Source organism: Hyla sarda, chromosome 9, assembly GCF_029499605.1.
Source record: "Hyla sarda isolate aHylSar1 chromosome 9, aHylSar1.hap1, whole genome shotgun sequence".
Classification (NCBI taxonomy): Eukaryota; Metazoa; Chordata; class Amphibia; order Anura; family Hylidae; genus Hyla; species Hyla sarda.
In genome coordinates this window covers 144,467,398-144,583,496 of record NC_079197.1, presented here as the reverse complement: position 1 = coordinate 144,583,496, position 116,099 = coordinate 144,467,398, and the positions used below count along the sequence as shown (strand labels likewise).

At 43.0% G+C, this 116,099-nt stretch overlaps 2 protein-coding genes across 7 annotated transcripts; one reads left to right on the top strand and one right to left on the bottom strand.

The window, feature by feature from the left end:
- Positions 1–9,859: 9,859 nt before the first annotated feature.
- LOC130290402 (cytochrome P450 2A4-like) lies at positions 9,860–65,523 on the top strand. 4 transcript variants are annotated; one of them, XM_056537993.1, is made up of 11 exons: positions 27,140–27,235; positions 30,932–31,128; positions 35,322–35,484; positions 40,236–40,385; positions 42,656–42,816; positions 42,952–43,128; positions 43,232–43,373; positions 44,767–44,954; positions 45,311–45,452; positions 61,027–61,170; positions 65,401–65,523. In XM_056537993.1, the coding sequence occupies exons 1-10, from the start codon at positions 27,154–27,156 to the stop codon at positions 61,137–61,139; spliced, it is 1,515 nt and encodes a 504-aa protein (XP_056393968.1). In that variant the 5' UTR covers positions 27,140–27,153; the 3' UTR covers positions 61,140–61,170; positions 65,401–65,523. The 4 variants fall into 4 exon arrangements, with proteins under 4 accessions (XP_056393971.1, XP_056393970.1, XP_056393968.1 ...); XM_056537996.1 differs by lacking the exons at positions 27,140–27,235; positions 61,027–61,170; positions 65,401–65,523 and adding exons at positions 9,860–9,949; positions 48,426–50,623; XM_056537995.1 differs by lacking the exons at positions 27,140–27,235; positions 61,027–61,170; positions 65,401–65,523 and adding exons at positions 23,755–24,067; positions 48,426–50,623.
- SHKBP1 (SH3KBP1 binding protein 1) lies at positions 65,491–114,675 on the bottom strand. 3 transcript variants are annotated; one of them, XR_008847596.1, is made up of 19 exons: positions 114,541–114,675; positions 103,245–103,298; positions 102,335–102,380; positions 102,129–102,202; positions 99,994–100,052; positions 99,837–99,917; positions 98,132–98,302; positions 97,319–97,409; positions 93,016–93,206; positions 89,727–89,842; positions 88,561–88,648; positions 88,034–88,150; positions 87,774–87,944; positions 86,691–86,846; positions 85,508–85,604; positions 82,418–82,602; positions 81,107–81,239; positions 77,569–79,434; positions 65,491–65,618 (listed from the first exon to the last, which is right to left on the bottom strand). XR_008847596.1 is itself a non-coding variant. In XM_056537991.1 (18 exons), exons 1-18 carry the CDS (start codon positions 114,597–114,599, stop codon positions 78,882–78,884), a joined length of 2,442 nt encoding a protein of 813 aa, XP_056393966.1. In that variant the 5' UTR covers positions 114,600–114,675; the 3' UTR covers positions 77,050–78,881. The 3 variants fall into 3 exon arrangements, 1 of the variants encoding a protein (XP_056393966.1); XR_008847595.1 differs by lacking the exon at positions 65,491–65,618 and adding an exon at positions 72,326–72,747; XM_056537991.1 differs by lacking the exon at positions 65,491–65,618 and having other exon boundaries at positions 77,050–79,434.
- Positions 114,676–116,099: the final 1,424 nt, after the last annotated feature.

The following is a 116,099-nucleotide window of genomic DNA, read 5'->3' as shown; positions in this document are numbered from 1 at the left end:
AGAGTGGAAAGGGAGTATTGCCTGGGCCCTGCTCCTGAGCGCCGGAGGCTTGTGATGTCACAGCCACGCACCCTCAATGCAAGTCTATGGGAGGGGGCGAAGTTTTCTCCCTGCATCGGATGTCCACCAAGATCAGGCACTTTCAATTACAATATCCTTTCCTTCTGAAAGCTTATCGCTCTGACAGAACTTTTGCCTTGTACAAGTCTTCAGCGGCTGCTGAAACAACTCTTTCCACGTTCCTCACCGATGGATGAAGCGGCATCAGCTTTCTAAACATCCAGACACAGGAATGACCAAGTCCTTTCTTCTGTGTATCGTAAAGAAATGCTGAAGATCATCGAGGAGACTCAGTAGGAGAAGCCAATCTACATCTCCAGACTAAGGCTTCTTTCACACTGCCGGTGCGCCCCATCAAGAACCACGGTTAAACTGTCTTTTTTTTTTCTTCTTTGAGTTTGACGGCCTTCATTTTGATGGATCGCAATGGGCAGCATCGGGTCCTGATGAACCCCATTATAGTTAATTGGGTCCGTCAGGCGCTGCCGTTTTTCGGCGGGAGTAGCGTGAGAAAAAGACGGCACAAGCTGTATTTTTTTTCTCCTGATATTTTCCCCGGTGGCCCCAACGGCCGTCACACTACTGGGTGACAACAGTAGTGTGAAAAAGGCCATAAGTCTACTCAAGTATTTCTAAGTGATAGTTTCATTCTCATTACCCTGTCCTTTTATGGGCATTTTTCAGAGACCTCAGTTATGTTTTCTATAGGGGGGACATTAACGTATTACGCTGTGTGGACCCATGATGTTGAGGCCTGTGTTTTGTTATTCTTCGTACGAAGAATTACATTGTATGACTGTACCTAGCATATCTATTGCAGTAGTGAACGCTTACTTAAACCATGGGGGATATTTTACCGTTACCTATGTCTCACTATAACTTCTTTCCCTTTTCTACTTTATCTGGGTTGCCCATGACCTCATGCTTTTAGGGGAATTCCATTATTACAGTTGTGGTAGCTTGGGGATGTAGGGTATATGGGGTGTAGCTGTGCGGTACATTAATGGGGTCTGTTTAACCCTTTCTACTCTTTACGCCTGGGTGAGGGTTCCTCTGTGATGCTTGTCCTACCGCCACCCGTCCCAACAGCGATAGGGAGGTATGAAATAATTGAATGTCCACAACCGGAGAGTTTGCTGAAAACAGTTGGAACTTTTACTGAAGATTTTATGCAAACAGGAACAGTCTCTATACATTAAGCAATTTAGAATCCTTAAACTGATATGCACTGTTCCACTGGATTTAGGGGATTTAGTTGCGGTCCAGTAGTCACGCTAGCTTTAGCAGGGATTAGTTTAGAACTCACGGTTTAGTTTAGCTGAGGCCGGCAGGTTTTCAGGCCTAGCGTGTTTTTGAAAGTTGCGCAGATCCGTCCTGCTAGTCCGGCATCCACGAGAGCAGCAACCCAAGAGAGCGATAATTGGCTACAGCTCCCTTATATGGGCAGGGGCTGTCTGCAGCAGTCTGTTGGGGAAGATAGTCTGTCCGTGCATCTGCAGTGCATCGTATAGCAGGTGAGAATTGAAAGGGTATCCCCCCCCCCCCCCCCCCAAATGGAAATTAGTAAGTAAAGATTTTTTTCCCTTTTAAGCTGTGCACTTTGGAAATAGAGTTAGAATCAGCCTGATAGGAACAGCAGCTATTTGGCTACTTAACCCTTATGAGTTTGTTGTTTTAACTCTTATCTTTCCAGATTGCTCATCCTAGAGGGATCACTGCTGCATACCTCTATTATATATCCTGTCTGACTGCCTTGCATTCCACTTCTGTGTCCTGCCATCATTTACAGGTCGCGGGGTCAATGGAGCTACCAGTACTGAATCTATCTGCTGCCTGAGGACATAAACTCATCTGGCCTCATGGCAGATATGGCCTTGATTGGTCTGTCAGGGAAGGGAGAGGGGTTGGAACAGTGGGAGAGGAGAAGTAGTGCAGCAGTCTGTCAGTGATGGGGGGGGGGGTGCTTGCAAGGTGCAATCATACATATTACACTGAAAAGATTGCATTGTACTGTGCCTGTGCTTAAAACAGACATAACACACATGTGCAGGCTTATAAATTGGAGCAGTATATAGCAAAGATTGGCAATCAAGCTGTGGCTAGTTGGAAAGAGTTTATTAAATCTCATCAGTATACTGTTCATGCTGGGATTATTTGCTAATTCCTCAAGGACAAGTACAGGATTTTATAGTCACGCCAAGGGGCAGTTTCTGGAGACGTAAAGATCCCACAAGAAAAACGGACCAGTGGATGGAGGATAAATTTTATATCCTATTTACAAATGGTCACTAGCATGACCACTAAATCTTAAATTTACCATACACCAAAATAATATTAACTTTTATTGTCTCATTTCTGATTAAAAACATTTCCACCAATTCACTCAGTTACTGTATGTCAGTGCAAGATCTAAGCTTGCTACATATTTTGCGTACTCAAGGCATTGTGGCTGCAGTCCACTCCCTACCTATCTCATTATTGGAGTGTTGGTGGAATTTTAAAATCACTGACAACAATTACCTGTCCGACGTTTCACCACATCAGAGGCTTTGTCAAGGACTAGGGGCAAATGGCATCCAAACATGCCTGCCCTGGGTTTTTATAATCTCCTATTGATGATGTCACATCTACCTTTGCCCATTCCTCATCACTGAGGTCATTATTATTGCTTGATTGGTCCAGTTTTGATTTGACAGACTTGAATATCCAAACCATTGCTGTCATTTCCTCCTATCTGTTGCTCCCATAATGCATTTAATTACCTTTTGACAGAGATTGACACTCTATCAGGCCAATTGTGCACAGGAAGTTGAATTTCTTTCTGGAGTTCTTTTCTGTTTGACCACAGTGCTCTCTGCTGACACCTCTGTCCATTTTAGGAACTGTCCAGGGGATTTGCTCATACTCTGGTCAGTTCCTGACACAGACAGAGGTGTCAGCAGAGAGCACTGTGGTCAGACAGAAAATAAATTCAAAGAGAAAAGAACTTCCTGTGGAGCATACAGCAGCTGATAAGTACTGGAAGGATAAAGATTTCTAAATAGAAGTAATTTACAAATCTATTTAACTTTCTGGCACCAGTTTGTTTGAAAAAATTATTTTCCACCGGAGTACCCCTTTAACCCCTTAAAGGGGTACTCCGGTGCTTACACATCTTATCCCCTATCCAAAGGATAGGGGATAAGATGCCTGATCGCGGGAGTCGAGCGTAATCAGACCCGGAGCGAACACGTTCGGGGACTGATTACAAATGGGGTGCCGCGTGCATGATCACGGGCGTCCCTAGCTGCGGGACTCCCGCGATCAGGCATCTTATCCCCTATCCTTTAAGGACCTGGGGATTTTCCGTTTTTGCATTTTCGTTTTTTCCTCCTTACATTTAAAAAATCATAACTCTTTCAATTGCGCCACCAATTCTACTTTGTAATAACGTCAGTCATTTTACCCAAAAATGTACGGCGAAACGAAAAAAAAATCATTGTGAGACAAAATAGAAAAAAAACACCATTTTGTAACTTTTGGGGGCTTCCGTTTCTACGCAGTGAATTTTTCGGTAAAATTGACACCTTCTCTTTATTCTGTAGGTCCATGCGATGAAATTGATTCCCTACTTATATAGGTTTGATTTTTTTCGTACTTATGATTATTTCCAGAACTACATGCAGGAAAATTAATAAGTTTAAAATTGTCATCTTCTGACCCCTATAACTTTTTTATTTTTCCGCGTATGGGTCGGTATGAGGGCTCATTTTTTGCGTCATGATCTGAAGTTTTTAGCCATACCATGCATTGATAGGACTTATTGATCGCTTTTTATTCATTTTTTCATGATATAAAAAGTGACCAAAAATGCACTATTTTGGACTTTGGAATTTTTTTGCGCGTACGTCATTGACCGTGTGGTTTAATTAATTATATATTTTTATAATTCGGACATTTCCACGCACGGCGATACCACATATGTTTATTTTTATTTACACTTTTTTTTTATGGGAAAAGGGGGGTGATTCAAACTTTTATTAGGGAAGGGGTTAAATGATCTTTATTCACTTTTTTTTCACTTTTTTTTTGCAATGTTATAGCTCCCATAGGGACCTATAACACTGGACACACTGATCTTTTTTTCATTTGGGGTGTCCTGGTATCGTATTGCATACCGTACCTAGTGTAGAGGTCCCCAAAGTCAGTTACTACGCTCAGGTAGGGTCCCTCTCCTCAAGTCTAATTCTCTAATGTTAATACATGTATATAGTTAATAGTGTATATCTAATATAATGTATAGTGCTTACCTTGTTTAGCGTTGCAGGACCTTCAGTCATGTGACATTGTTTATATCCTCTATGGTATGTTGGAGGACCTTTGGAGGTCCTTGGGTCACATGTTACCCACAAGCCTTTGTAATGGTGATTGACACAAGTATTGGACCAATTAGCACTAGTCCAGCCCCTGCCCATATAAGGGAGCTGTAGCCAATTATCGCTCTCTTGGGTTGCTGCTCTCGTGGATGCCGGACTAGCAGGATGGATCTGCGCAACTTTCAAAGACACGCTAGGCCTCAAAACCTACTGGCCTCAGCAGAACTAAAACCGTGAGTTCTAAATTATCCCCTAAATAAAGTGGAACAGCGCCTAATACCTAAAGACTCTAAATTGCTAAAGTCCCAACCTTTGTCAATCTCCAGAGAAAGCACTTGTATGCATAGAGATTGTTCAGTTTATGAAGCTTGCAAATAATCTTCAGTAAAAGTTATACCTGTTTCAGAAAACTCTCCGGTTGTGGACATTCAATTATTCTCTACCTCCCTATCGCTCTTGGGAAGGGTGGCGGTAGGACAAGCATTACTGAGGAGCCCTCACCCTGGCGTCACGAATAGCAAGGGTTAACAAGCACCCTTTGATTACCGCACAGCTACACTCCCCATACCCTGCATCCCCCAGGCTATCACAGGAGCAAGGGGGCGCGGACAGTCTCCTCAATGGCCAGCGCAGGCAAAACAGCAAAGGTAGCAAGATAGGTTGCACACTAAAAGAGCCGTGCCCCATATTCCCAAACAAGGGTTGCACCAGTAAGGAAAATTAGCATGAGAGGCGAGGTTTACATAAAAAAGAAGGCAGGGTAAGAGGCAGAATGAAAAGATCAAATGGGAGGAGCAAACGAAGAGAGGGGCGGACAAAAGGAACAAAGGAAGAGAGGGGCGGACAAAACAAGCAAGCACAGACCACAAGACATTCTGGGAAATGTAGTTTATGTACTTGTAGGTACGGGCAGAAGGAAAGGAAGTGCTCTGAACAAGTGTTACACAAACACTTCACCATGAGGCAGCAAAAGCGCTGCGGGTACCGCGCTGTGCACAACGGAGGAGAAGGTAAGCAACAGAACATAAAGAAAAGAATAGAGCAACTTAACTGGCCACAACGGAGTACCCCTTTAAACAACACAATGTAACTCCAAGTCAATGACACTTCTGTGAAATCACACTGTCCACTCAGGAAGAACACTGATTGACAATCAATTTCACATGCTATTGTGCAAATGGAACAGACAACAGGTGGAAATTATAGGCAATTAGCAAGACACCCCCAATAAAGGAGCAGTTTTGCAGGTGGAGACCACAGACCACTTCTCAGTTCCTGTGCTTCCTGGCTGATGTTTTGGTCACTTTTGAATGCTAGCAGTGCTTTCACTCTAGTGGTAGCATTAGATGGAGTCTAAAACCCACACAAGTGGCTCAGGTAGCGCAGCTCATCCAGGATGGCACATCAATGCGAGCTGTGGTAAGAAGGTTTGCTGTGTCTGTCAGCATAGTGTCCAGAGCATGGAGGCGCTACCAGGAGACAGGCCAGTACATCAGGAGACGTGGAGGAAGATGTAGGAGGGCAACAACCCAACAGCAGGACCGCTACCTCCACCTTTGTGCAAGGAGGAGCAGGAGGAGCACTGCCAGAGCCCTGCAAAATGACCTCCAGCAGGCCACAAATATGCATGTGTCCACTCAAACGGTTATAAACAAACTCCATGAGGGTGGTATGAGGGCCCGACGCGACATCCACAGGTGGGGGTTGTGCTTACAGCCAAACACCGTGCAGGACGTTTGGCATTTGCCAGAGACTGCCATTAGGTACCGAGATGAGATCCTCAGATCCCTTGTGAGACCATGTGCTGGTGCGGTTGGCCCTGGGTTCCTCCTAATGCAAGACAATACTAGACCTCATGTGGCTGGAGTGTGTCGGCAGTTCCTGCAAGAGGAAGCCATTGATGCTATGGACTGGCCGCCCGTTCCCCAGACCTGAATCCAATAGCACATCTGGGACATCATGTCTCGCTCCATCCACCAACGCCACGTTACACCACAGACTGTGAAGGAGTTGGCGGATGCTTTAGTCCAGGTCTGGGAGAACATCCCTCAGGAGACCATCCGCCACCTCATCAGGAGCATGCCCAGGCGTTGTAGGGAGGTCAGACGGGCACGTGGAGGCCACACACACTACTGAGCCTCATTGTGACTTGTATTAAGTACATTACATAAAGTTGGATCAGCCTGTAGTGGGGTTTTCCACTTTGATTTTGAATGTGACTCCATATCCAGACCTCCATGGGTTGATAAATTTGATTTCCATTGATAATTTTTGTGTGATTTTGTTGTCAGCGCATTCAACTATGTAAAGACGAAAGTATTTCATACGATTAGTTCATTCATTCAGATCTAGGATGTGTTATCTTAGGGTTCCCTTTAGTTTTTTGAGCAGTGCATGTTGAGGCCATTGAAAGTTGAGGGATCACTGTACTGTACTGTACTCATCGATCAGACCTGTCAAAAGTTGATGATCGTATTGGTTCTCATGCCTAAGACCTAAGTTATTAGTCGGGGAAGCGTGCGGCATTATTTGGTGCTCCACTCCACGGCCAATTGAGAGATCCGTGCATTTATCTGCATAGACTTCTGTGCAGAGAAATGGACGGATCTCTTGGTCCGTATGAACCTGGTATCTGCCGACTACTGTATATGGTCACTGTTTGGTGGTATCATTGGTCATATTAGGACTTGTATACTGAAGAAATATATCTAAGATATATGGGGTATGTAGGTAAATACTACTCAAATATACTGTATATATTGCACAATGAATAAAATATAACCAACCCTTCAATAAATACTGCTATATGACCTCCTTAGCACATAAAGAACCATAAAGAAAAAACTGGAGTCATTTAAACCACAAATATTGCAAAATGTATACATTTTATTGAAAAATAATGCATTAAAAAGCAGAGGAGTTCCACCCAAGGGGGAATAAAAGAATAGGGTGTCACTTAAAGCGCAACTGTCATGACATTTTGGTGCAATAACCTGCACACAGCCTTTGTACTGTGTGTAGGTGGTGGGTATAACAATGTTTTTACCTGAAATTTGGCGGCTTTCATGACTGCAAAAAAGGCTTTTATTCAAAGCCACTGACGGTCGGATAGGCGTGGCGCGAGGTACGCGATACCCCGCCGCCGCCACGCCCACCCCCACGCCTACCCCGTATGTCCGCGCTGGGACCTCTGTGTGATTGACACACAAGTCCCAGCACATGCGCCCTTCAGCTAATCTAACCTGTGCGCTGCTGTGTGTCATCCAGCAAGCACTCGCCATCTTCCTCCTCAGTGCTAGGTGCAGAGAGCGCGCTTCCTCTCTGCATCTAGTATCGAGAACTAACCTGATTGCACACTGCTCTGCGCAGGCGCACTGAGGAGGAAGACGGCGGCGGGAGCGAGCGCTTGCTGGATGACTCACAGCAGCGCGCAGGTTTGATTAGCTGAAGGGCGCATGTGCTGGGACAATCACACAGAGGTCCCAGCGCAGACATACGGGGTAGGCGTGGGGGTGGGCGTAGCGGCGGCGGGGCATCGCGTACCTCGCGCCACGCCTATCCGGCCGTCAGTGGCTTTGAATAAAAGCCTTTTTTGCAGTCATGAAAGCCGCCAAATTTCAGGTAAAAACATTGCTATACCCACCACCTGCACACAGTACAAAGGCTGTGTGCAGGTTATTGCACCAAAATGACATGACAGTTGCGCTTTAAGTGTCACAATTGCAGCCCATTTACACAGATTATATCAAACAACTAACATATTCATCCCAAAATGAGTATAGTATAGATGGGTATAGATCCAAGCCATTACATAGTAGTAATTACTACAGAGGTATACAAGCACAATACTTACGGCGTTTCGGCAAACCTTTGTCTATACCCATCTATACTATACTCATTTTGGGATGAATATGTTAGTTTTTCGATACAATCTGTGACACCCTATTTTTTATCCCCCTTGGGTGGAACTCTTCCGCTTTTTAATGCATTATTTTTCAATAAAATTTTTACATTTTGCAATATTTGTTGTTTAAATGACTCCAGCTTTTTCTTTATGGTTTTGTATGGGCTTGTATACTGGCAGAATAGACTTCGAAGAAAAAACGAAATGATCCAGCGCTTAAAGAAACTGCAGCTTTATTCTTCGATCCTCTTTAAAAACAGCATGGAACAACTTCGACACTTCACAAAGTCGGACACGTCTTGACGCGTTTCGAGCGCACGCGCTCGAAACGCGTCAAGACGTGTCCGACTTTGTGAAGTGTCGAAGTTGTTCCATGCTGTTTTTCAAGAGGATCTGACAATGAAGCTGCAGTTTCTTCAAGCGCTGGATCATTTAGTTTTTTCTTATCGTTTGGACACGGAGAGTCTGAGTGGGGATCCGTGGAGGAGACTTAGGCTGGGTTCACACTACGTTTTTGCCATACTTACTGTTTTCAATCAGTTTTTCTAAAGAAAACCGTATGGCAAAAAAAGGGATGGAACAGTATGGAAAAAAGTAAACCGTATGCGTTTTTAAACAGTATACTGTTTTTAAAAGTGCATACAGTTCCGTCAGTTTTTATAGAAAAAAACCCCATACATTTTTTAAAATTTTGTACATTTTTAATGGGAAGGGTCTATTCACACGGAAGGAATTTCCGCACCAATTCCGCTTCTTGGGTGGTTTCTGGCTTGTGCAGATTTTGTGTGGAATTGGTGCGGAAATTCAGAAGTGTGGAATCCCATAGCTTTCATTTGAAGTCTGTTGGGATCCTAAGGGTCTATTCACAGGGAAGAATTTCAGATTGCGGAATTCCACCTAAAAGTAAAGCCCATAGACTTGTATGGGATTCCGCACTCCCATTCACACTTCTGAATTTCTGCTTCTGAAATTAAGAAGTGTGAATAGGAGTGCAGAATCCCATACAGGTCTATAGGTTTTAAAGGGGTTATCCAGGAAAAAAAAAACTTTTTTTATATATCAACTGGCTCCAGAAAGTTAAACAGATTTGTAAATTACTTATATTAAAAAAATCTTAATTCTTTCAGTACTTATGAGCTTCTGAAGTTAAGGTTGTTCTTTTCTGTCTAAGTCCTCTCTGATGACATGTGTCTCGAGAAACGCCCAGTTTAGAAGCAAAACCCCATAGCAAACCTCTTCTAAACTGGGCGGTTCCCGAGACACTTGTCATCAGAGAGCACTTAGACAGAAAAGAACAAACTTAACTTCAGAAGCTCATAAGTACTGAAAGGATTAAGATTTTTTAATAGAAGTAATTTACAAATCTGTTTAACTTTCTGGAGCCAGTTGATATATATATAAAATAAAGTTTTTTCCTGGAATCCCCCTTTCATTTTAGGTGGAATTTCTCCGGTGTGAATACACCCTATGTCTGTTCTTTAGTGTGGCTGTGGGTGTAAGTAGTGGGAGGAGGGGCATATGGGGATTGTCTTCGAGGATTGTTTATTTGTCCCATCCTGACCCTGGCAGGAGTAGCACACAAGCCTACGCCGCAGGAGCTGACACTTTCTCCTCTCGGTTAGAGATCTAGGTGAGTGTAAGCTTTCTACACATTCCCTTCTGCTTCTGAAACTATTTTGGAATTCCTACTTCCTGTCTTCAAGACTCTTAAAGAGACAGCACAAGGTCAGGTCTCTACAGATGCATGAAATCTAATGTTCTCTAGTATTAGTTGTGTCAGTCTTTTTCATTACGTGTTCATTTAATTACAGTGGTCCCTCAAGTTACAATATTAATCGGTTCCAACACGACCATTGTATGTTGAAACCATTGTATGTTGAGACCAGAACTCTATGGAAACCTGGTAATGGGTTCTGAAGCCACCAAAATGTCTCCAAAAATAGGAAAAAGTGAGGATTAAACAACAATAAGTAGAAAACTAATATAGATAAAGCAAATCCTTACATATAAAAGTAAGAAAGATCTGCTGGGAGCTGTAAATCACTGTCTATGTTAGTGATTCCCAACCAGGGTGCCTCCAGCTGTTGCAAAACTACAACTCCCAGCATGCCCGGACAGCCGTTGGCTGTCCGGGCATGCTGGGAGTTGTAGTTTTGCAACAGCTGGAGGCACCCTGGTTGGGAAACAATGGTTTATGGAGAGGACAGGAGCTTCTTCAAGGTCCTGTAAAATACAGTGTCCTTAAAACCTAGAGCCACCCTTACTTGGTGTCCAAAGGAGCAGCTAACCCTGGCACAGGTAAGGAGTAGTACAGAACTTGTAGTTCCTCCCTGTACTGTAGGGGGCGCTACCAGACACCAGTCAGTGCATGCACTTCAGTAATACAGGTGATTTACCAGTAAAATGCCCATTCTATTTGGTCAGTTCCTCCAGTTGTGACAGGTATCACTGATCTGGACTGTCCATAGCATTGTATGTTGAGTCTGGTTTCAAGTTACAATGGTCCAGAAATGACCATTGTATGTTGAAACTATTGTATGTTGAGGCCATTGTAAGTTGAGGGATCACTGTATAAGATTCTCTGTTTATATTCTTTGTATAAAACCACTTCTGGACTTTTCAGTTTACAGGCTCTGTATAATATTTGGGGAGGAGATAGGCTATGGGTGTATTGTGTAAATATATATATATATATATATATATATATATATATATATGACAGACTGTGTTTATAGGAGGTATGTAGAGCATGTGGGTTGTGCTTAGTAGAGACGGCTGTGAGCTAACAGCCCAGATAGTCCATATGTAGACAACTAAAGAATATGTAATACCTGTAGACGTACATAGTCGTATATAAAAATTCTATTAACTGAGAGTCTTTGAGTTGTTCCCTTCCATTAAAGGGGTACTCCAGTGGGAAACTTTTTTTTTTTAATCAACTGGTGCCAGAAAGTTAAACAGATTTGTAAATTACTTCTATTTAAAAATCTTAATCGTTCCAATACTTATCAGCTGCTGTATACTACAGAGGAAGTTCATTTATTTTTGAATTTCCTTTCTGTCTGACCACAGTGCTCTCTGCTGACACCTCTGTCCATGTCAGGAACTGTCCAGAGGAGGAGCAAATCACCATAGCAAACCTCTCCTGCTCTGGACAGTTCCTGACATGGACAGAGGTGTCAGCAGAGAGCACTGTGGTCAGACAGAAAGGAAATTCAAAAAGTAAGAAACTTCCTGTGGAGCATAAAGCAGCTGATAAGTACTGGAAGGATTAAGATTTTTAAATAGTAGTAACTTAAAAATCTGTTTTACTTTCTAGCACCAGTTTAAAAAAAAATTCTACTTGAGTACCCCTTTAAAGGGGTACTCCGGTGCTTACACATCTTTTCCCCTATCCAAAGGATAGGGGATAAGATGCCTGATCGCGGGAGTCCTGCCGCTGGGGACCCCCGGGATCTTGCACGCAGCACCCCATTTGTAATCAGTCCCCGGAGCGTGTTCGTTCCGGGTCTGATTACCGGCGACCACACGGCCGGGGGCGTGTGACGTCACGCCTCCGCCCCGTGTGACATCACGCTCCTCCTCTCAATGCAAGCCTACGGGAGGGGGCGTGATAGCCTACCCTTTTTGCTTATTATGCTAGTTGGCAATGCTTCTACGTTTAGTTCTGTGCTTCTTGCAATTGTCTTGTTTGCTGTTCAGTTTGTCGTTAACCCATTGTGTCCTGACCTGATCCCTGACTTTTGTAGTATGTTTGTATTTTTTTGTTTTGAAATTGCTACACCTTGCGCTCACTAAGTATAGGGACTGTCATCCAGTTCGGGGTCTGTCACTTAGGGCAGATGGTCAAGTAGGCAGGGATAGATGCTGTGGGTGAGCTCATGGCTGCCCAATATGACATTATTCCAGGCCCATACCACATCAGCTATACCAGTCAGCTATGGAGGCTTTGAACTCCTTGGTAGACCAGATGTTTGGACTGACGCAGCTAGTCCAGGACTTAGCTGAAGGTGTTTGGGCTCAAGAAACATCCCGGGTTTAGAGTCCTGTTCCTTCCCCTCTGTTCCTTCCTCTATTGAACCTAAACCTAAATTTACCGGATTGCTTTTCAGAGGACCGTCAATTGTTTTTGGAATTTTTCAGGAGAGTTGCAGGATACTTTTGTCTTAAAGGGGTACTCCAGTGGGGGAAAATTTTTTTCCATATCAACTGGCTCCAGAAAGTTAAACAGATTTGTAAATTACTTCAATTACTTAATAAATCTTAACCCTTCCAGTACTGTTGTATGTTCCACAGGAAATTGAGTTGTTCTTTTCTGCATGACTACAGTGCTCTCTACTGACACATGTCAGGAACTGTCCAGAGTAGAAGCAAATCCCCATATCAAACCTATCCTGCTCCAAACAGTTACTGACATGAACAGAGGTGTCAGCAAAGAGCACTGTGGTCAGACAGAAAAAAAAACAACTCAACTTCCTCTGGAGCATACAGTAGCTGATAAGTACTGGAAGGATTAAGATTTTTTAATTGAAGTTATTTACAAATCTGTTAAACTTTCTGGCACCAGTTGATTTTAAATAAATAGTTTTCCACCGGAGTACCCCTTTAAATCTCATTCAACTGGTTCTGAGGTTCAGAAGGTGGGAGTGGTCATGTCTCTGCTTCAAGGGGATTCCCAGGAATTAGCATTTTATTTGACTTCCTAATGCACCTGAATTGACTTCTGTGGACATTCTGTTTTCTTCTTTGGGCCTTATTCATGATGATCCAGACAGGGTTGCTTATGCTGAGTCTCAAATAATTTTAAATGAAACTGGTTCACAAGTCAGAGAAGGAATTGTTAGCGGCAAGGAGGTAGTAGATCCACTGAGCCTGTGTAAATGATGGCTTGGGCTGTGTCAGGGAGCAGAGTCTAAGGTGCCGCTGGTTTTCACCAGAGCCCACTGCAAAGTGGGATGGACTTGCTGCAGCAGGCGACACCCAGGTTGTTACCCCTGACATGACTTGTCCACACAGGCTGCTCAGTAGAAAACGTGGTACAGGAGGAATATGGCAACAAGAATAGCAGAAGGTCAGGGCAGGCAGCACGGTAGCGAGAACAGGGACGTAGCAAGAGGTCAGTAGGCAGACGCCACAGGAGCAAGGTCAGGTCACGGAGCAGGTAGGTCAGGAACACGGTAAGGCAAGACACAATAAACGCTTTCACTAGGGCACTGGGCACACAAAGATCCAGCAAAAGGTAGAGGGTGGTGCACATACTTATAGAGAAGGGACAGATGCAAACACTAATTAAGGGTGCACTGGCCCTTTAAATCTCAGAGCTCCGGCGGGGACGTGCGCGCTGGCAGTGTGAGAACACGGATGAAACAGAAGAAGGAGCAGGTGAGTGAAGGCCCGAGATTCGCATGAAGGTGCGTCCCTCGATGCGAATCCCGCCAGGGGACAGAGGAAGAGAGCACTCCCGGCCAGTAAGACCGGCCGGAGCACTCGCCGTAACAGGAATATTGTGCAGAATTTTATAAATGGCGTACTACTGTGTCTGGTTGGAGTGACCAGGCACTTAGGTTTCGGTTTAAAAACCATCTGATACTATCAAAGACTTATTAGTCAGTTAGCCCTCGTCTGACTCTTTGGAACAGGAAATGGATTTGGCTGTAAGGTTGGACCGAGCCTTAGAGAAATTAGACGTGAACAACCTGTTTCAGTCTTGCGTTGCGCTCCTCCTTCACTGTCCTCTGCTCCCTCTAACTCCACTGGACTAGACGATGATACCACGCAGCTCAGGTCCATGACTCCCCAGGAACAAAAAAGTCATTGGAAGAACAAGGGTCTATGTTTCTATTGTGACAGTGCCAAACATATGCCAATCATACGCCAATCATAATTTGCCCCAATTGCAAGCAGCAATAATTATTTTTTACATTTCCCACTGTTGACCAGCAAAGAGAGCTAAGATGAGAATGTGGAGAGCAAGCAACGTAAAGGAGATGTCTCTTGCTGAAATTATTTTCAGTACTATGCCCAGGCGGCCTGCGTATAAAATGAAGCACCAGTTCTCCAGTGGTCCCTTCTTCTGCTTTGCCCATACTACACATCACAGAGCAGCTCAGCAAATCTCCAGCTGCAGTGGTGGGCCGGTGATAGACTGAGCAGCAGTGTTATGCATTGACCACCGGCGACCAATGCCAATTGGTATATACACATAGGAAAATCTGCTGCACAATTTTCCATTTGGATTTTGCAGGTAAAATTCTGCAGCATATTACAGTACCAGCAAAGTGGATGGCATTGTAACAGATTTCAGATTCTCTTGCCCACTGTCTCCTGACGCACTGAGCAGACTACAACTCCCAGTGTTGTCCGTGTCTGTCTCTCCCTTACCCTCTCCATGAAGTGGCTGACAAAGGGGAGAAAGAAGATGATGGTTGGGGACAATTGTCAGTGACCCCTGGGATGCTGGCCACAGAAGATGCACTGTATGGTGTGGGCAGACGGGCACAGGAGGGGGGCACTGCATGGTGTGGGCAGAGGGGTTACAGGAGGGGCTCTGCATGGTGTGGACAGAAGGGCACAGTAGGAGGCAGATAATGGTGTGGGAAGAGGGACACAGGAGGCACTGCACGGGGTGGACAGAGGGGCACAGGAAGGGGTACTGCATGGTGTGGGCAGAGGGGTTACAGGAGGGGGCTCTGCATGGTGTGGACAGAAGGGCACAGTAGGAGGCAGATAATGGTGTGGGAAGAGGGACACAGGAGGCACTGCATGGGGTGGACAGAGGGGCACAGGAAGGGGTACTGCATGGTGTGGGCAGAAGTGGTCAGGAATGGGCATTACATGATGTAATCAGAGGGGCACTGGAGGGGATACTACATGGTGTGGGCAGAGGGTTACACGAGGTTGTACTGCAAGGTGTGGGCAGAGGGGCATGGGGGTACTGCATGGTGTGGGCAGAGTGGCCCCGGAGGGGTTACTGCATAGTGTGTACAGAGGGGTACAGGAGGAGACAATGCATGGTGTGGGCAGAGGGGCACAGAAGAGGGCACTGCATGGTGTGGGCAAAGAATACGTGAGGCACTGCATAGTGTGGGCAGAGGGGCACAAGAGTAAGCACTGCATGGTGTGGGCAGAAGGACAAAATAGGAGACACAACATGGTGTGGGCAAAAGGGCACATTAGGAGGCACACAATGGTGTGGGCAGAGGGGGCACAGGAGATGACCTATATGCATACATCAGGTCCGCTCCTGTGTGTACACAGCCTTACAGTCAGTGACTGCCATACACAACTCCCCTTGTGATGCAGTTTTCCAATCCAGCAGAGACCACATCAGTGGCGTAGCAAGGGGGGGGCAGAGAGTGCGGACGATGGGCGGAGAGTGGGATTATAGCTGTTTTCTATGGAATGCAAAGGCGAATGACAAAATGGAACGCCCATAGACTATAATGGGAAGCAAAATTTCATGTGGAGTCTGAACCATTTAACATATCCCATAAATCTTTAGCAGGTGTACTGTGCGAGCTCAGTGGGGTTATTTAAAATTTAGATTGAGTGGGATTATAATTGGTTTCTATGAAATGACAAGAGTAATGACACAATGGAATGCCCCTAGAGTGTAATGGGAAGCAAAATGGGACTTGGAGCCTAAACCATTTAACATATCAAATTAATCTTTGCCACAATTTTTTTTTCCAGGTAGAGTAGCATATTGTAAAATGGAAATTACCTGGGATTATAGCTGTTTTCTATAGAATGCAAAAGGTGAATGACAAAATGGAATGCCCATAGACTATAATGGGAAGCAGAATTTTGATGTGGTGTCTGAACCATTTCACATAGCACATACATCTTTAGCAGGCGTACTGTGTGTGCTCAGTGGGGTTATTTAAAATGTATATTGAGTGGGATTATAATTGGTTTCTATGAAATGACAAGGGGGTGAAAGAATGGAATGCCCATAGACTATAATGGGAAGTAAAACATTAGCTCATTTGCACATAAAGATATGTTATTTGGAAAATTCACTTTACCACAAGTTTTCACCAGGTGGAGTAGCACATAGTAAAATGGAAATTACCTGGGATTATAGCTGTTTTCTATAGAAGGCCAAGGTGAATGACAAAATGGAATGCCCATAGACTATAATGGGGGACATTTATCAATGTTTGTATTCCTTTTTTTTAGTTATTTTTTCCTTACAATTTTTTATTTTTTTTGCTTATGTGCAATTAATTTATCAACTGGTTTCAGCCTGTTTATAAATCTCCTTCACGTAAGCAATTTATTTTTTAATTTTTTTGCTTTGGTAGTGGCTTTTTCTGCTCCATGTCTGAGCTGGAGTAAATTTTATAGGTTTTTTTCATGCAATGCGACTTTTTTGAGACTTTCGCACTTGATGAATCTCTGATCACTGCAAGTCAAAAATTACTTTTTGCTTTGGTAAGCAAGTTTCTTTTTTTTTGCTTAGAGCACTGCACAATCAGAAAGTCACACAAAAAATAGAGCAGTCGCACATGCGACTTTTTTTGCGACAATTTTAAGCAAAAAAAAAAACCTACTAAATTCTTTGATAAATGTCCCCCAATGTGATTTGGAGTCTGAACTATTTAGCATATCAAATAAATGTTTAGCAGGCATATTCTTGACATTCAGTAGGATTATTTAAAATTGAGCGGGATTATAATTGGTTTCTTTGAAATGACAAGGGGAATTACACAATGGAATGCCCATGGGATATAATGGGAAGCAAATTTTATTTAAAGTATGAACCACTTAACATATCAAATACATCTTAAGGGTACGGTCCCACATACCACTCATGCAGCCTATTTCACGTTGCCCAAAATCTGATTTGCAGCGGGAAATAGGCTGCATAATCCCTGATCACCATACACACAGAGCTATCCGGAAGCAGTCCTGTGTGTGCAGTGAGTTTTAGAGGCAGGGCTGTGCGCCAGCGTTACTGTGACATGCAGCCCCGCCTCCAAAACTCACTGCACACACGGGGCTGCTTCTGGATAGCTCTGTGTGTGTATGGTGATCAGGGATTATGCAGGCTACTTCCCGCTGCAGCAGCAGATTTCGCGCAGTGTGAATTAGGCTGTGTAAGTGGTATGTGGGACCGTACCCTTAAGATGTATTTGATATGTTAAATGGTTTATCCTCCAAATCACATTTTACTTCCCATTATAGTCTTTGGGCATTCCATTGTGTCATCCCCCTTATCATATCATAGAAACCAATTATGATCCCACTTTAATCTCAATTTTAAATAACCCCACTGAGCTCGCACAGTACGCCTGCTAAAGATTTATTTAATATGTTAAATGGTTCAGACACCACGTCAAATCATGCTTCCCATTATAGTCTATGATCAAAACCGAATGACCAGGGAGTCAGGAGTTTGTCTGGCGCAGAGAGGAACCATCAGGCAGCCAAGTAAAATCAATGGATTTATTAGATGCAACGCGTTTTGCTGCGCATGCGCAGCTTCATCAGGCATCTGCCTGATGAAGCTGCGCATGCGCAGCGAAACGCGTTGCATCTAATAAATCCATTGATTTTATTTGGCTGCCTGATGGTTCCTCTCTGCGCCAGACAAACTCCTGACTCCCTGGTCATTCGGTTTTGATTTTACTCTTACCCAGGAGGGCTGCAGTGGACCTTCTTCCATATCTCTTCTGCTCTTAACCTTGTTGTGTGTGGGCGCACAACCAACTTTGGTAAGCGGCTTGGGAATTACCGTCCCCTACCCCCACCTGCAAGATCTACTGATCCCGCACATGAGGCGCCTTCCTCCCTTTCTCTACATTATAGTCTATGGACATTCCATTTTGTCATTCAATTTAGCATTCTATAATAAACAGCTATAATGCCAGGTGATTTTAATCTTACAATGTGCTACTTTACCCGGGGAATACATGCAGTAAAGGTTAATTTACTAAATAACCAAATATTTACATGCAAATGAGCTAATTTTTTACTTCCCATTATAGTCTTTGGGCATTCCATTTTGTAATTCACCTTTTGCATTCTGTAGAAAACAGTTATAATCCCAGGTAGTTTCCATTTTACAATATGCTACTCTACCCAGAGAACAATTGTGGTAAAGGCTAATTTGATTTGTGCTCAGGGCTCCAGACATGTACTAGTGACTGAAAACGTTGCATACATACCTGTACAAAGATCTTAACTTAGTATAACGGTCAGAGGTGTGCCATAACCGTGTAGGAGGGCGCGCCTATAGAGGGCATACCCTATAGGAAAATAATTAAATAAGGAAGGGTTGGGAGGGTTCCACAAATGTCACGTACTCCCCACCTGGAGGAGAAGGGGGAGTTTTATACACACACCCCTAACCTGATCCCTGTAAACCCCACCTAGAAGTGTAGGGGGCGTGAAATACTTACGCCCCCTCGGACAAATACAGCTCTATGGGTTTAAAACATGTTAAATAGTTTAGGCTCCAAATCACAATTTGCTTCCCATTAGAGTCTATGGGCATTCCATTCCACCATTCTCATAGTATTCTATAAAAAAAAAAACTGCTATAATCCCAGGTAAACAAATTATAATCCCACTCAATCTCAATTTTAAATAACCCCACTGAGCTCGCACAGTATGCCTGCAAAATATTTATTTGATATGTTAAATGGTTCAGATTCCCCATCAAATTTTGCTTCCCATTATAGTCTATGGGCATTCCATTGTGTCATTCACCTTTGCATTCCATAGAAAACAGCTATAATCCCAGGTCATTTTAGAATGTGCTACTCTACCTGGGGAGCACGTGGCAAAGTTTAATTTCCTAAATAACACAGATATACTTGGAAATGAGCTCATATTTTACTTCCCATTACACTCTATAGGCATTCCATTGTGTCATTCCCCTTGTCATTTCATAGAAACCAATTATAATCCCACTCAATCTTAATTTTAAATAATCACATTAAACTCGCAGAATATGCCTGCTGAAGATTTATTTGATATGTTAAATGGTTCAGACACCACGTCAAATTTTGCTTCCCATTATAGTCTATGGGTTTTACGTTTTTTCATTCTGCAAAAAACATTGATAATTCCTTTTAATCTGAATATTAATTAAAATAATATTAGTTTTGTCTCTAATTCAGATATTACATTTCCATTATTCTCTATGGACATTCCACTCTGTCATTCCTTTTAGTATGTCCTTAAATTATATCTGAGGGGCACATTACAGGGGCATTATATCTGATCTGAGGGGCACATTACAGGGGGCATTATATCTGATCTGAGGGACACATTACAGAGGGCATTATATGTGAGGGGCACATTACAGGGGCATTATATCTGATCTGAGGGGAATATTACAGGGGGCATTATATCTGATCTGAGTTGCATATTACAGAGGGCATTATATCTGAAGGGCACATTACAGGGGCATTATATCTGAGGGGCACATTACAGGGGGCATTATATCTGAGGGGCATATTACAGGGGGCATTATATCTGAAGGGCACATTACAGGGGCATTATATCTGAAGGGCACATTATAGAGGGCATTATATCTGAGGAGAATATTAGAGTGGGCATTATATCTGATGGGCATATTACAGGGGGCATTATCTCTGATGGGCATATTACAGAGGGCATTATATCTGAGGGGCACATTACAGGGGGCATTATATCTGAAGGGCACATTACAGAGGGCATTATATCTGGGAGGAATGTTAGAGTGGGCATTATATCTGATGGGCATATTACAGAGGGCATTATATCTGAGGGGCACATTACAGGGGGCATTATATCTGAAGGGCACATTACAGGGGGCATTATATCTGAAGGGCACATTACAGAGGCATTATATCTGAGGGGCATATTACAGGGGGCATTATATCTGAGGGGCACATTACAGGGGCATTATATCTGAAGGGCACATTATAGAGGGCATTATATCTGAGGAGAATATTAGAGTGGGCATTATATCTGAGGGGCATATTACAGGGGGCATTATATCTGAAGGGCACATTACAGGGGCATTATATCTGAAGGGCACATTATAGAGGGCATTATATCTGAGGAGAATATTAGAGTGGGCATTATATCTGATGGGCATATTACAGGGGGCATTATCTCTGATGGGCATATTACAGAGGGCATTATATCTGAGGGGCACATTACAGGGGGCATTATATCTGAAGGGCACATTACAGAGGGCATTATATCTGGGGGGAATGTTAGAGTGGGCATTATATCTGATGGGCATATTACAGAGGGCATTATATCTGAGGGGCACATTACAGGGGGCATTATATCTGAAGGGCACATTACAGGGGGCATTATATCTGAAGGGCACATTACAGAGGCATTATATCTGAGGGGCATATTACAGGGGGCATTATATCTGAGGGGCACATTACAGGGGGCATTATATCTGAAGGGCACATTACAGGGGCATTATATCTAAGGGGCACATTACAGGGGGCATTATTTCTGAAGGGCACATTACAGGGGGAATTATATCTGAGGGGCACATTACAGGGGGCATTATATCTGAGGGGCACATTACAGGGGACAGTATCTGAGGGGAAAAGAACAGGGGGCATTTAATGTAAGGGGCACAGAATGGGGCATTTTATGTCTGGCACAGCAGAGCAGGGGCATTATATGTGAAGGGGAACCTAACGGGGCATTATATGAGGGGCACACATGATGGAGCATTGTATGTGAGGGACACAGGACAGGGGGCATTATATGTGGCACTTGACAGGGGGAATTATATGTGAGGGGCACAGGGTTACGTGGGGGGGAGAAGGAGGGCATTAGTATTATATATTGGGGCAAAGGACAGAGGGAATTATTATATGGGTTGAACATGACAAAGCGTTATGTGGGGGGAACAGGACAGGGCATAATTATTATGTGGGCACAGGAAAGGGGGCATTATTATTATGTCAAGGGCACAGGACAGGGTACAGTGTGTGGTAGTATTATATTCAGGAGTACAGTGTGTGCCAGTATTATATTTAGAGGGTGCAGTGTGTGGTAGTATTATATTCAGAATGTACAGTGTATGGCAGTATTATATTCAAGGTGTACAGTGTGTGGTAGTAGTATATTCACAGAATAGAGTGTGTGGTAGTATTATATTCAGAGGGTACAGTGTGTTGTAGTATTATATTCATAGAGTGCAGTGTGTGGTAGTATTACATTCACAGAATACAGTGTCTGGTAGTATTATATTCAGAGAGTGCAGTGTGTGGTAGTATTACATTCACAGAATACAGTGTCTGGTAGTATTATATTCAGAGAGTGCAGTGTGTGGTAGTATTACATTCACAGAATACAGTGTCTGGTAGTAATATATTCAGTAATATATTCAGAGGGTACAGTGTGTAGCAGTATCATATTCAGAGAGCGCAGTGTGTGGCAGGGTTATAATGATTATTGTCTTCATATAAAGGATCAGAATTCGCTGACATAGTAAGGATCTGGGCATCACATTCTGCAGAGAGAACATTTAGCTGGCTGTTTGTACCTGCTGAATTAGATAAGGAAAGACTATAGAGAAGACGTCATCTATAGTCACTGATATGATTGACTACAGGTGACATCTTCTCTATAGTGAGGAGAATACACAATCATATCAGTGACTACAGGTGACGTCTTCTCTATAGTGAGAATACACAATGATATCAGTGACTATAGGTGACGTCTTCTCTATAGTGTATTCTCCTCACTATAGAGAAGACGTCACCTGTAGTCACTGATATCATTGTGTATTATCCTCACTATAGAGAAGATGTCACCTGTAATCACTGATATCATTGTGTATTCTCCTCACTATAGAGAAGACGTCACCTGTAGTCACTGATATCATTGTGTATTCTCCTCACTATGGAAAAGACGTCATCTGTAGTCACTGATATCATTGTGTATTCTCCACACTATAGAGAAGACGTCACCTGTAGTCACTGATATCATTGTGTATTATCCTCACTATAGAGAAGATGTCACCTGTAATCACTGATATCATTGTGCATTCTCCTCACTATAGAGAAGACGTCACCTGTAGTCACTGATATCATTGTGTATTCTCCTCACTATAGAGAAGACGTCACGTGTAGTCACTGATATCATTGTGTATTCTCCTCACTATAGAGAAGACATCACCTGTAATCACTGATATCATTGTGTATTCTCCTCACTATGGAAAAGACGTCATCTGTAGTCACTGATATCATTGTGTATTCTCCACACTATAGAGAAGACGTCACCTGTAGTCACTGATATCATTGTGTATTATCCTCACTATAGAGAAGATGTCACCTGTAATCACTGATATCATTGTGCATTCTCCTCACTATAGAGAAGACGTCACCTGTAGTCACTGATATCATTGTGTATTCTCCACACTATAGAGAAGACGTCACCTGTAGTCACTGATATCATTGTGTATTATCCTCACTATAGAGAAGATGTCACCTGTAATCACTGATATCATTGTGCATTCTCCTCACTATAGAGAAGACGTCACCTGTAGTCACTGATATCATTGTGTATTCTCCTCACTATAGAGAAGACGTCACCTGTAGTCACTGATATCATTGTGTAATATCCTCACTATAGAGATGTCACCTGTAATCACTGATATCATTGTGTATTCTCCTCACTATAGAGAAGACGTCACCTGTAGTCACTGATATCATTGTGTATTCTCCTCACTATAGAAAAGACTTCACCTGTAGTCACTGATATCATTGTGTATTCTCCTCGCTATAGAGAAGACGTCACCTGTAGTCACTGATATCATTGTGTATTCTCCTCACTATAGAGAAGACGTCACCTGTAGTCACTGATATCATTGTGTATTCTCCTCACTTTAGAGAAGATGTCACCTGTAGTCACTGATATCATTGTGTATTCTCCTCACTTAAGAGAAGACGTCACCTGTAGTCACGATATCATTGTGTATTCTCCTCACTATAGAGAAGACGTCACCTGTAGTCACTGATATCATTGTGTATTCTCCTCACTATAGAGAAGACGTCACCTGTAGTCGTAGTCACTGATATCATTGTGTATCCTGCCTGACTGTCCCATCAGAGCCGTAGTCACTTGTAAGTTCTACAGTTATGATGGGTGAAACAACAAATCCGAACATATCCTTACCACTGCTTAGGTCATACTGGGAGATGTAGTTTTAAATGGTTAAAACTTCTCTAGCACTGTTCCATTCTGTGGTATATTTGATTATTATACTGTAAATTATTTTCCGCAACAAGCTACACCACTGGCGTCTGTCACAACAGGATAAAAAAAAAGGTATTTGGGGGGGGGGGGTTGGGGGGTATGAGTATGGGGTGACACCAACTTTTACCGTACTTTTACCGTACCGGGTGACACCAACCCTAGCAACGCCACTGGGCCATATAAACATTGCTCCGTCCTCCTATAGGTGGCCATGACCACCAGGGAAGATCCCTCTGCTCCATGGTGCTCGCTCTACACTACAAGCAGAGATCACCGGACTACAGCAGCACACATGTATTCAGGATATAAGCAGTATAGTTAACATAGCAGAGCTGAGTGTGTATTCTGATTTAGATGCTGCTCTTCCAGTCCCTCTCTCTTGGTCTCTTCCTGTTTTACAGTTCTGTTACTGTTTTCAGTCCCCCCTCTCTTGCTCCCATTATACTGACTGCTGCTGTTTCAAGTCTACCCGCTCTCCTGCTCCCACTGGGCTGCCGTTCCTGAAGCAGGAAGAGAGGTGCGTCCTAAGTTTTTAATATACACTGTGTCCTACACATCTTCAGTACAGAGCCTAAATGACACGAATGGCATTCTTATAGACCCGGCTGCCTTCATTCTCCCATGCCCTGTATGCTCTGTAAGTGTCATAAAGTGACACCACACTCAGATACTATTGTAATGGCAACCCCCTGTGCACACGTTATTAATTCATAGAACTGGTAAAACTGAAGCCAAAAAACTAAACATACAAATAAAATGCTACATTTTTATAAAACAACTAGCTTTTGCCCGCGGCTTCGCTCGCCTTAAATTTGGGGTAACATAGATCTGCTTTTTACGATCCTATAGTAATGAGGCTGCTCTGGGTAAAGTCTATGAGCATCCAAACAACCCGAATTCTTTCAACTTTGATCACCGTGTCTAAAGAGTTAATGCCGGACATCTGCCGTAACGGTGATATCCGGCATTAGCCACGGGTCCTGGCTGCTGATAGCAGCCGGGAACGTGCGGGTATGATGCGAGCTGAGCTCCTGAGCTCGCTTCATAACCCTCCCGTGCCGCAGCGCCGGGTATACCCGGTGTTCCGCGGCAAGGGGTTAATTCATACAAACTTTGAACCCCCGTTTCACCCCTTCAGGGGTGGAATTTTAGAAAACTTTAAAAACATGTGTTTCTTTATCTCTAATTGTTAGCATAAAAGCAAAGTTTCATGCTTCAAAAATGATGGATTTCTATACAAACTTTCAACCCCTTTTTCACCCCCTTAAGGGTTGAATTTCGAAAAATCCTCTCTTATTCCTCATCTAAGTCTAAAAAACATAAAAACAACCCCTATGAAAAAATTCAGCTTTCTAGGTCCAAGGGTTTAGGCTGGGCGTTGATGAGTCAGTGATATATAGATTTTATTTGTTCAGAAAACAAAACTGGGACCCATTCCCTTTAAGAGTCATAATGCTTTCCATCATTCTTTACTTAAAGGTACTCCACTGGCCAGCGTTCGGAAGTAAATGTTCCGAACACTGTTTCCGTGCAGCGGAGTCCTCACGCCCCCTCCCATAGACTTGCATTAAGGGGGCTTGGGCATGATGTCACGAGGGGCGTGGCCGGCCCCCGCAGCGCAAAAACTGCGTTCGGAACATTTACTTACGAACGCTGGCCAGTGGAGTACCCCTCTCCCCAACCCTTTCCATCAGGTTGAAATTGAAGGAGAACTTGAATATTAGGTCTCGAAAATCCTTGATAGTCGTAAAATGTTAAATTTTATTCAAAATCTTGTACATTGGAACGGTTATGGTCCGGAGGAGAGGTCCTGGCTTCCAGCCATATACAGTTAAGCTCCTACCCTTGTTAGGAATTTTTACGCCTCTCATTCTGACAAATCCGGACCAGGGTTTAGGGTAGGCTCCCACTATGTTTGTAGTGTACGGTTGCTGGATCCGGTTGGGAGGGGCGAACAGCAGCTGTTCCCATATCCCAGCCGGATCCGGCCCGAACCCCATTGATTTCAATGAGACGACCGGAGTCAAACGCTGACTCCGGTTGTCTCCTTTTTGCCCCGTATACGGTTTTCTGACCAGACCTATAACCGTGGTATACCAACCGCATCCAGCAACCGTACACAACAAATGTAGTGTGAACCCACCCTTAAACAGTCTGGTGGCCCCTCATAAAAGGGGGGGGGGGTACCCTTACACCCGTGCCTCTCCCAAGATCTAGCAGTTCTGTTTCCTCCTGTGTCCCAGCATGGTTACCCTGACGATGCCCCGAAGGTGTGTAGTCTGATGCAATAGCATTCGATCTCTGCGGTGACCCCTCTCTGGCTATTTGTACTACACTCCAGAAAATTGGGAAACTGGATCCATCCTTGTAACTAGCTTAGTGATTGTATTTTATAATTTACCTCCAATTATTTCTGGTTTATTTTCTGGCTACCATTTTTTTGTTTACTGTTTCTGCATTGTGCCACTATTTCTTTTCTTTTAATATCCAGTTGACATTACGTATACGTTTAGTTTGTGTTTGTCCTGTTGGCTGTTCAGTTTGTTATTAACCCATTGTGTCCTGACCTGATCCCTGACTTATGTACTGTGTTTGTATTTTATTATTTTTACATCATTACGCCTTGCACTTCTTCTGTATAGGGACCGCTGTCCAGTTGGAGGTCTTTTGCTTAGGGCTGATTGTCAAGTAGGCAGGGATAGAGGCTGTGGGTGAACTTAAGGATGCACATATCCCTGCCCAACGTGACACTCAACACACGTTTATGATCAGTAGTGAAGATCTCTCCAGAACCCTCCAGAAGTCCTGTGGAACCAAAGAGAATTGACCTCTCCAGTTTTTTGCAGTATATTTTAAATATATAATAGGACTTCATATGGCATCCACAGTTCATACTTATGTACTTATTTCATATTTTATCTTCTTATATTATTATTATAATATATATACTGTATATTACATTTATTCAAATCCCACCATGTACAACATATGCCTAGGAGTTTGTATGTTCTCACAGTGTTTGTGTGGATTTCTTTCAACACTCCAAAAGCAAAAACATATTTATAATAATTTTTTGTAAACCCCAATGGGACAGCGCACTGGTTTGAGTGATGAAAAATGGACTGTAAAATATGTTGGTGCTATATGAAGATATCTGCTATATAAATTATTAAAACTGTATTATTATTAGAATTTTTTTTTTAACTATTTTATGCAACTATTTTTTTTTTTTCATCCATTTTTCATGGATGAAAATATTTTTTGAGGAAGAAAAAAAACAACAAAATGTCAGTTTTTTCGTCTGTACACAGCAGAAGATAGATCACGTAGACTCGTTTTACGGAAGTAAAGTGCGTAGATGTGTGTATGAACAGCCATTCTGCCAATAGTACTATGGATGGACGGATCTGCAGAAATGCACTCTGTAGACACTAGGGGAGATTTATCAAGACCTGTCCAGAGGAAAAGTTGCCCATAACAACCAATCAGATCGCTTCTTTCATTTTTAACAAGGCCTCTGCAAAGTGAAAGAAGCCATCTGATTGGTCGCTATGGGCGACTGGCCAACTTTTCCTCTGGACCGGTTTTGATAAATCTCCCCCTATGTACAGGTCTCCAGTCCGTGCCCTTGTAAACCTGTCGGCCGTGTCTATTTGTCATTGTGTCTGTGTAATTCTAGCACAAGGTATGGCCAGATTTAAAGGTCACATATTGGCCCTCATGTACTATACAGAAACCGACTCTATTTGTTGGGGTTTTTTTTTTTTTTTTTGTTGCATGATGATTGTGACATGGCGCAGATAAATTGTGACTTTATGCGACCAAACTTTCCGAAACAACCGAGTCGGCTTGGTTAAAACACGAGGATGGGGCGTTTCCCGACAAATTTGTTCGTTTACAACTGATTTAGAAAAGAATCGGACAACATTTGTCGGGTTTCGGGTCTTTGATTTACCGACAGCTCTAAGCAGTTGCAAAAGCTTCGGGAAATTAAGAAATATGTTACATTTTTCTCTCAATTGTTACTTTAAATCTAATTATCATTAATGTGATCAAGTAATGAACAAAATGATTTCCACCCAATTCATTAGTAATGTTTTTTAGGTTTTTGTTCAAAACATCTTTTAAATGCTTATTGCCCAAATAAGTTCCCAGATAATCTTCCTGCATAAATTAAAATGAAATTTGTGAATTTGCTCATTTCATATTTAAAGGGGTACTCCGGTGCTAAGACATCTTATCCCCTATCCAAAGGATAGGGGATAAGATGCCTGACCGCGGGTGTCCCGCCGCTGGGGGTAGTCCAGTGGTGAAAAACTTATCCCCTATAGTAAGGATAGGGGATAAGTTTGAGATCGCGGGGGACCCGACCGCTGGGGCCCCCTGCGATCTCTCTGTCCGGGGGCCAGGCTCTACGGCCAGATAGCGGGTGTCGACCTCCGCACAAAGCGGCAGCCGACACGCCCCCTCAATACATCTCTATAGCAGAGCCGGAGATTGCCGAAGGCAGCGCTTCGGCTCTGCCATAGAGTTGTATTGAGGGGGCGTGTCGGCCGCCGCTTCGTGCGGAGGTCGACACGCCCCCTTCCCGTGGGCTGTCGGGGCTCCATACAGGAGATCGCAGGGGGCCCCAGTGGTCGGACCCCCCGCGATCTGCAACTTATCCCCTATCCTTAGGATAGGGGATAAGTTGTTCACCACTGAGTCACCACTGGACTACTCCTTTAAGGACCAGGCCAATTAAATTTTTGCATTTTCGTTTTTTCCTCCTTGTCTTCTAAAAATCGTAACTCTTTTATATTTTCATCCACAGACTAGTATGAGGGCTTGTTTTTTGCGTGACCAGTTGTCCTGCATAATGACATCATTCATTTTACCATAAATTCTATGGCGCAACCAAAAGAATACTATTTGTGTGGGGAAATTAAAATGAAAACCGCAATTTTTCAAATTTTGGAAGGTTTCGTTTTCACGCCATACAATTTACGGTAAAAATTACATGTGTTCTTTATTCTGTGGGTCAATACGATTAAAATGATACCCAGGATTATACACTTTTCTATTATTGTTGCGCCTAAAAAAAATCGCAAACTTTTAAACCAAATTAGTATGTTTAAAATCCTTCTATTTTGACGACCTATAACTTTTTCATCTTTTTTTTTATTTTTACGTTCACGCTGTTCACCGTACGGGATCAATAACATTATATTTTAATAGTTCGGATATTTACGCACGCGGCGATACCAAATATGTGTATTAATTTTTTTTTTTACACTTTATGGGGGTAAAATGGGGAAAAAAGGACATTTTACATTTTTATTGGGGGAGGGGAATTTTCAAATAATTTTTTTTTAATAGTCCCCATAGCAATGGCGATAATACTGTTCAGTGCTATGTATAGGACATAGCACTGCTCAGTATTATCGGTCATCTTCTGCTCTGGTCTGCTCGATCTCAGACCAGAGCAGAAGACCCCGGGAAATGGCCGGAGCCAGGTGAGGGGACCTCCGGCCGCAATGCTGGATGATCGGATCGCCGCGGCAGTGCTGCGGACGATCCGATCAACCATTTAAACTACCGCACTGCCGCAGATCTGCATTGATCACGGCATCTGAGGGGTTAATGGCGGACATCTGCACGAACGTGGATGTCGGTCAATCCCGGCGGATCCTCGGCTGCTGCTAGCAGCCGGAACCTGCCGTGTATGAAGCGAGCACCCTTCTGATGCCCGCGGACATACATGTAAATGTACGTCCTGGTGCGGGAAGTACCTCCAAACCAGGACGTACATTTACATCCGTGGTCGTTAAGGGGTTAATAAGCTTTCAGTCGTTAAACACACAACTTGCTATTTTCATTACTAAATTAACCTAAGGTTTCAAACACTTATACTTAGGGTTACAATGTAAGACCATAATAAATATATATATTTTGTTTGTTATTAACGATTTCCCAAAAAATCTTCCGTAAGCTGTTGCCTAATTACCTGGCCAACACTATCGGCAGGTATGTTCGCTTCCAAATTCACCTGTATCTCACCTCTTAGGTCCTCAGCAATAGGAGTTTCTAGATTATGAAGAATAGCACATGCTATTATTATGAGATGAATAGGGGTAAAGAGATGCGACAAGCCAACCCGCGTGCGACACTATGCGACACACACATGCGACACACACGTGCGACACTATGCGACACTATGCGACACACACGTGCAACACTATGCGACACTATGCGACACACACGTGCGACACTATGCAACACACAGGTGCGACACTATGCGACACACACGTGCAACACTATGCGACACTATGCGACACACACGTGCGACACTATGCGACACACAGGTGCGACACTATGCGACACACGTGCAACACTATGCGACACTATGCGACACACACGTGCGACACTATGCGACACACAGGTGCGACACTATGCGACACACACGTGCGACACTATGCGACACACACGTGCGACACTATGCGACACACACGTGCGACACTATGCGACACACACGTGCGACACTATGCGACACACACGTGCGACACTATGCGACACACACGTGCGACACTATGCGACACACACGTGCGACACTATGCGACACACACGTGCGACACTATGCGACACACACGTGCGACAGTTTAATAAATCACTAGGTAAAACACTGGTTAAAGGGAACCAATCATCAGATTTTACCCTATATAACGCTTGGTAAAGCGTTATATAGGGTAAAATCTTTATTTTCCCCATTCCCGGGGGACGCTCCTGCCCCCAGGGATGGTGAAGATATGAAGTTATAAACTAGTCACCGCCGCCGCCGTAAGTAGTCACCTGGGCGGGGAGCTCTTCTCATCTACTCCCGTTCTTCGGCCGGGAGCGACGCCCCCTCCGCTTGATTGATGGGCCGCGTCATTGTTCCGCTCACTGAACAGACGGAGCAGAGTGATGACGCTGCCCGTCAATCAAGCGGAGGGGGCGTCCCTGTCGGCTGAAGAACGAGAGTAGATGAGAAGAGCTCCCACGCCCAGGTGACTACTTACGGCGGCGGCGGTGACTTGTTTATAACTTCATATCTTCACCATCCCTGGGGGCAGGAGCGTCCCCCGGGAATGGCGAAAATTAAGATTTTACCCTATATAACGCTTTACCAAGCGTTATACAGGGTAAAATCTGATGAATGGTTCCCTTTAACCGACTGCAGAAAGCTGAAATACAAACTGACATTCTTAGTAAATGAGAGCCATTATATGGAACGATCCTGTATACCAGTGTTTCCCAACCAGGGTGCCTTCAGCTGTTGCAAAACTACAACTCCCAGCATGCCCGGACAGCCGAAGTGTTTCCCTGCTGTATACTCTGTATAAGTGTCACTTCCTGCATTTAGTCTACAGGTCTGGAACCACAATGGAGCTGGGAGTATCGGGGACTCTTCTTCTTGCTGTGTTGGTCAGTATTGTCCTGTATTTCTTCACATGGAAGAGGAATCTAAATAAGAATATGCCCCCTGGACCCCCGCCACTGCCCATACTGGGCACCATGCTGCATGTGAGCACTACAGAACTGCCCGCGTCTCTGATGAAGGTGAGTTATGTTAGCATCACTGTATTCTGATGTCTAAATGTTGTCCTATATTACTATATCTCCATTAGGATAAGTTTCCACTTGGTTTTTTTCTGGCAGTTTTTGGAATACTGCCACTGCAGTTTTTGAGCCAAAGTCAGAAGTGGATCCATAAGGGAGGAGAAGTGTAAGTCCTTCCTTTATATGTCCTATTCCTTTTGAATACATTTCTGGCTTTGGCTCAAAAACTGCAGTGGTGGATATCCAAAAACTGCCAGAAAAAAACCAAGTGGAATCCTAGCCTAAGGGTACATTCACAGTACGGAATTCCCACGGAATTCCATGGGCGTAATTCCGCAGTGTGAACTTAACATTAGTGTGAATGGGTCTCCGCGAGACCCGTTTGCACTGCAGAATTTCAGCGGCAGACAATTCCGCCACTGAAATTGTTCCGTGCAAAGAAAGAACATGTTCATTCTTTGCGCGGATTCCCCGAGTATTTTCAGCGAGCGGAGATTCCGCACTGTGAACGCACCCTTGGGGTGCATCCACACCACATTTTTGCAATACAGTTCCCATATCAGGTTTTTGATGAAAAACCGATTTCTCAAAACCGTGAACCCGTGTACGGTTTGAAAAATGATGTCCGGTTGCATCCGTTTCTTAAGAAAAAAAATATACGTTTTTAACTATTCACTCCATTATGAATAAAGTTTCACTTGTTTGATGGATATTCCAAGAAAAAAAAAACTGTGCAAAGTCAAAAATCGTATGGTGCAAACCGGATGGAACCGTACGTACATACGGTTCTATACGGTTCCCATTGACTCCCATGTTAAAAAAAAAACGTATATGGTTTAATACGGTTTTTCACCCGGACCAAAAACCATTTTTGGGTACGGGAAGAAAAACAGACAAAACCATACAAGACGCAAAATGGATGCAATACGGTTCCATACGGTTTTTACATTGAAAACGTATACGGGAACTGTATTGGAAAAACGTGGTGTGAATGCAGCCTAAGGCTGCAAACAGGAAAAAATACCAAAAAAAAACATGCATTTTATTTATATTTTCTATTCAAAAAAAAGTGCGTTTTAGTATGAGTGTTTTTATTCACCATTTTATCCCCTGCGTTTTTCTCATTACAAGTCATGTGATTCCTTCCCCGCGTGGCTCAAATCAAATACCACCATGTTTGGAGTTTTATACTTTCCTACAGCTAGTGTGGCTTTTTTGTGTACATGAACACCGTGTGTGTTTTCGGGAAATTAGTGCCATGTTTTTTCATAGACCTCTATTGTTTTTTTATTTTTTGTTTTTTTTACATATTTCCACATTCTTCATAAGAAATCCTTAAAGTAGATGTCCGGTACGGACTATTCCTAATCCATTCTACCCGGGCTGCAAAAAAAAAGAGAAAACAAACTTTCACTTACCTTCCTACGTTCCCCTGAGGTCCCCAACAGCTGATCGGGCGGCCGGGCTGTCTACTTTCTACTTCCCTTAGCCCGGGACAAAGTAGAGAAGTAGGAAGTAGACAGCCTGGCCAACCAATCAGCTGTTGCGGATCTCCGGGGGAACGTAGGAAGGTAAGTGAAAGTTTGTTTTTTGCAGCCCGGGCAGGATGGAATAGGAATAGTCCATACCGGACATCTCCTTTAATAATATTACCAAAGAATCACATCATTTGTAATGGGAAAAGCACCAACCAAAATACATATGTACTAAAATGAACAAAAATAATATCCTACAAAAATACCTCAGTCTTAAAGGGGTACTCCGGTGGAAAACCTTAGTACTTAGTATATGGGACCAGTCAGGGCTCAAGTCCTGCAGGAACTCATGGGAACGGAGTCCCTGCACTTTTTCCACAGCAGGAACGCAGTTCCCATTAGCAGGAGTCCTGCAGGACCAGCCCTTAAAGGAGTACTCCGGTGCACACTTTTTTCATGTTATCCCGTCCGGGCTGCAAAATAAAAGAAAACGCACCGGTACACTCCGGTACAGGTGTTCGGTCCCCGGGCTGTATTCTTCTTACATCCTGTTAGCCTGGCACGTCACACAGAGCTTCAGCCTATCACTGGCCGAGGCGGGACATCGCTGCGGCCGGTGATAGGCTGAAGCTCCGTGTGACGTGTCGGGCTAACAGGAAGTAAGAAGAATACAGCCCGGGGACCGAACACCTGTACCGGAGCTCCGGGGGCTCGTTGGCAGGTAAGATGAAGTGCGTTTTCTTTTATTTTGCAGCCCGGACGGGATAACATGAAAAAAGTGCACGCCGGACTACTCCTTTAATGGGGTAATCTGCCCCTAGACATCTTATACCCTATCCAAAGTATAGGGGATAAGATGTCAGATCATGGGGGTCCCGCTGCTGGGGACCCCAGCGATCTCGGCTGTAGCACCCCAGACATCCATTGCCGGATGACTGGTGATGCGGGCGGAGGCTTGGGACGTCACAGTGATGCCCCCTCAATGCAAGCCTATGGGAGGGGGCATAGACTTGCATTGAGGGGCCATGACTGTGATGTCACGAGCCTCCGGCACTGCACTCAACGCGCTAAATGAGTTCCCACACTTTTGTTTTCCCAGGACTTGACCCCTGGGACCAGTAGATACTGCGCTCTTGTGCGCACAAAGTCTGACAATTGCTTAACCAGGGTTATAAAGAGGTAAGTAATGTCACAAGTTCAAATGGTGTAGACAATAATGTTAGAGTTAATCCTGTATTGGTTTATAAATCCAAGTTGAGAGGGTTTTTTTTTTTTTGCAGTGCTGGAGACTCCCTGTTATGAGCCCACTGAGCCCTGTCTGCGCAGGGTAGATGAAAGACAGCGCGTATCAGCGCTTAGGCATAGACCTCTATACCCCGGCAGCACAGAGACACTGTACAAGAGGGGGATGTGGCGGCACAATGTGCCTCTTACCGGATCAGTTGGTAAGTTTTCCGGAGTCAATCAAAAGAGTGTAGCGGCATTGCAGATCATCCGGCCCTGTGTCTCTCTACCCCGACGGCACGGGGAAGGATTTGAGAGAGCAGTGGAGGTCCGGCACTGTTGATCACTTGCCGGCAATAGGTTTAAGCTGCTTGTCAATGGCTCTGCTGGGGCAATGGTGGATTCCAAGTTGTCCCAATACTTGTGCAGGTAAAGTCTTTAAACCAGACGCGTTTCGGGGAGCATTGTCCCCTTTTTCAATGGTGCAAATAAAAGACTGAAGTCTTCAGCGCTGCAAAAGAAAACCTCTCTCAACTTGGATTTATAAACCAATACAGGATTAACTCTAACATCATTGTCTACACCATTTGAACTTGTGACATTACTTACCTCTTTATAACCCTGGTTAAGCAATTGTCAGACTGTACCTTTGTGCGCACAAGAGCGCAGTATCTACTTGTCCCATATACTAAGTGTAACCCCCTATTATTTCTATACTGTGAGTTGTCTGAAGCAAGGGCCCTGCCGAAGACCTCATTTCAGAGTTTTTAAATAAATGTAATTTTATCACCAATAAATGTGATTTTATGCTAGACACTAGAGATGAGCGAACTTACAGTAAATTCGATTCGTCACAAACTTCTCGGCTCGGCAGTTGATGACTTTTCCTGCATAAATTAGTTCAGCTTTACGGTGCTCCGGTGGGCTGGAAAAGGTGGATACAGTCCTTCTAGGACTGTATCCACCTTTTCCAGCCCACGGGAGCACTGGAAAGCTGAACTAATTTATGCAGGATAAGTCATCAACTGCCGAGCCGAGAAGTTTGTGACGAATCGAATTTACTGTAAGTTCGCTCATCTCTTTTACCTTAGTCTAGTAGGACTGCTCCGTTGTCTGTTTATTTTATATAGTCTATTTCTGGCACACTGGGTATGTGTAACGCAGTATCCTCGGCTTAGGTTTTTGTGTTTTATGTAGAGCTCCCACAGATATATATTTTTTCTTTAATTTACAAATCTGTTTTGCTTTCTGGCACCAGTTGATAAAAAAAAATAAAAAAAATAAAAAAAACTTCCACCGGCGTACCCCTTAAAATCTACAAATACAACAGAAAGAAGATCATTTTCACCCATAATTCCTTTGTTTTCAAAAACACTTTTTCTCCCTGCACTGTAGATGTTTACAACTGTGCTCAATCCCCCCCCCCCCTTGAGCCAACAGATGCACAATAGTGAATTTAATATGATTTTTATATTTGATATGTTTTTCTTGCAGCTGAGTGAGACCTACGGCCCAGTGTTCACCATCTACCTGTCTAATTCACCTGCAGTAGTCCTGGTTGGCTATGATTGTGTTAAAGAAGCTTTAATAGACAACGGGGAAATGTTCGGTGCCAGAGGTGCCTTTGAATTGGGCAATCTGCTCTTCAAAGGTTATGGTGAGTAAATCCACTTTATATGGTGACAATAGTATCTAGTGTCTAGTAACGATCAGGTCGATGTCTCAGATAAGCAGAACTTATGATGATACGATACTGGGTTTACGTAAAATAGAGATAATGCAACATGATAGTCACATGACTAATGTGTAGAGGAAACACAGTTGTGAATACTGAAGGAAAGTAAAAACATGTAAAGGAAAATAAATATATGAAAATAAGAGGGGTGGGTATTAAAAGGTAAGTCAGCGTGATCGGTGGGTCCCCTGAGCCAATACTTGACCAGTAGACTATCTCAGTCTACATCTTATATCATTACTAATGATAAGGTGTGTTGGGACCATAGACTTTTAATAGAACTAGCCCATTGTCACAAACACTAATGGGGTAACATAAGTATTTGCCCTTAAAGGGGTATTCCAGGGAAAAACTTTTTTATAGATATCAAGTGGCTCCAGAAAGTTAAACAGATTTGTAAATTACTACTATTAAAAAAATCTTAATCCTTTCAGTAGTTATCAGCTGCTGAAGTTGAGTTGTTCTTTTCTTTCTGACAACAGTGCTCTCTGCAGACACCTCTGCTTGTCTCAGAAACTGTCCAGAGTAGGAGCAAATCTCCAGAGCAAACCTCTAATGCTTTAGACAGTTCCTGAGACAAGCAGAGATGTCAGCAGAGAGCACTGTTGTCAGAAAGAAAAGAACAACTCAACTTTAGCAGCTGACAACTAATAGTAGTAATTTACAAATCTGTTTAACTTTCTGGAGCCAGTTGATATTAAAAAAAAAGTTTTTTTTCCTGGAATACCCCTTTAAATTTAGGAGACAATAGTAAAATGACAAGAGAGCAATAGTGGGTTTTCCATGACTCACTTTCTTCATTGGAAAATGGCTTCTCATGGGTGGGCATGTTTACATTACTAGTCTCTTAGAGTCTATTCACATGGCAGAATTTCCACTCGCGGAATTTCTGCCTCAAATTAAAGCCCATAGACTTCTATGGGGTTCCACACTCCCATTTACACTTTTACAAACAGAATTTCATGTGAATCAGAGTGCGGAACCCCATAGAAGTCTATGGGCTTTAATTTGAGGCGGAAATTCCGCAAGTGGAAATTCTGCCATGTGAATAGACCCTAACTTGTACCAATAAGGAGAGTATGTACAGGACTCACTAGTATAAGTCAGTGATCATAGGCATCCACTGGTCGAGGTACCAAACCAAGAAAGAAATTTTTGTGCTGTCCAGTAGATCCTAAGAAAAAATATTTCTTAGTGGGTGCAAGTTTATGGTTAAGAAATAGGTATAACCAAGCTTATCTTAACCATGGCAAAGATTATATTTGCTTCCCCACCCCTCGAAGGCTTTTGTCAAGGCAGAGTGACTTGGGTCCCCCAACAATCAGAGTTAACCTGCATTCTGTGTAGATGAATTCTTCTTACGATTTCTTAGTACATCTTGATTTCTTTCTATGTTCTGGCTCCCTGCAGCCACTGTAAGGGGGAGCTTAGAAGCTTACTGTAATGCCCCAAAGGGTGTGACATTGCTGTTCCACTTACTGGTTTTGCATTGGTCCAAACTTGGCAGCAGAGTCTAAGTATTCTCCTGGTATTCACTATTTATCCGGCTCCAGGATGCGGATGTAGAGGGGCGAGCTGATGTCGTAGATGGTAATAGTGCAAGAAACAGATTTCAATGTATCAGAACTGAGTTAGTGTTTATAGCAGAACTGAGTAGCTCAGATGCAGCCTGGTGGTGTTAGCTTGCTCAGAACACAGAGGTGTAGTTGACACTCCAGGTCATACACAATAGGTCAGCATGGTACAGAAGGATAAGGCAGAGATGGAGTCAGGAAAACAAGAACAGGTCTAGAAAAGTGAACACAGGTACATGACAGACAGACCCATTTACTGTAGAATACTACAATGTTGCTCAGGCATCAAAGAACAGATGGAAAATGGTTACATATGGAGTGCCTGGCAGGGATTGGAGGAGGACAGGGATCAGGGATGTGTATAAACCGTTGAAGAAACAGTGCCTGCACGACCCCTGTTAAATGCGCCAGAAACTGTCGCCACCTGTGACAGTACAGACGAGGATTACCCCAGCCTGCAGCAACAAGGCAGAGCCAACTGTGTGGCTAGGCCAAGGTAAGAAGCGCGACACACTGCACGCTGGCAGCTATTAACTATTAGCATTACACTTACAGCATACTGATTATACATAAAACTCAATAATAACATAGTATGCAGTAAGCTCATATGTTCCCTCTAGTGGCAGCTGCAGGTGTTCAGAATGTTCTCTACTAAATCTTTGGCAATGTAGAAAATCTGAATCTCTGTGTCAGTAAAGCAAAGCTGAGGCAACTATAACGATGCGTTAAAAAATTATTCAGTATTATCACCCTGATCAGATGGGCTTTATGCCGGGGAGAGCTATGGACATTAATGTACAGCGTTAACATCTTAATATTGCTGCAGCAGAGAGGGAGGCCTCTGGGGTGTGTGTGCTTAGTCTTGATGTATATAAAGCCTTTCATTCGGTGGAGTGGGTATATCTACATCAGGTCCTGAGAGTCCTTCAGTTTGGTCCACGGTTCCGGGTGTGGGCTTGGTTATTATATAATAGTCCTAGGGCGAGAGTGCGCAGGAATCTGGAGGTTTCGGATCCCTTTCCGCTGGGCAGGGGTACACGGCAGGGCTGTCCTTTATCTCCTTTTTTGTTTGCTTTAGCTGTGGAACCCCTGGCAGTGGCCAGCCAAACTTCCTCCTGTATTCATGGGGTATGCAGGGGTTCCCTAGAAGAAAAAGTTTTAATGTATGCAGATGACTTGTTGGTTTATTTAGCGGATGTCCGGGGTTCCCTTGAAGCCTTGTTTGTTCTCCTAGATGACTTTAGTTCCTATTCGGGTCTCAAGGTTAATTGGGCTAAGTCTTCCCTAATGTTTCCATCGGTGGAGTCAGGTCCCATGCCCTCTCTTCCTCATGGGTTGCAGGCGGTTACTCAATTTAGGTATCTGGAGGTGGAGGTCTCGGTTTGTTTGGGGGCTTATGTGCAGTTGAATTTGGATCCGGTTCTGACATCTGCAGCAGTCAAGTTGCAGACCTGGTCATGTCTCCCCAGAATTAATATCTTCAAAATGATATACTTACCCAAGTTTTTATATCTTTTTCATCTTTCTCCTGTGATTCCCCCCGAGAAGGTATTTTGTAAAGCTGTGTGGCCTTTTGAGATCCTTCTATTGGCAGGACAAACCTCCATGATTGGGGCCGGCGCTGCTCCAGGCATCCAAACAACGGGGTGGCTTAGCTGCTCCTAACATGCATAATTATTTTCTAGTGTCTCAATTGGTATATGCTGCCTGGTGGATCGACCTGGATCTGGCTAATGCATCTACTGCTCTGGCGGGAGCCCTTATGGGTTCGTATGAAACATAGATATACCCCTGCTGCCCGGTTGTTGTCCCCTATTAAAACTGTGGCTGAGGTGTGGTCGGTGGTCTCTAAATGTTTTTCCCTTGCCGATACTGTCTCCCAGAGCACATGTGTGGGGGAATCCTCATTTTGTGGCACCTGCAGGAGTTGGAGGCTGCCGGCTTCTGGAGTGATCATGGAGTCAAGTTCGCTATCCATTTGTTTGGGGACCTCCCCTCTTTTCAATACATGTGTGACCGCTTTAATCTCCCTCGAAGTGCCCTTTTCAGGTACTTCCAGTTGAGGCAGGGGTTGGTGGTGGCGACCCCCCTCCCATAGGCTTGCATGGAGGGGGTGGGGCTATGATATCACAAGCTCCCGGAGCCGGCTCCAGCATTCGGAACAGTTTGTTCCAAATGCTGAGCAGTGGAGTACCCTTTTAACTACAGGCCCTCACATGCGTCTACTTATTAGATTCTTGCTGTTCTGTGCACGTAAGGTACTGATTATGGCCTGGAAAGATTCTTCACCTCCTCCTATTACAAGGTAGTTTAATTTGGTTAACAAATATGTCCCAATGTATACGATTTTGTATTCTAGTCGCAAATGCACAAAAAAATTGATAAAGTCTGGATGCCCTGGTTAATGATGGGAGAATCAATAGTTCCTCCAGAACGTGAGTTCGCCTAGGTAAAGTGATGCTTCTTTTCTTGGACTGGGAGTATGTGTGTGGATGTGTGTGGTTGGGTGTGTGTTTGTTGTTTTGTTGTCAGATCCCTGTGTTCAGCATTTCCGTGATGTACTAATACTCTGATCTTCATATTGGGATGGGTGCTGTGGAGGGGAGCTCTGTGTTTGAGCTGATTGTTTATTGTACTCATTGTATTACTTATAAATAAATACTTAAAAAAAAATATTCAGTACAAATTGTTGGGCCTATAATTGACATGTTATTAAAAGGTCGGGATTTACTTTAACCCCTTAATGACACAGGATGTGCATGTATGTCTACACTTGTCCCATAGCTTGTCTGAGCTTTGCTTGCTTCATAGCCGGTCTGAACTGTGCACTTCTTAGAAACAATATCCCCACCCCACCCCAAAATTTTATCCTACGAATAATTTTTGGGGGATTTCAGCATAGATTTTATGATAAAATCATTGACATTATAACAAAGAACAATTGGTCCCACATAAAACAAGCCTTCATATAGAGATGAAAAATTTAAGAGTTATGACTCTTGGGCAGCTCAAAAGAAAATTTGTTGTGTCCTCAAGGGGCTAAAACTGTGTTCTTTGTTGGATAAAAGGATAACCCAGTCTATCACTTTATCATTTTAGGACTGTCCAATACCAACGGTGAGAGATGGAAACAGTTACGCAGGTTTTCGCTTTCTACCCTGAGAAATTTTGGAATGGGGAAGAGAAGCATTGAAGAACGTATACAAGAGGAAGCGAGCTACTTGGCAGAAGAAATGAAGAAGAATGGAGGTGAGAAAATGGATACAGAAAAATATTATGTGTTCAACAAAATGTGGAGATGTAACCATGAAAGGTGGAGGTCAAGTCTTCTTACAATCTTTATTATTTCAATGCTATTTTTTAATGTTTTAGTGCTCAGTAAAACATTTACTACAAATATACTGTAAATAAAACTTTTAATATATTACCGTATCTTATGAAATGGCTAATTATATACTTTTAGTTGTCATCTGCCCAAAACAGTAACCCATTAAAGAGGCAGCTGTTCTGCGCCTGTAGGACAAAGCTATTTTTTTTTATCATTTTTATTTTTCTATTTACCATTTATTTTATTTTTTTCCAAATCCACTTCATTCTGAGAGCCATAGCTTTTCCATTTTTCTGCTGACGTAGCTGTATGAGGGCTTGTTTTTTGTGGGGTAAGTTGTTCTGCTTTCACTGGGGAGTGCAGATGACATGTTAACTTTATTCTGCAGGTCAGTAGCAATATGGCAATACCCATTGTATATACTTTTATAGTTATGTAGTGTTTAGTTTTATTAGATTTGCTCTATAAAAACACACATTTGCATTGTGTTGTTATATTCTTACCGTCATAACTTGTGAGGCTATAATTCTTACTGGTACCATTTCAAGTCATACACCACTTCTTGATTGTAATAAATTTTTACCGGAGTAAGATATTTTTTTTAATATAGGTTTTCACATTATATTTTACTTTTCCTTTTAATTTCGATTTATTCCCACTAGGGAACTTGAACATAAAATCGCTTCATCACTGATACAATACACTGAAATATTTCTGTGTATTATGTCCATTAGTGTAAAACGGACAGGTGTACAAAAGATAGCGGACCTGGAGGCTTTCATTAAAGGGGTACTCTGGCGCTTAGACATCTTATCCCCTATCCAAAGTACCAGGAAGATTTTGGGTCTTCATGGGAACCTACTGGCACCCACCAATTCCATTTCTGGGGCACCGAGAATGTTAAAGAGTACCTCTCATCAAATAAACTTTTGGTATATTTTAGATTAATGAATGTTGAATAACTTTCCAATAGCATGCTAATGAAAAATATGCTTCTTTCTATTGTATTTTTCCCGATCAGTCCTGTCAGCAAGCATTTCTGACTCATGCTGGAGTCCTAAACACTCAGAGCTGCAAGCCTGCTTTGTTCACAGCCAAACAGGCTGTGAACAAAGCAGGCTTGCAGCTCTAAGTGTTCTCCTTTGTGAACAAAGCAGACTGGCAGCTCGTAGTGTTTAGGACTCCAGCATGAGTCTGAAATGCTTGCTGCCAGGACTGGTAGGGAGACCTCTAGTGGTCATTTCTTCAAAGTGGAAAATCAAATAGAAAGAAACATATATTTTAATAACATGCAATTGTGAAGTTATTCTGCATACATTAATCTATAATATATCAAAAGTTTTTTTTGATGAGAGGTACCCTTTAAAGGGGAGAAGTCCATGGGAGAAAAATCGCAAAGCTTCAGAGAAAAAAAAGCTAAAGTTTCAGCATACTACAATTTTAGAAAAACAGCCAATGAGCCAATAAACAGTACAAAAAAGTCAAAAGAAAATACACCAGGTGGGTTTGGCATTTCATTTCCCCATTGACTCTCAGTTAACATTTGGCAGTGGAATTTGTTTTGGTTTGTTTTTTTTTTTTTTTTTGCACAAAAAAAAATATGTGCAGCAATTGCAGCATTCTTCTGAATGTTTTTGGTGAGAAAAACAAAGTATAAACCCAGTCTGCTCTCCAGAACCATCACTAACCAGCATCTGAGCCTCAGTACCGAGGTCAACCACTTTAAAATGTAACACGTCCAATACACCTTAAAACACCTTTATTAGCAGTTGAGTTAACAAGTGTTCAGCTGACAGCTACTACCTGACCACCCCCTCTCCCCACTAATAAGTATATTTGACTTGACTGAGCATGCATATGTTTTCAAAGCGGGGTGGTGCTCAGCAATGGTTTATCTCAAGGGAGCACAAAATGGTGTTGAACTTCAACATATCCTATACGCATATAATTGATGACCAGTTTAGCTTTCTTCTGACTTCCCAATGTATATATGGGACTTAAAGATCTAACAATATTTATTTTCCCAGTAAAGATCCTTGGAGAAAACCAGAAGAGAGAAATGACTTATGCTCAGGCTATGCCCTAGGCCACCCTAATCCAACAGATCACATGATCAATTTGCACAATGTACTAAGGGATAACATGTTCAATTTGCACATATATCTGAATAGACCTTGATATCTCCTTGCAGACACTCCCTTTGACCCCACATCTCTGCTGACCATGGCTGTCTCCAATGTGATCTGCTCAATTGTGTTTGGAGAGCGTTTTGACTATGAAGATTCCAAATTTAGGGCCCTTCTCACCTTTCTTAAAGAAATGCTTAAACTCTCGTCTACCATTTGGGGAGTTGTAAGTAAATTTTATATAATTCTTGGTGAGGTCTGTGATAAACCTATTGTACTCTTCTAATGCATGAATATCAAACACCAATGATGATCATATCAGGTCTTTACTAAAGTATCCTCTTGTTTCTCCCCTTTTCAGCTTCTCAATCTCTTTCCCAAGACTTTCTGTTTTCTTCCTGGACCCCAGCAAAAGATATTTACATATATGGAGAAGTTAAGAGACTTTGTTGCAGAATCCTTGGAAAGTCACAAGGCAACACTTGACCCAAACTGTCCTCGGGACTTCATTGACTGCTTCCTAATAAAGATGGAGGAGGTAGCGTATTCCATTATACATTTTTGTTCATAACACATAAAACTAGTTTCGTTTACAGCCCCTATGACTGACATATAATCCCAAGTACTTTCTCATATTACAGGAGAAGAACAATGAAAAAACTGAATTTCATTTTGATAATCTATGTGGCACAGTCATCGACCTGTTCGTGGCGGGCACAGAAACAACAAGCACCACCCTAAAATATGGTCTCCTCTATCTGCTCAAATACCCAGATGTGGAAAGTAAGCACCTCCATAGTGTCTTATCAGAGGGTTGTTAAAATGTACAAAGGAAATCCAGTGATAGTGATCTTTGGTGAGTGATGTTGGACCATCAATCGGTTCCAAACCAAAAGGACTCTATGGCCCTTTTCACACAATCTTATTTTAAATGACCTAAGATCACAAATGTCATACTGAAGAAATGGAAGGCTCAGTAAGGACTCTAAATGTATCTATACACCAATCATTCATACCAATAACAAATTAATATTTTGTGGGTCTCCCAAATGCTGCCAAAACAGCAGTCTGCACGAGGACACCACAAGACTTCTGAAGGTGAACTGTTGTATCTGGCACCAAGACATTAGCAGCATAACATTGAGCGGAGAGTATCACAGTGCCACTACCAGCTCACCTTCTTCATATAGTTCTCTCTTTTCACCAAATAAGTCAGATCAATGAACTCAGTCTTTAGAAGTCATCAAATAGTAATTCTGTCACCACTACAGGATTATGGTCATACCATGGTATATTTAAAATTTGATTCTGTTCCTTGGTCAGCTCTGATGATCTTTAAGTCCACTTGCAGGCCTCCAGGTCTACCTCGGATTTTCTTTTATGTAGCCTTGTTATTTTTGATAATGTGTTGTTACAACACTTATGTCTTCTTTCTTTTAGCTGTTTATATGCTATATTACCTCTTTACACCTACCATTATATTTTGTCTTAAAGGGGTATTCCACCCTTAGACATCATATCCTCTATCCTTTGGATAGGGGATAAGATGTCTAAAGGTGAAATACCCCTTTTAATAAAAATTTGAAGTGTGTCTTACTCGACACACCTGGCTATCTCTGTACTACTTCTACTGTGATCAGTTACCTATGGACACAAGTGGTGCAGTTGCTGAGAAGGAATGTCCTGCAGTCTAGTGAGGAAGTGCAACCACTTGCCTGCATAGTCCTACCGCTTAGAGCTTGTTCACATAAATGGGCAAAGCTTCCTGCTGGATAACCACCTTTAAATGGACACTAACATTTCAAACTTGTTCTCATCAGGAGTGGTCACAACCAAATCTCTAAATCATTACCCCCTGTAAATGTGTCTAAAGTTTTAGCTACTAGGGGTCTCACTTTTGCTAATTTTGCAGTTCATTGCCTGATGATAAGCTGAGTACGTCTTTAGTAACACACACCAAGACAGACTGGATGTAGGACAACACTTATCTGAGCCTCCACCTGTCTGCTCATACAGCCAGTGCCTCAACAGTGAATCAAACTAAATCTATGGTGATGGGGGTAGCTAAAACTGGCCACCTATTTTGCACTATATAGCTATTTCTATACAGTATGTAATAAAGAAACCACACATGTTCCTAACCTTTTTTTTTAAACCTGTAATATGTATCCAAAAGGAAATATTCATGAGGAGATGGATCATGTGATTGGTCAGAATCGATGTCCTTCTGTAGAGGATCGAGTCCAGATGCCTTATACAGATGCTGTCATCCATGAAATTCAGAGGTTTGCAGATATCGTTCCTTTCGGATTTATGCGGGCAACTATGCAAGACACGACATTTCGGACCTACAGCATTCCTAAGGTCAGAAGCAAAGCTTGGGGGAGGATGGTGTTGTCATGTCCTTGCAACGTTTTATTTTTATTTATTTATTTGTTCATTTTTGCAATGGGTCTGACTTCATGTGAGCATTGGAGCTAGCCCTGTTATATAAACTTTTTTTTATTTTTTTTTTAACATGAAAAATATAAACATATAATATCCAATAAAAACTGGATTTCTGAAGGTCAAAGCAAGCAAACTTCAGAATAAACCACAGTACAGACGAAAAAATTGACATTAAAAAGAGCAGGAATATCATGTAATGGGAAACCCTATAAAATTTATGTCAAGTGTACTTTTTATGGTATAAAGTAATGTTCTTTTATTCCTGTTTGCAGGGCACTATAGTTTTCCCCATGCTGACATCCCTCTTGAAGGACCCTAAGTGGTTTAAGAACCCAAAGCAGTTTGATCCCGCAAACTTTCTGAATGACAACGGGAGCTTCAAGAAGAACGAGGCCTTTGCACCTTTCTCACTAGGTAATGGTTATCATTATTGTTGCAGTAGTTGATGTACAGTAGTAACTTGCCATACTTTCCTCTGTGGCATTGTAGTCATGTAGACGGTTTAACATTGGTCAACTAGGTTACTATCAAGTTTGACTAAGGTAAAATCCAGAGATGGTGAAGTCTAAGGGGTGTGTGTTCTTCGCCAATGACTCTCCCACTCTACCACTGTAGTGGTCTCTTTCAGACATGGTTGCTGCACAGATAATAGTAGACACCAAGGGGAGATTTACAAAAACCCATGTAGAGGAGAAGCTGACTAGTTGCCCATAGCAACCAATCGAATCACTTCTTTCATTTTAGAAAGGGCCTCTGAAAAATAAGAATCAATCTGGATGCTATGAGCAGTGGGTCAACTTTTCCTCTACACACGTTTTGATAAATCTCCCCCCAAGTCACAATACAGAGACAGCAGCAGGAATTGTAGTCAGAATGCTAATCGCTAATGTTTCACAGTGGATAAAATAGTAATAATGTTCCACTCTTCAACGTTGGGATTGTAACAACAGTCCTACCCCCAGAATTATGGTGTGTGGTGGCATAATATACCGCTCTAATCTTCATTCTGGGTACACGAACATCTCGGCATTACTTTAACTTGGTTATAGAACCAGTGGTACAGCCATTTCCCTATAGAGTGTCCCAGAAGCCATTTTTTAACATGACCACACCAGGACACTTTTTCATGCCACTGTGAGCAGCCTGTGTGGCCTAAACGTGCTACCATGGCATCTCCAGACTCCCATCCCAATACTCATTAGTCAGCAATTGCATAGTGAGCTGTCAGGAGCAGATCTCTTGATGATTTGCCCAAGTGCATTCATCATGCCAGGACATTCCCCAGACAACCATTAAAGGGTTACTCCGCTGCTCAGCGTTTGGAACAAACTGTTCCGAACGCTGGAGCCGGGAGCTTGTGACATCATAGCCCCGACTGCTTTCACTTTGTCATTTTGGGGTATTAAAGGGGTTATCCAGCAATAGAAAAACAGAGCTAATTTCTTCCAAAAACAATTCCACTCATGTCTGCAGGTTGTGTGTGGTATTACAACTAGTGCTGGGTGGTATACCGGTATGAACCGGATACCGTTTTTTTTTCTCCCACGGTATGGAATTTTGCCCATACCACTATACCGGTCGGGCCCCGAGTCAGTAAAAAAAATTTAACTTACCCGTAATGGGGGTGGTCCGGGCCATCCATCCTTCCTGTAGTGTCCGGCGGCATTCCGGGTGGAGGGTGAACCGGTCCGGGCTGTCCTTCTCCGGGGGTCCTCTTCTCCACTCCGGGCAGGCTCCAGCCTAGTACGCTGCATAGACGCCACTACGCCGTGACGTCAGGTGCGTCGCTGCGCAGCGGCGTCTATGCAGCATTACTAGGCTGGAGCCTGCCCGGAGTGGAGAAGAGCACCCCCGGAGAAGGACAGCCCGGACCGGTTCACCCTCCACCCGGAATGCCGCTGGACACTACAGGAAGGATGGATGGCCTGGACCACCCTCCCCGGACGGTCCCTGCAGCAACTGGGATAATATACTTTACCTACAGTAGGCCCTCCAGCTGTTGAGGCCCTCCAGCTGTTGCAAAACTACAACTCCCAGCATGCCCGGACAGCCAACGGCTGGGAGTAGTAGTTTTGCAACAGCTGGAGGCACCCCTAGTTGGGAAACACTGACCTATACTATACACTACTATATAGTCCAACATGCTGGGAGTTGTAGTTTTGCAACAGCTGTAGGGTTGTTTGTTACATCTATTTAAAAGGGTACTCCACTGCCACAGTGTTCAGATCATTTAGTTCCAAAAGCCCATTTAGTTCCGCTACGCCACCTCAATGCATGTCTCAATGTAAAAAAAAAAAAGAAGAAATACCGTGAAATACCGTGATACTTTAGAAAAATACCGTGATACTCATTTTTGGTCATATCGCCCAGCACTAATTACAACTTGGTCCATTCACTTCAATAGAATAGAGCTGCAAAACCACACACAACCTGCAAACATATGTGGTGCAGCTTTCTTTTAAACAAGGCTGAATAATCCCTTTAAGGGAAGAATGATGGGGGGATGAAATGGCCTGAAAACTTTCTGACTGCATTGTGTATGTGTGTGTATATGTATATATGAATTCAAATAGAGATAACAGACATGGTCGCACATCCACAATGATCTAAGGCTTCTCAGCAACATTTATTAAACAGGTTGTTAGTGTACTTTATGATCATGAAGATCAAGCCCACTAGCCACGTCATGGCCCCCTGTAAGTAGTGGGTCCCTAGCATAAAATGCCATAGCACTGGGCAGTGACCCCCACCACCGCAACACCAGTGCCCACACAGGGAAAGACCCACAGGCAGAGCAGCCCCAGTGCCACTCAAACCAGTCCAAGGGCCGCGCCTCCCCATAGACACGGCGCCATGGCAGCAATGGATGCCGCACAGCACCACACCAGTGTGAACAAGGTGTAAAAGCTCACTTACCATGTGCTCCCAGTCAGACTGGGAGGCTGCCAGAATGGAAGGGGCCCTGTGCAGCTTTCTGCTAATTTTTATAGGGCTGGGATGAGGGCACTGGTGTTGCTGCAGTAGTGGTTGCCGCCCGGTGCTGCGCCATTTTATGCTACGGATGTAAGGTACCCACTCTAAATAGGTGGCCTTGACGTGGCGAGTGGGCTTGTACTTTTTGATCAAAATGTATACTAACAACCTGTTAGTTTTTGAATTTATGCTGAGAAGCAATCAGATCATTATACAAGATTGTGGATGTGCGACCATGTCTGTTTTCTCTACATGAATTCAGTATATGTATATATATTACCTGTACATATGTATATTGCCTAATGGGAATTTAGTACTTGACTTATTGCTTAGGAAAGTTGAAACCTAGGTTGGTATTTGGATGCCACAAAAATGTCACACTGCCTTATTAATATAAATGACCCATTACTGCAGGTAAAAGAAGTTGCATTGGAGAAGGCCTGGCACGGATGGAATTATTTCTCTTTTTTACCACCATATTGCAGAGATTTAACCTGAAATCAGACGTAGCCCCAGAGGATCTTGAAATTACCCCAGAACCAAATAAAAATGGATTAGTGCCAAGAACCTACAAGATGTATGTGACCCCCAGATAACTGAAAAAGACCTTGGCATCTATCCTTATTTCTTAACCATTGCAATTATTAATTTTATTTTTTAATGCTTTAAAGGGGCATTCCACCCCTACACATCTTATCCCGTATCCAAAGGAAAGGGCATATGATGTCTGATCACAGGCGTCGCGCCGCTGGGGATCGCGCTGCAGCACCCCAGACATCCGGTGCACAAAGTGAACTTCACTCCGTGCTGTATGACTGGCGATGCGGGGTGGAGGCTTGTGATGTCATGGTCACGCCCTGCTCTTGACATCATGGCCAAACACCCTCAATGCAAGTCTATGGGAGGGGCCACAGAGCCTTATAGTTAGTATGGTTGAAAAAAGACATACGTCCATGAAGTTCAACCAGGGAGGGGGCGTATAGTCCCATAGACTTGCATTAAGGGGGCGTGGCCGTGATGTCACGATTGGCATGCGGCCGTGAGGTCACAAGCCTCCAACGCTGCACCTGACGCTCTAAAGGAATGCCGGGTGCAGCAGGGAGACTATGGGGGTCCCCAGCAGCAGGACCTCTGTGATCAAACATCTTATACCCTATCCTTTGGATAGGGGATAAGATATCTAGGGGCGGAGTACCCCTTTAAAATGGCCTACTTTGACACCTATGAGTTTAGAAAGTGTTGTATATGGAGCTGTATATACCAGGGCTAACTTTTTTGCACCGTGATTTGTGGTTTTTGGGGATTTTCTGTACAATTTTGACATAGATTGGGCTTTTTGTTCGCTTTTTATTAAATTTTTTGGGGTGCTGTGTGTCAAAAATGCAATTTGTTTTATTATTCTGATTGTTGTTTTTGTTGTTGTTGTTTATTCCATTTACTGTGTGGGACCAATAACAATATAATTTAGAAGCTTGGTATCCCCACATGCGAAAATGTCCAAATCTTTGAGGTGTCCCCAAGCAGAATCATCTTTTGCTACATGAAACACTGTTGGGGTGGTTGTAGCCTCAAAGTCCTCCAGCTCTTTTCTAAGCTCTGTATCTCTTTAAATTTATCACAATGCAAATGTGTTTTTCTGTGTCTTTGTGTTCTGCATGCACTGAGGCTAAAGGTAGTGTAAGGGGTTGACTTACCTCACAGTCAAAGCTTTCTGTATAAGAATGTGTGATGTCCCAGTACGGGATATGCATCTCACAGTCCTATCAGATTGAGTCCCTGTACGTCCCCAGGGCTCACCTGCATTGTACCCCTATAATCTGTATAGTTGTTTATTATGTGTAAAGGACCTTTGATATGGTCACATGGTTAATAGTCACATGATAATGCTGTCATATGTTAAAGTCAAGTTTTGTTACCCTGAGAGCACCAGGTGACCAGATGACCCGTAACTAGCCTATGGGCTCCTTGCTCAGCCCCCCCCCCTTTATAAGAGGGGGAGGTACTACAATCTCTCTCTTCCCCCACACCTTCTGCTGAGGTCAAGTCCAGTCCAGACGTCTCAGAACCAGTGTCCAGCACATCTGGAGGCCTCAACCTAAATTACAGCCACAAGTCAGTAAGTCAAGTCATCTCTGTCTGCTGTCACTATCTTCAGTCAAGTCTATTATAGTGAACATGGCCGTGCTAAAGTCTGTCAAAGTCACTGCAAGTCCCAGCAAGCTGCGAGGTCCCCTGTGTTACTGGTCACCTCTCTGGGATCCTGGCCTAGCTGTAAAGACTATTACCATCTGTCTACCTCAGTAAAGCTACCGTTAACCCTAACCTGACCTTGGACTTTTATTTGCCCTGTCTAAACTAGGACTAGCGGTGCTACCGTTCAGGTGGTTCTCAGTAAAGCCACGCCCTGGCATGACGAACATTTAGGGGTTAATACCATCTGCCCCTGGGCTACAACATCTGCCCCATACACCTCACATCGCACCCCCATGGCACACCACAAATGGGTAATATGTCAAATGTCAACCCCTTAGCCAATTAAGAGCTAAAGGCTGTCCTATCTCCACCCAGTCCCCAGAACAGAGGAGGAGCCTAAAGCACACGTAAGAGAGTCTGCAGCTTGCACACCTTTGGGGGGGGGGGGGGGAGGGGTTGGCCGTCCCAAACAACAACATTCCAAGTCAAGGCAACAAAGCTGCTATAGGGGAATAACCATTGCAAGCAGTAGCATTGGACACAAGTGCAAAGCTGATGGGCTATATTGCAAAAGAAGGACCAGGTTCAGGTATCCTCAGGACTAGACTGTCCAGGTGACAAACTTACGTCAGGAGAATCCCTTTTAGATGTCCTCAAAGATAGTGACTACTCAGAGCAACCCAGGGAAATGTAAGTGAGGGGATCTTTGTAAGACTGTTTAAATTGGACAAATGCCAGAACAGTAGTACAGCATTACCCAAAGCCTAAATTGTTACTGACTAGTGTATCCTGAGTACAATGAGGGACAAGCCGAGGCAGAAACTCATAAGCCTCTGAGCAAGCACACGTTACAAGGGAGACGTCTCAAGTCGTAGGCTAAAGTCTTAAAGGGGTAGTGCACTGAAAAACCTTTTTTTTAAATCAACTGGTGCCAGAAAGTTAAACGGATTTGTAAATTACATCTATTAAAAAAATCTTAATCCTTCCGGTACTTATCAGCTACTATATGCTCCACAGTAGCAAATCCCCATAGAAAACCTGTCCTTCTCCCAACCGTTCCTAAAATGGACAGAGGTGTCAGCAGGGAGCACTGTGGTCAGACAAAAGAAATTCAAAAAGAAAAGAACTTCATGTTGAGCATTTAGCAGCTGATAAGTACTGGGAGGATTACGATTTTTTAATAGAAGTAATTTACAAATCTGTTTAACTTTCTGGCACCCGTTGCTTTATAAAAAAAAAAAAAGTTTTCCACCGGAGTACACCTTTAAGTGTCAAGTCTCATTCTGCAACTGCAGAACAGGCCAGAACCGCCTCATGCCTCCGAGCCTATTCCGTACCACTAGGGATAGAGAACCAGAACCAGTCTACTCAGGAGGACTACAAGTCACATAGTGCCAATTCAAAAGTCTGATAAATTACTAAAAGACTGGGACAGTGACAAGTTACCAATACCAAGCACTGTATCCCAAGTCTGTCATTACAGGTGTCTTCTACTGTACTGGATCTGCAACATCATTAAAGAACAAGCTGTTATTCATAAATCCGGGGTTTTGAGCTATTTATTTCCCAGGTGCTTTATTGAAGTAGTGGTTAGTGAGAAATGTCATCTAACTCCAGCTACACTCCATCCACCGAACACTACAACCCTCATCATCTAACACACATCCTAATCACAGACAACCTTGCCAGCTAAATATCCATACGGACCATCTCTCACTCCCACTTACCACACTTATTTATTGATTGATTGATTTTCATTGAAAAAATAGACCTTTTTATTTTATTTGTAAACTTTTTTTATTTTTTTTTACACTTTTAAAGTCCATTTGATTGCTTACACACATCAATGTGATAAATGCATGAATCTGTGAGATCAGCAATCTGCTTGTACAGTTTACCTGACAGACTGTACTAGTAGAGTTTACACATGGCACAGAGATCTTTATGAGGCCTGCCATGATAACTGATCAATGCAATGGCAGAGATGCCAATTAGAATCCTGACAGAGGGGGCGCAATTACAGCCGGTAAGACTAGAAGAGTTTGGCTTCCTACCCAGGAGTTTACATATGGGTTGGGAGCGACACCTTTCAAAATTCATATCTTCACCATCGCTGCCGACAGGAACATCTCCCGGGCATGCTAAGGAAGTAGATTTTAGAAATATGCCCATAAAAGCCCATATGTCAATGGAACGCTTATTTCCGCACAAAATAAGTGCCCATTTCAAGTGGTGCTGATTCTGCAAAAGATTTTCCTTGCAGAATTTTGCCCTTAGGCTTGGTTTCATTTTACTGTGCCCAATTCCCTTTTATTGCCCAGGGGAGAGGTGACTGGTCTGGCAGCCAAAGTGCACGCTCAAGCAAAGCGCGCTCCCCTTAACCCCATTGAAAGCAAGCACATTGAAAGCAAGCACAGAACCGCTGCAATAGCCATAACCAGGGGAAACAGAGCATTTACAAAGAGGTCCACATGGTAAACAAGAGAAAAATATGATTAGAAACGATGAAGAAAAACATATCTGATCACAAACAATTATACAGTTACACGATAAGGGACAGTGGGGAATGGGAAAACCTCTTTGGGCAGAGATATTAGACACAAGAATTAAACAAGGCCTCCAAACAACATTGTCTGTGAGTTACCTGCCCGCATAGGGAAAGGTAACTGACTTCCTGGACTTGTGGGGCAGTCAGGGGTTAAGCGAAGGGGCCGGGCTGACCAGAGGGCTTAAAGGGGTACTCCGCTGCCCCACCCCCTCATGACGTCACGCCCCATCTATGGGTGGGGGCGTGACGGCCCATGAGGGGGCGGGGCTATGGTGTCACAAGCTCCCGACGCCAGCTCCAGCGTTCGGAACAGTTTGTGCCAAACGCTGAGCAGCAGAGTACCCCTTTAACCAACAGTGCAAGGGGTGGGTGGTACTTTTAGTCCCCTCCCTCTGGGTATAAAAAGTGTGTTAGCTCCTCCATCTGCCTCTTTTTGCCTTACCAGTGTCCCTGGGGAATCTTGCCCTCCCTCCCTATTTTGTTGTATTGTATAATTATTTATATATATATATATATATATATATATATATATATATATATATATATATATATGATAAAGATAGTTACACAACAAATACAGTACAACAAAATAGGGAGCAAGAGGGGTGCAACAAACATGCAGCACACAACAACATAGTGCGAACAAGACGCCAAAAGCGTCCACACAACTGTCACTCATAAAATTCTTTTTTTACAATTGTATATATATTATAAAAAAAAAAGAATCTTATGAGTTTGACAGTTTTTGTGTGTTGTGTGATGTGATGTTGTTGTGTGCTGCATGTAGTTGCACCCTTTTTGCTTTTGTTTTCCAGTGTCTTTTGTCTTTCTTTGTAGTCACAGCTGGCGGGAGAGGTCATCAGCAGAGGATGGCGGAGGCTGATGGCTACATGCACGTTGGGCATACTGACGGACGGCATACTGCCTCAGCCAAGAAGTTCCTGGTTTCAAGTTATTTAACCTCTTCAGGACACAGGGCGTATGGATACACCCTGCATTCCGAGTCCTTAAGGACCGAGGGCGTATCCATACGCCCGTGGGAAATCCGTTCCCACCGCTAGCCGGTTGGGGACCGGAGCCGGATGCCTGCATTCAGCAGGCACCCTGGCACAACGCCCAGGGGGGCCCTGAGACCCCCCATGTCGGCGATCGGAGAAAATCGCATGTCAATTCAGACATGCGATTTTCTCCAATTCCGGGCTGATCGGGTCTCTGGTGACCCGATCACCCGGAAAATAGGGCTGATCGGAGTTGTCAGCAACACCCCCGATCAGCCTAAAGGACTGGAGTGAGATCGCAAAGCTGCGATCTACTCCTATCCCCTGCCATTACTCAGAACGGAGTTCTGACCAATGGCAGCGCAGGACAGGGGGTTGCCATGGCAACCTCCCGTTCTGCCCGCCCCTGGATGTCGAGGGTCTCTGGGAAGAAGATGGAGGCCGTATATACTGCAGATGCGCTGAAAGTGGCCCTACCCATAGAGTGACCATCTAGAATATCACCAGCTGTACACAGGTGCTGAAGACCATATAAATGATTACAGGTACATACTCACAGGGGGCGTCTTCTTATCGGAGTCGTTCCCTTTTCTCTTTCTTCTCCATCTGTCCTGGGTCATCATGAAGACGTCTCTCGATCAACTCGTCTCCACCGAATCTGCCAGACAAACATTTTAGGCTTCTTGCTACGACAAAATCCTCACCTCTATACAAACCCCCTATATTTATTACACTAGCACATATAAGTATTAGATCCCTCTGTGTCCCTGCATAGTACTAGGCCCCCATCACATTGTTCCCATACAGCATTTGGCGCCTCTGTCTCTGTATAGTATTAGGCCCCTAACATTACTCCCATATAGCATAAAGCTCTCCCACATTTCCCTCAGAGTAGCAGGCCCCCTCACATTGCCACCATAAAAGTAGCAGGTCACAAACATTGCCCCATAGAGTATTATGCCCTAAACATTGCGCCCATATAGCATTAAGCCCCCTTACATTGCCCCCATAGATTATTAGGCCCCCTTATATTGCCCCCATAGATTATTAGGCCCCTTTACATTGCCCCCATAGATTATTATTAGACCCCCTTACATTGCCCCCATAGATTATTAGTAGGCCCCCTTACATTGTCCCCATAGATTATTATTAGGCCCCTTTACATTGCCCCCATAGATTATTATTAGGCCCCCTTACATTGCCCCCATAGATTATTAGTAGGCCCCCTTACATTGCCCCCATAGATTACTAGTAGGCCCCATAGATTATTATTAGGCCCCCTTACATTGCCCCCATAGATTATTATTAGGCCCCCTTATATTGCCCCCACTGGCTCCTTCCTGTCACATCAGCCACCTCGTCGTGAGTGTTGAAAGTCTCCGCCGCTCAGCGATTCAGGACAGGTGTCCCGAATGCTCTGTCGGCCTCCCCTTCCCATGTTGCAGGGGGTGAGACAGGGCCCGCAGGTGAAGGGTCTGATTACCCCACTGCAGGGACAATGCCACCATAGTTCCTAGCATGGGAGTTACTGGCAGGGTGCAGCCATAGGGCTACGGGCCCCCCTGGGGGCAACTATTCAAAGGGGCCTACAACTATATGGGGGCAACTATTGACAGAAAAAAAAAGGCTTACAAAAACTATATGGGGGCAACTTGAACATCAGGGCCCCAATATAGTTGTTGTAGGCCCCTCTTTGCTGCTAATTGTTGCCCCCATAAAGTTGTAGGCCTCAGCCCTTGCCCCTGACTACAGGCCCCACCATATATTTCTTTTTTTTATACTGACCTCTTGCCACCGTCCTCCTCAGGGCAGGCTCTTCCTTCATTGCGCTGCTCCCCTCTGTAGCCGGCAGACCACTGCTCCCTGCCGCTGGCCTCCTCTTCCACCAGACTCCACTGTGGTCAGGTGACGTCGGGGCGCAGAGCAAACATACCTCCCGGTGACCACTGCTGCTGTTTTAAAGTGACAGCGGCCGCCGGCCCCGGACGTACGTGCTGTGCAGCTGCAGCAGTCTGACAATCTGTGACTGATTGACTGACTGTACAGAGTACAGTCAGTCAGTGTATAATGTGTTGGCCCCAACGGTCAGTGAGTGACAACCAGTCACTGACATTGATAAAAAAAAATAATAATTGCCGGAACCGGCCAGCCCCCTGGGGGTCTGGGCCCCTTACAGGGGTATCTGTTGTACCCCCCTGATGGTGGCCCAGAGCAGGAGGCTACTGAGTGACTGGGAGTTTTCAAAGTGTATCCTGCAATAATGTTTTTGCACTTTAAAGGGGTACTCCGGTGAAAATCTTTTTTCTTTTAAATCAACTGGTGGCAGTAAATGACTTCTATTAAAAAATCTTAATCCTTCCAGTACTTATTAGCTGCTGAATGCTACAGAGGAAATTCCTTTCTTTTTTGGAACACTGATGACATCACGAGCACAGTGCTCTTTGCTGACATCTCTGTCCATTTTAGCAACCGTGCATAGCAGATATATGCTGAGGGCAGCATGGTGGCTCAGTGGTTAGCACTGCTGCCTTGCAGTGCTGGGGACTTGGGTTCAAATCCCACTAAGGACAACAATAAATAAAGTGTTATTATTATTATAATAACGTCAGCAGAGAGCATTCCAAAAAGAAAAGAATTTCCTCTGTAGTATTCAGCAGCTAATAAGTACAGGAAGGATTAAGATGTTTTAATAGAAGTAATTTACAAATATGTTTAACTTTCTGCCACCAGTTGATTTAAAAGAAAAAAGGAGTACCCCTTTAATGTATAGATACAAGGTTGAATAACTGAGAAATAAAATATGGCAGCTAAGTGGTTAGGATCCAACATCTGCAGTGAGTTTGTATGTTCTCCTCATGTTTTTGTTTTCTCCTACACTTCAAAAACATACTGAGGGGTGAATTTAGTTTACGAGCCCCAATCTGATTTGTGTGTACGCTATATAAATAATTATTATTATGTGAGGAAGGGGAGAGGAAATTGTTTCACTTCTCCATGTAGGAACATGAGTCTGTGTACAGCCCTGCTTCCTGCTCATATTGGGAGGAGGGGAAACAATCACAGCTCATTGCCGGAACATTGTAGGGGACAAGATGTCTGATCACGGGGGTCCCGCCACTGGGAACCCCTGCGATCTCTCCTGCAGCACCCCTGTCATTTGGTGCACAGAGTGAGCTTCGCTACGTGCCTGATGACTGGTCATGCAGGGGTCGTAGGATCGTGATGTCGCGGCCCTGCCCCCTCATGAGGTCATGCCCTGCCTGCCCCCTCAATGCAAATCTATGGGAGGGGGCGTGGCATATCATTTTTACCATTAAGTGCGAAAACACTAATTGAAAATGCAAAAAATTTAATTGGCTGTGTCCTTAAAGGGGTACTTGTGTCCTTAAACTTGTTGTACTTGGTTGCCCAGTACAGGGGTTGCTCTCCTGTACCCTTTTCTGTCCTGTGTGGTGGACTCTATTTCAGAGCCCCCTGAGTCCACCTCCATTCCACAAACCCTAAATGGTTAACAGTGCATTATGTGATTTATTAAATTGTCTTTTTGATGTTAATGTGCCTTTAAATGTTACCTGGTCATGTAACCAGGGAAGGTGTCAGTGACCAGGTGACTTGTGGGTGACCTATAGGACCTCTTAAGATTGCTCCCTTATATACTTGGGAGGAGCTAGTTCAGTCAGAGCCTTTAGACCTTGCTAAGGAGCAGTATAGTCAGGACCTGAGAGTGTCTGGTGTCCTAAGGGAGACCAAGGCCTGACCACGCAGCCACGCTTCCGTCATCAGTGAACCCCCTTCAGGTCAAAGTCAAAACCTGGTAAGCAACCACAGGGGAGAAGTATAGTCAGTCATAGTAAAGTATATTCAGTCTGCTAAAGCCAGCGTGGGTCTGCTTCATTTAGTCCAAGTCCACTACAAGTCCCAGCGAGCCCGCAAGTCTCCTTAAGTCACTGGTCATCTCCTTGGGCCTAACTGAGCTTTATAGACTATTCCTTCTGTCTACCTCAGTAAAGCTGTCATTGTTCCGTAACCTTGCATCGGAGTGATTATTTGCCCCATGCCTGGCCCCGGAACCAGCGGGCATACCTCGGATGGTGTAGAGGATAACCACGCCCTGGCGTCACGAACACAAGGGGTTAATGCCATCTGCCCCTAGGGTAATAACATCTGCCCTTTCATCGCACCCCAACCACAAACTGGTACCAGAAAGTTAAACAGATTTGTAAATTACTTTTATTTAAAAATCTTAATCCTTCCACTAGTTATCAGCTGCTATATGCTCCACAGGAAGTTGTGTAGTTCTTTCCAGTCTGACCACAGTTCTCTCTGCTGACACCTCTGTCCGTGTCAGGAACTGTCAGGTTTGCAATGAGGGTTTGCTCCTACTCTGGACAGTTCCTGACATGGACAGAGGTGTCAGCAGAGAGCACTGTGGTCATACTGGAAAGAACTACACAGAGTTGAAAGGATTAAGATTTTTGCAATAGAAGTAATTTGCAAATCTGTTTAACTTTCTGGTACCAGTCGATTGGAAAACATTTGTTTTCCATTGGAGTACCCCTTTAAAAAATAGTTTTTTTCATTTCAACTGGCTCCAGAAAATTAAACAAATTTGTAAATTACTTCTATTAAAAAATCTTAATCCTACCTGTACTTATCAGCTGCTGAAGTTGAGTTGTTCTTTTCTGTCTGACAACAGTGCTCTCTTCTGACACCTCTGTCTGTCTCAGGAACTGTCAGGAGTAAAATCCCCATAACAAACCTCTCCTGTTCTGGACAGTTCCTGAGACAGACAAAGGTGTCGGCAGAGAGCACTGAGGTCAGACAGAAAAGAACAAGTCAACTTCAGTAGCAGATAAGTACTGGTAGGATTAAGACTTTTTAAATAGAAGTAATTTACAAATCTGTTTAACTTTCTGGAGCGAGCTGATATGGAAAAAACATTTTTTTTGACCGGAATACCCCTTTAACCCCTTAATGACCAAGCCCATTTTCACCTCAAGAACCAGGCCAATTTTATTTTTGTGTTTTCGTTTTTACCTCCTCGCCTTCTAAAATCTATAACTCCTTTATATTTCCATGTACAGACCCATATAAGGGCTTGTTTTTTGCGTGACCAATTGTACTTTGTAATGAAACCTCTCATTTTACCATAAAATGTACGGCAAACCCAAAAAAAATAATTTTTAGGGAGGAAATTTAAATGAAAACCAAAATTTTGCACATTTTGGAGGGTTTTGTTTTCACACTGTACAATTTATGGTAGAAATGACATGTGTTCTTTATTCTGTGGGTCAATACGATTAAAATGATACCCATAGCTAGATACTTTTATATTTTTGTACCGCTTAAAAAAAATCTTAAACTTTTTGTACAAAATCAGTAATCTAAAATCTCCCTATTTTGACCACCTATAAAACTTTTTCATTTTTCCGTATATAGGGCGGTATGAGGGCTCATTTTTTGCAGCATCATCTGTACTTTTTTTTAGATACCACATTTGCATATATAAAACTTTTACATAATTTTTTATAAAAAAAAATTTAATAAAATGTGACAAAAAAGCAGCATTTGTGGAATTTTTAAATTTTTTACGTTTACGCCATTCACCGTATGGGATCATTAACATTATATTTTGATAGTTTGGACATTTACGCACGCGGCGATACCACATAAGTTTATTTTTTTTTTTTAATTACGCTTTTTGGGGGTAAAATGGGAAAAACGGACAATTTTCATTTTTATTGGAGGAGGGGATTTTTCACTTTTTTTATTTTCTTTTTATTTTTACATTTTTCAACTTTATTTTTTTATTTTTTATTTTTATTTTTTTCACTTTTTATGTCCCCATAGGGGATCAGAATTATCGGTCATCTTCTGCTCTGGTCTGCTCGATCGCAGACCAGAGCAGAAGACCCCGGGAGACAGCCGGAGCTAGGTAAGGAGACCTCCTCCGGCTGTCATGCTGGATGATTGAATCCCCGCGGCAGCGATGCGGGCGATCCGATCATCCAATCAAAGTGCCGCAATGCCGCAGATGCCGTGATCTGTATTGATCACGGTATCGGAGGGGTTAATGGCGGACATCCGCACGATAGCGGATGTCGGCCATTACCGGCGGGTCCCCGGCTGCTGCTAGCAGCTGGAACTTGCCGTGTATGACGCGAACACCCTTCCGATGCTCGCGGTCATACACAGGACGTAAATGTACGTCCTGGTGCGGGAAGTCCCGCCAAACCAGGACGTACATTTACGTCCGTGGTCGTTAAGGGTTTAAGGCCAAAGGAGTCCTTAAAGGGGTACTCCCATGGAAAACTTATTTATTTATTTTTTTTAAATCGACTGGTGCCAGAAAGTTAAACAGATTTGTAAATTACTACTATTAAAAAATCTTAATCCTTCCAGTATTTTTTAGGGGCTGTATACTAAAGAGGAAATGCTTTACTTTTTAGATTTTTCTGATGTCATGACCACAGTGCTCTGTGCTGACATCTCTGTCCATTTTAGGAACTGTCCTGAGCAGCATATGTTTGCTATGGGGATTTTCTCCTGTTCTGGACTGTTCCTAAAATGGACAGCAGAGGTCAGCAGAGAGCACTGTGGTCATGACATCAGAGAAATCTAAAAAGTAAAGCATTTCCTCTGTAGTATACAGCCCCTAAAAAGTACTGGAATGATTAAGATTTGTTAATAGAAGTAACTTACAAATCTGTTTAACTTTCTGGCAACAGTTGATTTAAAAAAAAAAAAAAAAAAAGTTTTCCACCGGAGTACCCCTTTTTATAGTATGAAAAATAAGCAAAAAAAAATTCTGGTAATTCCCTGGACTATAGGAATGTCGTCTAAAAGTAGAGTACAGGGGCGTAGATAAAGAGGTAGCAGTCGCACCATGGGCCCTGGTTTCTAAGGGGGCCTCAATGCACATCTGACCCATAAGAGAACAGTACAGTAAGTGGCATATGGGGCCCTGTTGCAGATTTTGCATCGGGGCCCCGAACTTACAATCTACGCCTCTGTCTGTATGAGTAGAGTAGCCACTAAATGAGGAGTTCCTAATTTTCCAGCAGTTCTAGTGAGCTGCGCCCACTTCGGGAGTATCATATCGTCTCCTCCGGGTGGCTGAGTGTCCTCTGGGTTCTGCCCTCTATGCCATGGATACAGTGCCAGGATCAGGCTTTTGGCCTGAAATACACTTTCTAATCCTATTGGCGAACAACATGCAATCAGCCCCTGAACATCTGGAGAGATTTACCGAATGAATGTCTCTATTTCTGCATAGACACGATTACACAGAACCGGGCAGAGAACGATACAATTAATATAGAATTACAGTACGGACTGCGCCCTCCTGGTACCAGCAGAAGAACGGTGACTGGCATTGAGGCGAGATAGGAGAATGGATTTTTCACTGGTTGATGAGCAGGTAGGCAGCAAATCATATATATCATACGTAATAGGATTGCAACCAATAAGGCAACATATTTTGCTGTGATTCTTACACTGTAGACCAATATTTTCCAACCAGAGTGCCTCCAGCTGTTGCAAAACGACAACTCTCAGCATGCTCGGACAGCCGTTGGCTGTCCGAGCATGCGTGGAGTTGTCGTTTTGCAACAGCTGGAGGCATCCTGGTTGGGAAATACTGTTGTGTTCACACGGTTTACACAGTTCTTGTTGAAAAAAAATGGGCCGTCAATGTATGGATGTGGATGGTCCTTCCGTGTAGAGCCCTGCTTTGGGTTTGGGATCACCCAATAAAAGAAAAAAAAAATAAAGACTTGCGGGCAATAGTGAGCATGTTGTGGGCGGTTAATGTTGAGCGGTATAGGCCATATTCGAAATCACGAATATTCGCGAATATATGGACGAATATTCGTCATATATTCGCGAATATTCGCATAATCTCGTTTTATTTTCGCATATGCGAAACTTCGCGTATGCGAAAATTAACATATGCGAAAATTTGCATATACAAAAATTAGCATAAGTAGCATATGTTAATTTTCACATATGCGAAAATTCGCGTATGCGAAAATTAACATATGCGAAAATTTGCATATACAAAAATTTGCATAAGTAGCATATGTTAATTTTCACATATGCGAAAATTCGCATGCCAGTCTCACACAGTAGTATTAGAGATTTCTTTACACCACACAAGCTGGAAGCAGCGAGGGGTGATCACTGTGATGTGTACTGTGAAAAAAAAAAAAAAAAAGAATATTCGTAAATACGAATATTTAGTGCTATATTGGCGAATATGCGATATTCGCGAATAAAATTCGCATTGCGAATACTCGCGAGCAACACTATGGGCGGTTACAGAATGTACAGTGGGTCCGGTAAAATCACATGTGGTCCTGCAAACCTCTGAAATGCCACAGGAGAGCTGATGAAATGGTACAAGAGGGTGATGACATGGTATGGGGGTAATGCAATGGCAAAAGGGGGATAATGAAATGGCACAAGGACGATGAAATGGCACAAGAGGGTAATGATATGGTATATGGGTGATGAAATGGCACGAGAGGGTAATGATATGGTATAGGGGTGATGAAATGGCACAAGAGGGTAATGATATGGTATAGGGGTGATGAAATGGCACGAGAGGGTAATGATATGGTATAGGGGCGATGAAATGGCACGAGAGGGTAATGATATGGTATAGGGGCGATGAAATGGCACGAGAGGGTAATGATATGGTATAAGGGCGATGAAATGGCACGAGAGGGTAATGATATGATATGGTATGGGGTGATGAAATGGCACGAGAGGGTAATGATATGGTATAGGGGCGATGAAATGGCACGAGAGGGTAATCATATGGTATAGGGGTGATGAAATGGCACGAGAGGGTAATGATATGGTATGGGGTGATGAAATGGCACAAGAGGGTAATGATATGGTATAGGGGCGATGAAATGGCACGAGAGGGTAATGAAATGGTATAAGGGTGATGAAATGGCACAAGAGGGTAATGATATGGAATAGGGGTGATGAAATGGCACGAGAGGGTAATGATATGGAATAGGGGTGATGAAATGGCAAAAGGGGGATAATGATATGGTATAGGGGTGATGAAATGGCACGAGAGGGTAATGATATGGAATAGGGGTGATGAAATGGCACAAGGACGATGAAATGGCACGAGAGGGTAATGATATGGTACAGGGGCGATGAAATGGCTCAAGAGGGTAATGACATGGTATAGGGGTGATGAAATGGCACGAGAGGGTAATGATATGGTATAGGGGGCGATGAAATGGCATGAGAGGGTAATGATATGGTATAGGGGCGATGAAATGGCTCAAGAGGGTAATATGGTATAGGGGCGATGAAATGGCTCAAGAGGGTAATGACATGGTATAGGGGTGATGAAATGGCACGAGAGGGTAATGATATGGAATAGGGGTGATGAAATGGCACGAGAGGGTAATGATATGGTATAGGGGTGATGAAATGGCACGAGAGGGTAATGATATGGTATAGCGGTGATGAAATGGCACGAGAGGGTAATGATATGGTATAGGGGCGATGAAATGGCACGAGAGGGTAATGATATGGTATAGGGGCGATGAAATGGCACGAGAGGGTAATGATATGGTATAGGGGCGATGAAATGGCACGAGAGGGTAATGATATGGTATAAGGGCGATGAAATGGCACGAGAGGGTAATGATATGGTATAGGGGCGATGAAATGGCACGAGAGGGTAATGATATGGTATAGGGGCGATGAAATGGCACGAGAGGGTAATGATATGGTATAAGGGCGATGAAATGGCACGAGAGGGTAATGATATGGTATAGGGGCGATGAAATGGCACGAGAGGGTAATCATATGGTATAGGGGTGATGAAATGGCACGAGAGGGTAATGATATGGTATAGGGGCGATGAAATGGCACGAGAGGGTAATCATATGGTATAGGGGTGATGAAATGGCACGAGAGGGTAATGATATGGTATGGGGTGATGAAATGGCACGAGAGGGTAATGATATGGTATAGGGGCGATGAAATGGCACGAGAGGGTAATGAAATGGTATAAGGGTGATGAAATGGCACAAGAGGGTAATGATATGGAATAGGGGTGATGAAATGGCACGAGAGGGTAATGATATGGAATAGGGGTGATGAAATGGCAAAAGGGGGATAATGATATGGTATAGGGGTGATGAAATGGCACGAGAGGGTAATGATATGGAATAGGGGTGATGAAATGGCACAAGGACGATGAAATGGCACGAGAGGGTAATGATATGGTACAGGGGCGATGAAATGGCTCAAGAGGGTAATGACATGGTATAGGGGTGATGAAATGGCACGAGAGGGTAATGATATGGTATAGGGGGCGATGAAATGGCATGAGAGGGTAATGATATGGTATAGGGGCGATGAAATGGCTCAAGAGGGTAATATGGTATAGGGGCGATGAAATGGCTCAAGAGGGTAATGACATGGTATAGGGGTGATGAAATGGCACGAGAGGGTAATGATATGGAATAGGGGTGATGAAATGGCACGAGAGGGTAATGATATGGAATAGGGGTGATGAAATGGCACGAGAGGGTAATGATATGGAATAGGGGTGATGAAATGGCACAAGGACGATGAAATGGCACGAGAGGGTAATGATATAGTATAGGGGCGATGAAATGGCTCAAGAGGGTAATGACATGGTATAGGGGTGATGAAATGGCACAAGAGGGTAATGAAATGGTACAGGGGATATTTTTTTAATATATATATATATATATATATATATATATATATATATATATATATATATATATATATATATATATATATATCAACTGGCTCCAGAAAGTTAAACAGATTTGTAAATTACTTCTATTAAAAAATCTTAATCCTTTCAATAATTATCAGCTGCTGAAGTTGAGTTGTTGTTTTCTGTCTGACAACAGTGCTCTCTGCTGACATCTCTGCTTGTCTCAGGAACTGCACAGAGTAGAAGAGGTTTGCTATGGGGATTTGCTTTTAAACTGGGCGGTTCCCGAGACACGTGTCATCAGAGAGCACTTAGACAGAAAAGAACAACTCAACTTCAGCAGCTCATAAGTACTGAAAGGATTAAGATTTTTTTATAGAAGTAATTTACAAATCTGTTTAACTTTCTGGAGCCAGATGATGTATATAAAAAAAAATTTTTTTTCCTGGATAACCCCTTTAAATAACACAAGGGGGTAATAAAATGGCATGGCAGGTAATGGAATGGATGGATGAAATGTCACAAGGGGTAAAGAAATGGCACAAGAGGGTAACAAAATGGTATGGGTGATTAAGAGGCACAGGAGGTGATCACATGGCACAAGGGGGTAATCTAATGAACAGTGCCTATTGAAGAATTTCAGATGCAAGCGGCCAAGAACAGACACTGAGTCAATGGGGAAGTCCCAACAGGCTTGTCCCCTCCCCGTACTCCTTATTTGTGGATAGGGAGAGATCTACCAACAAACCCAAGCATGGTGGGGGTATGATGGGGATATGGGGGAGAAGACAGTTGCAGCATCTCCGGGCAAATCAAAAATGACAATTTGTCCACATTTAGAGTCTGTATTGTGCTCCAGTTACCTTTGTGTATGTAACATCATGGATTATAAATGTACTTAAGGCCGCCCCTCTGTCTTCACAGCTTTCGGCCATGAGTGGGCTATTTCTATACGCCTCTTACAATGGGGACCTCTCCCTCCAGACCTCACTATCCACGCTCAGCACTGGACCAACGCACCGGACAGATCAGGCCGATAGAAGGAGAATTATCATTGAATCCATCTGGCTGTGGACCGCCATTCTGGCCACTGTTGGGAACATCATGGTCCTGGGAGTGGTGTGCGCCTGCACCTTCTGAACCTACAATGACAGAACATGTTAGTGGATAGAAATAGATACAATCCAGTTCTGTGCTTTTGTTAGTTTTACAGCTACATAGGCTTAAAAGATCATTGGTGGAATCTGCTCCAGCCAGTTGTCCTATCCCATCCACTATTAATGGTGACAGCGGATACCCTACCCAGCAGGGGGCGACAGTGAGCACAGCATACACACCTTCAGTATAAATGTGTATAACCTTTAGGCAGACTAATAAAAAGGTATTCAGTAAGATGCATTGTTTTCAGATGCCTTATTTAATTTAGGAAAGTTTAATCCAGTCTTTGGTAGGTAGCTGCTCACCACCAGGTCATGCTCCAGTGACGTGCCAACATGACCCTACCAGAAAGGAGCGAGGAGAGCATGGCTGGCTGCCTCTGTGGCTGGCTGTCTAATGGTAAGTTACACTCTGCCCCGGTACCTACATACTAGGAACACTCTGCCCGGCCTGCCACACACAGCCCTCCACCGCTCTGCCACTAGAAGAAGTGGGCACATTGGAACACATATGACCGATTAATATGGTACTATCCAAACACTCAGCCACCTACCTACTCACCCAACTACCTACCCTTACCTACCAACCCACATACTTACAAATGAATGTATCTATTGTTATGGGGACAATCTACTTGAGGACATACTTGCCTATGGTGGGGGGAGTAGGTGATAAGAGAACTAGTTACTATGGGACATACCTACTTAAAGCAGTACTCTGGGATACAAAATTCAAAGGATAGGGGGAAAATGTCAGATCACAGGGGTCCAACCACTGGGACCCCCCACAATCTCCCACATGGCCCCCCAGCTCTCTGCATGTCTCTGTCAACCGCCGCACAAAGCTTTGGCCAACACGCCGCCTCCATGCAGCTCTATGAAAGATCTAAGATACCCATATGCAGCGCTCCGGCTCTTACATGGAGGTGGATGGAAGTGGCGTGTCGGCCACAGCTTTCTGTGGTGGTTGACACACCCCATTCAGGAGGAGAGCTAGGGCACCATCCAGGAGATCCTGGGGGGGGGGTCCCAGCGGTCGGTCCCCCTGTGATCTGACACTTAGGATAGGGGATACATATTTCTATATCGGAGTACTCATCTAAAAATTTTGTCCGTCAAAAAAAAGTGGTGCACCCCTTTAAGGCTGTGTTCATGCATTGTGGCTATTAACGGTAAGTCAGCTAATTGCCACGTGTTTCCGCAGGAAAATCACTGAAATGGCGGTGAAGATCGCATGATATACCAGTTTATGCAAATCGCTGTAAAAATGGGTAATATCAGGTGGGTGAGATGGCCACGAGTTTGTGTTAGGGTATGTTCACACTTCGGAATTGCGCTCAGGAATTTTGCGGTGTGAACCTTTGCATTGGTGTGAATGGGTCTTCCACGAACCCATTGGAACTGCTGAACATTCTTTTGTACGTGCGCACTGCATTACCATCAATGGTGCCGGCGCAGAACCGAGTGGTTGCTGTCTCATAGACGGCAATGCATTCCGTGTGGATTCCACAGAAAGAATGGACAGGTTCATTATTTCTGCAGACATAGAAATTGGAATTCAATGGGACTCTGCTGCTGCGGACCCCGCACGGAAATTCCGGACATGTGGACATGGCCTAAAAGTCGTTTCCCACCCTAGCAAAGTAGATCTTTCCTCTAGGTCAGACATAAACGTAGCTCTGTGCTAAGCAACACTAGTGATGTGCCCAGCCGAAGGAGCTCTGTACCACATGACTAGTGGAGGAGCTGGGTTGTTGTAAGTGTCAGAGTAGAGTAGGGGCTGGGGATGGAAAGCCAGCTCTGGTGTAACATCAGGTGAAAGCCTCCAGGATAAAAGGTAGCTCCACTTGTCCAGGGGGCTTGTTGTTGTCTATTACCCACAGTTTTTTAGGTCTAGCATCCAAATATGCCAGAAGCTGGGAACGCGATCAAAACATGGCTTGTTCCCCTTCTGCTGCCCCAGAGGTCCTGCCATCTCTTTCTCCGATCTGTGGCTGTCTGACTTTTGTGAAGCTACAACTTTTATCATGCCCAGACAGCCAAAGGGTGTCCAGGCATACTAAAAGTTGTGGTTTGTCGACCGCTGAAGAGTCACAGATTGGAGATCATCAGCTTGTAGGGGTACTCCACTGCCTCAGCGTTCAGAACATTTTGTTACGAACGCCGAGTGTGGGTGCCGGGGCTCGTGACGCCATGGCCACGCCCCCTCGTGAAGTCAAGCCCCCTCAATGTAAGACTATGTGAGGGGGCATGACAGCCGCCACGCCCCCTCCCATAGACTTGCATTAAGAGGAGTATACTTCTACATAACTTCCTGCAGATTTGGCAAAACACAATTTATTAAAATATCTGTGAAAAATAAATGGAATACCAAAATAAATACCAATTAGGATACAGGAATCCTTTTCATTTATTGTTAATATTACAGAACAAAAGTGAAGTGACAAAGTATCAGATGTACAATAACAAGAAAGAAAATGAACAAAAATAAAAATAAAATGTCTTTAATGGCACTGAGCTTTAATGGATGCGATTTTTGCCTTGAAGTTAGGCAGTTTTGTCACCTTTGTAACCAAAATGTTATTTTTTTTTATATATAAATCTGCAGATTTGAATGTAACTAGGTGAATGAACACTATCAAACCTGCAGCAGATCCTGTAGATGTGAATGTATGTTAGATCTTAAAGGGTACTCCGATGCTCCAACACTTCAGAACGCTCGGAACCGGAGGCAGTGATCATGATGTCACGGCCACACCCCCTCATGATGTCATGCCACGCCCCCTCCATTCATGTATATGGAAGGGGGGCGTGTTGACATCACAACCACTGCTGCAGGAACCCGCCGTTTGTTTAGAACGTCAGGTACTGCAAGAGATCCCATGTGGGCCCCAGCACCGGGACCCCCACGATCAGACATCTTATCCCCTTATCCTTTAGATAAGGGATATGATGTCTAGCAGCGGAGTACACCTTTAATTAAAAATGTCCTATCATTTAGTTTCTACAGCCCCAGGCAGACCTGCAGATTGTGTCTTCATGTAGTGTAATCCTGCAGTTCACAGTAGGGATGTAAGAAAAAATCGATTCGCGCGATTATCGCGATTTTTTTGTTCCGCGATACTGAATCGATTTTAAAATTCTGAGAATCGATTTTTTATAAATTATTATAATTAACATTTACTGTATTTCACTCACTGAGTCACAGTCCTATTTGTCTGTCTTATTTTTTTTTATAACACTTAAACTCCTGACCACTAGTTGGCAGTGTACCTGTTATCAGCTCTGTCCCACTCGCAGGCTGCTACCGCGAGACTACAGACTCAGAACAAACAGCAAGGAGAAATTACGCACTCACAGGACAACTCTCGCGGGATCTTATTCTTTCTCAGCTAGAATAAGTTTTCCCAAGCTTTTAATAGGGAATATCGCGATATATCGTGATATATCGCCAACATGACAGTATCGCGATATATTGAGATATATCGAATCGCCACCCTGGTAATTATTGGCGATTCACACCCCTAGTTCACAGTCATATTTTCTAGCAAGCAAGGCAAACACTGTTGGAATCAGGGCATTCAAATCTACAAGATATAAAGGCAAAATTTTATTGACTGACCAGTGGTCCTCTTAAAGGGGTACTCCGTTTTTTTTTTTTTCTTCTTTTTTTCCTTTTTGTTTTTTTTTATCAACTGGTGCCAGAAAGTTAAACAGATTTGTAAATTAATTATTTAAAAAATTCTTAATCCTTCCAGTACATATTAGCGGCTGCATCCTACAGAGGAAGTTCTTTTATTTTTGAATTTCTTTTCTGTCACGAGCACAGTGCTCTCTGCTGAAACCTCTGTCCATTTTAGGAACTGTCCAGAGCAGCATATGTTTGTTATGGAGATTTTCTCCTGCTCTGGACAGTTCCTGACATGGACAGGTGTGTCAGCATAGAGCACTGTGGTCGCCACAGAAAATAAATCCCAAAAGAAAAGAATTTCTTCTGTAGTATACAGCCGCTAATAAATAATGGAAGGATTAAGATTTATTAATAGAAGTAATTTACAAATCTGTTTAACTTTCTGGCACCAGTTGATTTAAAAAAAAAAATAATAATAATAATACGGTAAACACTTTTCTACTGGCATACCCCTTTAAAGCCACCATCATATTCAAATCAGCTCGAATTTCCTAAAACTGTCTAATTCTTAGGCTATGTTCACATGGTGGAATGTCCACATGGAAAAGTTCCGTGCGGACATTCCACAAGAAAATGCATTGCTGTCTATAAGATAACATGACGGCACTAAGGCTGGGTTTACACTGCAGAATTTCTGCCGGAGATTGAGCTGGCGGTGCTAGGACCGAGCAGACTGCATTGCTGCCACAATAGACTGCAATGCATTTCTGGGTGGATCTTTTGGGAGATCTGCTTAGAAATGCATTGCCATCTGTGGGGACAGCAATGTAGTCCGCGCTGTCCTAGTGCCGTTGGCTCGATCTCCGGCAGAAATTCTGCCCAGAAATTTCACAGTGTGAACCCAGCCTTAGACCGCACCGTCTTATAGACAGCAATTCATTTTCTTGTGGAATCTGCAGTAAGAATAGACCTTTATTCTATCTGGGGGCACCGGAATCTGAATTTCCCCACCACAAACATCTGGTGCGGACATTCTGCCGTGTGCACAGTGCAGCAGAATCCCACAGAAATCTATAGGACTCTGCTGCAGCCAAATGTCCATGCGAAATTCTGTTGTGTGAATCTAGCCTTAGACAGTGCCAGCTACAATTAGCAGTCTTCAAATGCGCCATAAGGGTGCACCAGGTTGATTAAAGGCTGTCCGATCTACGTTTAGACCAACTATTGGCTTATTTCAGAGCAAAATCATAAGCCAAAACCATGGTGCCTTTTTTGACCTATTTAGGCTTTGCCCCTTTTTACCTAAGCCACGCCACTTTTGTCGGACGTAGTGGAAAAGGGTCTTAAATTCATATAAATGTGGGGCACAATTTTTTTTTTTTTGCACAATTTGCACTAGTAAATCTGGGCCAGTGAGCTCCTGATGGAAATAATGCACACTGGAGGAGAGATTGTATAGAAAGTGAAGTACGATAAAATAAAGGACACACTAACAGGTCTACACACACAACAGAATCTGCGGCCGCAACATTTCGACCCGTGATTCTAAGAGAATATTCCGCACAGAAATCCCGCCGCAGCAGAGTCCAATTGGTTTCAATGAGATTCTGCTGCTTTGTTCACAAGACAGAATTTCTGCGCCGCAGACAGAATGGACACGTCTATTCTTTCTGCGCAGTCCGCAAGGAAATGCATTGCTGTCTATGAGACGGCACATTTCCGAGCGGTCCTAGCGCCCATCGGATCGGGCACATTTTCCAAAAGGAGAATTCAGGAGAAAATTGTCCTTTATCCTATATAACCGAAATCAAATAGGTAATAAACTTAAAATTACCTCCTTCTACTCACGCGATGCCGCTCGTATTGCTCTCCCGTCCACCTGCCCAGTTCTTCTTCTGGATTTTGGAGCACCCAAAACCAGAAGACCGGGGACAGAGGAGGTGAGATTGACACCAGCAGCATCGGGGGATGGAGGAAGGTAAGTTTAAGTTTATTATTTCTATTCCAGCAGCTCAGGTATACAGAGTAAAGAAACATTTTCACCAGAATTCTCCTTTCATTTATAGAGTCCCTATCTCCTGACCAGAGTGCCTCCAGCTGTTGCAAAATTACAACACCCAGCATGCCAGGTTGTCCGAGCATGCTGGGAATTGTAGATTGCAACAGCTGGAGGTCATGAAACACTGCCTTATGTGAAGGTTGGTTCCTTTTTAATGAAGGACAATCAATCAATAGAAGGAAATAAAGTCCTAGGACAGTGGTCTCCAACCTGTGGCCCTCCAGATGTTGCAAAACTACAACTCCCAGCATGCCCGGACAGCCGTTGGCTGTCCGGGCATGCTGGGAGTTGTAGTTTTGCAACATCTGGAGGGCCGCAGGTTGGAGACCACTGTCCTAGGAGATACCCCTTCCCATTAACCACGTCATTAAAGGGGTTATCCAGGAAAATACTTTTTTTTATACATCAACTGGCTTCAGAAAGTTAAACAGATTTGTAAATTACTTCTATTAAAAAATCTTAATCCTTTCAGTACTTATTATCTGCTGAAGTTGAGTTGTTCTTTTCTGTCTAAGTGCTCCTTGATGACACCTGTCTCGGGAACCGCCCAGTTTAGAAGCAAATCCCCATAGCAAACCTCTTCTACTCTGTGCAGTTCCCGAGACAAGCAGAGGTGTCAGCAGAGAGCATTGTTGCCAGACAGAAAAGAACAACTCAACTTCAGCAGCTGATAATTATTGCAAGGAATAATATTTTTTAATAGAAGTAATTTACAAACCTGTTTATTTTTTATATCAACTGGCTGCAGAAAGTTAAAGTTTTTTCCTGGATAACCCCTTAAAGGGTACCTCTCATCAAATAAACTTTTGATATATTTTAGATTAATGAATGTTGAATAACTTTCCAATAGCATGTTAATGAAAAATATGCTTCTTTCTATTGTATTTCCCCGATCAGTCCTGTCATCAAGCATTTCTGACTCATGCTGGAGTCCTAAACACTCAGAGCTGCCAGCCTGCTTTGTTCACAGCCAAACAGACTGTGAACAAAGCAGGCTGGCAGCTCTGAGTGTTCTCCTTTGTGAAAAAAGCAGACTGGCAGCTCGTAGTGTTTAGGACTCCAGCATGAGTCTGAAATGCTTGCTGCCAGGACTGGTAGGGAGACCCCTAGTGGTCATTTCTTCAAAGTGGAAAATTAAATAGAAAGAAGCATATTTTTTAATAACATGCAATTGTAAAGTTATTCTGCATACATTAATCTATAATATATCAAAAACATTTTTGATGAGAAGTACCCTTTAAGCTTAGATACGTCTTTTTATCCATACAAAAGATATATCTGTGGATTTACACAATAATATGAGCATTTCCAGCCAAGGATGCAGATTTTATTTTGCTACATGTAAAAGGGGATTAAAATGGCACAAATGTCAAAAGGAAATGAAGGGTTCCTTGTTTAACCAGCCGTTGCTGAGATCTGCGTTCCTGTGGACAAAAAATTAATAAAAAAATGGTTGACAACAAAAGGAAGAAAAAACTTTTAAGATATGGTTTCCTTCTCTCTGCTGAAGAGAACATAGAACAATGATGGTTACATACAGAGATACACAGACACCTAATAACAGACTAAGCTTCTTGGTCCCTCACACAAAAGCCTAAAATTTCCTGGTAACAGCACTTAAATGGTCACAATAAAATAAAAAAAAAGGACATTACCTACATAAAGTACATTTGTAACACTTTGATGTCCTTTTCGAATGAAAAAGACGACATAGCAAGAAACTTTAAAAAGTGCAATTATTTGGGAGGAGTAAAGGAGGGGGCTAGAGGGGATGGTAGGGAGTTGGTAAAATAAGTCACATCACTAAAAAACAGTGAGGTTTGTAATAAGATTTTAGATAAAGACAAAAAAATAAGTGCACATTCACCCCACAGTTTCTGTATATGGGGACCATGTACGGTTTTAAACTATTAAACCGTATGTGTCGCTGAATCCATAGACCAACATTGAGAAACTGTTGGAAAAAAAATTTAACTTTTTTTTTTTCCTCCAGGTTGGCACAGTTGTGGTTAAGTGTTTTTTTTGCAGAACAAAAAAATTAAATAAAAATAAAATAAAAAACTGGGTCCTACGGTTTTTGTCTAATGTTTCAAATCTCTATATTCAACCTATGTGGTTTTTGTAGTATTGTAATAAATGATAACCGTATAAAACCGCGTGTTTAAACGGTTTCATATTTGACTATTTTATACTCCTAAACCGTATGCCAACAATATGCACAAACCGTGGTTTGAATGCACCCTTAGGGTAGGGTCACATGGAGTGCATCCACATCATATTTCATGCTGCGGATGCGCTGGCGGCAGTCACAAGAGCAAGCACCCTTCTGCAGTGGAAGCTCCCAGTGTATCCACTCATAGCAGCGGATTTCCCGCTGTAGACACAAACCCTGCTTGTAGCAGATGCGCAGCAGGAAATACGTTCCTATGAGCGGACACACAGAGCAGAAGAAAGCTCACTCTTGTGACTGTCGTCGGTGCATCAGCAGCATGAAATATGCTGCGGATGCGCTTCATGTGACCCTACCCTTAAACAACTTTCATCACGGTATCTCCCATGTTGAGAGTCCCATGAACTTCTGATCAGAATTTAGATCAGGTTCTTGGGTAATAAAACCAAACATTTACCCATGAACTGATCATTGAGAGAACCACTTGAAATTAAGCTGTCATTAACCTTTGCAATACCATTTTTATAGCCCTTTACCCACCAGGGATGCTGATACGTGCCCTATACCATTGGTTCTCAACCTTTTTAGCGACTGTACTCAGGCACCTCTGCGCAAAGTCAGGGACATCACACGTCAGGCCCCGCAGTCATTGCAGCTCACGTAAGGTGGGCGCGGTACAATATAGTGAGCTGCCGCGGCGACTGCTGTGTCCAGTCCCCTCTCTGGCCAATGCATGTCCGTTATTTGTCAGCGAATTGCCGTACCCCCGCATTACCCTTGGCTTACCTCTAGGGGTACGTGGACATGGTTGAGAACACCTGCCCCATACCACTAAAGAAAAAAGCACAGCAAATATGCAAAAGATTACAGTACCAGCAAAGTAAATGTGATTTTTTGAAAATTTTCGGTGCGGATTTTAAAATCTGTAGCATGTCGATTCAAGTCACAGATTTCTTCACTGAATTCCATAGGAAGGGTAAAATCTGTAGCAAGACAGTCAAGTTTACCCTAAGGGCCTATGCACACTAAGGATTTTCCGCTCACAATTTTCTCATGTTGCAGCCTGCCACCGCAGAACGATCTAGACTTCATCGAAAGAATGAACAGGGGAGATTTATCAAAACCTGTCCAGAGGAAAAGTTGCTGAGTTGCCCATAGCAACCAATCAGATCTCTTCTTTCATTTTTAACAAGGCCTCTGAAAAATGAAAGCAGCGATCTGATTGGTTGCTATGGGCAACTTTTCCTTTGCACAGGTTTTGATAAATCTCCGGCAACATGTTCATTCTTTTGGTGGAATCCATCTAGAAGAGACTGAATTGCACTTCAATTTTTGGTGCTCATTTCCGCAGAAAATGTTGCGGAATGTTCTCAGTGTGCGTCTAGATATTTTCTGTTGTCTTTTGGTCCAAAAAATTATAATGAGGTTATTTTTAATGGCGTACTCTGGTGGAATCAACTGCAACCAAAAAGTTGAACAGATTTGTAATTAACTTCTATTAAAAAAAAAAATAAAATCCTTCCAGTACCTATTAGCTGCTGAATACTACAGAAGAAATTCTTTTCTATCTGTCCACAGTGCTCTCTGTTGACACCTCTGTCCATTTTAGGAACTGTCCAGAGCAGCATATGCTTCCTATGGGGATTTGCTCTTGCTCTGGACAGTTCCTGACACGGACAGAGGTGTCAGCAGAGAGCACTGTGGTCAGACAGAAAAGAAATTCAAAAAGAAAAGAATGTCCTCTGTAGTATTCAGCAGCTAATAAGTACTGGAAGGATTAAGATTTTTTAATAGAAGTAGTCATTTAAAAATCTGTAAAATTTTTTGGCACCAGTTGATTTAAAAAATAAAAAAACACAAAGTTTTCCACCAGACTACCCCTTTAAACCAGATGATGCAGAAATTCCACCCATTGTTAGACATGGGAATATTGGAAACTAATAAAAATATGGAAGAAAGGAAGGAGAAAACTCCAGCCAGCTCACCCCACCCCGAACAGAAGGAGCACGGATCCAGGTGCTGGACAACACTACACAATGGAGAAAACAAGGACGGTAGGATCCAGCTCTAATGCAAATAAAATCCAATTTATTTAGGACACGAACAGGAACAAGAAGGCAGTTACGCGTTTCAAGCGTCAAACGCTCTTAGTCATACGTATGACTAAGAGCGTTTGACGCTTGAAACGCGTAACTGCCTTCTTGTTCCTGTTCGTGTCCTAATAAAAATATGAAATTGGATACTTCAAGTAAGCCATTATACAGCAGTGTTTCTCAACCAGTGTGCCTCCAGCTGTTGCAAAACTACAACTCCCAGCATGCCCGGACAGCCGCTGGGAGTTGTAGTTTTGCAACAGCTGGAGGCACCCTGGTTGAGAAACACTGTTCTAGAGAAACACAGTCCTGAAATAGAAGTTCACATGGCATTTGCAAGGTTTGTTTTGCATATATGTTGGCAACCTGTCAAAAGGGGATGCTAACATATGTTGCAGCATACTGATGTTCTGCTAGTTGACTAGATCGGGCTTATGAAACTCAACAGGCCTGCTGTCTGTGTGCTGCAGTAAACATCAGCATACAGTGCAAACATGCTGTGAACGTAACCTTAGTTAGGACAACTCCTAAAAGCGTTGACCAGGGTTACAAAAACATGGCCGCTTTTTGTCAGAAACAGCCCCACGCCCATCTATGGCTTGTGTCTGGTTTTGCAGCTCTGTTCTGTTGGAGTGAATAGGGCTCAGCTGCAATGCCTCACAAAACCTGTGAAACGGCATGGCGCTGTTTATGAAATAAATCAGCAATTTATTTAAAACCATAAACACCCCCTTTAAATGGGTTGTCACAGACTATAAACAAAAAGGGTATGCTTTGTTAAAGGGGTTATCCAGTATGTATCTCTCAACTGGCTCCAGAAAGTTAAACAGATTTGTAAATTACTTCTATTAAACATTCTTAATCCTTCCAGTAATTATCAGCTGCTGAAGTGGAGTTGCTCTTTTGTTTCTGACCCCAGTGCTCTCTGCTGACACCTGTCTGTCTGTCTCAGGAACTTTCCAGAGCAGGAGAGCTTTGCTATGGGGATTTGCTCCCACTCAGGTGTCAGCAGAGAGCACTGTGGTCAGAAACAAAAGAACAACTCAACTTCAGCAACTGATAACTACTGGAAGGATTAAGATTTTTTTTTAATAGAAGTAATTAGCTGCTGAAGTTTAGTTGTTCTTTTCTGTCTGACCAAAGTGCTCAGAAAAGAACAACTGAACTTCAGCAGCTGATTACTTTTATTAAAAAAAAATCTTAATCCTTCCAGTAGTTATCAGCTGCTGAAGTTGAGTTGTTCTTTTGTTTCTAACCACAGTGCTCTATGCTGACACCTATGCTTGTCTCACGAACTGTCCAGAGTAGGAGCAAATCCCCATAGCAAAGCTCTCCTGCTCTGGATAGTTCCTGAGACAGACAGAGGTGTCAGCAGAGAGCACTGTTGCCAGACATAAAACAAAAACTCAACTTCAGCAGCTGATAACTACTGGAAGGATTAAGATTTTTTAATAGAAGTAATTTACAAATCTGTTTAACTTTCTGGAGCCAGTTGATTTATAATTAATATATTATATATATACACACACACATATATAAGTTTTTTCCTGGAATACCCCTTTAACAGCACCACTCTTATCCATAGCTGTATGTGGTATTGTAGTTCAGACCATTCACAATGACCCATGGACAAGAGTGGAACGATTTATTTCATTATCCTTTTATTTTTACACCCTGGACAACCTCTTATACATCCAAACCCCAAAAAATGGCAAACAGCTAAGACACAAAGAAAGTTACTGCCCGTGAAGTCACAATGCCCATTTCAGAGGTACAATCCTTATAAGCAAGGTTACAGTGATAGTGGCATGATCCCAAGAGTATGAACAAGTAATACCTATAGGCAGAATACTAATGTAATACCAATATATAAATATGTGAGCTGAACTATGTAGTGATATGAGACAATAATAAGAAAATAAAGTTATTCTGTTTGTGTTGTTCACAGTGACTGATTCAATGTGTTCTGTATCCTATCCTACCTGGAGAGGGACACAATATGACATTCAGTGCTCCCGGATCAGATACGCTGGTATAATGCCCACAACCAGGATGGCACTTGGAGAAGGCACCAATGAGTAATGCCACTCAGGCTCACTGTTCCAGTAAGGCACAAATCAGAATCCAAAGTTGTGAACGGGGGGGATTGATTCAGTATTGCTGCCGCTTCTGCTATTAAAAAACAATAGTAAAATGAGCAAAGGAAAAGAATATAGAGTTCAACTCTTTAAAAACTGGAGAATAATGTGGAAAAGGCAACAGAATTCCCAGCCAGCCGCCAATGAATACACTTAATACTTTCAATATTCTCTGGGACAATAGGATAGCTGGCAGTATGTACTGCACCTTTCCATTGTTGCTTCTTAAAGGGGTACTCCGGTGAAAAACTTTTATTTTTTATTTTTTAAATCAACTGGTGTTAGAAAATTAAACAGATTTGTAAATTACTTCTATTTAACAATCTTAACCCTTCCAGTACTTAGCTGCTGTATGCTCCACAGGAAGTTCTTTTCTTTTTTAATTTCCTTTCTGTCTGCCCACAGTGCTCTCTGCTGACACCTCTGTCCATGTCAGGAACTGTCCAGAGCAGGATTGGTTTGCTATGGGGATTTGCTCTTACTCTGGACAGTTCCTGATAGGGCTCGTTCACACTGCGGAATCTCCGCTCGCTGAAATCAGCGAGCGGAGATTCCGCCTGGCCGAATACTTTGGGGCTAGGGTTGAGGGGCACTGAGACGTCAACATTGACTGCAATGGTCCGCTCGCGGATTCCGCACAAAGAATGAACATTTTCTTTGCGCGGAACACTTTCAGCGGCGGAAATGTCCGCCGCTGAAATTCCGCAGTATGAACGGGTCTCACGGAGACCCGTTCACACTAATGTTAAAGTTCACACCGCGGAATTGCGCCCGCGGAATTCCGCCCGGAAATTCCACAGCAATTCCGTAGTGTGAACGTACCCATATAGTCTGAGAGCACTGTTGTCAGACTGGAAAGAACTACACAACTTTCTCTGTAGTATTCAGCATCTGATAAGTACTGGAAGGATTAAGATTTTTAAATAGAAGTAATTTACAAATCTGTTTAAATCTGCTCCCACTCTGGACAGTTTCAGATACAGAAAGAGGTGTCAGCAGAGAGCACTGTGGTCAGACTGGAAAGAACAGAAACAACTTTCTCTGTAGTATTCAGTAGCTGATAAGTACTGGAAGGATTAAGATTTTTAAATAGAAGTAATTTACAAATCTGTTTAAAAAATTTTCACCGGAGTACCCCTTTAATTGCAATGCATAGGTCAGAAAGAAGTCTCATTCAGCCTGGGCTTTGGAGGGGGTTTAGGTGGGGATGGTGAAGGTGAAGGTGTGGGAATATCAAACGCTGCTGCAGAGGATTGAGAAGGTGGCGACGGGGCGATGCAAAGAGGCGACGGCTGCTGAGGGGCCGGTGAGGCTGGTCGTCTTACAGGCGCAGAGCTCCATGATGGTTTGGCTCTGTTGGCAGTCACATCAATGCTAGATCGACGGGAGTCAGGCTGATGGGACTCGGTGAAACGGGCGAGCTCTTGGCAGCGCTCCACAAAATTGCCACTGATATGAGGAGAAGGTGGATTAGAGCCCTGACCAACTTTCAGCTGGTTGTTCTGAGCTTTATTGGGTTTTGCGCTAGAACGAGGCAGCGTGTCCGACTTGTGCAACGAATTAAAGCTTCCTGATATGTGCGGCTGCAAGCTGCACAGAGACGCCCAGGCTTCAGAGGGGCGAGCTGACGCGGCATGAGGGCGATGTGAAGAGGTCACCGTGAGCCTGGAAAATCGATCACGTGTGCTGTCACTAAACTGGGACTGTAAGCTGCAAGAAAAGATAAACAATTAGTTTAAAAAAAATAAAAAATAAAACACACAAACTAGTACAAAAAAAGTTGCTAAAATGTGCTAGTACTGGCTATGGGTATGTTCAGACTATGGATTACGAACGGAATCTCCGCTCGCAGAATTCCTTGAGCGGAGATTCCATTCTGGCGGCGGTAGGACCACGCGGCACTGCGCCGTCACCATTGACTGCTATGCAGTGTTCGCGGACTTCCGCGCAAAGAATGAACATGTTCTTTCTTTGCGCGGAACTATTTGTCCACCGCTGAAATTTCCGCAGTGTGAACGGGTCTCGGGGAAACCCATTCACATTGATGTTTATGTTCACAGCACGTAGTTCCGTTCGCGGAATTCCGCGGGAATTACGTAGTGTGAATATACCCTTATTCAGTTTAGCCATACAGCAGTGTTTCCCAAACATGGGAGCCTCCAGCTGTTGCAAAACTACAACTCCCAGCATGCCCGGACAGCCAAAGGCTGTCCGGGCATGCTGGGAATTGTAGTTTTGCAACAGCTGGAGGCACCCTGGTTGGTAAACACTGCCATACAGGATCACTGAGCACTAAACATATTTATGGTAATTCATCATTTGTCTTGTACATATATTTTTTAACATAATTTGTGTCTGTTTCCATGGTCACCATTTCCATAATCTATTATTTCCATGCTCCATCTTTGGATGCATTTTTGCCTAGCTTGCCAGTTTAGCATTCTGATGGATTTTGGGGGGCTAGGCTGGAGTAAGGTTTCTATATGTATATATTATTTGATCATTTTTAAAAGGCTGCACGTTTTTTTTTTTTGTTTTTTTTTTTTTGCACAGCCTTACTTCACTTATTCGATGGTGTCGCAATCTATAAGGCAAAAAAAAGTGGTTTAAAAAAAATTAAAAATAAATACATAAACCATCATGCGACAACATAATACGTTTTGGAATTGCCATAAGGTAAAAAGTAAAGATGAGCGAACTTACAGTAAATTCGATTCGTCACGAACTTCTCGGCTCGGCAGTTGATGACTTATCCTGCATAAATTAGTTCAGCTTTCAGGTGCTCCGGTGGGCTGGAAAAGGTGGATACAGTCCTAGGAGACTCTTTCCTAGGACTGTATCCACCTTTTCCAGCCCACGGGAGCACCGGAAAGCTGAACTAATTTATGAAGGCTAAGTCATCAACTGCTGAGCCGAGAAGTTCGTGACGAATCGAATTTACTGTAAGTTCGCTCATCTCTAGTAAAAAGCACAAGCTAGACAAGTGGAGTGAAACATTCTGCAAATTATGAATTCAGACCATTAAAAGGGGTACTCCGCCCTTAGACATCTTACCCCCTATCCAAAAGGATAGGGGATAATATGTTTGATCACGGGGGGCCCAGTCGCTGGGACCCCCCACAATCTCTGTGCAGCACCCGGGATTCTGTGTCGGGTGCTGCACAAGTTTCGGAAACCCTGGGTTTCTGAGATGGAGACGTGACGTCACGCCATCCGCGATCAGATCCTTGGGATAGGGGATAAGGTGTCTAAGAGCTTGTCTAAAATGCAATGTTCTGGATAGGGGCCAAAGAGAAAGCCCCACACACAGGAATCCAGTCACCTTGAGAGGTTTGTCGTTTTATGAGAAATCTTAAATACAGATTCTTTTCTCAGACTGTACCTTGATATTGATGCACGGGGGTTCACAGTGTGAGAGAAGGATGTGGCGGGGCTCATTTCCGGAGTCCGAGTCAGAGCCAAATCACACTGCTCCAGCTGTTCCAGCAATTCTTCCTGAGTAAGACCACCCAGCTCTGTTATATGTGAAAAGACAGATAATAGGAAATTATCACAGAGAACACACAGGCTTATGAACGCACAACCCATATGAACTAGACATGGTAAATGGAAAGAAGTGGATATCTGAAAAATGTTATTTTGGTAGAGGATATTTAAAGGGTTAGTCCACGCCCCAGCATCTGGAACATTGAGTTCTGAACACTGGATGCAGGGTTCCGTGTTCACGCCCGCCCCCTCGTTACGTCACGTCCCGCCCCCTCAATGAAAGTCTATGAGAAGGGGGCTTGCATTGAGGGGGTGGGACGTGACGTCACAGGGGGCGGTGCGTGAAGACGGAAGCCCGCACCCAGCGTTCGGAACTCAATGTTCTGGACGCTGGGGAGCAGAGTAACCCTTTAAGGAGAATAATCACTGAGAAAATGCTTTAAAGGGGTACTCCGGTGAAAACCTTTTTTCTTTTAAATCAACTGGTGGCAGAAAGTTAAACTTATTTGTAAATTACTTCTATTAAAAAATCTTAATCCTTCCAGTACTTATTAGCTGCTGAATACTACAGAGGAAATTCCTTTCTTTTATGAACACTGATGACATCACGAGCACAGTGCTCTCTGCTGGCATCTCTGTCAATTTTAGCAACCATGCATAGCAGATGTATGCTAAGGGCAGCATGGTGGCTCAGTGGTTAGCACTGCTGCCTTGCAGTGCTGGGGACTTGGGTTCAAATCCCACTAAGGACAACAATAAATAAAGTGTTATTATTAGAATAACGTCAGCAGAGAGAACTGTGCTCGTGATGTCATCAGAGAGCATTCCAAAAAGAAAAGAATTTCCTCTGTAGTATTCAGCAGCTAATAAGAACAGGAAGGATTAAGATTTTTAAATAGAAGTAATTTACAAATAAGTTTAACTTTCTGCCACCAGTTGATTTAAAAGTAAAAATGTTTTCACCGGAGTACCCCTTTAATGGAGTGCTGCTATAAAGCACAAGGCCTATAGATTCAGATTATCTATAGATAAGATCTATGGCAGTGGTTCCCAATCAGTGTGCCTGCAGCTGTTGAAAAACTCCCAGCATGCAAGTAGTTTGCAACAGCTGGGGGCACACTGGTTGAGAAACATTGCTCCATAGATTCAACTTTTTATTTCACTCATGCATAAGAATATACAGGTCTAGTGACCAAAAAGCTCCTACCTCTACCATCTCCCTTATTTGCCACCTCCATAGCAGTGGTAAGATCCCACATCTGGAGGCAACCACTGGCATGTCCAGTGAACAGGTATCGTCTTGGACGGGAGCCTATGCGACTAGATCCTTCACACTCATGAACAGTAAAGGAAGTAATAGGAGTACCATCCACAGAACGCACCTCACAGATCCTAAAGAGAGAAAAAGAGGAAAAAAAATGTCAAATAGATCTTCCAACAATAGATAAGCCTTATTTTCCACTTTTCAACAGCCTTCAGTTGCTCTTAAAAGTTGTAAAACAGCATGGTTCTTTTTTTTGGTCAGTTTTTGTGGCTCCCCTCCCTACCCAAAGTGTCATGTGACAAGTCGGATCCAACAAAAAAAACTTTTTTTTTAATATATCCCTCAGTACCTAATCCTGACCATGTACATGTTATTTTTATATCTATAACCTTTATTTATTCTTTTATTACACTTTTAATTTAGCTCACTAGTCTGAATTCCTCTCAAAGGGAGGGGGCGTGGCCTCACTGTGCAGGTCTCCGCCCCCTCCCTCAGTATGCTGTCTTCTCACATCTCTCCTAGCATTAGGTAAACTACAACTCCCAGCTTGTCCTCACTGACAGTAGCGGGACACAAGCTGACAGTGGGAGGATTTTTCCAATCCTCCAGGTATCAGCCCTGCACTCACAGCTGTCAATCAAGGAAGTGTGTCCATGACATAGGTGATGATGCATGGACACAGCAGGACTAGTATGTGCCCAAGCAGGCAGGGGGGGCAGTTTTTTGACTGGATTTTTTTTGTATGAAATACTGAAAATTTGAAATGAAAGCAATTGCAAAACCTATTGGTTCTGTATGCTTTATAACATATCAAAAGTTTGTGTATCTGACAGTGCCTATTTAAGGATTTCTTTAAAAAAATAAAATGTACACAAAACATTTGTTTTTTGTAAGCCTATGGTAAAAACAACACTAAGCTTAAAAAAAAAAAATTCATGGTGAAAAATGCCATAACTACAACATAATGCATTCTGGATAAGCCAATAACCCAAAAGTCACAAACCAAAAGCTTTGTAGGTACAGTGTTTTCTATTTCCCTATTGGCTCCCAAGTATTATCTAGTCATAGAATGCTATGTATCCCCCTTGGCATTTTTACGGAAATGCACTGTGTAAAATGAAGACTTTAAAGGGGTACTCCGGTGGAAAAACTTTTTTGTAAATGAACTGGTGCCAGAAAGTTAAACAGATTTGTAAAATGCAGAAAAAAATATAGTTGATAAGACAACTAGATTCCAGTCCTCAAGGTATATGTGAAGGTATAGTAAAGAATAGAAAGTGATCCAGATATCAATTAAATATATTTATTAGGAAGTATGTGGTGGTCACTGGTATCAAATGTCCATGCAGGGCCCTTGCATGGGACACAGACACAGCGTAATATTGAATTATAATAGAACAATATATTAAAAATGTATTTAAAATAAAATAAAAATACAAATAAAAACTTGCATCTATATTTTAGTATAATAATGAAATTAAGAGGTACTGTAAATGTGCTTTCACTGCTCGGTTGGTCAAATGTCTCTTGAAAGTACAATAGAGCGAATCCAATAGCTGGATATGTTATGCTGACAACGGATTATCCTGTATTTAGACAGTCTCAGTAAATAGCTTTTCAGTGTTGTATATCCAGTGTTGGTGATACAGTGTCAATATACGGTATGGCAGCCGTTAGTGGTACAGTGTTGCAAACTGTATCAAGAAATAAAGTCCGGTGCAGAGCACCACTCACCACCCTTGTACCCGCTGGTATTGCTGTCGGCACTGGAGAAGCTTGTTCGGTGATGCAGTGTGGGAGTATCAGACCTCCGGCAGTATCGGTCTCTGTCTCCTGTATCTGGTGATGCTGTAAGCAGCGCTGTGGGTACGTTGATGGTTACTTGCTTTCAAGGTCCGCGGCTGGCACGGATGGCTCCGGCCTCACAGATATGCCGAGGGTCCTTGGTTGATGGGATCAGATGGCGCTAAGAGCAGTATAGCCAGGGCAGCGGTGGGTGAGTGTGCAGCGTGCCTCGTGTGATCAAGCGCTTATCGCGCATAGAGTAGCAGTGAGGTAGCTGTGGTCCCAAAGTTGAGGTCTCCAGCAGTTACAAATGAAATTCTGTAATCGGCTGGATTTTTTGGAATAGATGTGGATAGATGCAAGGATTACAAACAATTCTAGACGCGTTTCAAGGCCGCGGGCCTTTTCTTCAGTAGAGGTTGTCAGCATAGCATATCCAGCTATTAGATTCGCTCTATTGTACTTTCAAGAGACATTTGACCAACCGAGCAGTGAAAGCACATTTACAGTACCTCTTAATTTCATTATTATACTAAAATATAGATGCAAGTTTTTATTTGTATTTTTATTTTAAATACATTTTTAATATATTGTTCTATTATAATTCAATATTACGCTGTGTCTGTGTCCCATGCAAGGGCCCTGCATGGACATTTGATACCAGTGACCACCACATACTTCCTAATAAATATATTTAATTGATATCTGGATCATTCTCTATTCTTTACTATACCTTCACATATACCTTGAGGACTGGAATCTAGTTGTCTTATCAACTATATTTTTTTCTGCATTCTTTAGACCTTTGGGTGAAGGTAACACCAGTTCACCTCAGGTATATGTTCTCACTGAGAGAGCTACACTATCTATTATATTAGATTTGTAAATGACTTCTATTAAAAAATCTTAACCCTTCCAGTACTTTTTAGCAGCTGTATGCCACAGAGGAAATTCTTTACTTTTTGAATTTCTTTTTTGTCTTGTCCACTGTTCTACTGCTCTGGACAGTTCCCGATACGGGCATCAGGTGTCAGCAGAGAGCACTGTAGACAAGACAAAAAATTTAAAAAAATAATAAATAAAAAAAAATTCCTCTGTAGCATACAGCTGCTAAAAAGTAATGAAAGGATTAAGATTTTTTAATAGAAGTCATTTATAAATCTGTTTAACTTTCTGGCTCAAGTTGATTTAAAAAAAAAAAGTTTTCTACCGGAGTACCCCTTTTAAAAAAGACAGACAGGAAATTACCTTTTTCCAGTGGAAGACAGACGGACATAGACAATGTTGGAATCGGGAACGACACGTTGAATGAAAACCTGCTGGTCATCTCGCTCTCCAAAGGGACCTGGAAAATTATAAAGTGACATCTATGAGCATGTCTCAGACTTCACCATGTCCTTTGGTGCAGCAGTGCTTCCCAACCAGGGTGCCTCCAGGTGTTGCAAAACTACAACTCTTAGCATGCCCGGACAGCCTGTCCAGGCATGCTGGGAGTTGTAGTTTTGCAACACCTGGAGGCACCCTGGTTGGGAAGCACTGACATAGACGTTCTGCTTCAAACATCTACATATCCTCTGCTTTTCAGTACAGTGACCCCCCCCCCCCCGACCTACGATGGCCCCTACATACGATCATTTCAGCATACGATGGTCTCTCAGAGACCATCGCATGTTGAAGGCAGCATCAACATACGATGCTTTTGTATGTCGGGGCCATCGCATAAACGGCTATCCAGCAGCGCAGACTGCTTCAGCTGCCACCGGATAGCTGTTTACGGTGCCCCGTGTGGTCCGCTGACGATCACTTACCTGTCCTCGGGGCTCCGGACCGTCCTCTTTAGGATCCCCTGCATCGTCGGCGCTCTCCATCGTCGTCATCACGTCGCCGCGCACGCCATCCCATCATTCAATAGGAGCGGCGTGCGTAGCGACGTGATGGCGGCGATAAGGAACGACGATCCCGGGCAGCGGTGACGGTCCGGAGCGGAGGGGACACGTGAGTATAACTTTCATATATTTAACATTGCATGGATCCCTCAACATACGATGGTTTCAGCAAACGATGGTCCATTTGGAACGAATTACCATTGTATGTTGAGGGACCACTGTATATCTATTTAGTTTGGCCCTCCCTGATATTCCCACTTTTCCTCTGACCACATAACTCCCCCCGGTTAGCTGCAATACCTGCCACTCTCCTTACCTTGAAATTTACCCTTTACACCCTCCTTTGTTGGAAAAAATAAAAAAAATGGAGGGCTTTCATGGGTTGACTGATAATCCCAGCAAGGTGTCCTGGATTTTCAAATAGCAGCCTACTACTGGATTGTATTATTGTATCTATAGGATGTCTGTTCTTTTTCACATTGCATTATCCTTGTCACTTCTCTGCTGTGATGTGAAGGTTTACTGGAAGACTATAAAGTATTTACCAATATCATTTCCTGCACTGCAGCCAGCATGACCATCAATATCTTCTAGAGAAAGGATTTTGAAAGATGCCAAAGGAGTGGATCCAGGTTGGGTAGAAATCATACCACGGAAGCGAGTGACCGTCCATGTGCGCACATGATTGTTGTCTGCACAAACTAAAGAGAAAATAAATACCGGGAGTTACAACCCGCACTACACTGTGCCTTTCATGGTTTAGCGGTGACGACGCGTTACTGTAGCTCAACTCCCACTAAAGTTATGGGAGCTGAGCTGCAGTTCCCCATCCCCACCACTACACAAGAAGACAGCACCGGACTTATAGCTCTGTCTAATGTACTATTCCAAATGTCAAACAGCTGACTGAATCACCGATCAGCCACTGATGGCCTATTTGAGGATATTCCATCAATAAGTTTTAAATTAAAGGGGTATTCCATAAAAATTAAAATTATATCAACTGGCTCCAGAAAGTTAAACAGATTTGTAAATTACTTATTTTAAAAAAATCTTAATCCTTCCAATAATTATTAACTATAATTATTTATAACACAACTTCAGCAGCTCATAAGTACAGAAAGGATTCAGATTTTTTTAATAGAAGTAATTTATAAATCTGTTTAACTTTCTGGAGCCAGTTGATTATATATATAAAAAAAAAAAAAATTTTTTTATATATATATATATATATATATATATATATAGGGGGTCCTGACTGCTATATGAAAGTGATATATTAATACAGCACTGTAACAGCACACCTTTTAATCTTACTTAGGGATTTTTTATAATAATATTAAAAGTACATTTTTAGGGGATTGTTTAAGAGGGGAGTTAGTGACTCCGGGCTTCGGCGCTGGGGTTTGTTGTACATTATATCTATATATATCAAGAAAAGAAGAAGGTCTGGCACTTCAGGTGAAGGATAAAACCAGCTTTCCTTTATTCAAAACTCTTGACACAATTCACATACAGGAAAACGTCTGACGCGTTTCGCCCACATTGGGGCTTAATCGTAGACTCATATATATCGCACACACACACACACATATATATATATATATTATTTTTTTTTTTTAAATTACCTGATATGAGGTGTCGCTCTGACAGCATGATTTTAGTGACTGGGCTTCGGTGGACTGTAAAGGTCTGGAATAGTTGAGGTCCCGACCCAACAGTCTCTGGATGCTGAACTATAACTCTGACAACTCCAGAACTTGTGCCATATGCAATTTCAATCCAATTACCACTGTCACCTGCACAGGAATTATTTTCAGAATTAAGTGTGAGACACATTGGGAGCATGCGACAAAGATAAAAACAGACAAGAAAAAAAAAACCTTACTAGTCTTAGGTGTGAGATAGACACTGAGGGCAGTGATGGCGTCCTCTGTGGGATCACGGTAAAGCTCTGTAACAAGAAGATCATTGTCCTTCATGCGCAAAGGAAACTTCTGGACATCTGCAGGAAAGCAAAAGGCGCAATGTGAGAGCAGGAGTAAATCCCCATAGCAAACCTCTCCTGCTCTGGACAGTTCCCGACATGGACAGAGGTGTCAGCAGAGAGCACTGTGGTCAGGCAGAAAAGAACTACACAACTTCCTGTGGAGCATACAGCAACTGGAAGGATTAATATTTTTTAAATAAAAGTAATTTACAAATCTGTTTAACTTTCTGGTACAAGTTGATTTAAAAAAAACTGTTTTCCATCGGAGTACCTCTTTAAATATAAAGTGTGGAGAAAATAAATCGACTAGTAGGGAAATATACAGACCCTTACACCAATCTAATGTAGATATTATTCCTGCAAAGCCCGACAAACCTACCTGCCCGTCACACAAATGCAAAATAAATAAGGTAATATACATTTACCTACATAGTAGACAGATCCATTGTTACACCCAAGCAGAAGGAAGGATCCAGCGGTGTCATAGCTGTTTATGGGTACTACATCCTGGATCTGTCACAGAACAGCGAATGTAGGAATGAGCAGGGAATGAGAAATCAGAGAGAAATGCATTGACGGCTTAGGCCTTTATCTTAGTGATGAAATTAAACTCTATTCATCTGCAATGGCATGAATCAGTTTTAAATAATAACCCAAGAAGCATCTCATTGGCCCATATAACCCAAGAAGCATCTCATTGGCCCATATAACCCAAGAAGCATCTCATTGGCCCATATAACCCAAGAAGCATCTCATTGGCCCATATAACCCAAGAAGCATCTCATTGGACCATATGAAATTCATAGGGTAGGTTTCCTGAAAATGCCCCAGGGCATACTCTTTAGCTGGTGCTAATCCTGATTTTCCTACTTTTATGACATCCTTATATTTGTCCTTAAAACATTCTTCTATGGAAATAATGGCTTAAAGGATTATTCAACTTTAAACGGGTTCTCCGCTGCTCAGTGTTTGGAACAAACTGTTCCGAACGCTAGAGCCGGCAGCTTGTGACATCATAGCCCCACTCCCTCAATGCAAGTCTATGGGAGGGGGCGTGACGGCTGTCACGCCCCCTCCCATAGACTTGTATTGAGGGAGCGGGGCTATGACATCACGAGTTCCCGACTCCAGCGTTCGGAACAGTACCCCTTTAAAAAATAAAAAAAAAACACACATCCCTTATACATAGCATAGAGGATAAGTGTCTGATCGTGGAGGGAGTCCGACCTCTAATCTCCTGAACGGGACCCAGATCTCACTTCTGCATGCACGGGTCCGTTGCTTCCCGCCAGTGTGCTCCAGCCCCCACCTTCAGGGACACACTGGTGTTGAACAGAAGTGACAACATCCCTTGAATAGGGACGGTTTTAAAAAAGTGGAGTACCCCTTTAAATCTATGTGCACACAGACATGTAACATTTTTACATATCTTTACCCACATTACTTTTCAGACGGTCAAAAATATAAAGCTGCAGAAACCCGTCTGGCCATACTTTTTATGACATTTGGAATTCTTACAATTTACAGCAGCATTGTATATGAAGCAGATAAATCAATACACATTACAATGTATCCAATGTAGAAATCTCACCTGCCAGTGTTTGGTCACTGCGTTCCACACTCCTATCTTGCCAGTGTGGCTTGTGGCTATTAGCTGATTTCCTACAAAAAACAAGGCTTCCGCTGGAACCCCAAGACTAAAAACCCCTGAAACAGATAGGACAGGAATATAGTAAACAACAAACAATGTCCCAACACAGTTCTCTTCAGACAATGAATAAACATAGTTGGAAAGTGTTTTTTCAAACACTTCTCATCAAACATCTGGTTGTAGAGGTTTTTCAGCACTTAACCCCTTAACCTCTTAAGGACCCATGACGTATGCGTACGTCACGAGTCCCGGTCCTGCGATATAACGCGGGGTCACACGGTGACCCCGCATCATATCGCGGCGGGCCCGGCATCATAGTGAAGCCGGGACCCGCCTCTAATAGCGTGCGGCACTGATCGCTGTGCCGCGCGCTATTAAACATTAGCCGCGCGCTCAAAGCTGAGCCGCGCGGCTAAAAACGAAAGTAAAAGTGCCCGGCTAGCTCAGGGAGCTGTTCGGGATCGCCGCGGTATAATCGCCACATCCCCAACAGCTCTAGCACAGGAGGAAGTCTCTTACCTTCTCCTGCGCTGTCCGATCGCAGAATGAATGCTTCAAGCCTGAGATCCAGGCTTGAGCATTCAATCGCCGAAAACACTGATTGATCCATTCCTATGGAGATGGATCAATCAGTGTAAAAGATCAGTAAATGCAATGTTATAGCCCCCTATAGGAGCTATAATATTGCATAAGAAAAGTGTAAAAAAATCATTAACCCTTTCAATTATCCTTTCCCCTAATAAAAGTTTGAATCACCCGGCATTTCCAAAAATAAAAAAAAACATTATGTAAATAATAATAAAAATAAACATATGTGGTATCGCCGCATGCGGAAATGTCCGAATTATAAAAATATACCACTTTTTAAACCGCTCATTCAATGGCGTACGCGCAAAAAAATTCCAAAGTCCAAAATAGCGCATTTTTGATCACTTTTTATACCACAAAAAAGTGAATAAAAAGTGATCAAAAAGTCTGATCAGAACAAAAATGGTACCGCTAAAAACTTCAGATGACGGCGCAAAAAATGAGCCCTCATAGCGCCCTGAACACAGAAAAATAAAAAAGTTATAGGGGTCAAAAGATGACCATTTTAAACGTATACATTTTCCTGCATGTATTTATGATTTTTTTCGGAAGTGATACAAATTCAAACCTATATAAGTAGGGTATCATTTTAACCGTATGGACCTACAGAATAAAGATAAGGTATCATTTTTGACAAAAAAATGTACTGCGTAAAAACAGAAGCCCCCAAAACTTACAAAATAGTGTTTTTTCATCAATTTTGTCGCACATTGATTTTTTTTTCCCGTTTCACCGTAGATTTTTGGGTAAAATAACTAATGTCATTACAAAGTAGAATTAGTGACGCAAAAATTAAGCCATTATATATAATTTTAGGTGAAAATTTTTAAGAGTTATGATTTTTTAAAGTTAAGGAGGAAAAATTGAAAATGAAAAAACGGAAAAAGCCCGGGTCCTTAAGGGGTTAAGGACCACGGGTTTTTCAGTTTTTTGCACTTTCGTTTTTTCCTCCTCACCTTTTAAAAATCATAACCCTTTCAATTTTGCATCTAAAAATCCATATGATGGCTTATTTTTTGTGCCACCAATTCTAGGTTGCAGTGACATCAGTCATTTCACCCAAAAATCTACAGCGAAACAGCAAAAATAAATCATTGTGCGACAAAATTGAAGAAAAAAACACCATTTTGTAACTTTGGGGGGCTTCCGTTTCTACGTAGTACATTTTTCGGTAAAAATGACACCTTATTATTCTGTAGGTCCATACGGTTAAAATGATACCCTACTTATATATGTTTGATTTTGTCGCACTTCTGGAAAAAATCATAACTACATGCAGAAAAATGTATACGTTTAAAATTGTCATCTTCTGACCCCTATAACTTTTTTATTTTTATGCATACGGGCCGGTATGAGGGCTCATTTTTTGCGCCGTGATCTCAAGTTTTTAGCGGTACCACTTTTTGTATTGATCGGACTTTTTGATTACTTTTTATTCATTTTTTCATTATATAAAAAGCGACCAAAAATGCACTATTTTGGATTTTTTTTGCGCGTACGCCATTGACCGTGCGGTTTAATTAATGATATAATTTTTATAGTTCGGACATTTACGCACGCGGCGAAACAACCTTATTTTTATTTACATGGTGTTTTTTTTTAATGGGAAAAGGGGGGGTGATTTGAACTTTTATTAAGGAAAGGGTTAAATCACATTTATTAACTTTTTTTTTTTTTTCCACTTTTTTTTTTTGCAAGGTTATAGCTCCCATAGGGACCTATAACACTGCACACACTGATTGCCAGCACTGTTCACTGCAAAGCCATAGCTTTGCAATGATCAGCGTTATCGGTGGTCGATTGCTCAAGCCTGCATCTCAGGCTTGGAGCAATCAATCGCCGAGGGGACACGCTGGAGGCAGGTAAGAGACCTTCCGCTCGTGTCCCAGCTGATCGGGACAACGCATTTTCACTGCAGTAGTCCCGATCAGCCCCGCTGAGCAGCCGGGCAGCTTTCACTTTTGGTTTAGACGCCGCGTTCAACTTTGAACGCCGCGTCTAAAGGGTTAATAGCGCGCGGCACCACAATCGCTGCCGTGCGCTATTAGCCCCGGGTCCCGGCATGCCGGGACCGACCAGATATGACGCAGGGTCACCGCGTGACCCCGCGTTATATCGCGGGAGCCGGCCAAGGACGTAAATATATACGTCCTTGGTCGTTAAGGGGTTAAAGGGGTTATCCAGAAAAAAAAACTTTTTTTTTTATATATCAACTGGCTCCAGAAAGTTATACAGATGTGTAAACTAATACTATTGAAAAATCTTAATCCTTTCAGTACTTATGAGCTGCTGAAGCTGATAATTATTGGCAGGATTAAGATTTTTTTTTAATCGAAGTAATTTAAAAATCTGTTTAACTTTCTGGAGCCAGTTCATTCATTCATACATACATACATACATATATATATATATATATATATATATATATATATATAAATAAATAAAAGTTTTTTCCTGGAATACCCCTTTAAAAACATTTCCCCGATTCGATGCGCTGTACTGTAGCTGAGGCCCCACTCCGGAGATTGTGGGGGATCCGACTGCTTGGACAGACAACTATCACTTATTCTGCGTAAAGGGGAACCAGTAAAGTGCTGGAACACCTCTTCTACTGTTTAAATGTCTGTTTTATCTGTCTTACCTATTTCACTGCCTGTGCCATCACCAGTGATCGCCCACAAGATGATCTCACTGCAGGAAGAGACAGCGAGCATTTTATCATTGTCTCCCAGGGACCCTCCAATGGTCTTGGCATTAAGAGCTACCCGCTCAATCACCCAATCCAGACAAGGGCTGGTGAAAATCAGCTGCCATCCAGACGTCTCTTTCATTCTATTATATAACAAAAATACAAAAGAAGAACCATTTGTGGGACAATAAAACACATAGGCCCAGATTTACTATTGTAAACCCGACAGGCATTGTTGGGTTGTGCGCCAGATTCTGGTGCATTGGGCCAGAATTTGCATCAGAATTGAAAAAAAACCCGACTAACTCTCCATTTTACTGAGAAAACCGTCAAAAAGGGGCGTGGCTGCCAGAAAGGGGCGTGTCCCTGACATTTTCACCAAAAAACGACATATTTACTAAGGTTTCCACCAAAAATGTGGTAAATTTGAGCTGAGGAAAACCCAACAGATCAGAACATGTGTAAAAAAAAAGCAAAATGTAGGGAAACCTTAGTAAATACCGTGGAAAATAAATTGTAGGGAATTAAAACCCACAAAGAAACCTACACAACACTTAGTAAATCAGGGCCATAATATGTATATATGATGAAAAGTTATAAAAATAAATTATAAGCAGCATCAAAGGGGTATTCCAGGCAAAAACTTTTTTTTATCTATCAACTGGCTCCGGAAAGTTAAACAGATTTGTAAATTACTTCTATTAAAAAATCTTAATCCTTCCAATAGTTATTAGTTTCTGAAGTTTTCTGTCTAACTGCTCAATGATGATGTCACGTCCCGGGAGCTGTGCATGATGGGAGAATATCCCCATAGGAGCTGGACAGCTCCCGGGACGTGAGTCATCAGAAAGCAGTTAGACAGAAAACAGCAACTCAACTTCAGAAGCTAATAACTATTGGAAGGATTAAGATTTTTTAATAGAAGTAATTTACAAATCTGTTTAACTTTCCGGAGCCAGTTGATACATAAAAAAAAAGTTTTTGCCTGGAATACCCCTTTAAGAACCCTGGTATGACGTTATGTGAAAAATAAATTAAAATAAAGAGCCCTTAACGTCCGTTTGTAATGGAGCCTTTAGTGTAGTTTGAAAGTAGCCTTAAGGCCCCATTTACACAGTAGAATTTCCGAGCGGAATCCAGCGTAAAAATTTGGCTCAGAAATTCCAGTGAAGCAGCCTCCCACTGTTACTGCTGTTGTACACGGTAGAATTTCCTTGGACATTCAAATTCCAGACTTCATAGAAAGAATGAACATGTTTATTCTGTCAGAGGAGACGAGGGGAGAGAAAAAGGTGCAGGGGGCGCTGGCTGAGAAAAGTGTATTCACTGATGTGCACCCTCCACCACACCAACAGTGATATACCGATCTTGGATGGGCCGCACTGTGACCTGTGCAGCCCTAATATTGGATGAGCTGCAGCTCTCCCACCGGCATCGGACTCCTAAGTAAGAAGCCGATATGCAATGTGGGGAGAAATAGTGGAAAAAAGCCGGTACAGTGGAGGCGCTGCTCAAGTGGTGAAATTACTGGGAAACTCAGGCGGTGCAGGATAACGATTTTTATTGAAAGTATTGGGACAACGCGTTTCGGCATCTGCTGATGCCTTCCTCAGGTCCACTTAACAATTCCCAAACTCCATTGATGTTCAATGTGAGAGAGCTGAAAGATGATCCTGTGTGTCATACCAGCAGCGGTGCAGACGCCGGACAGGATCATCTTTCAGCTCTCTCACATTGAACATCAATGGAGTTTGGGAATTGTTAAGTGGACCTGAGGAAGGCATCAGCAGATGCCGAAACGCGTTGTCCCAATACTTTCAATAAAAATCGTTATCCTGCACCGCCTGAGTTTCCCAGTAATTTCACCACTTGAGCAGCGCCTCCACTGTACCGGCTTTTTTCCACTATTTCTCCCCATATTCTGTCAGAGGAATCCTCTCAGAAATGCATTGCCGTCTATGAAGACATTACATTCCAGAGTGGACTTGGCGCAGACTAGCCTGCTGCGCACACAATGTATGTCCGAAATTTCCCTAGATAGATATTTTGCTACGTGAGTGTGCCCTTACAAACTGCACTAACAGCCTGTGTTTCTGTATTGTAGCCGGCACTTGGAGATGCCGCATTAAAAGGGAAACTGACAACACTAAACTTAAAAAGGGTTATCCAGGAAAAACTTTTTTTATATATATATATATATATCAACTGGCTGCAGAAAGTTAAATAGATTTGTAAATTACTTCTATTAAAAAATCTTAATCCTTTCAGTGCTTATCAGCTGCTGAAGTTGAGTCGTTCTTTTCTGTCTAAGTGCTCTCTGATGACACCTGTCTCGGGAACTGTCCAAAGTAGAAGCAAATCCCCATAGCAAACCTCTTCTAGTTCCCGAGACAAGCAGAGATGTCAGCAGGGAGCACTATGGCCAGACAGAAAAGAACAACTCAACTTCAGCAGCTGATAATTATTGGAAAGATTAAGATTTTTTAACAGAAGTAATTTACAAATCTGTTTAACTTTCTGGAGCCAGTTGATTGTTTGATATATATATATATATATATATATATATATATATATATATCAAAGTTTTTTCCTAGAATACCCCTTTAATATATAGATCAGTGTTTCCCAACAGTGTGCCTCCAGCTGTTGCAAAACTACAACTCCCAGCATGCCTGGACAGCCGAAGGCTGTCCAGGCATGCTGGGAGTCGTAGTTTTGCAACAGCTGGAGGCACCCTGGTTGGGAAACACTGCTATAGATAGACCCTGTTTCTAACGCTGCTTACTGAACGTAAAATGGTGCAGCCGTTTAGGAGAAATCCATCTTGTTGCTAATACGGTCATTTCTTTTTAGGGTGCGTTCACACAGCCGTCTGTCCCCGTTTTTTTATCCCCGTTTCGGTTCCGTTCTTGCAGGCTGTAAACGGATTAAAAACTGTTCTTAAAAAAATCCCATTCATGTCAATGGGATTTTTTTTACAATCCGTTTACACCCGTCTGCGCTCCTTTCCTTTTTTTTTTTTGACGGCAGAAAAAACGGCACATGCTGTATTTTTTTCTTCCGTCAACAAAAAGGATACAGTAAATTTAACATTGAAGTCTATGGAAAACGGATGAGCCTTTAAGGTCATCCCTTTGCATCTATTTTTTCATTCCTTTTTTTGATCCGTTTTTACTTTGAGCATGCTCAGAACAAAAAAAAACAAAAAAAATAAAATCAAAAAAAAATCAAAAAAAAAAACAAGGTTTTCTTTTTTGGTTTATTAACGGAACAATTATGGATACAAACAGAAAAGTCTAGACAGTCATGTGAACGCAGGCTTATGTGCAATGCCATCTCCCCCCCCCCCCACCCAAAGAGGGAATGCATATTTATTATCAGAAATGCATTGCAGTCTATGAAGACATTACATTCTAGAGTGGACTTGGCGCAGACTAGCCTGCTGCACACACACAATGTACATCCGAAATATGGTGGAGTTATTGGACAGGAGAATGCGTTGCACATGGAATTGCACAAGGAATTACCATATTAGCAACAAGATGAATATATCCTGAACGGCTGCACTGATTTCTGCCTGGTAAGAAGCGTTAGAAATAGAGATGAGCGAACTTACAGTAAATTCGATTCGTCACGAACTTCTCGGCTCGGCAGTTGATGACTTATACTGCATAAATTAGTTCAGCTTTCATGTGCTCCGGTGGCTGGAGACTCTTTCCCAGGACTGTATCCACCTTTTCCAGCCCACCGGAGCACCTGAAGGCTGAACTAATTTATGCAGGAAAAGTCATCAACTGCCGAGCCGAGAAGTTCGTGACGAATCGAATTTACTGTAAGTTCGCTCATCTCTAATTAGAAACATTATTTACCTGTATGGTCAAGTTATGGCGGATGACCCTGATGTTGGTTTTTGGCCACAGTTACCGAGGAAGCCTCAAGTGCTGGTGCCATTTCCAGGTGTCAGCTGCAATTCAGAAACAAGCCCAAAAAACTGTTAGCGCAGAGTGTAAGAGCAGCCTAAATAGAATTTATTTGTATGGCCAACACCTGTATAGAGACTTTTCAAACTGGTTTCTGTCACGTCAGAAGTTCTGCTCAATGGGGGGGGGTCTTGCCTGAGGTCAATCCCTAGCACAAAGGGGCTGAAACACCAGTACCGTGACCCTTTTACACAAATTGCCTTCTTTTGGAAAGCTGAATGAAACCGACAGAAAACCTACAGTAATAAACATCCCCATTATCCAAATAAACTTACCTGTAACAGACTATGAACTGAGCAAAAGCCACAGCAATCCAGTTATGGTGTCCACAAATGATTCGAACCATGCCCGGGTCTCCAGACAGCCCTGAAATCAACCAAGTCATATTTATTTAAAGGGTAACCTATCATTTTGTTAAAGGGGTACTCCGCTGCCCCAGCGTTCGGAACATTTTGTTACCAACGTTTTGAGCAAGCGGTATGCCCACGCCCCCTTTGACACGACCACGCCCCCTTTGTGCCGTAACACCACACCCCCTCAATGCAAGCCTATGGGAGGGGGTGTGGTGTTTCATCAAAAAGGGGCATGGTCGTGACGTCATGAACCATCCCACATCTTTTCATTGCTTGCTTTGCTTTACAGCAAATGTGTAGATCAGTGGTCTCAAACTGTGGCCCCTAGATGTTGCAAAACTTCAACTTTCAGCATGCCCGGACAGCCGTTGGCTGTCCGGGCATGCTGGGAGTTGAAGTTTTGCAACACCTGGAGGTCCGCAGTTTCAGACCACTGGTGTAGATGTAAAATAGATATAAACATCAGTACTGTTCACAGTGTCTAAAGGATTAATGGCAGACATCAGTGTAACAAAAAACTAAAACAAAACAACATTTTTATGATTTTGAACCAAGCAAAGTGCGTGATGTAACGAGAAGTCTCAACATTTAAAAAACACTGATTTGTATAATGTAAACCTTAAATTATTCTCATGCAAAACCCTTTGAATATTTGGTAGAAATGTGAACATTGTAAATATGTCCCCCAGTGTGTCTATAGGTTTCTATTATAAACAAGTACATTACAAAACAAACCTCCGTTTCCATAACTCCTTTCTTCTAACAAGCGCCCAAGTATACCAGCTCCACCCAAATTGGGGGGCATAGTGTTACTTCTCCGAACAGGTGCCCGCTCATTCACAGCACTTCTAGAGCTGACCTGCAGTCCAGACACGCTGTGCCGATTCCTCCTCTTAGCTGGGAAGACTGGAAACAAAAAAGAAAAAAAAAGCACATGTTTTATTGTTCTCTTTTGTTCAAAAGTCAAAATACTGCATTTTTAGCAAATGGCAATTGTATATATCATTTGCAGGCAGGCCAGGTTCTCAAGAAAGTTCTTCCCGAGCATAAAAACAGTAGTCTCTGGCCCGATTACCCCTGTCTTTCTCAATTCAATAGGGGTACTCCCGTGGAAAACTTTTTTTTTTTAATCAACTGGTGCCAGAACGTTAAACAGATTTGTAAATTACTTCTATTAAAAAATATCTTAATCCTTCCAGTACTTTTTAGGGGCTGTTTACTATAGAGGAAATGCTTTTCTTTTTGGATTTCTCTTCTGTCACGACCACAGTGCTCTCTGCTGACCTCTGCTGTCCATTTTAGGAACTGTCCAGAGCAGCATGTTTGCTATGGGGATTTTCTCCTGCTCAGGACAGTTCCTAAAATGGTCAGCAGAGAGCACTGTGGTAGTGACAGAAGAGAAATCCAAAAAGAAAAGCATTTCCTCTGTAGTAAATAGCCCCTAAAAAGTACTGGAAGGATTAGGATATTTTTTAATAGAAGTAATTTACAAATCTGTTTAACTTTCTGGCACCAGTTGATTTAAAAAATGTTTTTCCATGGGAGTACCACTTTAATAGAGCAGCATTCAGGCACAGCAGAAGCCTCAGAGCTATCCTAGTCATCCATCCATTTCTCCAGAATACGAGGAAAGAGAAGATGGTAGATTATGAAATCTTGGCAGTATTTTTAAATGGAGCCATTTAGCTGTTTTAAAAAAAAAAAATTATTAAGTAGCTGAATTGAGAGGGGAAAAGGAATATGCTTAAAGGGTACTCCGCCCCTAGACATCTTATCTTCTATCCAAAAGGATAGGGGATAAGATGTCTGATCGCAGGGGTCCCGCCACTGGGGACCCCTGGGATCTCGGCTACGGTACCCCAGATATGCGGTGAACGGAGTGAACTTCACTCCGTGCCGGATCACTGGTGATGCGGAGGCTTGTGAAGTCACGGCCACACCCCCTCAATGCAAGTCTATGGAAAGGGGGGTGGGGCATAGTCACGCCCCCTCCCAGAGACTTGCATTGAGGGGGCGTGGCCGTGACGTAACGAGTGGGGTGTGACTGTGACGTCACGAGCCTCCAGTGCTGCACCCAACACTCTAAACAAATGCCGGGTACAGCAGGGATAGGGGATAAGGGTCATTAAAATATTTTTATTTTATTTTTTATTTTTTTGCAGCATAATAAGGGTCTATTCTTTTGGATTCCTTTGTGCTGATGTAACCCTTTGGCATTGTTCTAACCTGTAGCTCTGGAGCTGTTGCTAAACTGCAACTTCCAACAAGCTTTATTATGGACTTCGTCAGGGCATGATGGAGTTGTAGTTTTTCAACAAGGTGGTGACCCACAGGTTGGAAAACATTGCTCTGCGGACACATTTAGCATGTATGTCAGAAGCTATGCTATGCCTTACTTTTTCACACACAAAAAAAAAATCCTAAGGTCACAGTCTCTTACCGGGAGGCGGGAGGTATCCATTGAATAGTACGCTCCCACATGAGGAGCGCTCCAACTCTTCACATAGTTGTAGCCGTCTCACTGAAAAAAAATTATACTGTTAATTGAGATGTTTTTGGTGTAATACAGATGAACAATGAATGAAAGAGAATGTTACCTAGTGGGGTTATTCCATAAAATTCTGCTTCATGTAGAAGTAGGGGACTGTTTACACCTCTGTAAAACACCACAATGAAGTAAGTAAAAACTGAATTTAAAAAGGATCTCTCTCTCTCTCTCTCTCTCTCTCTCTCAGCGCAGACTGCTTCAGCTGCCACCGGATAGCCGTTTACGGTGCCCCATGTGGTCCGCTGACGATCACTTACATGTCCCCGGCGCTCCGGACCGTCCTCTTCGGAATCCCCTGTATCCTCGTTGCCACGTCACCGCGCACGCCGTCCCGTCATCCAATAGGAGCGGCATGCGTAGTGACGTGATGACGGCGATAAGGAACGACGATCCCGGGCAGCGGAGACAGTCTGGAGCGACAGCGATGGAGGGAGACTTCAAGGGCAGCGGTGACGGTCCAGAGCGGCGGGGACAGGTGAGTATAACCTCCTATATTTAACCCCTTAAGGACACATGACGTACTGGAACATCATGTGTCCGCTCCCGATCTATAACGCGGGGCCACGGCGTGTCATAGCGCGTCATAGCGGGTCGGGCCCGTGGCTAATAGCGCGCGGCATTGTTCAAAGTTGAACGCCGCGTCTAAAGTGAAACTGAAACCATGCCGGTTAGCTCAGTGGGCTGTTCTGGATAGCCGCGGCGAAATCGCGGCATCCCGAAAAGCTTACAGGACAGCAGGAGGACCCCTACCTGCCTCCTCGCTGTCCGATCGCCGAATGACTGCTCAGTGCCTGAGATCCAGGCATGAGCAGTCAAGCGGCAGAATCATCGATCACTGGTTTCTTATGAGAAACCATTGATCAATGTAAAAGATCAGTCCCTATGGGAGCTATAACACTGCAAAAAAAAAAGTGAATAAATATCATTTAACCCCTTCCCTAATAAAAGTTTCAATCCCTTTTCCCATAAAAAAAAAACAGTGTAAATAAAAACATATATGGTATCGCCACGTGCGGAAATGTCGGAATTATAAAAATATATCATTAATTAAACCGCACGGTCAATGGCGTATGCGCAAAAAAATTCCAAAGTCCAAAATAGTGCATTTTTGGTCACTTTTTATATCATGAAAAAATAATCAATAAGTCCTATCAATGCAAAAAATGGTACCGTTAAAAACTTCAGATCACTGCGCAAAAAATGAGCCCTCATACCGCCCCATACACGGAAAAATAAAAAAGTTATAGGGGTCAGAAATGACAATTTTAAACTTATTAATTTCCTGCATGTAGTTTATGATTTTTTCCAGAAGTACAACAATATCAAACCTATATAAGTAGGGTATTGTTTTAATCGTATGGACCTACAGAATAAAAATCAGGTGTCATTTTTACCGAAAAATGTACTATGTAGAAACGGAAGCCCCCAAAAGTTACAAAACAGCATATTTTTTTCAATTTTGTCTCCCGATTTTTTTTTTCCGTTTCACCGTAGATTTTTGGGCAAAATGACTGACGTCATTACAAAGTAGAATTGGTGGCGCAAAAAATAAGCCATCATATGGATTTTTAGGTGCAAAATTGAAAGAGTTATGATTTTTTAAAGGCAAGGAGCAAAAAACAAAAATGCAAAAACGGAAAAAAAAACAGTCCTTAAGGGGTTAACATTGCACGGATCCCTCAACATAAGATGGTTTCAACAAACGATGGTTCATTTGGAACGAATCACCATCGTATGTTGAGGGACCACTGTATATCTATATCTATCTATATACATATATACAGGAAGATAAGACAGCACCGGGGTTGATCTCTGTGCAAGTGGTTACCCAGGCAGCCAGCCCAGGATTAGTATACACCAACTCCGAAAATCACAGCACCAGTCAGGTCTTGGATCATGCACAAAAAACAGAAATTTGTATTGTCCCCAAATAAAGAGCAACGTTTCGGCAGCAGTATCCTTTGTCAAGCGTGGAAAAAGGATACTGCTGCCGAAAGGTTGCACATTATATGGGGACAATAAAAATTTCTGTTTTTTGTTCATGATCCAAGACCTGACTGGTGCTGTGATTTTCGGAGTTGGTGTATGTATGTACGTATATATTATAATAGAGTGATAGAAATATACTGTATATCTCATAGTAATAATGAAAGGAGTCTCAATACGTCATCTCCATAAACCAACCTGGTATCTAGCTCTTTGGTCCGTAAGAAGTTCAATATTGGAGCAAACACTGTAGGGTCTCTGTCAATAAAGAACTGTAAAAGAAAAAGAAATAAAACATACAATGCAAAAAGACTATAGACAAACGGTGATGGGGAGGGAGGGCATGCATGGAAATTATGGCCATTTTCAATGGTAGAATGTGCAGAATTTCCACAAAGACTCACCGCACCAGTTTCATCTTTTAGGGAGGAAATGCGGCCACTGAGAAGGCTGAAGAAAAAAAAGAGAAGAAAAAAAAAAAAAGGAAGAAGGTCAATGTTAGCCAAGGTCATACAAACATTGCGTCTCTGATATGACTGATACATTAGGGAGTTCTCCAGTAAAATACAACGTATTTCTATCCACAGGATAGGGAATAAGTATCTAAATGCAGGGAGTCAGAACACTAGTACCACACCGTATAAGATCTTGGCTCACTAAGAGAAGATCCGAGTGCTGCACTTTGGTATCTACAGCCTTCCCTGCACTACTCTTCTAGAGCCAGGGTCCTGTTCTGGAGCTCAGCAATAGAGATCTCAGTGCCCAGCACCCCACCAGTAGAAAACTTCTTAGGCTACGTTTACATGGAGGTAAAACGTCCACTGGAAAATACAGTCATAAAATATGTGGAACGTCTGCCGGAAAATACCAGCGGACATTCCACACATTTGAAAAATTTGCCAGGCGCTAGGAGCGCTTGGAAATGCACCATCTCATAGATGGTAATGCCTTTCCGCACGAAGCCTGCAAAAAAGAATAGACTTGTCTATTCTTTCTGCAGACGCTGGAATCAGAATTTCCGTGGCAGAAACATCAGGCGTGGAAATTCTACCGTGTGAACATCATTGAAATCACTGGGGCTCTGCTGCAGGGGATTGTTCGTGTGGAATATTCCGTGTGGATATTCAGCACAAGTTCCACCCATGTGAACATAGCTTTACATGTCTCTATGACAGTGTTTCCCAACCAGGGTGCCTTAAGCTGTTGCAAAACTACAACTCTCAGCATGCCCGGAAATACTGAAATAATTCCTAATAAGCCTAATACAGTGTGAAAAACGCTAAAAGATAACTACAAATGTATAATATACAATACCTGGAAAAGAAGGAGTCTGAAACCCATGTCAAAGTCTGTCTGGAAGTGCTGAACCTGTGAAAGACAGGTATTGAAAAAGCTTTATTCGTCATTACAAGTCATACAATAAATTACAACCACACAAAGCATGACAGTACAATATACAGCACAGGTTCCCTAAGCTATACACCGTACCACATGCTACGCTAACACTCCGCTCCATCACTCGATATCGAAGAAACACAGTCAAAAAACAACAACACATTACAGTCTGTGATCGGGGAGGGGCGTGGGATCAATGGGGGTAGGGCGGATAACAGGGTCAAACTACTGGGCAAACGTATGGGGAAGCAGAGGGGTGTTAATCCTCTTCTTCAACGACGTCCGGACAGTCCAAGATGGAACAGTCTCTAGGCAGGCTGTGGACCAGCCTGCGACAGTCCTGGACGGATATATCCTCCCTGTTGTAGATGAGGTGATTCCTGGCCAGCCATATAGCGTCCTTTAAACAGTTTTTAAGGCACCAGGCCTCCTGGATGGCCTCCACGTCTTGAACCCCAGGAAAAAGTCCATAAAGCACCGAATGGTACGATAGGTTGTTCCTGGGCACCGAGTCCCTAAGTTCCAGTTCCAAAACAATGAAATCTTATCCCATTGTGTTAAACATGGTGGTCATTGACATTCTAAGTGACAGTAAGTTGCCATGCAAAGTGTTTTTCATTTCTCATCTAATAAATAACCCTATTAATGAGAAATCTGTCATCAGTATTGGAAGCACTAACATGTTGTTGTAAGCTTGTAGTCCACATGATACTGATGGCAATAATACTTACCAGTCCCTGCTCCGCTGCATTCCCCGGTCTTCATTATATGCAAATGATTCTGCTTGGTGCAAGGGGGGTGGTGGTGAAGATTTGGAGTTGGGGGGTGACGTCGGCATCTTCATGGTAACATTAATGTGTATTGGGAGGTGGGGAGATATACCATTATCAAAAATGTACGTCACCTTTAGGACAGATTGTTTGGAGACCAGTTAAACTGTAAGCAGGGTGTCACACACAGCGGTTTTGCTACAATTTTTAATCCCATTCAGATGAATACAACTTCTTTCAGTTGCACAGATCTGACGATAACATTGTCCTGTATTTGTCATGTGGCAGGGAGCACCCCCCCCCCCCCGCCCCCGTGCCCCAATCATGTGGTGTTCGGCTTTCCCCCCCCCCCCCCAAACCATGTGACCCACCAGCGCTGCTCTGCTCCCCACAATTAATGATCAGCCCAGCGGGGTACTACTCACAGATGTCAAGCACTGCCCTCCTCCTCTTTGTTGGGGGCCGCCGGGCGCTGTACGCCAGTGGTCTCCAACCTGCGGACCTTCTTACATGACGGCTTCTTACATGACAGTGGGCTCAGCCTATCACTGGCAGGAGTGGGGCATCGCTCCAGCTGGTGATAGGCTGACTGCTGTCCTCCCCCGTCCCCAGCGTGCGGCCGAGGTGGGTGAGTTAAAAGTTTATTTTCTGTATCTTTTGCAGCCCGGGCATAGGTATACAGCGTACAGCAGTGGTCTCCAACCTGCGGACCTCCAGCTGTTGGAAAACTACAACTCCCAGCATGCCCGGACAGCCAACGGCTGTCCGGGCATGCTGGGAGTTGTAGTTTTGCAACAGCTGGAGGTCCGCAGGTTGGAGACCACTGGCGTATAGTGAGTTCCAGCGCCCGGCGGCCCCCAACAAAGAGGAGGAGGGCAGTGCTTGACATCTGTGAGTAGTACCCCGCTGGGCTCATTAATTGGGGGTGGGGCAGAACAGCGCTGGCAGGTAACATATGGTTAGTTCCCCGATGTGGGGACAGCGCTGCGCTAGGCTGATAATATATTCCCGAGGGGGAGGGGCCCAACCGGTATTGCGGTATGGGGGAAAATTCATATCGTGCAGCACAAAAAATTCGGTATGAACCGGTATACCGCCCAGTAGAGATGAGCGAACTTACAGTAAATTAGATTCGTCACAAACTTCTCGGCTCGGCAGTTGATGACTTTTCCTGCATAAATTAGTTCAGCTTTCCGGTGCTCCGATGGGCTGGAAAACGTGGATACAGTCCTAGGAAAGAGTCTCCTAGGACTGTATCCACCTTTTCCAGCCCATCGGAGCACCTGAAAGCTGAACTCATTTATGCAGGAAAAGGCATCAACTGCCGAGCCGAGAAGTTCGTGACGAATCAAACTTACTGTAAGTTCGCTCATCTCTACCGCCCAGCCCTACTTTCACATGCAAGTTTTGTGGTGATATTTCCTGTGTCTAGACCTGTGTTTCCCAACCAGTGTGCCTCCAGCTGTTGCAAAACTACAACTTTCAGCATGCCCGGCCAGCCAATTGGAGGTCCAAAGTTTGGAAACCACTGCTATACAGTATACCATAATAAGCAAAGGCCCAATAGGTGGTCCTGCAGATACTTACCGAAATGTCATAGTTTACACTAAAGTTGGCAAAGACATGAGACATTTATCTGCAGATCACTGGCACATCTTACTATAGCTCATCATACACACTAGGAAAGTGCTGCCCATACCCACAGCCCAATATCTCCTGCGCAATGGGGCCTCCCGACTGCTCCCTGATGTTAGGGCACAGAAGTATCCGGCATGTTGGACTATAACTACCCAATGCTTTTGTACTCGGGGAGATAAACCACCACCCTTCACTTCTTTTTGAACACATGTACGCTCAGCCGAGTATGCACACGTATGCGGGGAACCGGCAGAGACAGGTATCTTCTGAGTATGACCACCATTATGGACCATGCACACTATAGAATTTCCAAGCAGCAATGGGAGTCTGGTGCAGCGGATCCCATCACTGTCTATGAGATTCCAAAGCATTGAACATGTTCATTCTTTCGGAAGAATACTGATACTAATGTATTGCTGTCTATGGGGCAATGCAGTCAGTGCTGGGCGCCCTCTGTAGTGTGAATAGACCCTTAGACTTTTTTAATACCTCTACTGACCTTCCCATACCTATGCATGCTTGACTGAGTGTATAAGTGTTTCCAATGAGGGAGAGGGGGGGTAAACCTCTGCCAGACACCTCATCTAATGCCCCTGATAACAAAAGGATCATGCAGGTAAAAATCCAACATGCCCCATCCTTGTGTTCATTGACATTATCTGTCGAGGAAAAGTCATGTGGCCATTAGATGGAACGTAACAAGGGGTATAGTGAGCCTTAACACCCTACAGGTGTTTGACTAATTTTTGTTAAAGTTGGAAGTGAAAATGAAAATTTTTATTTTTTTTTTCACTAAAATGCTGGTGTTATCCCAAATTTTTCTTTTTCATAAGGGGTAATAGGAAAAAAGCTCCCCAAAATTTGTAACAATTTCTTAAGGAAGGAAATGCCCCATATGTGGATTGCAAAGTGCTCTGCAGGCGCACTACAGAGCTGGTTTTTGGAGAGAGAATTTGGCTGGAATTGAAGGCCATGTGCGTTTACGAAGCCACCATGTTGCCTGAACAGTGGACGACCGCCGCCCCCCCCCCCCACACACAAACACACACACACACCACCCCATTTTGAAAACTACACCCCTCACGTAATGTAATAAGGGGTGCAGTGAGCATTTACTAGGGCTGCGCGGTATACCCGTTCATACCGAATACCGAAATTTTTGTGCTGCACGATATGAATTTGAACCCATACCGCAATACTGGTTTGCCCCTCCCCCTCGGGAATGAATGTATTATTGGAAGTAATCGAAACGCGTTGCAAATAAAGAAATATCTGTTATAATATCCGGGGACCAGCGCCTTTCTTGAGAGGAACCTACAGGGAGATGAGGGGACACTAATGACTGATCATATGACGAAAGATAACGTGCGGCATCCTGAGGCCTAGATTCATAACAAATTTGTCAAGCTCTAAAGCCTTTGCAAAAAAAAAAAAAACTGCAGCATGTGAACACACACTGACACACGAGTCACAGAAAGAGTTGTCGTGTGACACTGAGGGAGTGGGAGGATTGACTGCAATTCCCATAACTATCACTAGATGTCACTACACTTTTTACACTCATGGTAAATCACATTTTTTTTCTGTAGTTCTTGATACTATGTTGCAAAAAGAAGCTGCAAATGATTAACCATTTTCTTGCTGAAATATTTACAATTGTATAATGGAATCATAGTAAATTATATAGAAAAAGAAAAATGAGTCAAAACATATGTAGGGCTAGAGTATTGATTTTACCTGTTGTGATTGTCATCATCTTGGAATATATTTTTTTTACATGCAATTCATGGGAGGAATATCATGGTTACACATGCCAAGAAATAACTGTGTAAAAACAAAAAACAAATAACGGCGCTGTGTTGTGTCATTACCAGTGGTAACTGGAGAAAAGACAGGTGAGCTGGTCCACTTACCTGATGATGTGGAGCTAGGAGCTGAACACCTATTCTGGAATGTAGCAAGTAAAATATTTCGGTAGCTGCCTTGACCCACACCCGTCCAGGACGGTCCTGCTATAGAGACTTCAGATGCCCAGGAGAACCAGGAACCTGCTGTGGAGAAAAGCTGGGTTTTCAGGGGCGCTCACAGATCATACAATTATACATACATGATTAGATTTCTACATAATCATGACTGAGTACTGACAGTCTGTGCATACATAATTAATATACCTAAAAAGAAGGAAAACTCCCTATATATAAATGGAATGACTGACATGATTATATATATATATATATATATATATATATATATATATATATATGCGGGCTCTGTTAAAATAATTAGTATGCATCGCTGTAATCCAAGAGGAGATGTATTTTATGAGCTGTATTAGGCTGGGTTCACACTACGATTTGAACTACGGTTCCCGTATACGGCTGGGAGGAGGGGTGGGCAGGGCTTAACCGCGGCGCCCGCACTCAGCCGTATTCGCTAACCGTAGTTAATGTATGTCTATGAGCCGACCGGAGTGAACCGCAGCCTCCGGTCGGCTGCTTTTTCGCCCGTATGCGGTTTCGCGACCGCAGGCAAAAACGTGGTCGACCAGCCTTAGTTGGTAAAATTGGATCCATTTGTTCACAATGTTGCAGAATGGAATGCACACCGTAACCGCTTTTTTTTTTATTTTTATTAAAAGTGCCGAGTTTGTGGTACAAATATTACAATTTTACCGTATTTATCAGCAAAAAACACACATTCTTTAACGATTATAGCTTAAAGGGGTTCTCCGCTGCTCGGCGTTTGGAACAAACTGTTCCGAACGCTGGAGACGGCCCCGGGAGCTTGTGATGTCATAGCCCCGCCCCCTCATTATGTCACGCCACACCCCCACAATGCAAGACAATGGGAGGGGGCATAACAGCCACCACAAGCTCCCGGTGTCGGCTACAGTTTGTTCCAAATGCCGAGCAGCGGAGTACCACTTTAAAGTCTATCTGCGTCTTATACACAGATAAACTTTCTGGTCCCACAGAAGCCGCTGCAGTTCGTTGATTTAAAGCGGCAGCTTTAGATCATGTAACTGCAGCGGATCCTGTGGCCTGCGTTGTTGCTGTACGTTGCCCACTGACGAGTGACGTCCTCAATGCGACCCCAGGAGATGTAGATATGAAAGCCGGGGATAGGGAGGGAATCGGGCGGTGGTGGCAGGACTCTGGCCCCGCAGAAGCTGCTGCTGTTACATGATTTAAAGCAGCCACTTTAAATCATTGAACCGCAGCAGCTTCTGTGGGGCCAGAGAGAGTTTATCGGCATATAACACGTAGATAGACATTAAGCTAAGAATGTTAGTTTAAAAAAATGCATGTTATATGCCGATAAATACAGTAATCAATTGTAATCTTTGTACCTCAAACTCGGCACTTTTAATAAAAAAAAAGTTTAAAAAAAAAACGGTTACGGTGTGCATTCCATTCTGCAACAACTAAAAAGAGAACAGGTTGCCAGCATGGAATGTGCAGGTAATCCTTTATTGAATAAAATCAGAAACACAGGAAAGGGAAGACATGACGCGTTTCAGGCGTGTGCCACCCTTAACAGAGCCTGCGCGCATATATATATATATATATATATATATATATATATATATAGATAGATAGATAGATAGATATATGTATGATCATTTCAGTCATTCCATTTATATATAGGGAGTTTTCCTTCTCTTTAGGTATATTAATTATGTATGCACAGACTGTCAGTACTTCGTAATTATTATGTAGAAATCTAATCATGGATGTAAAATTGTACGATCTGTGAGCGCCCCTGAAAACCCAGCTTTTCTCCACAGCAGGTTCCTGGTTCTCCTGGGCATCTGAAGTCTCTATAGCAGGACCGTCCTGGACGGGTGTGGGTCAAGGCAGCTACCGAAATATTTTACTTGCTACATTCCAGAATAGGTGTTCAGCTCTTAGCTCCACATCATCAGGTAAGTGGACCAGCTCACCTGTCTTTTCTCCAGTTACCACTGGTAATGACACAACACAGCGCCGTTATTTGTTTAACACAGTTATTTCTTTGCATATGTTACCATAATATTCAGCGCATAATCACCATGTACAAAAATATTTATAACCAGAAATAGGTCAAATGTGTTCCTTAGTAACCATGATATTCCTCCCATAATCCCCATGTAAAAAAAATATTATACTCGATTTCTTATCAGAAATAGGTCAAATGTGTTACTTGGCATGTGTACCCATGATATTCTACCCATAATCCCCCTGTAAAAAAAAGAGAAATAGTATACCCGTATTCTTATCAGAATTAGGTCATATTCCTTAGTATGTGTAACCATGATATTCCTCCCATAATCCTGATGTAAAAAAAAAAAAAAAAAACATTTTTAGCCAAATTCTTATCAGAAATAGGGCAAATGTGTTACTTGGCATATGTAACCATAATATTCCTCCCATAATCCCCATGTAAAAAAATATATTCCAAGATGATGATAATTAGTGATGAGCAGCAGGGGCCATATTCGAATTTGCGATATTTTGCGAATATATTGACGATTATTTGTCCTATGTTCGCAAAATTCGCTATGTTCATTCACTTTTTTTTCCCCATGCGAAAATTTGAATGGAAAATTTGCATGTGAAAAAAAAAAAGTTATTACGAATATATAGAACTATATTCTAAATATTCTCGAAATCGCGAAGTGCGGTTATTCGCGATAAATATTTGCATTATGAATATTCGTGTTCAACACTAATAATAATCAAAACAGGTAAAATCAATACTCTAGCCCTACAATGTTTTGACTCATTTTTCTATTTCTATATAATTTACTATGATTCCATTATACAACTGTAAATATTTCAGCAAGTAAATGGTTAATCATTTGCAGCTTCTTTTTGCAACATAGTATCAAGAACTACAGAAAAGAACTAACTATGATTTACCATGAGTGTAAAAAGTGTAGTGACCTTTAGTGATAGTTATGGGAATTGCAGTCAATCCTCCCGCTATGCTGTTTAGTATGTCCCCACTGAGGGGTAGTTTTGCACATGTAGGAGATTATCGCTCTAGAGCAGGGGTCTCACACTCCCGGCCCGCGGCCCATTTGCCCACACCAGGGATCTGGAATTTGTATAGCCCGATGCCCGGGACATGCAGTTCCGGGCACCGGGCAGGTGACTTCTTCAGGCATTTAGCCCTGCTTAGGGCAAACAAGGCTAAATTCTGGAAGACTTCACACACTTCGGCAAACTCTGTTACATGGGACCCAGGGCACATATGATGGGGCAACCAATCTTGTCCTTTCACTAAACTGCTACTTACATCTGCCTGCGGGGACATCCTTGGGGAGGTGCGTGCGGTGAGTGACGTCACTTATAGCGAGCACCTCTGCCAGGAAGTCCCCGCAGGCAGATGTAAGTAGCACTGTCCAGGTGGGGAACCTGTGCTACAAAATGTGGGGAACCTGTGCTAAGGCTACCTAATGTGGGGAAACTGTGCTACCTAATGTGGGGAAACTATGCTAAGGCTACCTAATGTGGGGAACCTGTGCTACCTAATGTGGGGAAACTATGCCATGGCTACCTAATGTGGGGAAACTATGCCAAGGCTACCTAATGTGGGGAAACTATGCCAAGGCTACCTAATGTGGGGAAACTATGCTAAGGCTACCTAATGTGGGGAAACTATGCTAAGGCTACCTAATGTGGGGAAACTATGCTAAGGCTACCTAATGTGGGGAAACTATGCTAAGGCTACCTAATGTGGGGAAACTATGCTAAGGCTACCTAATGTGGGGAAACTATGCTAAGGCTACCTAATGTGGGGAAACTATGCTAAGGCTACCTAATGTGGGGAAACTATGCTAAGGCTACCTAATGTGGGGAAACTATGCTATGGCTACCTAATGTGGGGAAACTATGCTATGGCTACCTAATGTGGGGAAACTATGCTAAGGCTACCTAATGTGGGGAAACTATGCTAAGGCTACCTAATGTGGGGAAACTATGCTAAGGCTACCTAATGTGGGGAAACTATGCTAAGGCTACCTAATGTGGGGAAACTATGCTAAGGCTACCTAATGTGGGGAAACTATGCTAAGGCTACCTAATGTGGGGAAACTATGCTAAGGCTACCTAATGTGGGGAAACTATGCTAAGGCTACCTAATGTGGGGAAACTATGCTATGGCTACCTAATGTGGGGAAACTATGCTATGGCTACCTAATGTGGGGAAACTATGCTATGGCTACCTAATGTGGGGAAACTATGCTAAGGCTACCTAATGTGGGGAAACTATGCTAAGGCTACCTAATGTGGGGAAACTATGCTAAGGCTACCTAATGTGGGGAAACTATGCTAAGGCTACCTAATGTGGGGAAACTATGCTAAGGCTACCTAATGTGGGGAAACTATGCTAAGGCTACCTAATGTGGGGAAACTATGCTAAGGCTACCTAATGTGGGGAAACTATGCTAAGGCTACCTAATGTGGGGAAACTATGCTATGGCTACCTAATGTGGGGAAACTATGCTATGGCTACCTAATGTGGGGAAACTATGCTAAGGCTACCTAATGTGGGGAAACTATGCTAAGGCTACCTAATGTGGGGAAACTATGCTAAGGCTACCTAATGTGGGGAAACTATGCTAAGGCTACCTAATGTGGGGAAACTATGCTAAGGCTACCTAATGTGGGGAAACTATGCTAAGGCTACCTAATGTGGGGAAACTATGCTAAGGCTACCTAATGTGGGGAAACTATGCTAAGGCTACCTAATGTGGGGAAACTATGCTATGGCTACCTAATGTGGGGAAACTATGCTATGGCTACCTAATGTGGGGAAACTATGCTATGGCTACCTAATGTGGGGAAACTATGCTAAGGCTACCTAATGTGGGGAAACTATGCTAAGGCTACCTAATGTGGGGAAACTATGCTAAGGCTACCTAATGTGGGGAAACTATGCTAAGGCTACCTAATGTGGGGAAACTATGCTAAGGCTACCTAATGTGGGGAAACTATGCTAAGGCTACCTAATGTGGGGAAACTATGCTAAGGCTACCTAATGTGGGGAAACTATGCTAAGGCTACCTAATGTGGGAAAACTATGCTAAGGCTACCTAATGTGGGAAAACTATGCTAAGGCTACCTAATGTGGGGAAACTATGCTATGGCTACCTAATGTGGGGAAACTATGCTATGGCTACCTAATGTGGGGAAACTATGCTATGGCTACCTAATGTGGGGAAACTATGCTATGGCTACCTAATGTGGGGAAACTATGCTAAGGCTACCTAATGTGGGGAAACTATGCTAAGGCTACCTAATGTGGGGAAACTATGCTAAGGCTACCTAATGTGGGGAAACTATGCTAAGGCTACCTAATGTGGGGAAACTATGCTAAGGCTACCTAATGTGGGGAAACTATGCTAAGGCTACCTAATGTGGGAAAACTATGCTAAGGCTACCTAATGTGGGGAAACTATGCTATGGCTACCTAATGTGGGGAAACTATGCTAAGGCTACCTAATGTGGGGAAACTATGCTAAGGCTACCTAATGTGGGGAAACTATGCTAAGGCTACCTAATGTGGGGAAACTATGCTAAGGCTACCTAATGTGGGGAAACTATGCTAAGGCTACCTAATGTGGGGAAACTATGCTAAGGCTACCTAATGTGGGAAAACTATGCTAAGGCTACCTAATGTGGGGAAACTATGCTAAGGCTACCTAATGTGGGGAAACTATGCTATGGCTACCTAATGTGGGGAAACTATGCTATGGCTACCTAATGTGGGGAAACTATGCTATGGCTACCTAATGTGGGGAAACTATGCTAAGGCTACCTAAGGTGGGGAAACTATGCTATGGCTACCTAATGTGGGGAAACTATGCTATGGCTACCTAATGTGGGGAAACTATGCTAAGGCTACCTAATGTGGGGAAACTATGCTAAGGCTACCTAATGTGGGGAAACTATGCTAACTAATGTGGGGAAACGAAGCCTACTCCCCCAGCAATAGCACCCCCTATCATCCATCAGCTCATGCCATAACCAGGGGGGGGGGGGGGTTGCTGGTGGATGATGGGGGTGCTTCTGCTGGCGGGGAGTGTTGCCGGTGGATGATGAGGGGCCTTATATGTGAGGGGCGCATGCGGCCCAGCCTCACCCAGTCGCTACCTCTAGTGGCCCCCAGATAATTTGAGTTTGAGACCCCTGCTCGAGAGCAATGGTCTTTAGACTGTGGACCTCCGGCTGTTGCAAAACTACAACTCCCAGCATGCCCGGACAGCCAACGGCTGTCCGGGCATGCTGGGAGTTGTAGTTTTGCAACAGCTGTAGCTCCACAGTTTGGAGACCACTGCTCTAGAATTCCTTGGGTTAACACGTCTACATTAATCATGTAGCTAAAAACCGTGCGCAATTTTCAAGGCACAATTCCGATGAAATACCAGGTCGCGGACTCGCACACACGACATATATCGAGATTGACGCCAACAACGTCGCCAGCAGTTTGCATCCAAAAATCCAAAGGGTTCGAGTTTTTGGCGACAGACTTGACAACACCGATATTGCGCTCTAAGCGTCACATGACCAAAGAAACCGCATAGGCGTAAATGTATGGGAATAATACCATCCACATGACAGCCAGGACACTTATGTGGTCAGAGACTGCAGCCACTAAAGGGCAGTCATACAAAGTCTGAGGTAAGTTAGAGGCACAAAAGGCGCATGATGTGAACAGCGCAAGCAGCCAAGGCGGATGTCACGTGACTCTCCCCCTAATTATATACAGTCATGCACCCCCTTCCCCCCCTCCCCTAATTTTACTCCTCAGATCACACTGACCTCTTCCCCCCTACATTGAGGTGTATGACATCTCCGTTGCGGCCTCCGGACGCCGCCATGCCTCCTCACCGTCCCCCCTCACACAGCCGCCGCCATACTTCCGGCAACACCGGACGCCTTAGACGCGCAGCTCATTGGCTGCCGCTCCTGTCAATCATAGTCGGCCCCGCCCCTCTCATTCCCAATACAGACGGCGAGACGCTGCAACATGCGGCAGAGGAAACCGTGTGTGAACAGGCATCAATAGAAATGCTTATATTATACATATTGTATCCTTTATTCCCAGTGAAAGGCTTCTCCTTGTATTCTCTGTTATGTAGGTTTTTTTTTTTTTTTTTGCATAACGTTAATTCGTTTTTGGAGCATATTTGTGCGCCAAATTTGTTAACCCCCTTAAAAGGGTTATCCAGGAAAAAACTTAGAAATATATATATATATATATATATATATATATATATATATATATATCGATATCTATATATATATATCAACTGACTGCAGAAAGTTAAACAGATTTGTAAATGACTTCTATTACAAAATCTTAATCCTTTCAGTACTTATGAGCTGCTGAAGTTGAGTTGTTCTTTTCTGTCTAAGTGCTCTCTGATGACACCTGTCTCGGGAACTGTCCAGAGTAGAAGCAAATCCCCATAGCAAACCTATTCTACTCTGTGCAGTTCCCCAGACAGACAGAGATGTCAGCAGAGAGCACTGTTGCCAGACAGAAAAGAACAACTCAACTTCAGCATCTGATAATTATTGGAAGGATTAAGATTTTTTAATAGAAGTAATTTACAAATCTGTTTAACTTTCCGGAGACAGTTGATATATAAAAAAGGTTTTTTCCTGGAATACCCCTTTAAGGGTTCATGTTTTTTTTTTTTTTTTTTTTGCAATTTAGTTTTTCACCCCTTGCCATGTAATAGCCATAGAGCTTTCAATACTCCACCTATAGACCCATAGGCCACCTATAGGAGGGCTTTTATTTTTTTTGCACCACCAATAGTACTTTGTAATGACATCATTTTAGCACAATTATTTTTTTTTTTTTGGGGGGGGGGGTTCTGTTTTTACGTAGTGCTCATTTCGGTAAAAATCATATGTTCTCTTTAATTCTGCAGGTCCATATAATTACAACGATACCCAAATTAGGGTGGGTTCACACCATGATTTTAGTATACTGTTTCATTAAAAAAAACGTATGCAACCGCACAGAAAACCGTGCCCATAGACTTCCCATTCAAAACCGTATGCACCATAATGTATACGGTTGTCTCCATTTTTCAAACCATACGTTTTTTTCCTTTTTTTTTCCCAGACAGAAAACTGTAGTCTACCAGGGTTTTTGGTCCGGGTGAAAAACTGTAGTAAACCGTATATGGTTTTTCTTTAACATGGGAGTCAATGGGAACCGTACAGAACTGTATGTGTGTACGGTTCCATCCAGTTTTTACCATACGGTTTTTGACTTTGCAGTTTTTTTTTCTTGGAATTTCAATCAAACAAGTGAAACTTTATTCATAATGGAGTGAAAAGTTCAAAACGTATCCTTTTTTTTT

Bases quoted from the DNA above. Each gene is read 5' to 3' on its own strand.
- LOC130290402 (XM_056537992.1), top strand. From the start codon at position 27,154: ATGTACAGGTCTCCAGTCCGTGCCCTTGTAAACCTGTCGGCCGTGTCT. The intron at 31,129-35,321 runs GTGAGTTATGTT...TTTTTCTTGCAG, and splicing joins TGCCCGCGTCTCTGATGAAG to CTGAGTGAGACCTACGGCCC. The intron at 43,374-44,766 runs GTAAGCACCTCC...TGTATCCAAAAG, and splicing joins CAAATACCCAGATGTGGAAA to GAAATATTCATGAGGAGATG.
- SHKBP1 (XM_056537991.1), bottom strand. From the start codon at position 114,599: ATGGCGGCGTCCGGAGGCCGCAACGGAGATGTCATACACCTCAATGTA. The intron at 85,605-86,690 runs GTAAATACTTTA...ATAATTTTCCAG, and splicing joins CAGTGCAGGAAATGATATTG to GTCCCTTTGGAGAGCGAGAT. The intron at 82,603-85,507 runs GTAATTTCCTGT...TTCTCTCTTTAG, and splicing joins CTGTCTTCCACTGGAAAAAG to GATCTGTGAGGTGCGTTCTG.